The sequence below is a fragment of the Rhyacophila brunnea genome, unplaced genomic scaffold (assembly GCF_057557595.1).
Source record: "Rhyacophila brunnea isolate RB1 unplaced genomic scaffold, BYU_Rbru_1.0 scaffold_1, whole genome shotgun sequence".
Classification (NCBI taxonomy): Eukaryota; Metazoa; Arthropoda; class Insecta; order Trichoptera; family Rhyacophilidae; genus Rhyacophila; species Rhyacophila brunnea.
In genome coordinates, this window is record NW_028232751.1 from 61,947,222 (window position 1) to 62,084,124 (window position 136,903).

General features: G+C 32.9%; 1 pseudogene; it reads left to right on the forward strand.

The window, feature by feature from the left end:
• The first annotated feature begins 3,631 nt into the window (after nt 1-3,631).
• Nucleotides 3,632-68,127, forward strand: LOC147080036 (uncharacterized; annotated as a pseudogene).
• The last annotated feature ends 68,776 nt before the right edge of the window (nt 68,128-136,903 follow it).

Below are 136,903 nucleotides of genomic sequence, written 5' to 3' on the forward strand. Positions count from 1 at the left end.
AACAACATGTAGATATTCAACAATCACATAATTATTACAGGAGGTATACATACTTTAATGTAATATAGGTTTTGTTATAGTAAAATAAAAGATTTCAATGATATTCAAAAAAACAGTAAAAGCAATAAACATTTTTAAGTTATTTATCCACATTATAGTAAATAAGCATGTTACACAGTAAAATAAGAAAAAACAAACTTACCATTTAGCTTCTACATTTCACATTCATATTGTTTTTTTGCCATTTTTAATATTTTCGCAGCCCGTGACCTCATTTTTGGCTAGGTACGTTTATAAATCAGTAACACACTAATCCTGTCAACGGTCAAAATACGAATGAGACAAAAAAATAACTTCATACCAATTCATATATGCAGATTCCTTTCTGCGATATTGCTTTGAGTATGACTTAGTGCAGTTTCGCTGGCAGAATTTTGTGAATATAGCCTGAGATTGAGAGAAGAAAATGCACCAAGTCTCTTTAGTGCCTTTTCCCTGAATAGATGTATGTCTTTTTGACTTATAACATAAATTATCTTCGTCAGTTTTATAGATATAACTGTGTGTGTTTTTGTAGACTATAGAGCATACTCTTAATAAGATTACCTCATCATTAAGCCAAAACAGCAAAATTTTGACTTAGTGCTTTTTCGCAGAATACCCACGATATGTGGCTCGGTGTGATGTTTTTATGTTGCTGGAAGGATTGGTTTTCCTAATAAGATCATACGGGCATCCACATAGTGGAGGTTTGTATATTCAGATGTTTGCTTTTACGAGAGATGGATGTCAGCCACTTGCTCAACCTATTAGGTCCATACTCTGACTCATACCCAAATTGAAAAACAATGTGTACTTGTCAGACCCAGGATTCGAACCTGGGACCCACGACGCTATAGTCCGACGCTTAAGCCGCGCGGCCATCGTGGCATTATGCTTGTAAGAAATTACTGTATTATATTGCAGATGATATGGGAAATTGGAGTAATATAATCAAAATTTCTGCACTATTTCCATAGTGACCACATTCTTCAGTTATTATGGTGATGACGAGAATGACTATAACATCAGTTCCCTGCATGTCTAATCGAATCAATAATTAGTTTCACAAGTGCAATAAATTAAAAATATTTTGCGTTAGTTAGTAAATAATTATGGTCGTCAACCCTTGACAAAAGACAACATACAACAAGATGAGAAAAATATTTGTAATTTGGCGTGAGTGACATCAGATTTCGGAAAATCGAACGAGGGTTGTCCAAGAATTAAAGACCTTTATTCATTTTTGGCGAGGCGGATATTATTTCTCAAAATATGGCAGCACTGGCGTGTAGCGTAGACTTCCCTCTCCAGAACGAGTGGTGAGCCGGCTCGGTAGCTGCTTCAGTATGACCTTTGCGTCCGTATGAGATAGACGCTCCGCTATCGAATCCCGCCGCTTAAGAGGTGCGTTCGATCATTCGGTTTCTCAACCAGGAGGGAGTCCACCGTACTAAAATCCATCGTCGTCTCACATCCAATTATGGTAATGTGATGAACCAGCAGAATGCCAGGAAGGGGCGTTATGAGTTTTCGAGTGGTAAAACAATTATTCATGATGAGGAGGGTAGAGGAAGGAGGTCCTCAATTGGTGACGTTTTGTTGAAGAAAATCAATGATAAAGTATAAGGAAATATAAGGATAAAGTTTGTGAAAATCGCCGTCTGACAGTCTGTGTCTAAATCTTACTTAACGTCGCTATAGGATTTGTTTCCCGAATATCCATTTTTGTCGAAATCAACATTTTAATGCAGTTCAATTTCTTTTATCGAACTCTACCGAAATCATTTATAAAAACAATATATTTTTATCTAGGAACAGAGATATTTTTTTAAAAAACCCGAATACGCCATGTTAAGTTACAATTACTCCGTGGTTTTCTCCCGAATGGCCAACTATTCGTACCTGAATATCCAAGTTAATTTCGGTCTAAATATATCTCTGGCTGAGTGTTTATTTCCCGAATATGACTTGAGCCAATCAAACCGCGCTCACGCCGTGCATCTCGCTCCCACATTCACGCTGTCTAGCTCTAAAACAATCACGCCCACTTTCATATTTTTCCGCCGTCTGGAGACTTCTTTCAAATTTCGTCTTATTGATATTGTTTTTAACGTTACTATTGTTTTAATAGTGAATTCATCAAATTTGAAGAGATCATTCATAGCTGATACACCACCAGTTCGCCCTGAACTTACAATAGAGTTGTGGAAGTGAGTATTTCAACCTAAATAACTGCATTTTGTTTTGATAAATGACACAAAATCCCAACGGTTATATGAATTCTACAGTATGACCCGGCAACTACTATGACGTAAAAAATAATTATTATTTCAAATTATTATTAATCAAACATTGTTTGTCTTTATTTTACTTTTAATCTAGGTATTTCTATAAAAATAAAGGCGATGCTATTATTTATTTTTGAATGCGCTGATAATTAATATTTTAATTTAATATGTATGTTAGTAACTATTTATTTGGTGGATATTATATACTTATGATATTGGTACCTACCTAATATTAGCAGCCAATGGTAATTAATTTATACATGCTATTATTTTGTGTTGTTGTTCCTTACAATAGTAAATATATAATATTTATTTGGTGGTTTGTAATAAATTTAATTGTCAATTATAGAAATATATATATATATATATATATATATATATATAATAATATACAGATATATATAAATAGATTTTTTTTTTTTGGAAAAAGTATTAATACAAAATTGTTAGCAAGTACGAGTAAGTACCATCATAAAATATTGGAGAAATGACCGTGACGTCGGTTAGTAATTGAAGTAGTAGATACCTTATAATATATTTTCTCAGAAGTGATTTAAAAAAAATATGTAAGTATGTTCAATTATTAGAATGGTACATTCTTAAATCTTGTGAAATATTCGTTCAATAAAAAAATTGTTAATTACTTAAAAACTATTTTATTACTTAATCCGAAAAAAAAAACCGAAAAAAGCGATTGCCGCGTGTTATTGTTACATACGAACTTGGATAATTACGATCATTAAGTATTTAAATAGTAGAGGTAATTATTAACAATTATCGTGTAAATAAATATAACATTTGAGGCGCGTACTTTTTGACCACTCAGTAATCTGTGGGCCGTGCAGCAATACGCTACGGTCTTAAATCCCGAACGTCCATGTTTTGTCCCGAATATCCATTATTCTAAGAGAACGCTAAAAATTTCCCGAATATCCACAGTGAGTACTTGTAAATAAAACGCATTTTCTGTGCATTTAATGATTTATACCAGTATATTATTCTTGGAATCTATTCTTAGATAATGTTGCAATCATACAGTATAGAAAGAATGATTGTTACATCTACTGATATTAAAATATACGACAGTGAAATTTGTTTTTCGTCTCCTGTAAAATTGACATTTGGTCTATTCGGGAAACAAATCCTATAGCGACGTTAAGTCTACAATACAAACGATTTTGAAGGGAAAAGTGGGGTACGCAAAGGTGTGCTCGTTAGGTGCCCAAAATGCTGACGGAAGCTCACAAACAAAATCGTGTGGAAAGCGCTAAGGTCTTTTTAACGCTTTTGGACTCCTTCAAATGGGATGTCCTCCATCATCCTGCTCTCCGACCTGGTGCCGAGTTATTTCCTTCTTTTTCTTCACCCGAAGCAACATTTGGCCAGAAAACGACCGACGAGGCGTGAAGGAAGAGATGAGAACATTTTTGAGGTCGGAGGGGCCGGAGTTCTACCAGGGAATCGAGAACCTAGTGCCACGGCTCACCAAGTGCATCGATCGTAACGGGGACTACGTCAAAATAGTGGGGACCTAAAATTTCAAGTGGTTTTTTTATAAAAATAAAATTTTCCTGAATTTTTAAATAATAAAGGTCTTTAATTTTTCGACAACCTCGTAAAATTGAGCAGCACTGTGTTTATAATATCTTGAGCTTAAAGTAAAAATCGAAATAGCGAAACAGTCATCGGCGCATGTCTGCAGAACGAGTATCGACCCTTGCAAAAGGGGGCGGAGTTATATCTTCTACTGCGCATGCTCATTTCATGAATTTCCGCCAACAAAAGGAAAATTTTCCAGCGTTTACTTTGCATATTGTTTTTACTTGATACTTTAAAGAGTTTTCACACAATTTAGATACACTGTCACAATTTTATATTACAATTTATACACATTACTGTTATGGCCTCATAAATGATTTGTTAAAACGGCACTACGGCTGAGAAATTGTTTATTTTCTATAGTTCTAAAAATACATAACATAATATTTATTAGGCACTTTCCCACAACTGTATACATCAGTGGCGAAGGGTGGGTGTAGGCGGTTAAGATCCTACTCCTACATAAATAATGCATACTATGATAATAATTATAGTTTAGTCTAGGAAGGGCTAAATAAATTTTGAAAAACTAACCAATACCATGTGTGATATGTATTCTTAATTCAACGAAATTAAATAAGTATGACTTGAAGATGTACATTATTTTTCCCGAATTGCCCGTAACATTCCTAAATTATCATGGTTTGGTTCGGGCAGGGCTTAATTTAATTTTAAAAACTAACCCGAACCATCTGAAAATTGTATGTTCAATGAAAACAAATAAGTATGACTGATAAAGTTTAGTGTGCACTATACAACCTACTTTCACCCCTCGTCACTGATAAATATACTTACGTTAACCTACGTTTCGCAGTAATTAGTAAGTATTTTTTAACCATATTCGCTCCTAAGTGAAGCATAGAGGTTTCTTTAGAGTGGAAGATAATTAATAGACATTTTTATTTTCTGCAACGAATATTTGTTAGCCATTCACCAACCCCAATGAGTGCTTGTACTCAAGCAACGTTCTTTGTCTAGCCTCAGGAACAAACCCGCGACCCACGGTATCAGAGACGTCCTCCCCAACAACTCAAAGATGTTAAATTTAACCATATAGCAGCTACATAACCTATAATAATACCATCGACCGAAGGTACTTGATGGATATATTATATATGTTTGTGTATATGTGTATACATATATATAGTGTGCCTATTTGTGGATTTGTTATATAAACAAGTAGTACCTACGTAGTAGCATGTAAGGTTTAACTGGTATAACTAGGTATAGGTATTATTGATATATCTTATTAGTTAACTCTATTAAATTCCTAGTTTTGACGATTTTATACCTCTTGAATGTAGTATTTATTGATTATTATTTAATCATCTGGGTGTTGACGATGTATACCCATACCAATTGATTGTATTATTAGTGGTAGGTGATTTTTACAAACACTTCAACTATGTGATATTTTGATTGTAATCCTTGACTTGATAGGTAGGTAAGTTAGAATTCTTTGTATTCGTCGTCAGTGTATATGTATCTTTTGGTGAGTGCACATAGTGCCTGAGGATGCCGAAAGGCGAAACCCGGGTCGCAAAAAACGACTCAAATGGAATAGTACAAAACTTAAATCCATTAGAATATAGCTACCTATATATTAAAAATGATGCGTACCTACAAAATAATTATCGTCTCGAAAAAGTATTAATAATTAATTGTCTTTTCTTAATTTTATTATAGAGGTAAATTAATTCAATTCAACTTGATGTTCATATTATTATTCATATAGGTATACGTAATACAAATTATGACTACCAAGGGAGATGGCAGTATTTTTTTTCATATTGTTGTGAAATTATGCGAATGTCATTGAAGTTATATGACAATGTACTTAGAGAGAAACATTAGCGAAAAAATTGTAGAATTTATCAAGTGCCATTACTTGGGGGAATGTAGGCTAATACTGGCTTATGTTTATTTTATCGTGTCGGGGAATATTAATTACTGGCCACTGGGCTACCATAAACTGAAAAAGATAAAAGATTAAAACACAATAAATTAGTACGCGACACGCTCGGTGAAAAAAATATTACCATTCCCCGGCGGGTAACATTTTTACAAGTTCCATAGTTTATTATCATTATTATTATTGCTACACGATATCTTCGAGACTCAGTGCTGTAACGCTTTTTTGGTATTTAAGCGCTGTGTCCAACATGCACCTTTCGTTTTTAACGTTTCAAAGTTATAATATTATATTAATCCACTATGCAACGCAAAAATCGAACCATCTGGAGAGCACTTTATGTGCAAAATAGATTGTTATTCTTCCTCGATGTTTATGGGCCAGTGTCATCAATTTCGTGTGTTTATTATAACATTTTGCACTAATCATCTAGCTTGAAAAACTCGCATCTTATGATCTGTCATTTCTCTTTAATATTTTTTATAAGTTAATTAACTGATAATAAAAAGTGTGAATTTATTTTTAGTCAATATACTTACACTCAAAAAAAGAAGTTCTCGACTTTGAGTTCGAATAGTATTTTTTGAAATATCTACCTGAAGAGCTTTTCCACAGTTTTCCACAGTCACAGTTTTTTCCCCATGGACAATGCTTTATACCTAGTTGCGATGTTTTCAGTGTAAATAGCTTCTTTTTTTCTTCCCCTAGTTCTCAGTTCGTTGAGAGTCAACAATACTGGTAACACTCTGGTTATATGCACAGAGGACACGATACTAATAATTAGTATGCCATGATGTCATTATAAAAAATCAAACGATGGTTGACGAAATCAACTGACTTGATTTCTTTCCAATACATTAAATTCGCAGTTCGTAATGTTTAGGTACATCTATTCCGTACAGCTTCGTACTATCAGGACATGGAAGTGGCACATTTATAATTTTATCGGTCAATAATTGAGTCATTGAGTCACAAAATCTGCTCTGGTGACTTTTTCTACTTGAGAAAAGGTCACAAAAAACAGTTGCCCCTTCATACCTACTAAATAAATATGTATAATTTTATTTTCTCAACATTTGCTGATATAAAATGTTGATGAAAAATACCCAAATTTGCATGTAATTTTCATGTAGGAAAGGAGGTTTTACAATAATCCGGAGTGAATGTTGAAAAATGCCTATAGTGTGTTTTGTCACTCGACAATTCCATCTCCTTTCGTTTTTTCTCGGTGTCATATTCCAGGTTTGGTACCACTCCATAAGTATTTTATATTGACTCATGTCTCTTATATGCCAATATTCAGTTTTCTGGTCTTTCCATCCTGCCCCAGTTCTTCTTCACACAGCCGATCCACGTCTTTCGATGTCTGTCTTTATATTTCTTCCGCTGAGGTCCGCCTCGTCACGATACAAGTATGTTGGTGTCATATTGTCTGTCATTGCTGAAAAAGTAACCTTGATGAAAAAGTAACCTCGTTGACGCGGACAATACGTCTTTGACGCGGCGTGGAAGACCTGGCAGCGACGGTGGGATGAATCAACCAAGGGCCGGCATACATATATGTTTCTTCCAAATATTAAATTGCGATTGGAGATAACCAAATATCTGACTCCTGACCATCACACCAGTCAATTTGTGACTGGACACTGTGAGTTCGCTGGCAAGCTCTTTGAGCTTAGACTTGTAAGCCGCCTGACATGTCCATGCGGAGGGGGAATTCAGGATGCCAACCACATCCTCTGGGAATGTCTTAGAATGCGCCCCGAACGGGAGGAGATGCTCAGGTCGGTCCAACCAGCTGTTGGGCCCATCGGGCCGTCCGACTTGGTTGCTACTAAGGCCAATTATCTTGCATTTTAAAAATTTGCGGCGTTTTACTGCGGGCGTGAAGATCTCTTCACATAGTTTTTGCTATCCGTATGATTAGCTTCATTATTTTTGTTATATACCTAAGTATACACTAGAATCATTTTTATTTTTATAATTTCCCCGTGCTCTTCTCTCCCCGGCACTTTGCATTAGAAAGTAACTTCTTTAAACTCAGTCAGAGCTCACTTTGAACGTAGCAACCTTAGTCCTGGGTATCTTCTCCTAGGGTATTCCCGGCCTAAAACTGAACTAGATGCTTCACATCGCCAATGTAGGGCGACGTGATACGCTCGATTAAGACTGAGTGTGGTGCGTGGCGGGTTTTGGTTTGGAGGGATTAACTTTAATGTCTGACATTATTTCGATATAATATAAATAATTAATCATACTTGACTACACACAAACAATGAAATCGTTTCCTTTAACTGGTGTACCTACGTAGGGGTTAAAAATGTGAAAAGATTGGCAAAAACTGCGCGCGAGGTCAACCATCTGGTTTTTGATATTTTATGGTTCGTTGTTTTGACTGTTATCAGAAATTATTATTGTAAGTATCGTAAACCATTTCGACTCCCCCCGACCACGTGAATCATGCACGCAACTGTGGGGTGAATACACAGTAAAGTAAACTTAACTAAATTAAGTTTAATACAAAATGGAAGGATTACTAAGAAGAATATATCCATGAATTTATCGTGATTCGTGAACTACAGTGGAAGATGACGTCGTACGTCAACGAAAAGCGTGAAATTGACCATTATAATTATAGTAGAATAATGGTTAACACAATTTATTTATGGTTTTCGGAGTTTTGAGTGTAACTCACGATTAATAATTTTAAACAACACAAACATGGGCCCTCCAAACCAACCCGCCCTGCACTACACTCGGTCTTAATCGAGCTATCACGGCTATATCAGCTCGGCCCTACAGTTGGTATAAAGCATGAACACTTGTTTACGCCTGGAAATGTCTCAAGAGCTGATACATAAGACTGAGATCGCCACGTTCTCAAGTGCGCTTTGTCCGAGTTTAATGAAATAATTAATTTAATAAAAAGTGCCATGGGTGAGAAAGGCACGGCGACAACAAAAATAAATGCCTTTAATGATATATAGGATGAACAGCTTTGATCTAATAAGTAATTATTAAAAACTAACGATAGCATAAAAATGAGAATCTCACAATTTACGCATCGCCTAAAATCTCTGGTAGAAGAACTAAAACAAGATTTGGACTGTCATTTTGAATAGAATTTCTAAAAAATATTTTGGCCGTAAGATCTAAAAAATTAAAAAAATACGACAAGAAGAGAATCGAGAAGTCAAAATTCCAATTTATTGTATTGAAAATTGTTAATTTTCCAAACAAATATGTATTACGAGTATATTATTATCTATTCTTAATAATTGTATTACTGAGTTGATTGAAAAATATTCAATATTATTGTGCCACTAAATATTAGTGTAGGTCTCACCCTACAAAAGTTTCTTTCCTCCCTTCGCCGCATTTAGTGGTTACATCCACGTTTCACAATACACCACTTTGCTCCCTCTGGCTTTTACCATTTATGTCCTCTTCTGACGCGGAGGTTTGTTGACAACCATAATAAAATAATTAGATCCCTAATAGCTTCAGATACGAACTCAGGAAAACAGATTTTATTTCAAGAATTATAACTAAAATTAATTTAATCCACATTATTAAGATTGCTAAGCCAAAACGACATAAGTACATAATAATTAGGTAATTGTATCCTTTACAGCAGTGGTTTCCAAACTTTATGTTACTACGCCACCCTTTAAAAAAAATCCAATCTTGGCGCCCCCCCCTCCTAATTTCATAAAATAATAGTTAAGTTAAGTTTTTAAATGGTAGTAAAATAATAGTCCAAAAAATGAAAGAAAAAAAAACGGAATTTACAGAATAATAAGAACATGCCCACCACATCCTGAAGCGGGCCCCCAGACCAGGGCCTTTGGTGGGCCCCCTATCTATCACTAAATTTAAAGGCAGTATGACGCAGTCGAGATTCAATATAAATATAGCACTCATTGAACTAAGAATACAAAAAAATGAAGTTAGATTTGGTTAATTTTTAAAATTTAATTAAAACCTACCGAGACCAAAAGATAAGAAAAGAAAAGGTGATCCGTGAAACTCCGACAAATACAATACACACTTATGCTGGATCTCCACAGCTGACCTCCACTCTTCGCCAGCGTTTTTCAAAAGGTGTTCGATATAAAATTAAGCGTATTCAGTGTATTTTTATATATTTTAATACCTACACACACTTAAATTATGTAGTTGAGTATCGGCACATAATAATCAAAAATTGCATAACACAATGACATATTTTAAAATGTTAATATGTCTGAAGTAAAATAGCGCCTTAGGCGATTTATTTTTTACTATTATAGAAAAATTGTCATTTGTGTGTATTTATTTCAGTTATCTGGTCAACTCGTCACTATGGGCCCCCAGGCTAGAGTCCTGTCAGCCTCCCCTTGTAGGGCCCATCGTTTACTATGTATTATTATTATACTATAATATATTGATTTTTAAAATAATTTGTCTTAGTAAGTTTAGTAGTCAAAATCTAAATTGTACATCGACAAATGGATCCTGCAGTATGTCGTTTTATGAACTATGCACTTGCAAATTGAAAACCAGTGGTTACATTGTTCAATTTTTCGCGCCTCCCAGTTTGGAAATCGCTGCTTTACAGGGAAGCGATCTGAAATAATAAATTTATTAGTTTCGTCATTATATTCTTCAATAACTTATCTACCTACCATCAAATAGTTGTAAGTTCGTTACGGAATTACTCTTGCTGGTGAGTTTTTAGAACACTTAATGATCTAACCTCGTTAATATTTTTTTTTCCATTATGTTGTATTATGTCCTTTTGGATTTAAAAATCTCTATATATTATGATCTCGACTCTCGATTATGCTTCATAGCTTGTTTCCACTCTTCTCGGCTTTCAGTCACTTTCAAGACATGTATCTAATAATGGGAATCTCGTGACAGTCTTATTATGGTTATCCAATCTAGAGGGAGGTGTTTCTTGTTCTCTCTGATTAAATTTGATCAAATACCAAGAGATTTTCCAAGATGTCTGCATGACGTGTCTGCATATCGGAAAATGTAGAGCAATCTATCAGAAATGGTTAACATTATCATCATCAACTAATATTACATTACACAATTTAAATCATATTATATACAATTAGACACATACAACAAATAATATGAAACCTAAGAGAAAATAAAACATAAACTCTTTGACGAAATATTATAGTCCAATGAATCCCGAAGTATTTTCATAGCCGAAAGATATAGCTTAGTACTTACTATAGGTTTAATACAACACTGAGTATTAAAAATTGGCAGACATTAAACTTAATCAGCAGAATATGAAACATACGCGCCATTAATATGCCAGGTCCCGGATCGCATTGTGCAGTCTGGATGCAATTCACATGTTGTATATTATGAATATTTACAATTTACACCCGGAGAGTAGAGATGGTCGAGCTGAGAACTGAGCGGTAAATAATTATAATGCTCATTAAATCTTCAGGGCGTCCATATGCTCCATCTGGAGCTGTCGTAGTGATTTATATTTTGACTACTCCCGTTATAAGATGTCAAAGTATGTTACAGAGCTTCTTGAATGTTTTAAAACTAATATCCACTTAATATTTCTTGAATCTATGATATAATAATTAGCAATTAATGACAATGAAATATTTATAATATTATGTTGAAAATACTGGTTAGTACATCAATTTTCAAAATACTATCTTGTCGTAAAACCTAATAATAATAGTAAGGCAATGTAAGTAATGACACAGGATGGGACACCTCAGTAAGAGAAAAATTGATAAATCTAATTATATAGATAATACATGATTATAGTTACTATTAAAGAATTATATGTGTAAGGTTTTATTTTTCTACCCGATTATATACGACAATAAATTGTAATAAACAGTCAATGATATATTATGTCTATCTATGGAATTTATTTTTATCCTTATCACTCTTAATGATTGGACTAAAAACACCCGCCAAAAATCTTCGTTTCACTCTTTTGTTAAAAGTTACCCCATAAATAAATCATCCCGTTTAGTTCAATAATGTAACAATGTCAGTAGCGTGCGCGATAATTATAAACTATGCACAAATTTTAGATTATCTGCGTTGTGAATTTTGAAATTTTACCGTCGTTGAATTAAATACGTAACCATTATATTTATTGATATTCTATTATACCATAGATTAATTCAATTCATAATATTCATGGAGCTATTTTAATAAAAGAAAAAATGGGCACCATGGGCAATACCTTCAGCTGAGCGGACGGCGAAATGCAGACATCGTTGGAATAAATTTACCAATATAACCTAACCTAACCTAAACATAAACGCGTTGTGGTATCTTTATTCAGACAGAAAGTCCTTTAATAAACAGAACTCCAAATTCCACGAATTTATCATTTAATGAATTTTTACTATATTTCTGTTTTTGTAATCAACCAAATTATTAATTATTTCTCACATCACAGAAACGTACATATAACTTTGATATAAGTAGGTACAAACACACCATCCAAACTATGACTCAAGTATGTTTTTAAGTTCTTTATTGTATTTATTACTAGCGAGTACCCGGCATGCGTTGCAATGCCACTCAAAGAAATAAAGTGTTTGTGTTTTAATTCTTTTTATTGAAGTGCTTTTGGATACACAATATTTTTTGTTTTTCCGTCTGGTGCGTACACGAATAATAATTAATCAGGTTTACCAACGCGTGAGCAGGCCACATACAGCTGTCCATGTGAGAAGCATGGATTTTCCAAATTTGGTACCTTTAGGAAGGCATACGAATAGAAGAAGATAGAATAGAAGAAGAAGAAGATAGTTGTACTAATCCAGAAACCTTCGCGGGCGTGCGTACAACAACTCACCAAAGTTTCATTACAATATGATTGGATGAATGGTATAGGAATGCATACGGGACAGACAGACAGGCAGACAAACAAACATTAATTTATATATATATAGATAATAGAATTGTTATATATATGGAGCTATTTCAAATTATCACTTGATCAATTCCGTTTGCAAATATTTTTGTAAATTCATTAAAAGACTGCGTATTTTGCACAAGGAAAATAATAAAAATAAGGAAATATCCTAAAATTTTAATGCAATTTGAATTTTATTGCTAAAATATTGTAATTAAAAATACTACCAGATTAATTACACTACAATGAATATCGTTACGACGTGTGAAGATTATTGTTTTATCTTGTAATTATTTTTTAATCTAGAAAAATACAGAAGGTATGTACCTACATAAAATAGTTTTTATTTTTTTACAATATTAGAAAAGGAATTATTTTTGAATAAGACAGTATACAAATTCATCTTCAATGATTGTTTTTTTATGACTTGGAAGAATTTCATTATTAATAGAATTTTAGCAAAACCTTTTCTTATTTGTACCTACAACAATTTTTGAGTTATTGGTGGCTGCTTCAGGCTATATTAATATTTATCGTCAGAATGGTACTGCGATAGCTAAGTCTATGTGTAGTTTGACACAATATGTAATGATTAATAACCTAAACCCGCCAAGATCATACAAGAAATGTTTAAAAACTGTATTGACCCAATTATTGAAATTATTTAAAATCAACAAAACCATTTAATATTTTTAATATTTAACATGATATAAATAAATTTCCCTAACGTAAGGCGTTCTACGCCTGTGTGACGTCTCACCCTCCGGTATCCTACACGTCCGCCTCCCGACTCGCTATCACCCCTATCACCCCCGACATGACCACACGATACGAATTCATTAACGTCCAACACGTTTCCCACTTTTTTAAGCTTTTCCATCTAATACCATTTCCTTTATCGGTCACATCCCCCATTAATGAGGAGAAAGGGGGAGGGCATTACATCCGATAAGTCATCATTTTGAATTATTGTTAACGTGAATTAAATGTAACAGGAAAAACAACGTATTTCTTTTCATTATCACATATAATTGATGTTATTGTCAGTTAACATGTTTTTGCTATTTTATTGCTAAATACATACAATCAGCAATATTTTCTTTATCTTTGACCATGCCTCTTCGTTGGAGCATAATGACACCACACGGCGCCTCCATGAATCTCTGTCGCTCGCTAGTCTTCCAGGTCAATCTGGAATCCCGTAGCTCCGCCGTATACACTATGTAGCTAGTGTTTAGTGGTCTTCCAGGACGCTTCAATCCAGTTGGCTTGAAGAACAGGCAAGCCAGATTAAAATACTCGCTACCATAAAGCAGGACCATCAGAATCCTAATATGCGGCATTTGGTTTTAACCGAGTACAGTCGTGAGTCCCAGATACTCCGCGTCGAGTTGAATATTGCTCCAGCCATTTCCCTTCGGATAGAGAGGATTCTTTGCAAAATGCTATCTCCCGTGATGTGTTATCGACTGTCTGCTGTCGACACTCTCGGTGTTTTTCTTGTCGCTAATCAAGGGGAACCCTGGCTCAGGATAGGTGAAATTCTTGATTTTCAAGCCAACGCGGGACGAAGTCCATTAGCCGAGCGACAGCAGTTTGAAGAAATCTATCACACCACGTACCTCCTCTTATTTGCCTCCTTATATAATAACGACCACTAAATTAACGCAGATAACGTCGAAACTGGCTTATGGCGGTCTTATAATACGGAGTGGCTGCAATGTCTACCTACCTATACATAAATGTAAAAAAAAACTAGGCTTAATGTGTAACAATTCCAGCGAATTATCACTTGCTGGGAGCACGTCCCTCACCGGATGGACCGCATCACTATAATTCTTAAAGAATAATTATTGTCAACTGTACGAAGCAGAATTAAGTGCGTGGCGACCTTTGTCTTGGGTATCTGCTCCTGAGATATTCCCTGGCGTAAAAAACTGCTAATGCTTCACACCAAATGTTAGTTTGGAGGGGTCTATGTTTGTGTTGTACACTGCCTATCTTGTTATTTAAAATATAAACCGTTTTTCAATCAAGTTGTTGATTATTGAATTCGCAATCTCCGCTACCCGTAACGATACTTTACCTAGGTGTTTGATAATCGAATTTCCCAATGGTCTTTTTTGATTTCTATTGAATTTTCAATTATTAAGCTCAATATTCATATTTTTCTGCGCACTTTCTATTCACTATTGTTACCTTTGGTATGTAATTTCAGACACTGGCAGGGTTTGTTATTATATATGCGATGGGAGAGATAATTAAATAATAATGAATTGAGTGAGGTGGGTAAACACAAACGAGCGACACGCGGCGTCTGTTAGCCCCCATTAACCCTGTTCACGGCTCAACCCCACAGCTCTGCGACCATCGCCACCCTATCCATCCATCCATACCCCTTGCCACCCCTACCGACCGCCAAAAATAAATACTTAAGTCAAAGACCGATGGGAAATTTTTCAAGCTTTGTAGTAGTAGACTTATTAGTACAATATCGATTTTGCTAAGCCAAAAAAGCGTTAGACACAATTTGAAACTTTACGTGATATAATTATTGAGGGATCTAGAAACAAAAAACGGCAGTTTTCATTTTTTTTAGTATTATTTCTAAAGAAGTATTATAAAAGGTTAATATTAAATTGTATTAATAGGTATATTATAAACAAGACTTAAAATTACTTTTTACAGAAATTATAGGTAGGTATCTACATATAAGAAAGATATAACACATTTTTAGTTCGGTTTTTATTTCTAAGGCCCTCAATAATTTCCCTCTGTGGTTTCTTTATCAAAATCACCGAAGCAAGTTTTGGTTTATCGTATCTATTTTTTAGTAGGATAATCATTAAAAAATACCTGACAAACCCAATAAAATTGTCACTTAGGCCCTTTTGACTTTTGAACAATGCTAACAGTAGTAGTTTTAGGTGTAAGGAAGCCCGAGGCGATGGCAGGTTAAGTCTTCTTATGACAGGTTTGGCCCTCTGTCATAAGTTTGGTCCTGTTGTGAAAATTTTACCTGGTAGACGAACCACACATTAAATCATACATCAATACTTATTATTTTGTTATTCAATATTGAATATACATAGGGTTATTATTAAAAAATGTTACTTTTTTTTATTGATTACCTAACGATAGAAAAACATAATTTTACTTACTTATTAGAAAACAATCTAGAAAAAATGTAATTTACCTCAAATAATCACAAAGCTTCCTTAAATTATTGCCACCTGATTGATAATTTAAAATACCCACTTTAGTTAAAACGTAGAGTAATAATTCGCATGCATTATAGACTAATCGTTTTTTTTTTAACGGCAAAAGCACTCATCCAAAAAGAGAAAGACTTATAAGTTCGAGTCCCGCTCGGTCAAAAGCCTTTTCTACGTTTTTTTTTCTTTTCAAATTTATGTTTTTTCTAGCAATTGTTATGTTTTTTTTGAGTTTTTACACGGTGATTGATTACTATGATACAAGTCGTTTATGGGAAAGCCAGCGGCAAACAAATTTTGAAAATAGCCGATATACTGGATTATTTGTTAGGTTGGATTAGTTTAGGTTAGGTTAAGTTAGGTTAGGATAGGTTAGGTTAGGTTTTCATTCTTGAATTCATGAATTTTGCCAAAATCGGCTATGACAATTATCGCGGTTCCCGCCTGGCTTTCCCATAACCGACTTGTACCATTACTTCATATTACGCTATGCTTTATTTTACAACGTTTTTCTTAGCTTGTATTCTTATTTGTCCGGTGGTTCTTTCTCCGGTACATATCTTGCAATCGGTTTTTAACTAACTTCCCGAGTAGCTAGATATTTGAAACTTTTAGAATATATCAGAATATGATGCCAGTGAATTTTTAATACTTTTAGCCATCTTTAAGTAGAATTGAATTCATTTTCAGTTAAATCTGTTTTGTATGAAAAGTTATTTCGACACCATTATTGCTTGCTAGGGTCTGGGGTCCTAGTAACTAAATTATTAATATATACATGAGTTACTATGGAAATCAATATGACATGTCTATACACAATTTTTTTGATCGTTTAAGCTAGTCAAGTCAAGTTTATATGATTCAACAGAAAATTTAAAAACGTTGTAGTAACTTATATAAAAAGTTCTTGTAATTATTTTTTACATTATGTTAAAATCTCTTATCTATCTTTTAAAATATTTTGATGAAGCGATTGCCTCAACAGATTCATTAAAAACTGCCGCTGACTTTCGATGTGTAAATATTCAATTGTGAATTACATTTTATCAAGTTATGAATATTAATAACTTAAAAGTCTATAGTGTAGCTTCGTATCCATTTAAAATTAGCATAGGAAATGTATTTATTCTTTAATGCTGTACAGTGTACACTAGTGGTTTCCAAACTTTATGTTACTACGCTTCCCTTTAAAAAAAATCTAAACTTTGCGCCTCCCCCCCTTTATTTCATTAAATAATACAGACACCTTTTTAAATAGTCAACAATGTACTAATACATAAATGAAAAAAAATATTAAAATATACAAGGTTTTACTACTTATATTATATTATATTCATTTTTAAATTAATTTGTTTTTCATGCGATGAATGTGCTTCTTTATTAGCTCAATCAATTTCAATAGTAGTCAATCCAAATTCATCATCGTTCATTGGCAAATGGATTCTATCATTGGCCCCACATCCTGAAGCAGCCCCCCAGGCCAAGATCTTTGGCGGACCCACCTACCTATCGCTGAGGTTAAAGGCCGTGTGGCGCTCTAATGTAGTGTTTCTTAAATCATACACGACAGTTATCATTTAAGAATATCAATCATCAAATAGGTATCACGTCAAATTGTAACGCACAACCACATATTTAAAATATTTAATAGTCTTGAAACAAAGCAGCCGCAGGCGACTTTTTTTTACTATTAAATAATAAAATAATGAGCATTAGCAAACTAACCAAGAACTCAGTAAATAGATTTTTGTTTGCTTCGATATATCTGGCGCAGAAATCATTTAAAAGTGGAAACATGGCGAACTTAGTTTTTTTTGTAACTTTGATTTCCAAAGCTCCGATTTTTTTTGTGAATGCCTTCACTTTGTCTTTTTTATTTTTTTTTAATTTTAACCAAATAGACACGTTTAACAGCAAAATTATCGTTTCTATACAAGTTTGCCTCAAATTTCAACATTATGATTGGACAATTTTATTTTATTTTTTCACTAGATAGCCAGCGTGTTCCACAATAGTATTGAAGTGAGGTATTATAAAATTAGTCGTCATATTTTTAGTCAGGTTTGCAAACAATCTTTTATAGGACTGTTTTTTATGTAGTTTATAACTAGCGGCCATTTTTATAAACTATGCATTTGCAAACTGCAAACATGTGGCTACATTAATTGTGTTAAACTTTTCGCGCCTCCCTTTGAAACACTCCGCGCCCCCCAGTTTGGAAATCGCTGGTGTACACACTGTCGCTAATCGTTAATTTTTAATGTATTCAAAATAAATAAATCATAAGACTCACTGAGTCACTATCGGATGGTAATAATACGATTCTGTTGAAGCAAAATAGGTTAAGTGACGATTTGCAACTTTACAGAAAAGATGGAAATTTTAAAATAAGATTTTTATCGGTTTCGTCACTAATTTATTTTTATTTATTGAAGTTATACTTCTTTTGGGGCGTTTGGTAAAATTGAGAGCTGCGCGCGCACACCGTTACGAAAATGCGCGACAGTATGAATTTAGCAGCAAATCAGTCAGCTGTATACAAACGCAAGTTTGATAATAGAATGTATTATTGTCAGCCAATTGCAATTCCTTACGTAATCAAACGATTAAACGTCAGAGTGACAGTTGTTACTTTAAAAATAAAAACAACGAGAAATAATTATATACTTAATTTAGTAATACCTATAAGTTAAAGTGTATAGAAATAAACTAACGGCACTCCAATAAGCGGCCCTTTTTCTTGAGTGTGTAATTTAATAAGATAATCAAGAGCTAGTCGAACAATCTAGGTTATCAGAAGTTTTGTTTTGTTACGCCAAAGAAGTATAACTTCTAACGCGCGTACATAAGTACACGCACCGATTTTTTTTAACCGTGTATGATCCTAAGAAGATCATAATATGAGCCTCCGCAAAGTGGAGAGTTTTATTAACAGATTTTTTTAATAAGAAATGGATGTTAGCCACTTACACAATATATTATGTCCATAATACTCTGGGTCATAGATAATACATTGAAAAAACAATATGTGAATTTACACGACCCAGTATACGAATCCGGAACCCATAACATTATAAGTCTGATGCGTAACCGCTAGACCATCGTGGGCGTATTATCATACCCAGTTAACTATCCAGTTCATTGAAACAACCTATTTAAATTATTTATTACTTGTATAAGTAGATAAATGAATACGTACATCATATTTTAGTAGGACTATTGATGACAATAATAATGCATAAATGTATATATATAAAATAAATACCTTAAAAAGGATGTTTCAAAAAACACTTTTGCAAAATAGTTCAAATGTGAGTTAAGAACAATTCTGTATTCAGGTGACGAATTGTGTAACCTCGAAAATGAATATTTCTTGCTGCCGTAATTTTGGAATATTGCAGATGACATTCTAAACAATCTAATCCCATAATTAATATCTCATTTTTAACCAAATGACGCTTACGCCATTTTGTCTTATCAACCTCGATAATATGTATCTTATAATTAACAGATTTTTATGTAAAATAAAATATTGCACACCGAGTATGTTTTCATCGTAGTGCTTGATATGACATTGTATTATATTATATATATATAATATAATAAGTATATGCACCTATATATGTTATGTACCTACATATTCAAGTCTCATATTTAACTAAACGTATAGGTACTAGTCCGTCATCGTCAGTCATCATCGTAAATAATGTATTTGGAATGAGTCACGGCTTCGGACTGATAAGATTAATGGTTTTTTTTACATATAAAAAAATTGCCATTATTTTTTACCTGATGTTTTGAAAGTAAGTTTTGTTTACATAATAGATATGTCAACAAAATTTTAATTTATTCAATAACTTATTATACTGATCAGTGATCAGTAAGCATTCCGCAATTATTTCACCAACACTATTTAAAACTAAATACTATACAGTCGTACTTGGTTATTACGAGGAAGATGGGACCGACTGAATTTGCTCGTAATAAACGTTACTCGTTATATCATAGAATATATATTTTTAAATGAGCGGTCACACACAAAAAGTCGCAATTCAAACAAAAATACACAATTAGAATTTTTCACCGAAACAAGCATGGCATTCATAAACTACAAAAGAAGTTGTTTATTGTAATGAACGCTGGTAGGTACCTACCTACTTACTTCACAAACCTTGGATTTTTTTTCAACCATATGCGTGGATACTTTTTCAATCTTCTCGTCGAAAACACCAATTAGGTAGGTACTTAGACACTTCACTAGTATATTAGTGTATTTTATTTCTTAGGGTCAAAATGTTCTTAAACGATCCACACATTAACAGTTTTAAGAAAAATTTTGACGATTTTTTAGCTCTATATCTCTAATATATGGAGAAAATCATAAACTAAAATGTCAACGAATGTTTCCTCGTTACATCCGAGATCTCGCTATATCCGTGATCGCAATAACTGAGCTCGACTGTATATTCTAGTCATATTTTTTTAATGGATTTCTCGAGATTGGATTTTTCAGAATCGAAGTCAGAACTAACAATTTCTTAAGAAAAACAGTCATAACCGAAAAAATACGTTTCTAGATTCTCCCCGTTCCTATTCTTTCTTTAGCGAGTTAACCCCTTTAGAGGGAGGGGGTAAGACACTCTATTGGCCGAGTCGACCTTTCGTGCGGCCGCGCAGTTTCACCGAACACGAAATATGTGCAGTCATAAAAATAAATATATTTCACTTTTACTCCAACGACCACAACGACACACACAGAATTACAACAATAATCATATAACACTGAGAATTTATTTATACGTCACCATTTTATGAAAATTTTCACTTCGAAGTTGTCTTTTTTCTCTTTGGGTAAAGCAAATCCAAGTATTTTATATGGGTAGGTAAGTAGGTACAGTGGGAGTTTAATGTATCTTCACAAGGAATTTTTTTATGTTGGATTTGTATTATTATATAACTAACTAATATATAATAGATATTATATAATAATGCCGTATTTACTCTTATTCATTACCCTTTGTTTTTTTTTTTTTTTTTTAGAATTATTAATAACCATGTCCTTGCTTTTTCGTACAAGGTGGTTATTAGTAATTTTGAACAATCACAAACACCCAGGCTTTGAGAAAAACACATAAATGTTTTTGTCATGACCGGGAATCGAACCCAGGAACTCTTGGGTGGAAGGCGAGCGCCTTACCAACTGCACCACGAGAGCCGCCTATTACCCTTTGTTGGACATTAAGGCTATACTTCAGCTGAGGCATGGTCTAAAAAGATCGTGACTAGGCGATGCGCGGATTGTACAAATGACGCGAGCCGAACGTAATATAATTTGTCATAAAAATTCAACGTGCGTCCTTTTAATGTTATGTTTATTATTATATTCGTAATAATAATAGTATATTCATTGATATGTTTGCTTTTTCAAGTACATGCGGAACGTTTTTTAGTCATCTTTACACGATTTAAGAATATATTCCTCCGACGTCATCACAAAACAAATTGACGTACCTATTCACACCTCGAATGTCAGTCTCCGATTGGCGACGACTGCGAAATTTCGTTCCACCTACTGTTGAAAATTATTTGCCGTTTCACTTATGTATGCTCATAACCGTTTCCAGAAACTTTCCCCATCCTTCAAGTTCGTCTACGTTGTCCTGCCAATTTGTTAAAATAAATTATTTTGGCAGTGAATCTTTACATCTCTTCTTGCGCAATGTCCTACCGGACGTTCAGGTCTTCTTTTGATGATACCGATAATTGTAAGTATTTAGCAGTGTTGCCAACTGTCGTTGACAAAAACGTGCCAAACGAGGTACGAAAACAAGCTATTCGGCAGTAAAAAACGCTAGATTTTATGACAATAAAATTGTGAGTAAATTTACTTATTCTACCAAGAACAAAGTCGATACCTTTTCTTTCGCATATCGAAAAAAGTGCAAAAATCGAAAAAAAGTCTATACGTGTAAAAATCACAGATTTTAACAGAAATGTATTTCAAAATTGACAACAAAACATGCCCATAACAACCCAACTACCAATAACCAATACCCAATAACCTTCGACTGACGATAATAATATCATGTAATCGTCGCTTCTCCTGCTCATCGATGGTTGTTTTACCTCTTTGACTAGAACCTGTCGCTGGCGAAGCTGCCGGTGTCGGAAAATTGCAGGTATTTACTACAATTTAGAATTCTTAAAGCTAATCATTTTTTTTTTACAAAAACATAAAACAGCAGTTGATATTATTATTACTAAATTGCAGAAAACTTCTCGCAATGCGATTACTAGAAGCCGGTTCCGGCTTCATACTAGGGAGCTAGGTAAATTTAGTTGATGTTAGTGGGTAGGTACTATGTTTTATTCAAGACATTTTCCTTCTCATTAAAGTCTTAAAAAATCGACATTCTCTTAGATCGCGTGCATAATGAATGGTACCTAATGATATTCACTAAATTTTGCACTAGGAGAAACAAAATTAGAACCGTCTCCTAACCTAAGTCGATATGTCAGTATTACATTATCAAACATATTAAATTATAAGTATGCATGTTTAAAGATAGTTTTAATTTGAAATATTTAATTGCTATTTTTGGCTCATGATCAGCGTTTATTTCGTTCTGGAGATAGGTTTATTTTTTTTACGAAATAACGAAAATATGCTAGAATTAACCAAAAGCCATTATAATCGAGTTATATTACGTAAACGCCAAATCAATTGATGTTATTTTTTTTTGTTTAATTTAAGTTTTACTCAGTTTCAGACTCATCAAATAAACGCTTCACTTACGACATCTTCTGGAATGATTATTTGTTAAATATTAACTAATAATGACGTAATATGTAAATAATAGAACGATAACTAAAAGCATCATTTAACCACCCTTCGAACATCAACCCCATAATAAAGAGAGCGGACATGGCGTAATGGATAAACATTAATTCATTCCCAGGTACCGTCATACAAGGGGAGGCAATGATGACTTGGTATAGAGTCAAACAGCTTTTATGTGGACACTAAGCTAATTTAAAAATAAATATGCAAACATGGATCGCCATATTGAAATACCTGAAGGGTAGAAAAAGTCATATGATAATAATAATATGTTAACGTATCGAGTCATAACGCAGTAAGTTACATTTTGCAATTTAACAGGAAAGCAATTTGAAATAGTTTTTTTTGTTTTGTTTTATATTTTTCACTAACGCCCTAATATTGGATTTTGAGAAACTGAAGACGACATTCAAATCAAATTAACACAAGAAGTTATAAACATGTCTTCCACCCTTTTGGCTTAGTATCCTCATCAATGTATTAACTAATATTTTTGTCATATTTTCAAAACAAAAAAAAACAGTAACGCATATTTCTACTTAAGTATGTATATTAAATTAGAGAATCAAACAATAATACGAACGATAAAATGACGATAATACGTTCGTTAGATAGGTACTAATTTAGTAACCATATTGTAATTCTAAATGCTTTCACTACATACCTACGTTTTTTTATTTATTAAATGTAGTGCAAATGGGAATCGGCCTATTGGTTTCGATCCCTATCGTAAAAATGTTGTACTTATTACAAATTGTACTTACTCCCGCACCAACTAAATGGTATGTGTCCAAAACTGCGAAAATAAAATACATTTACATACTTATGAGTCCCAACTTGCTAACATACTTTTGAATCATTCAAATATAAATATGAATGATATGATTGCATTTCTAATGTATCTACTTACCTACTTATTTTCTTATATTGTATTTCCCTTCTATTCCGGTGGTTTCTTTTCAATTTCTTACTGTCGTCGGTTTCCGATACGATATCTTACGATACAGGGATTGCAATACCTAATGAAAATATCAATACCGGTTTTTCGGTATTTCTTATTGAATACCGGTATTTCTTAAATATTATAAAAAAATAGAAGTAGGTGCTTATCAATAAATATAGCTATTAAAATCTTTTAAAAATATTATTTTATAGCAAAAACCTACATACCTACATTTATTATGTTGACATTTAAAAATATGTATTGATCATAATTGTAGAACTAGTGATTTTTTACATATAATTTAAATATATTAATAATTTTAACTAAATCCCCCAAAAGTTCATCAAGTGCAGACTGCAGGAAAAGCTTCTTAAATTCAACGCATATAGAATAATTGAACATTTTTGTCACGGATGTTTTCTATTTCGAAATAATATTATGATAATTCATCGCGACAATTACTTATATAAATATATTTGATGAAATTTGTTTTATTATTTTTTCACCTCTGTTGGATTCACTCAATATATTTGCATTTTAGCAGCACATAACTTATAATTTAATTTTCAAAAACGTAAACGCGTGTGCTCTCTTAATACCGAAGATTTCGGTATTTTGGATTTTTAAAACCGGTGTTTCGGTATTGATTAATACTGGAATACCGGTTTTGAAATACCGGTATTGCAAATTGCAATCCCTATTACGATACACTGTGATACGGTCAACTACATACGTACCATTTTCCGGACTCAGAGATGTCTCACGTTTGCAATATGATGACGAATTAAAAAAAATGTTATTACCTTTATGTCGAGTGGATTGGTCCATCACCAAAGATTTTCGATTTTACGAGAAATTTAAAAACAACATGGGAATTTGTCAGACCCGGGATTCGAACGAGGGACGCTAGACTTTATAAGCCGTCAAGTTACCGTTCGGCCATCGTGAGCGTAGAACGATGATCAATAATACTACCCTTCCAAGGAAGAAGGCAAGAACTAACTCTCACACACTTTCGATATAAATGACATAAAGTGTTTTTCCCCCCAAAATTTAGTAGGTGGGTAAACCGGTGATATTTTTTATTAGTAGGATTAGTAGAATACAAACAAAGTCATAATAAACAAGCAGTAACTGCAATAAATAGGTGAAATTACTCCCTTTTGCTAAGAAATTTGTATTATTTTAGCAGATGTCCATTTTTCCACTAAGGATTTTAACGGTATTTTAGTGATTTTAAAGTGAACAGATGCATAAATTTCAAAAATAAATAACCTAACGGATGGCACAATTTCACAAATTTTGCGAGTTACTGTCTTCTTCCTTGGAAAGGCAGAATAGTGAAGGACAAAAAAAATTGAAGAAATAGGTATGGTAAATATTTTAATTTGTTATAGCAGGCACCTAGGCCTTCTCACTGACGTTTAGTGTAGAGTGGTTTAGTGTAGGTTTATTCAAATGAGGATTTTATTATTATAATGAGATTAAACAACCATGCATATTCTTCGTGCACTATGAATACGACATTCTCACGTACTCGTTCGCCTTTTCACAAAGACACTAAATGCATTCTTGAGAAAGTTTATGGCCAATTTGCAAAGCCTGGAAGTCTCGTTTATTGACGGTGACATACAATATGCATTTATTTGCATGTGGTAATTGCATTTTTGTGAAGAAAAATAAAATAATGCAACTTACTGCGGTATCTCCATCGTCATTGTTTTGAACGTTTTCAAAAATGCCGAAGTTTTTACGAAGTTAGTTAATAAATTAATGCATTTTTGTAAAATAATATTTGCCACCTTATCAGACTTACAAAAAATTGATCACAACCACAGAATAGATTCATAAATATAATTCAGATAAGCTATACTCTACTATACTACATTTTGAAGCAGGGTTTTGGATATATGAGTATCCTACGAAAATGAACACACACATTATAGTGACTGTTGCATTTTTTAAATACACCAATATTGAATGCGTCAGTGCACCAACCGAGAGCAGTTGTCAGAACGAAGGAAAAGCTTAGAATGACATATTCTTGACACGTTTTTAAGTATTTCCCATATTCTTCCACATTAGAGGTCGGGTGCCTGTTACTCCACACCTGTTAGGTATTTTAGTTCACATTAATTCTGTATTCCCTGGTCGCAACACTTGAAGAATAAACGTGACCAAAAATTGACAACGGTATCAAACATAGTATGAATCTACTAATACATATTTCATAATTTTGTTAAAAGATAAATTCAGACGAATTTGGTTGAAAAATATAGTCGTTGAATGAAAAAATAGTTATTATTAAAAAGTTGAAATAAATAACTAAAATCTGAATATAGGTACAGGCGTCGGTTAGTAATAATTAATATAGGTAATCGATACCTTAATTTAAGTCGCAAAACCCAATTGCCAAAAATTAACGCAATTTGCTGAGTGGTTCAAGATGTAAATAATACTAGTAACTTTGTCGTAAAGTACATTGGGTCGAATCCAGTAGGTTCTAGACCCGCCGAGTGTCGTATTGTTTAAAAAAAATATTTCTAGTACCTAGTTAAATACATGTCTGATATGTAATGTATTGTCTATATACATTGTTATCCTATTATCGTTATGTTAAAGAGTCTACAACAATCCGCCAAATGTTACTGCAAATACAGGAGTTGTATGTAGAGGAGATTTTCCATCCCGAATCTCGAAAATTTAAAATTTTAACATTTCGGGAAATCCCGGATCTAGAGAATCTTTTCTCGGGATTCGGGATTTCTTTGTTGTCAAATATTATATGAAAAAAGTGGACAGAAAACACAAAACGTTCAACGACTGATTTAACAAAGTCAAAATGAGCGCAATTTTGCGGAGATTAGGGAATTGTGTGTCTCAAAAGCGTGTGCGATTGTCAGACGCAGCAATTGACAGTCTATGTTTTTTGAAATTCTATTTTAATAAGTAATATTTTGAATTATTTTTGTTTTCCTACTTCTATTTGTTTGTCTTCTTACATAAATAAAAAAAATCATATTTTTTTTGGAATTTGTCTGATTTTGTGTTTTTACACTGATTTCAGGATTTTTTACGGGTATTTTTTTAAATTTCCCGATATCTCGAGAATTCTCTGGAAATCCCGAATCCGAGAATTCAAAATTTCACCATTTCGGGAAATCCCGAGTCTCGAGATTGAGATTTTCTCTGGAAATACTCAACTCTAGTTGTATGTAACAACAAATTATCTCTCATATAGAGAGTATCATCGTAATAAATCATTGGCTGAGTATAACACTAAAGTACCTATAATAATATGTAATTATATTGACATACTTCTACGATGAAAGGTTGTGAGACATTCTCTCAAGCCATTGATAATGATTATTTCAGATATTAATTATTTTACGTTTTTTACCTATAAACCAACAAAACATTAGTATCTTCTCCCGTTGTTTAAAAATCCTTATGCGTGGGCGTGAGCGTGCGTTCGATGTATTGAAAGGAAAGTTGCCGCAAGGAATACCTATACCTACAAATGGCCCTATACTAGAAGGAGGCGAATGGCATATACATTAAATTACTACATAACTTGCAAGTTTATTCAAGAAGAATATATCTATACATTCATTAAACACGGAAGACTCCAATTGTCAAGGCCATGTAGCATGAATGGACAATGGCTAGCCGCCGAAGAGCAAGCTTGATGGCAAACTGGATGGTCAGAGGTTGACTGGCAGAATTAAACTTTGGTGGTCAAACGGTGTCAACAATGATGATAGAGAGGCCGATGCAGATACTTTGAAGATTCTTGCCCAGGATAGGGGGAGATGAAGGAAGTTTTTGGAAGTGAAACCGTTCATGGTGATGCTGATGACTTCGACCTATTCTACTAGCTTATTTTTCAACCCAATTCTGAAATTTAATTAAGATAAAGCTGCAGAGATAGACAACGCGGCACCCGCATAAGATAATTTGATAACCCTCACTATGTTTCCAACTCTCGTCGGTAAGAAGACGAGGTAAGAAAATAAGTCATATTTTGACACTTAAAAATGATAAATTTACTTAAAACATTTTCTATTAAGGCCATGCATTAGTTGAGGCACGGTCTAAAAAGATCGTTGCTAGGCGATGCGCGGATTGCGGGTCGCGGGTGCAAATGACGCCTGTCAAACGAAATTTTATTTGTCATATAAATCCAACATACATCCATTTTATGTTCTGTTTATTGTTCTATTAGTAACAATAATAATATATTCATTGACATGTTTTCTTTTAAAAGTAAATGGGTAACGTTTTTAGTCATCTTTACACGATTTTAGAATTAATTGACCCGTCGCCATCACGCAGAAAAGTGATGTGTTTCTGGCTCGACATTCTCTCACTGAATGGCAGCGAGTCCAAAATTTCGTCGCGCCTACAGTTGAAAATTATTTGGCGTTTCACTGATGCGTCACCTTAAAGCTTGTAAGTTCTGATAAAAGTCATAATTTATTATACATTTGTACAATACAAAAGTCGATAAATGCCAGGGATCTCACAATTATTGGGAACTGAAATACCTAACGGGTGTGCAGTAATATGCAACCGATTTCGAGTGTTGAAGAATATGGGATATACTTAAACACGTGTCAAGAATTCGAAATTCTAAGCTTTTCCTTCATTCTGACAACTGCTCTCGGTTTAAGCACATGAAGAACAAAGTACATATTATTTGGTTTTGATTTCAAATTAGAATGAAATTCTAGGCAAGAATTTTTAAAATTTACTTTGATAATTAACATTGCTTTAAGAACTGCGATTTGCAACTGTTTTTTTTTTTTTGAATTGTTCCCGTGGGTGGCTCTTTTTCTGAAAATGGGACATTTCGGCGTCCCGAAGCTGTGCTTGGGGACAACGGGATAAGCTACCTAAAAACGGAACGGTCCCGTTCAAAACGGGACGTATGTATAGCCTATCGGAATTCTATTTATTAATCTGTTCTGTGATAGTTTCCTGTTGATATTGTATTTTTTTTCAAAAAAAAAAAAAAAAATCCTCGTCACTTAATACCGATACTTCTGCAGATATCTAAGGTCTGCAGAAGCTTAGCTACGGTATTTCTTAGCAATTTTAATTTACTTCATAATTTGAGTACTACGAGGTTAGGTTGATCGCTATATTGCTTTTGGTATAATATTGTTATTACCAATCAAGCAAACATTTTTATGAATTATAAGAGGTTGTCAATAAAATAATATAAAAATACAGTCGAATTTGGTTATTACGATGAAGATGGGACCGACTGAATTTGCTCGTTATAAGCATTACACGTTATATATCGTTAGGTATATAACATTCTATTTAAGCATAGAACATAAAAATCTGAAAACCATCATAAAAATCCCCGAAACAAGCATGGCATTCATATACTACAAAAGAAGTTGTTTATTGTAATGAACGCTGGTGGGTACCTACTGACTTCACATAGCTTGGATTTTTTACATGCAATTTCAACCATATGCGTGGTTACTTTTTCAATTTTGTCGGCAAAAACACCAATTAGGTACTTGGATACTTAGACACTTAACTAGTATCATAAACGTAATCCGATCCCGGGGGCATCGGCCTAGTTACCTACCCGGTCGGATTTTATTGCTTAGGATCTAAAATGTTGTTTTTAAGCGATCGACACATTTTTGGCAACAGTTTTGCTCGGTATACCCGAGAAGTAGCTCGTTATACAAGTGAATAAATGTATGGATATAATATGATATGATACTGATATCAGGTATCAGTGGTTTTTCTTTCAATGGCCCTAGCTGTTTACCTAGATTTAAAAATTAATTGTGCTTGCACGATACTAAAATATACCTAGCTTTTAATCACATAATATATATAATTATAGATATGACTTAACGATTTCGCATTACGCCCTCCAAAGAGAATAGGTTGCTTACCTCGGAATACAGAAATAATGTTTGGGTTTGAAAGCAGCTTTTTTTTTAAATTTAACGCGTCTTATTATGAAAGCATACACGTTTACGGATACTAAAATCTGAATGAGATAATAAAATATAGTATATATTCTGTAAGCTGTTTCTTTACTATCTGACGAGAGATAGTTAACAAACGGTATTAAAAGTACGCTTCACATTTAACTATATGGCATGTAGCGTATTATTAAGTTGTCAGTAAAAAGCAATAACTTTATGCTAATCAATAACTTTGTCAGTTTCACGTGGCTGTGTGTGCGGTAGAACTGTAAAACCGAGCTTGGTAAAATTCAGGTGGTTGTTATTACCTGATATATATTTCGACGGAGTTTTTATAATCAAATCATATATTATTATCGATTACGCTATGTAAGTATCTATCTAAAAAAATACTCTATGTCATTTCTTGAATATGCGTGATATAATCCTCATAATATGGGAATAGGAAAGGGTACAAGCATGGCCCCCAGATGGGGGAGGGGCTGACAGGGCTCTAGCCTGGGGGCCCGGGTTTTAGGAAGACCCGGCGTGGCGGATCGACCAGCCAACTGAGATAAACACACATCACAAAATTGCTCTAATAGTAAATAAATGTCACTTCAAGCAGACTAACATTTAAAAATATGTGGTTGAACGATGCAATTTTTGATTTCGACAACTTCAAAATTCAAGTGGGTGTATTAAAAAATACAAAAAAATCGCTAAAATACCTTAAATTTTACCTCGAACACTATTTGGAATACACAACTATAGATCGTCACACTTCCTTTAACCTTAGCGAAAGGGATTGCCGAAGATTATAGCCTGGGGGCCCACTTCAAGATGTGGGGGCCATGCGTACAAGTATACGAAAAACTTTATTAATTAATTGATTTCTCTAATATACCTACAGAGATCTCTTTAGGTAACAGCATTTTTTCACTTAATTATTATTAATACATCGTATGTATCTCAACACTAATAAACAATATTTCATTATTAACATGTATTAAACCACACAATAACAGTTCTACACACACCTAACCTGAAAATTTGCTTTTATTGACTAATATCATTAATTTTTAAATCCTTCTATATTATAAAAACAAATATGAAACAACTATGACCTGCTTTCGTCTGCATTTGTCAGATACCGCAAGTATTAAAAAAAAAATAGATTCGCTCAGCATATGCAAATGTTCCCGAGATAAGCATTGAAACTTCAATTTATTAGTAATGGCATGGTGTTCTTCTTCGTCTGTACATTGAGAATTGTGACCCAGATGGTTTGGACGTCTGACAGTCTTCTCCACGGCATTGCTCCATTCTTTGTCAATGTGAAACCTGTGGTAGGTACTCTTGATTTGGTCTATCCATTTGGAGGGATCTTTTCCTCGATCTCTCCAATCTTTGATCTGAGTCAATATCACGAGTATGCGGCGACGGAAAACTGAGGATAATCTAGAATCTGGAGTTTGCTTATTATACAATCGTCATTACGTTTGTCCGTCCGAATGAATTGTATTGTTTTATTAATTATTACGTAGTTTATTTACTTACTTTTTCAAATATAAAGCATGGTCGACTTTACTGAAACCAAAACATTCACATTATAATGAATATTTAGATATTATATTATATTCCTGTGAAATGACGGACAGCGTCAATTATTTATTTTACTTGCATATAGGTAAGTACAATGATTTGAGTTACTTCATCACCATCCGCCATGTATATGCAGCCGCGGTTTGTGCACGGCCGCCTTCAATGACGCTATAAACGTGTCAGAATGAAAAGATTTTAGTGCCACACTTCCTTATCCCAAAGCGATGCTGCACGGGACTGATGTAGCAACCATGCACCTCAGTGCTTAAAGGAAGAATTTTAAAAGAATCTTGACTTGCCCTGCTGTCATTTATCTTTAATAACATGAAGTGTCCTCTGTACCGGTGTACTGAAACAGAGGAGTCAGGAGGTACAGCCGAGAGAAGTGGAATCAGCTGTGAGAGGCCTTTATTCAGCAGTAGTTAGATTCGGCATGATGATGATCGGTACATCATAATATAATGACTCATCATTGTTTATATTTTTTTTATGTAATTTGTCAAATGCGCCAATGTATAGAATATTTTATATTTATATGGCTCCAAATTCAACCACACTAAATTTAATTAAGTTTAGTATGGATTCAGTCTAAACTGTTTTTACTAGCAAGTGAAAATAAAATTATCGACGTTTTGTTTAGTGTCAACAGTGAATGATGATGATAAATAAACTACCTACCAGCTTTATAAATCAAAGCGTGTCTCGAGCAGTTTCATCATAGTTTCTATTAAAAAGCACGCGGCCTTGGGTTGACCACCCTTTGTCCAGGTGATCCCCCCGAAGGACCCCCTGCTGGGCCCCCTTTCCTTTCGCGGGGGGGTCGTCGATGCCCCATTCTCCCATCAGCCCCCCTCTAATCAGCTAATGGACACAGGCGCCTCAGCTAAGTCACGCCACGCGATATTCACCAACACCACGTCGTTTATCGGTCCACAAACAGACCACTAAACACACACACTCGCGCTTTAAAAAAGAGGACACCGAGTTGGCTTCTCGGACAATTCGTCACATTTTGTTCTCGGGAGAGTTTGTCATTTTTCGAAATTCAAAAGTCAATTTATCTTCTTTTATTTTCCACGTCGGTAGGTACTGCCATAATGTAATAAAACGTAAAATTATGTCCAGTTTTCGCACAATTTGTCGCGTTCTATTTATTCTCTAGAGAGTTTGTCATGTTCTAAATTTAAATTTTACTAATCTACCTGTCTATCTATTCATACCTATATAAATTAAACGTGTAAGGAGTATTTCTGATAATAGTATATGTTTATTTATACGTAAACATTCCATTTTAAAAACGCTTTATTCTGATGTCCTCATTTTAAATACATACAAGATTTTTTTTTTAAGTTTTAAATATACCTCTTGCAAACACATTTCACCCATTTTATAGAATTTTCAAAAAATAAACGAATAATAATGTCAGAAAGTATCATTTTAAAACGTATTTTGTTCATTGATGCCTAGAATTTTTAAAATATTATATTCTCCTCTCTTTTTACCGAACATAGAATTTGATATAATAAGTATTGCTCATCTAACAAAATTTTATATGGAGTGGGCAAGCTAAACGTTATTAACTTATTGAAAAAATCTGTGTGTGTTCTTATGTACGCGTGTTAGAAGTTATACTTCTTTGGCGTAACAAAACAAAAAGAAAACTCGTTATAACCTAGATTCTTCGACTAGCTCTGGCATGGTGATTTAGGATCAGGTTCACAAAATAAATAAAAGTGTTTCTTTGGTTCAATCGAACTATCCAAATTATTTGTTTTTCTTATTGGTAGGAAGTTGAAATGGAGTGCCGCTGGTTTAAAATTATCTTGTTGCTTCATTCCATATTTATTAATATCATTTACTATTACTATTTTAATTATCTTGTTAAATTACACCTCCGAATAAGGGCCGCTTATTGGAATTCCGCTGGTTTAAAATTATTTTATTGCTTCATTCCGTAATTATTAATATTATATTTTAATAAGTTTACAGAAACAAATTTTGAATAACCTCCTAACCGCCTAACACAACGATAAATATTTCAAAGTATTATCCGGTCTAAAAAGGCAAACTCAACATTATTTTAATATTTTTTTTTTTGATCTAAAATATTTCACTGTGGAAAGTAAAATACCACCTATCTTACACCAGACATGTTTATAAATTAGTAAACAAAAAATGTTGATTAGAATTCGTTTCAATGGAAAATATTCATTAAGTTCCACGATAATATTGCATGACATGCTGTTAGAAATTTTGCATTAAATTATAAATTATAAATACATTTATTAATATATATTTTCAGATATTCTTTCAAAAGCGACATAATAATATGATATGTCGGTACGGTACGATACGGTACAGTCTGAAATCTTCCCATTTAAAAAAAATATTACTATTTACGATCTGAACCGCGTAATACATTATAATGTTTATATTATTATTACTAGATTGTCAATAGGGCTGTCGAGTACGTCTAGATTTATATTTATTTACATAAATTGCTATGTAATACGCAATAATAAAATACCAGCATACCAGTGACGTGCGGCAATTTTTTTCTTATAGAGACGCTGTTCAAAAATATATTGTAGGTATACACCTACCTACTATTTTGTTATATAATATTATCTGCTTAAGTTTTTGTAACTAATTATAGAATCTTGCGGTTGCACCATTGTGCAGTTTAGTATGTATTGTCGTAGCTTCAATAGCTGTTATATTCTTGCAATTTATCGATCATTTCTAGGGATGCCCATATTATGTGGACCGCACGCCGCTGTGACCAATGTTAAAATGAAAGTTGCTCACTGAATATTTTTTGTATTAATATTGCTGTATCCTAGTTTGATTCCAAGATTTGGAAAAATATATGGTGGACAAACAGTTTCGCTGATCACACAATTTTCAGGGCGCCGGGAAAAATCTTTTTGCACAAAGGGTGCCGTAGACAAAAAAATGTGCACAACTTATCTGCGTATACTGTGTTTTCGTTTAGTAGGGGAGACCGAGGTGGGTTGATACTTTTTTACATGTATGGTCATAACTTGCTTAGTTTCATTACTAAGACTATTGAAATGTACTTTTTGGGTAGCATAGTTCACCCTTTACTTGCATTTAAAAGCAGTTCAATAGGAATTAATTACTTATTAGTGAAAAACCCATATTAAGGGAAGCGACCCAACTCCAAAGCGCATGTGCAGGAATACAACATACCGCGAAAATCTTCCACTTTTATACGCGTATAAATAAAATTTCAAATTTACACTTGTCATTTTGAAAAGTAAAATGGAAAATCAACTTTTCTGTTAGTGCTACAATCGTTATGAAATACTCACTAATATATTCATCGTAGATATAAATGTTATAAAACATGGATGTTGTCGATTTAGTTTCCAAGATAATTTTCATAAATGCTACCAAATAAATAATCACTTCATCAAATTAACGTGTTATCACAGTAGGTGAATGTTTTGTGTATCTATTGTCGAATTATTGTCTCGATGGTGGGAAAACGAATTTACTATACCTACGTATCGTATGTTAGATTACAGACGGCATCTAAAGAGTTTACCTTAAGGCTATACCTCAGCTGAGGCATGGTCTAAAAAGATCGTGACTAGGCGATGCGCGGATTGTGCAAATGACGCGAGCCGAACAAAATATAATTTGTCATAAAAATTCAACAGGCGTCCTTTTTATGTTATGTTTATTATAATATTCGTAATATTAATAGTATATTCATTGACACGTTTTCTTTTTCAAGTACATGCGGAACGTTTTTTTGTCATCTTTACACGATTTAAGAATATATTCCTCCGACGCCATCACAAAACAAATTGACGTGCAAACAGGTCAACTATCGTTCTCCGAATGGCAACGCGGTCGAAATTTCGTTCAGTGTTGCCATGTCTACTGAAATTTCAGTAGATCTACAGAAATTTTGGTCAGGTAAAGAAGAAATTATCATATTATTTGTGATGAATAAAAGTCACTTTTTACATGATTTTTTAAAAGACACTTGTGAGATTATGTCAATATGCACGCTTTCACCAAACACAATCGTTGAATTTCATACATTTTTGTCAATCTACTGATATTTTGATGAAAAAATCAAAATATCTACTGAATTTTGAAAATTTTAGTTGACAACACCGATTTCGTTCCACATACAGTTGAAAATTATTTGCCGTTTCACTTATATACGCTCTTGAAACAGTTTGAAAACCATCGTAGCATATGTACGTACATATGTTATATTTCATTTTATTTTCTTTTGTATTAGTGAGTATTTACAGAATAAAAAATAGTCGTAGTAAAACTCAGTCACGTCTCGAATTCGCAATGAACATGTAAGTTATTACGCTCTGTTGAGCGAGAATTTATATGCTAAACACTGAACACGGCAGAAATCATGACACACGTAGCATTATGAACCGGTGTGCGCTGCCCATTTAGAGGCTAATAGAGGAAGAATATCATTAGTACCTATAACCTGCAGCCAGAGCTGGACATGAATCCGGAAATAAACTCAGAGAACCCATTATTTGGAACCCGAACCTTTGATTTTCAATGTTGAAAGCCCTCTCCCGGACTCGCAATCCAATAAAACTTTAGTTAGATTAGTTAGATTTTAGAGGTTCTATTTTTTCAATTTGTTTTATGTTATATTTGTACCTGCTACTAAAAATATTAAAGTAAATAACATAAACGTGGATAAAGTAACGCCAAAAATGGTGCCCCTTCGTTTTTAGTTTGAAATTTCGTTAGGTACCTACCTACTTACCTATTTTACCACGTTTTTATTAGCTCGTATTCTTGTTTGTCCGGTATAGATTTTTTATTGTGTGCCCACTACATTTTTTTTCTTGTGAGTCCAAGATTTGTATTGGACGATTGGAGATTTTTAACTAACTTCCCGACTAGTACATACACTCTATTAAGGTAATATAATAAAACTTATAATGTATATAAAACTCCATAAAAAATAATATGTCATTGTTCTCATGCGCATAATTCAATTTGTATGTGATGGAAATAGGCCCTTTTGCCTTGAACTTACTCGAATGCAACATTATGGTAAACTGTTTGAAGAAAATTATGATTTTGTATATTGACATAAATAGTAATAATTTGAACGTGCAAGTTTACAAAAAGTGTATAAACGGAAGTCTTCATTTATTGGGATCAAGTTAGATACCGCATTGCATTCGATCAATAATAATTATTATCACTAATATTTTACCATGTTTTTATTAGCTCGTATTCTTGTTTGTCCCGTACATTTTTAACTAACTTCCCGACTAGCTGGACATTTGAAACTTTTAGAATATATCAGAACACGACGGGAATGCATTTTTTTTAATACTTTTGGCCTTCTTTAAGCAGAATTGAATTCATTTTCAGTTAATTCTGTTTTTTATGGAAAGTTATTTCGGAAAAAAATCGTAAAAAGTAAAACACTATTATTGGTTGCTAAGGGGGTCCTAGCAACTAAATTATTAATATATACGTGCGTTACTATGGAAATCAATATGAAATGTCAAAATGACATTTCAGTATTCTATGTTTATTCAGTATTTCTATCAAGTAGAATAAAAAGATTTTATTAATACATGGAATTGTCAAGTTTATATGATTCAACAGAAAATTTAAAAACAGGGTATATAAAAAGTTTTTTTTACCTTGTTATTTTTATGATTTATTTTCAGCTATTTTTAACAGACAAATACAAAAAACATTTTTTAATTTACATACACATTATTTACTGATAATTAGATCATTTCTACGAAACCTGCTCTCGAAGAGTAGAAGTTTGAGGTATTTGGAGGTATGTGGTGTTGACAAGTTTGGAGGCCCCCTGTAATTTAAAAAAAGAAAGAATATGAGTGTTTCACAAGCGAACCAAGTCCATTCTGATTATTTTTGAGTAAGCTACGTTCAGTATTTCTAATTCTGTAAGGGTATGATTACAATTCTGAAGTGTTATTTCGAGTACATTTAAGTTATTATGTAAGGGAAATCATACACTATTACAGAATAAAAAATACTCAAATATTATGTTTGAACCTAGCTTACTCAAAAAAACCAGAATATACTTGGTTCACTGTGCTTGTGAACCACTCATATATAAATACATCACGATTTTTTATGCTTCGTATATTTTTTAAACTTAGATGTCGATACTCCGCATCGTCTGCTTCATGCAAAACCACCACTGTTCTTCTATTTGCCGCTCTATATAATGTGCCGCCCTTATACAACGCATGACCTGCCTTCGTCCACAGGCAGTGGCGAAGTTACAACATTCACTAAACTTTGCCAGTCATACATATTATTTGTTTTCATTGAACTAAGACTACAAATAATTGCAGATAGTGTTAGTTTTCAAATTTCAATTAAACCTTACGTAAACTAAGTCATAATAGATATTATAGAACAGCATTATTTCAAATTATTTTTCGGGTTCCGGGACCCCCATCGTTCGGACTTCTGGGATATAGCCCCTTTAGCTTTATCGTAAATCCGGCCCTGCTCACGTTGCCCGAGTTGGTAGAATGGCCTTTTTATATATTATAAATGTGAACCAGTGGATTTGATTTTGTCAAACCTATGGGTGATCAAATAATTAAATGTTATTTTTTTCAATGTTTATTAAATTTGATCCAGAGCAAAGACCCAATAGGTTGCCTGAATAGTTAACAGCTATTCCTACCAAATAGTTAATGTTACAATTACATGCTTAAAAGCGAATATGGTAATTCAATAAAAAAAAATCGTGTGTGATCGGCACTCTCATTTCTGTACCATTCGGGAAGTAGTAGGTGAGTCTTGTTTTTAGATTAGGTAAGTCATAGGTATAACTTTTAAATTAAATAAGATCGTTAATTAAGTATTTAATAAAAAATATTATGTAACATTCCAGCTAAATTATAAAATCATACTGTTTAATTTGTTTCTATAATTATATAAACGGATTATGTATTGTAATTATATCAAAGTCGTTCCTTTGACAAATTGCTTCTCGTGTAGTTAGGTTAGGTTAGGTTCTTCCCAGTTCTTGACTGACTATTTACTATATACCCACCAGCTGTAATACACAATAAATATAAACGTAAAAAAACACATACCTAATATAACATAGTAAAAATCCTATTGAAAACACGTATAATATTATTTTTAGAACGAGGCCAATTTACTTAGAAATATAGATAACAGACTTTTTGTAAACCAATAAAATAAGGTTTTTTTATTTACTATTTCACGTTTCATTATTTTAAGTCTATAAAACAACAGTTAAACATTTCAAATTGATTTATAGAGAACCGATAAATCTTTTTTATGCATGTTTCATCTGATGGGCCACTTTGTGTAGGTATAAGTATTTTTTTTCACTTGGAAATCTCGTGTACCTACATACTAATTTGTATACTGATAAATTCACATTCCACTCTTAGGATCGTAAAAATATCTTGTGTTTTATATTTTAATAATAAAACGGTCTACATAGTACAATAATTCAACATGATTATATTACTGGTATTCAAAATATGTTGAATACAACAAAACAGAACATGACAAAACAGAACAGTGACAAAACAGAACAGCCAGGAGAAAAATGAAACATTAATTACTGTGGAATCTATTTAGGTTAGGTTAGGTCATTATTTCGTTGTACCTAGTCACCCATCATTTTGAACATATTATATTGATTAAGATGAGATATGCTAAGCTTTAGTCCCGTTTATTTGAGGCTTTCTAGCGATTAGGAATGCAGAAATTAGGTATATAATTTGATTTATTATGGCGTATTGAAAATCTGTGATATTAAAAATCTATCAACATAATAGAGATAGGACAATTTTAATATTAAATTTATATTTTTCCTGAAATGTCATAGTTATATTTATCGTTGTTCTGTTTTGTCATGGAACTGTGGCTACATGTAGGTACTTATATAAAGTGACACCATTAATTATCATAAAAACTCTGAAAATAAGAGGGCATTATAATTTATTTTGCATACAAAAGTAGCACTCACGTAAAATTTAAACTTGCTATAGCAATTTTAATAACAAAAGGAAGGTTCCATTTGGAAAAAAATGTCAAACATTTTTGGTATCATGTGAATTTTTTTTTGACCATGTTCAAGAGTGGAGGTTTGTATTAACAGATTTTTTACGAGAAATGGATGTTAGTCACTTGCTTAACCTATTTTTTTATTGATGGCTTTATAGATACTTCGCATTTACTATCGAGGTTTCTTTAAGGACTTTGGCACGCAGAATGCTTACTCAGACTACTTAGATTGACGCCAAGTCAAAATAAATTTGTACCGGTTGAGAAATACGCCTTATTGAAAACAAACCCGCATCGGGTATTGCTAATTTGGATTCGGGCCTATGAATGAAACCATCCGAAATGCGGTGGTGATTCTGATGACTATTTCGTCGTATTCAAATTTTTCGATTTTCTCAAAGTCTGGCTGTTTGTGATTTTATTGTTTCACTTCAATTACTAACTTACCTAACTATTGTTTTACGACGCTACTGTAATCGAGTCACGTGGCATGTTGTAGCGTTAAAAATACATATTGTGTGAAATTACACAAAATATAACGTATTTTGTTGCATTTTGATCGTAAAGATATGTGATGTATCAGTTTTTGAAAATAGACGCCTCAAATATGATTTAGGTACTTGTATCCAATCATTCTAAAGTGCAGATAATAAAATATTTAATATGTTCCAATATTTGGATTTCACTAGAAAGTACAATTGAAAGGTCAGCTCTAAAGGTGGAGTAACGTAATTTTCTCACAACTTTATGACAATCGGGTAATGTTTCCTGTCCCATAAAAACCCGCGGTGAACTTTAATATTGTTTCTCCTATGTTATTCACAAATTTAATAATCTCTCGCTATAAACGTTCGACGTTTTTGTTGGCCTACAATTTGTCAGAACATCATGTCAGTTTTATTACTCAGAGCTGTGAATTTCATCCAAGCTTTATTTACTGCCGATTGAACATTTTGCATCGACTGTAGGGCATAGGTTAATATCTCGGCTTCTGATCATTTCGAATACAATCACTGGATCAAATTATATTCTAAATATATTAATACTTCATTATAGAATATAAAGAAAATTAAAATAGAACATTTTTTATTGAAAAAACTGAAATTAGGAAAACCTCAGAAATATATTATCTAAGTAAATATAATAGAAAAATACTTAACCCAAGTGAGATTCGAGCACATGTCTTTGGCTTACCCGACGAGTGATTTAGCCACTGAGATGTCTTCATAATTTGAATTTAATTGAAATTAAAGAATGTGAAACATGTCAAATCATTATGTAGGTACATAAATAATATGTATTGGACTACATTCGCAAGGAAAGAACTTGTGTCGATAGCTAAATTTTTAGTTTACTAAGGAGTGCTATAATATGTATTTTCTTTATATGTGAGCTTTAAAAAATTGACTTTTAATAGGAAGGGCCATTATTAAGAGCGTACATAAGTGAAACGGCAAATAATTTTCAACAGTATGTGGAACGAAATTCCACAGTCATCGCCAATCGGAGACTGACAGTCGAGTTGTGAGCACGTCAATTTGTTTTGTGATGGCGTTGGAGGAATTTATTCTTAAATCGTGCAAAGATGACTAAAAATGTTACACATGTACTAGAAAAAGAACACATGTCAATGAATATACTATTATTATTATTACTAATATAATAATAAACATACAATTAAATGGAATTGAATTTTTATGACAAATTATATTTCGTTCGGCTCGCGTCATTTGCACAATCCGCGCATCGCCTAGTCACGATATTTTTAGACCATGGTTTCCCAAACTATGGGTCGCGAGCGAATATTGAGTGGGCCCTCGCCACTGTATACACGAATTAAAAAAAATAGGAAGTGATAAATTTGATATTTCATTCAGCTATTTATAATTCCTAAAAATTGAAATAAACTGGCTAAAATAATTCTGTCTCTCAGTTGCTGATAATTATCCTTGCCTGTTCGATGAAGCTATGAAAGTCCTCCTCCTCTTTACTACCTCATATCTATGTGAGGTCGGATTTTCGGCTATGGTTAACATTAAAACTAAATACCGAAATAAATTGGATATATCAAATTCACTGCGATTAAAAGTAACTAAAGTTGAAGTTGATGCTAAAACTGTAATGAAGAAAAATAAGAAACAAATACAACCTTCCCATTGAAATAATTTTGTAAAAAAACCTTGCAGGTGTAGGTATTTAAGTAATATTTTTTTTTATTTAAGTTGTGTTTCTTATTTCAACAGTCTTTCATTCATATTGGTAACACTTAAAATATTTTTTTAATTTCAATTAGAACAAATAAGACAGCATTAAGTAGTTCCACGACTCGCCACTAGGGAATCTGAGCATTATCAATATTTATGCCCGCTTTTCTCTAAGACAGCTAAGAGGTGGGTCCCAAGATTGGAAATTTTTGTTAGATGGGTCGGAGTCCAGTCAACTTTGGGAACCACTGTTTTAGACCATGCCTCAGCTGAAGTATAGCCTTAACTAAGCGTCTCTTCAGATTATTTGATATCAAAATGATAATAAATAAAATGAATAAGTATACATATTTTTAATTAACTATTTCTTTTATTCAATGAATGATTCACAAGATTTAAGAATGTAAGTTATAATCATTGAACAAACAATACCTACAGTAACGCAATTTAGAAAGCACTCCTTTTGAGCAGGTATTAATAAGGCCAATAGTTAAAATTTTTCGCAGTTAAGCATGGCAGTCGCAGCATAGTGGTAATGCACATGGAAAGAAACCCAAGAGACGTAGGTTTGATTACTGCCGGGTGACTTACTGTATTCGTAAAAGATTTTTTCTATTGGCTATTTATTTTCTCATTTTCAGAATAAGTATGTATACCTACATATTTTTATTCACTAGTTGGATTGTTGATTTATTGATAAATTACAACGTGGTTTTAAAATCGTTTATTTTAGAGTACCGACTTACCTATAAAAATAAATTTGTATTCTAAATAGTAACAATAATATTATTGTTGTATATGACGTGTTGTGAATTTTCTTTATAATTGGTATGGAATACAACATCTTTTCTGTTTTGTTTTTCCATCGGCAGAGCTGGATGCTTCAGGGCCGCAGCGACGGATGTGGTGAGGCCCTTCACGGCCTGTTTGGGTCCCAGCACCAACACCAGGTAACCAATTATCCAGCCAATGTGAAGATACACTCTTCACGTCATCAGTTTTTCTAGCAATGCACGTCACTAGAGTATTCTAGAACGCACATCTCTTTATTTCTGCACATTTTGCTTGGATTAAGAACATCACAGGAATAGAATTACTTGTATCTATTGTAATAAATATTTGAATAAAGAACAGCATATTATTATCTCGCTCATCTCTGTTTTGATTTTTTTTTTATTTAGTAGAACATTTAATTTAAAATAATAATATCGTAGTGACAGACAATTATTATATTAAGAACACTCAATTAACGGCCCACATACTCAGCGTAGGTCAAAATGGAGATTTTATGCTATTTTAAAAGCATGATCCTAGACATTCCTTAAACGTTGTAGATAATCTATTTATATAATTTTGAAGCCTTATTATCCTTTATATTTATTTTAAACAGTTGATGACTGCATAAAGTATTTTTATTACATAAAATAGTATTCTTTTAAACCTCTCGCTCTAATATTTTAGAATATAGTCATATTTCAGTACATCCATGTGCAGTGGTGTTAAGATTTTTTATAATTATTAATTTTTAAAAGCTTTTAGCGAAAATTTGTAAATCTTGCTCATTTTTTGAATAATAAAATGCCTAATTCTTGTCAAATTTGGAATTACAGATATTATCAATATAATTTTTTATCGTAGATATTTCACTATAATAATGTCGATAATGATGTCAAAATGACATTTCTGTATTCTATATTTATTCAGTATTTCTATCAAGTACAGTAAAAAGTTTTTATTAATACATAGAATTGTCAAGTTTATAATATGATTCAACAGAAAATTTTAAAACGTGGTATATAAAAAGTTCTCTGTATCTTGTAATTATTAAAGTTTAGTTTATTGAAATTACAATGTTATTTTGTGCACTTTCTATAGATTATTGTTATATTTTTAATTTATTTATTAAAAACTTCAGCAATTTTATGAAAAATCTCCACACGCAAATTTTACACAAGCACATAATATTTAATTATCTATGTTAATAACATATTTCTACGAATCTATATAATTAGAGTTTTGTACTTTTCCATAAGTTTAGAGTTTTGCATCCTGGGTTTTATCTTCCGACATCTTCAGGATCTGTGGATATAATTAGTATTGTATGTTCTTCGTAAATTGATTAATAATTAAACAATCTAAATAATACTTCATTAATAAGCACAAAGCAGTGAGGTGGCTAAGCAGACCATGCACTTATTATCGGTGGCAGATAAAGAAATACTTAACACAAAGTATTACAATTTTTGATAGTATATTTTCAAGAAATTATATTCTGCTAGCCTTAATCTTCAGTAAGCAGGTATGTAGGTATAGCATAAGTTTTGAAATATTTCTTTTATTTGAGCTAAAAATTCAGCACACTTTAATACAGCGATTTCCAAACTGGGAAGCGCGGAGTGTTGCAAAGGGAGGCGCGAAAAGTTTAACACAATTAATTATTATAGCCACAGGTTTGCAGTCTGCAAATGTATAGTTTATAAAACGGTCGCTAGTTATATAAACATAAACTCCATAAAAAACAGTCGTATAAAAGGTTGTTTGCAAACCTGTGTGAAAATATGGAGACTAATTTTAAAATACCTCACTTCTATACTATTGTGAAGCGTGCTGGCTATCTCGTGAAAAAAATTAAATAAAAGGGTCAAATCATAACGTTGAAATTTGAGGCAAATTTGTTTAGGAGTGATAATTTTGTTGTTAAACTTGTCTATTTAGTTTACATTAAAAAAAATTGAGTGAATAAATTAATGCAAGGACCACTAATGCATTCACTGATTTAAAAAGACAAAGTGAAGGCATTTATAAAAAAATGGAGCTTTGGAAATCGAAATTACAAAAAAATAAGTTCGCCATGTTTCCAATTTTAAATGATTTCTGCGCCAAATATATTGAAGCAAACAAATATCTATTTACTGAGTTCATGGTTAGTTTGCTAATGCACTTTTCAGATTATTTTATTAAAAGTAAAAAAGGGCGCGCTGCTTCGTTTCAGGACTATTGAATATGTGGTTGTGCGTTGCAATTTGTTGTGATACCTATACTTAAATGATGACTGATATACTTAAATGATAACTCCCGTATATAATTTAAGAAACTGGAATGGATTGACTACTATTAAAATTAATTGTGCTAATAAACAAGCACATTCACCGCATGAAAAACAAATTAATTTAAAAATGAATATAACATAACATAAGTAGTAAAACCTTTCGTACATTGTTGACTATTTTAAAAGGTGTCTGTATTATTTAATGAAATACAGGGGTGGGAGTCGCCAAGATTAGATTTTTTTAAAGGGAGGCGTAGTAACATAAAGTTTGGAAACCACTGCTTTAATATTTACGGAAAATTATCGAATGAATTATATAGTTTGTGAGAATTTAAATATGCAAACTTAAATAATTATTTAATTGCTAATACGTTTAAGTCACGACGAGAAGAGAGTTCTTTAATTCTTACATAAAGTCTCAGGCATGACAAATACAAAATAATAATAAAAAAAACATTAGGTTAAATAGGTTTAATTATTTAATTATTAATAAAACTACCAAGTAGTATAGAAACTGATTAAAATTACTTTCTGTATAAAATCGTAATGAACGTCTATTTATTTCATTCGACAGTACGGCGCCCGATTTTCCTGGCGCCCAATTTTCCAATTCCGTGATTTTCTATTTTATTTTATATAAGACGATAAACTTAAAGCAAAATTAATCGGTTTTTAATTGTTGTAAGATGTTGTAGGTTTTAAACATGTTTTTCATATGGGTTTGGCGGTTTTTGAAATAATGATGATTACATAATATTGTGCTAATTTACATTTAGAATATACGTACATACATACAATCGACCGTTGTATGGTAGATTTTAACCATATTTTTTGGAAATATTATGCTTCATAAACCGCCTGATCTATATTGTTTTAAATTGATAAATGAATTATTGGTGATATAACTTTAGCAGTTGGGGCGGTTTTCGCAAGGCTAGTTTAGGACTATTATGTTAGTGGACCAATGTATTCATATCGGAGAGTTTTTGAATTTAATTAATATTGTACAGGTGGCTCCACAGCGGTCATGTTTTCAGGTGGAAATGAATATTTATGCGAAAGAATTAATAGCTTAATAGTCCATGACAGAGAAATGGCCCCGGGGCTGGTGTGTAATGCAGTTTTAGACGTTCGTGCCGCGAAAGATGGCTCATAAATTAAATGGCCAGTCATAAGTTCGGATTAAACTGGCTTACAGGAACTTCCATCTAAGAATTCCGGTCATTCAAAGATTTTACTAAAGGCCTATTACACAAGCAGATTCGACGATCGTCGACTTTAACCAGCAATTGCACGGAACTATTCATCTATCTACCAACTCGGTCATGTTGGACGCTTGATTTAATTGATTCATTAAATACGGTCAGTTGCTAGTGATAACTAACTAATAAATTAACCAAAAATACAAATATTCAGCTTGGTGTCAATACTAAACAGTCTTCCCTCATTTATGTTGTTGCTATTGGAGATCACATTATTAAGGAAGTAACACGTTGCTGATTGTATTTACTCACATATTATTATAACTGCCTGTTAAAATACTAAATAAAGTCAGCCAACAAACGCAAGGCAAGACACGCCACGTATGCCCATACCCGGAAGCTTAAGGTTAATCGGATATTTTCGTACGTTCTCGCCAATCTTCGCAACTATTGTCAGGTGAATCGTACCCAAAATAGAAATTGTTCCAATTTGGTCTCGACTGCATGTTATTGGTAGAATATTTAGTGAAAAATAATATGTAACGAATCCAACAAAAAAAAATCTAAATTTTCTCATATAAAGTTGCAGATTGTCACTTACGCCCTTATACCCCAAAAGCTTAATATAATATTGTGAGATGCTTTTGTGTACATATACCTAACATAAAATTTAAAGATACAATTTAAATTAGACTAACGGACACGTTGTAGTTTAAATGATGCTGAAAGTAAATCTAATAAACATTTGTGCTTTGTAAATGGATGGATTATATTGTCGAATATGCTAGTAGGTAATCAGTTAAAAAGTTCAGTTGATAATGGTCATCAAAGCAGACAAGATTGGTCGAGATTATTATTAAACTACTTATTTATGTGCAGTATAGGCAATTTTCTGAAACAAGCGTATTTGAAAGATCACAAAAACTCTTGAGCCAAGCTCAACCATATCTTTCATTTGTCATATGAATGCTTTAGCCAGTGGGGTGAGATTTAATTAAACGGCAATCCATTCAAATTGATAGATATATTATAAAATATTATTCTCGAATGTCTGTATTTATACATATATCAATGGTTATACTCTACAAATGTGTGTAATGTTTTAACCATAGTATTCATAGTGCCTACATCTAATCCAGAAAGTGACTTTATAGTTTTGAAACATATGTTACGGAACAGAGTGAGGGCAGTAGGTACCTACTTTCCAAGAGACGAATTTTCTAAATGCAACAATAAAAATTTTCATCAGAAATTTGACGTATTAATGACCAAAGAAATATTTACAACCGACATAATAAAAAAAAATATTGTCACGCAAAATACTTACCCTTGATTTATTGACACAGCAAAATATCACGCAAATATAATTAGGTGAACTACATTTTTTATAAACAAAAATAATTACATTTTAATATAGGGTTTTAAAACAACCACCCACCGGAATCATTTCGCGAAACAGAATCTACGCATCGCGCTTTTTGAGGCTTTACCACACGCGAGAAAATCTAGTACCTACCAACCTGATGATAATATTAATAATAATAATTTGCTGTTTCATAAAATATATTATTATTTTAACATAGCTAAACTATAACTATAAAAACCGCCATTTACACGTGGCGAGCGAGTGGAATTGTTATCATCATCAGCATAACATAGCAATGCGGGTCTTGGCCACCTTCAGGAAATATCTCCAGCCCCTATATCCGTCACAAGTATTACATTTCACCGTAGCACAGTTTACCGTGAACCGGAAGGAGAAGGTCTTATAGCATTGAGACAAAAAATATGCGTTGTTCGTGAAAAAAATACAAGAACATTAATTTTATTTGATATTAATTATCAGGCTCTGATGAGATCGTAATACACCAACCAACATGATAGGTAACGTCACGGTCCCCAGATCCCAAGATCTTTGGCAGAGGCCTCCCTAGCGATAAGGTTAAGGGTAGTCTGATGCTCCACAGCAGCGTTTACAAAATGGTATACCACGTAGCTCCCGAGTTCTGCGAGGTAAAATTGAGGGTATTCCGTGTATTTCGTATTTTTAAATAATTTCGCGCTAAAATAAAATTATTCAAAACTTCAATATTAAGGCTATACCTCAGTTGAGGCATGGTCTAAAAAGATCGTGTCTAGGCGATGCGCGGATTGTGGGTCGCGGGTGCAAATGACGCATGCCGACCGAAATATAATATGTCATATAAATCCAACATGCGTCCATTTAATGTTCTATTACTAACAATAATAATTTATTCATTGACATGTTTTCTTTTTAAAGTAAATGGGTAACGTTTTTAGTCAATTTAAGAATTAATACCCCCGTCGCCATCACGAAACAAACGGACGTGCAGTTACCTCGACGGTCGGTCTCCGATTGGCGAGTACTGCGAAATTTCGTTCCACATACTGTTCAAAAGTATTTGCCGTTTCACTGATGTATCGCCTTAATCAAAAGTGTGTATTAGCAACATTGATTCATACCAGCGGTTCTCAAACTTTTTAAAATTTCCTACACGGCCTTTTCCTACCTTTTAAAAAAAAATCGATGGCTCGCGGACCCCTTTAATAAAAAAAGAAAATCTACATTATTTTAACGATCTTGGGGGTGCCAAATACTTTGCACAAGAGTGCCACATACTTACGGCGCGGTACTGCTTTATATGCTTTTGTGAACAAAACATTTTTTTACAAACAATTATGTATTCAGAAAATATTACATAATATGTATGTAGTCATTAAATTTAAATAAAAATTTTAATGGGATGGATGCATCTGCTTTGCCTGAACCAGTTCTTCTATGTTTGGCTTTGTTTTGGCAAGTGCAATTCTCATTACATTATTTATCGCGTATAATCTATTTCGAGATTTTGTCTTGATAGTGTGGAAAAAGCCGTCTCACTCATAGATGGTTGCGAATGGAATCAGCTCTCTTAGAGCCATCTTTGCAACATCAGGATAGGACTGTCCCATTTCAATCCAAAAATCACTACAACATGTTTTACGGAAAACATGTTTTGCACCCCCATCATTTATCAAATCAATAAACTGTTCCTGAATTAAATTGTCCTCCGAAGGTAGGTCAATAATGGAGAGTACAAATGGGTTATTGATAAAACGATGGTATTTTTCAAATTCTCGTATGTCCCTCTAGAACCCAAGAAATGTTACATGCTATAATTATAAATAGTACCTGTACATTTAATATGCGTTCGTTTCTCGCGGTCCTACCGAAACCGCTTCACCGCGGACCTCAGTTTGAGAACCGCTGATTCATACATAAGTAAAATATATTCAGTATACGGATTGCATTTATTAATGCGGCCCACAATGTATTTATTTATGTATGCATTCTCCATGCATATTAAAAGTAAGGGTTAATATAACTTGTAATTAATATCGAATGTTTAATTAGCGGCTTAGCATGGACGTGATTTGTACTTAGTAATTAACTCCAAACACGGTATATTAAAATGTCATGGGCTTTGCAAACATAGGTATATAATATAGAATTTTCTGTAATGCTAATATTTGTTACGATCATTGATGTTGAAGTAAAATCACGTTGAAATACATAACTTAGAAAACTTTATAAACTAATTACCATAAAAAAATAAGTAGTAGGTATATTTCCATTAACTTGCTTCAATATAAAGATGGTAGCTACCCTATTTAAAGATACCCTAGTCAATATTTAACCTGTAGCGAATAGTATGTTATGTTGCTTAATTTTTTATGGTCAGTATTAGAGGTGAGTTGAAAATACTGTCACCAGTTTGTGTACTCAAAGTATCGGATGAAACTACCCATACTCAGTACGCGTGGCCCAATAAACTTGTGATGATAATATCATCGCGAGTTCGTCACCAGTTGGTAGACTTTCAATACTATTGACATTCAATGCGCGCGAGCGAGATAGCACTTGAATACAAGTATATTTTAATTTATTAGTCTATGCAGGCGAATGACATAATCTAATGTATGAATAATAGGTCATAAATTATCTGTAGCAGCACAGGCTTGTTATGACCACTCAAAACATGTTTAAAATTAAAAAAAATCATTGTCCTTCATTTTATGTGAACAAGAATATTATAACAACATAAAAAGACTCATAAATTTAAAATGTGTTTAAAATGTTATAATATATGGGATATTTTGAAAAGCCAAGCTCAGTGTATTTTTAGCGATTCTATTGAATCCGATATTTTAAATACTAATATGGACTTAGTTTTAGTTCCAGTTGAGTATGAGACTTATGTCGCATACGCACACCAAACGCTCTATAATATTCTACTACTACTCACTAGTAAGTATGTTGGAACAAGTTTCGATACTAAGTATTTTTTTATACTGGCAGTAAGTATACTTAGTCTTCAAAATCGACCAGTTTTCCCACCTATAGTCAGTATTATATTGTATGTAGTGTTTATATGTTATTTTGTTGTTTAGTATTTAATTTAAGAGTCAATATTTTAATTATCATGTCTACACAAAGGTAGTCGTTAATGTTATGCTATTCTGTTTGAGAGGTATTAATTGCCGTCACATAAACTGCGATCGTCGTCCCTCAATTATTTAAATCTTTTTAGAAAGGCTCTTAGTGCTCCGTGGCCTGTGATTTTGGCTGAGTGTATATGGTAGCGTCTTTTGTGTATTTATGCGTTTTCCGGGTCTAAAGGCGAGAGGGGGGTCGAATATTATTCCTATTGATCTTTATTTTTGGACAACCCGCTTTTGATTCCGCTCTAACGATTGATGATGTTGGGTGCGGTGTTTGGGTTCAGGGTGATTTTACAAAGGGCTGTGGAGACCTTGATCAGACCGTGAATTTTAGGTTAAATTATATTGTATTTCGTGATTCCAAGTATGCGCATGTTATTTCAATCGCCACACAATCAGCACTTTGCATGGACTCCAAATCATAAACCACACAGCATAGCAGTATCGAAACGTGCTCGGATTCGTTGATTTTTATTTTTTGTTGTTTTCGATAAGTGCATAGGTACTTTATAATAAAACCTGATTTATATAACGTCGCGAGGCTTTTGTCAGTGTTGCTTTGGTTAAGTCGTTCTTTTTTAATGTCACAATGGGCGTCGCCGCAAATGTTCTTACATCTCGCTTATAGAGAGATTCGTATGCTATGCATATTTATAATATTTCATGCATTACGTGATAAGAATACGCGATAGTTTATCATTTTGCATAGGGTCGACATACACCAGCCGCAAAACGCGGATGATACCGACCGGAAAAACATGACCGCTGCTGGAAAACTATCATTAGGTAATCATTATCATATAGTGTGATTTTTTTCGATATGTACCGAAAAAAATCCGGTTGCTATGTCTTTGCATGTAGTAGGTAGATACTAAATGAAAATAACAAAGCTTCTGAGCCAAAAACAATGGCGATAATGATTTATTTATGAGTTGTGTTTATAATTTAATCTTCGGTGTCCTAGAAGATCGTCAGTAAGAGTTAAACCATGACGTGTTTTATTTAGGGAAATTAGTAAAAAAATATTTGGCGAAACCAATGAAATTATTTTTTTCAAATTGCTCACATGCACAGTTGTATATTGTCACGTCATTTTGACTTAACAACTTGGTGTATTTTACAACGTTTTTATTAGCTTGTATTCTTGTTTGTCTGGTAGTTGTTTGTCCAGTACAAATCTTGCAATCGATTTTTAACTAACTTCCCGACTAGCTAGACATTGGAAACTTTTCGAATACATCAGAACACGATGACAATGCATTCTTTTAATACTCTTAGCCATCTGTAAGCAGAATTGAATTCATTTTCAGTTAATTCTGTTTTGTATGGAAAGTTATTTCAGAAAAATCCGTAAAAAGTAAAAGATTAAGGGGGTGGTTCTAGCAACTAAATTATTAATATATAGGTACGTGCGTTACTACGGAAATCAAAATGACATTTCAGTATTCTATATTTTTGTTTATTTGCTTTTTATTTACTTCATATCAAGTACAAGTTTGAGCATATTGAGCATAATAATTAAACAGAAAATTTCAAAACGTTGTATATAAAAAGTTCTTTTTATCTTGTAATTATTATATAGATATATTTTCCTTGTGAAAACATTAAAAATCATTAATTCTTTATGTATCTATCTACTTTTTAGATACCCTGCATTTGTATAATATTTTCTAGTCATCATTAATATTGTGTCTATTTCAAATAAAAGAGGAGTCCAGTATACGACTATAATAATATATTATATAGGAAGTCCCAAAATTTACGCAAGAAGTAATTTTGATAGAAAACACAGGTTTTTACATAAAAATTGTATTTTTTTTTTATTGATTCATAAAGTATACAGTCTAGGGTTATGTATCCTGGATTCCACACCGACCTTATTATCTGTACATATTCTGACAAAGTTAAAATAATGTATATTATCATTTAGGTTATAAGACTAAAATGCATAATATGTGCATAAACAATAATAATTAATGAATACTATATAAAAACAATTTACAATATTTTAAACGTTTTCTTAATGCCTGAGTTCACTCGTTTGAATCTCGAAGATAATGTTCTATTCCAAAACATTTTTTTATGGTTTTAAAAGTTAATCTTGACATGTTATTACTCAGAAACATTATCATTTAAAAAAAAAAAATTATAATGTAAGCCACACCCCTTAGGCTTAAACTTAGCATATAGGTCTGCAGAGTGTAAGTTATATCAATAGAATTCTTACGAGGAATGGTTGTTAACACTCTGTGCAAATGTCCCTTTTAAACTTTTTATTCTTGTTGGACTTACGAAATTACTGTTGGATACGTTTTCCGTTACCGTTACATCAATATTCTGCCTGGCGATGTTGCCATAATAATTATGCTAATAGGTATGTTGTTTTAACATTAAATTTATTTTTCTTAATATATATATATTACAAATTTTATACCTACAAGTATTTATATCAATCTTCCTTTTCTTTGTATTTAGCTTTCTGAATATCTAATTAAAATATATATCATGACTCATACATCCTGAAGCAGGCCCCCAGTCAAAGATCTTTGGCGGGCCTCCCTATCTATCGTCAAGGTTAAGGGCAGTGATGCTCTTCAATACCGTTTCCCATTTTATTTTATTTTTTTGACCATGTCCGATCCTAATAATTTGTATTAACAAATTTCTGTTTTTCCGAGAAATGGATTTTAGCCACTTGCTCAACCTAATAAGTCCATACTCTGACTCATACACAAATTGAAAAACAATATGTGTAAGTATGTATTTATCAGACCCAGGATTCGAACCTGGGGACAACGGCATTATAGGCCGACGTTTAAGCGACGCAGCCATCGTGGGCAATTATAATTTTCAATTTCTAAACGTAAATTATTAAGTATAGTATCAATCATCATATCACATATTACATAAAAAACATATTGTCGAAATGAAATAACGCCGCATGCGACTTTTTTTAGAGCAAATTTTGTATGTGTGTTTATCTCACTTAGCTGGTCGACTCGCCAAGCCGAGTCCCAAGAGGTAGTAGATAATTTCTATAGTTATTACCTACCACTTATTATTTTTATTGCTGGTTTTGTAGTTATGTTTATACAAAATCGTGAACAATAATTTTCTTATTGTGCTATGGTGTGTTTTAAAGCATTGATCAAGGTATATATATAATCATTTTTCAATAAACAGCTTTACAATTTATTGGACATAACATATTCCACTAAACCGTATAGATTGTGATTTACGTCCGAATAAACCAATAAATATTTGAAAGTGTTTCTACTGATGATATTTATAATATCATATTCTTTATGATATAATATACTATGTATATTTTAAACTAAGTATATTATACTATGATATACTAAGCCAGGATTTATAAAGATTCAGATTATTTCGCTTAACCCTAATGGGTAAACCAGGAAAACTCAGAAATAATGGGAACTGAAATATCTAACGGGTATGGAGTAAGAGGCAACCGATTTTGGGTGTGGAAGAATATGGGATAAACTTAAACACGTGTCAAGAATACGCTTGTCCTCCGTTCTGACAACTGCTCTCTGTTTATCCACTGGCGCTCATTCATTATTGGTGTATTTCAAAGTTGCAATACACACTATTGCACGTCTATAATGTGTGGTTCATTATCGTAGGACAGTCACACATTCAAAGCCTTGCGTCAAAATGTAGTGTATTGAGGTAGCCTATCGGAATTATATTTATTAATCTGTTAACTATACTATCACATATAATTTGATAACACCTCACATAATATAATATATGGTATATAGAAAAATATTTTTTGAATAAATACGACTCCCGTCGGGACTTGAACCTGTTACCACTGGATCCGCGTTAATGTGCTTTAAACTACGGCTATCCTATATAATTACGACGAAATTATCTAGTATATTTTACATAAATGCTTATCAAAGTGCGATAATTTTGGCTATCAGTTAAGCACACAATAATTAATTTAAAAATAGAAATAGTTTATGGAACTCTAAGAGAATTAACCGTATATGAGCAAAATCTTATAAATATCTTCAAAGTTTTAGTTAGAACATGTAAATATTCATACCCACGTATTGTACTGATCAATTTTGTGGGTGTATCCCATACTTCAATAGTAATTATTAATTAACGTACCTGACTGCTTATTACTGGCCATTTATATTTTTATTTTGTGGGATTAATTAATTGGAAAATTTATCGCGAATCGGAGAAGAAAAGAAAAAAGCTCCATGGGAGGTCTAAGGTTTGATTTACCTCCCTATCACCCATACATATTTTTAGTTTAATTACATGAAATGGTACTTACATTATAAACTTAGGTATTATTGGTATTTTGTCAACTTAATATGATAAGAGTGCTAATAAGTGTGAAACTATGCGAACTGCAGTGCTACCCCTTTCAGTCTCAAATAGCTTCACCCACCCAAGCTTCTCTCTCAATGTTTATGTAAATTCTATGTGGACCATATACGATCCTAATAAGATAAGGGCCTCCACAGAATGGAGGTTTGTAATAACAGATTTTGTTTTTACGAGAAATGGATGTCAGCCACTTGCTCAACATATTAGGTCCATACTCTGAATAATACACATTGAAGTTAATCCCTCCAAACCGAAAATCGCCATGCACCACACTCGGTCTTAATCGAGCGTATCACGTAGCCCTACATTGGCGATGTGAAGCATCTAGTTCAGTTTTAGGCCGGGAATGCCTTAGGAGAAGATACCCAAGACTAAGGTTGCTACGCTCAAAGTGAGCTCTGACTGAATTGAAAGAAGTTACTTTTTAATGCAAAGTGCCAGGGAGAGAAGAGCACAGGGAAATTATAAAAATAAATATGATTCTAGTGTATATATAACAAGAATAATGCAGCAAATCATACGGATAGCAAAAATATTACACAATATAATACTCAAATTGAAAAACAATATGTGTACTAGCCAGACCCAGAATTCGAACCTGGGACCTGCGACGCTATAGGCCGACGCTTAATCCGCGCGGCCATCGTGGGCAGGAATTCTTTCCCCGCTAATTTGTATTATTTTAATAGATAACTGCAATGAAAATCTAATCCACATATCCACTGAAATTGAAAGCGAGAAGCTGCCAACAGAGCCGCATGCAAAAAAGTATCGTCTTCCCAAAATCTATTCTAAAAACTTAAGCAACGCATGATCTACCTGCCCCTGAGTCACTGACGAACTGATATGTAGTTTGTTTAATCATTAGACATTGCGATCTTGTCAGTTTCACGGTTTTTGTTCAACTTCTCATTCGGTAGGTAGGTACATATTATTTTAACATCCTAATATCTATTTATTAGCTAACGCCATAATTTTACTATAATGGCCGTTACGTTCTTTCAGCTTCAATTAAAAAATACATTTATTCCTGTTGTATTAATAAAATATAAAATTGATAATAAATTTTAGAATACTAAAATCACGTTCATAAATTATCTACTATTTATTTTTTTAAATATTTTATACAGTTTTAAAATTTAGTTAACCACTTGAGATACATTCATATGACAATGTTCAAAATCTGGTTCCTAAATCTACAATTTTAATGACTGTTTTAATCGTCTTGTTTGGATTACCACCTACTACCGAATGGCATTATAAACTAAAATTATCTCTAACAAGATATTATATCATATAAGTTATATCACACAAAAGGGGCAATTAACGTTATTTACATTTATTTTTTTACTTTTACATCATGCGCCATTGAAATAAAAAATGTCATTTGTGTATATTATATTATTTGTCATCGTAGTAGCCGGTAAACGACGCGTGTGTCAATAAATAAAGACGCATCTATAAATTATTAATTTTATACCTAAGCAGCATTTTGTCACGAAGGTGTAATATTTTATATATTTTAATAATAAAAAAACAACAGCAAAATAATAATGCAATATTCGTAGTCAACGCAATGCTGATTGTAAATAACTTGTTTCCACATTATATCAATATATTATTATTAGTCACACGAATTAAATAATAATAGAAAGCGTACTTAATTATTAATAAAAATATACTTTTTTTATAAATAATTTACCGTCAGATTTTTAATATTTTTGTTGTTGGTATAATCGAAAATTAAAATTAGAAACGCGTTATATTTACATCATACTTGTAACAGGTAAATTTTAATATCATTTTTAACGAAAATGTCACCTATCTATTTAATTTAACTAGTTATATTTACCTTAAACGACAATATTATAAAAAATTCTAACACAGATTTTTGGTACACGTTTGATAATAAAATTATTAATTATTACAACCTTTTTCATAGGTCGTATTCTTATTTATCCGGTGGTTGTTAGTCCGGTACAAATCTTGCAATCGATTTTTAACTAATTTCCCGACTAGCTAGCCAATTGAAACTTTTAGAATATATCAGAACACGGTGCCAATGCATTTTTTAAATACTTTTAGCCAGTTTTAAGTAGAATTGAATTAATTTTTAGTTAATGCTGTTTTGTATGAAAAGTTATTTCGATACCAATATTGGTTGCTAGGGGGTCCTAGCAACTAAATTATTAAATAATATATACATGCGTTACTATGGAAATCAATATGAAATGAATATACAGTATTTCTATCAAGTACAAAATTTTTTGATCGTTTAAGCTAGTCAAGTCAAGTTTATATGATTCAACAGAAAATATAAAAACGTTGTATATAAAAAGTTCTTTTTATCTTGTAATTATATATTATTAGAACACTTTTATTAATTGTAGTGAATATATAGTGATGCAATAGATTTTTTAATTATTTTAAAGATGGAAATGAGTTAATCCATATTTTGTTACTGAACTACATTTTTTAATTTTATGATAAGTACCTACCAATGCACAATTAACATATCTAAAAAAACTCAATAAAAATAAAATCATGATCTCAATCTATGTGGGGCATGGAGATACTAGATAGTGATCACTATAGTCTAGATCAGGGATGGTGGACCTTTTTAGTTATAAAAATTCATAATGCATTTTTAAAGTTAGTATCTGCATTTTTTACTTGGACACAAAAATTGAATTAATGTTCATTATTGAATGTAACAAAATTGGAGACCGTATGGCGTAGGTATAGTATACGGTCATCTCTTTCTGATAAGAAAGCTCACATCGAACTGTGCCACGGTGAAATGTTTTGTGTACAATTTACATGTAACCCCTAAAAATTGGACCCACTATAGCTTAAATTTTTAGGGCAGTCATATTAGATAAATCCTAGAAAAATCTGCGAAACGAAACCGAATACGAGTTGAACACGCATAATTTCACTTATTAGGCGAGTTTTCTATCCACTCACTCATTTCTATCAATTATTTCTCTTAATGTGTACAACTTTTGCACTTACTTGATTTTGGTACTTAGGTACATCCAGCAAATAACCTATATTTTTTTGTTAGGTAGTACTGTTATGTGTAGATAATAATTAAATTATACGTACGATATATACGTAGTCTGTCATCGAAATGGCATTGTGGCATTAAAAAAATATTATAATCGTGAAAAAAATCTCCTATTGATGATCGTATCTTAAATAATTAATAGTTGGTAGCTATTTCACGACTTATTCAAATGCATGAGCTGGTTTCGAGGGAACCCGATGTCATGCTACTATTAGTAACAATACTAATAATAAGTTTCGCCGATATTCATCGTGACATAATGTTTACATTCCTTATAAGTCGATAATTTAACCAATATAATCATAGTGTGAAACGTATACGTATCTACTAGGTAATCTAAATAAATTATCTTTTGCTTCCTTTATCGAGTGTAGTCATAATATTGATTACAAATAAAAATAAGATAAATACTAGTTATCTTTTCTATTATCTGACACAATTTGTTTTTATTTATTTTTAGTTAAAAATTAAATAAATTAATAGAACTTTGTATCGGAAATGAAAATTATAAAATATTTATATCCAAACACAAAAATAGTGGTATTGTGACGCAGTGCTAAACTAAGTACGAAAGATACAATTTAATAATTGTATTAAATCAATACATATTTTTTTTTAAATTCTAATATATACTTTGATTACATACTTTGATTGAAATACATTAAAATTGTACGTTCGATTAACATGTTAATCTTTGTTTTTTGTTTATTTATTGAGACTGTTAGTTTCAAAGTAGGTAACCTCCATATTCCACCATTTTGAGATAGTCGCAAAAAAACTGTCAAACACATTTGAAGGGTAAGCCGGGTAAGCGGAAACAAAGATCATTGTCCAGAAAAATCGCAAAATGCGTTAATGATGCCATCTTGTGGAAAGATTTGTAAATTATTAGATTGCATACATACTTAGAAAAAATTATTAAAAATCATTGTCCAAACACTGTTCTTAGAAAGAAAACATTGAAACTCAAAAGAAAAACACACATTTGACAAATAATATTAATATTTATGTATTTTTTTCTTCCCAAAACTATACATTTAACTAGAGCGAATTGTTATTGTAATTAATAATAAATTGACATGTAAAATTTCAGTTTAATAAATAATATCTTAACAAGTTATTCAGTTTTTTCACTTTATCTCAAAACTGAATTTATTTGATAATGATCTTTCTTTATTTATGACTGCAAATCGATTATTTTCTTTTTCTTAACATATCAGTAAATAATTAGAAAAAGTGAATTGCGAAAAAAATGTCCAATATCATTAAAATTGATAAAAATCATGTTTTGAAAGCTAGTCGTAAAATATTAAAAAAAAAATGGCGACTGATGACTTTGCAACAAACATCCGGTTTAATACTATTTAACTCACAAAAAAACCTGGATTTGATATTTTATGAATATAAATATAAACAATCAGAATCAAGAAAAATATCAAATAAGTAAAAACGGAAGTTACCGACTTTGAAACTAGTAGCCTCAATTACATTTAACGTTGATATTTATTTTTAGGTTTTAAGTATCGTCAAAATTCTGACTTGAAAAATATTTTCAAGTTAAATAATATCTTCTGATTTTCTGGAAAAATCGACATCTTTTGGTTAAACAGTTAAACAATTATGAATGTTTCACAAAGCTTATCAAACTAAATGTTAATGATAGAAAAATAAGTGACAATAAGATGAACGTGTCTAACAAACGTAAATTTTTAAAACATTTTTTTGTGTTTATCTAAAAATTTTAAAGTTTTTATGATATTTATGTAGACACGAACGTATATAAATTGTAGTATACGTATTATGTCGCTAGATATCTCTAATTGCACTACACTCCTTCCAAATCGATGACGTAGCACAATGAAGATATTGCAACCTACCATCTTCGAATTATTTCACATTTATTATTTCATTGTTGTTCAAATTAATTACATATTTTTTGCTTCTCATAAGGGGGTCTTATTTTATTTTATTTTTTTGTGTGTGGTCCTGAATCTCCGCCACTGCTCTTGTTTATTACTACTGATAAAGTCTATACCTACCTACAATGGATATGAAAAAAAAATCAAATATTTTATAGAGCCAGACAGTCCTCTGTTATTTCTATTTCTACATATACCTACTTAAAATTATAATATATTGTTTAGAAATACTAGACGGTTGTCTCAACTCTCAATTATAAAATTTAATTTATCTGAGGACATCGAACCTCATGATTTATGGCAAACGCATATTTTAAAAAAAGACACAGGTGTCGATTTTTTTCATACGCGAATAATGAGACATTAACCAAAAATATATTCATGAAATCTTTTAATTCGGGTTGAAGACTTCAACGTTAACTTTATAGTAAGCAATGCATGAATGCATTATAATATATACAAAATACGTAGGAATGTACGTACATTGATTTTATATTATTGTAGAATGTATTTTTGTGGCCTATATGAAAAGCTATTAAGTAACAAAATAAACTTGCATATTTGAATAAATATTATGTTAAATTTAATATTTTTTAGTATCATAAAATCTTATTATTTCATTACTTTCTAATGAAATAATAAATCAATAGGTACTGCAATACTGTTGATAATTGTATTGTAGGTACATACATTTAGTGGTTAATTAGACATCCAGAGATACCTTGCCTAACTGCTTGAATTGCCATAAGCTGGTCGAAAAAAAATCAGGCCGTTTTTATTCAATGCACTGATGCATGACCATAATTTTATTTTATAAACACACAAACATCTCAATTTCGTTAATCGGAATAGGTATATAATATAAAACAATGTATGTCTAAATTAATAAAGAATAAAACTACTTCTGATTCTGATATCAAATCTAATTTTGAACGTTTTTTTTAGTTGACTACTCAAACCTCATGTTTTTAAGGTGTCGTGGAAATATAAAGCTTAAGAACCACTGGTTCAGTGTATAATCTCTAGTACAGATTCACATCAGACCATTTTTATTCAATGCACTGATGCATGATGATAATTTTCTTTTATAAACCCACAAAAATCGCAATTTCGTAAAACGGAATATGCACAAAACAATTTGTGCCTAAATTAAAGCAAAAAAAAAACTTCTTCTGATTCTGATAATTATCGAATCTGATTTTGAACGGATTTTTTTAGTTGACTGCTCGAAACTCACGTTTTTAAGGTGTGAAACTATAAAATTTGTGAAGCACTGGTTTAGTGCATAATCTCTAGTAGGTACCTACAGATTCACATCAGACCATTTTTATTCAATGCACTGATGCATGATCATATTTTTTTTTATAAACTGACATATATCGCAATTTCATAAAACGGAATATATCTACACAAAACAATTTGTGCCTAAATAACACAAAACAAACTACTTCTGATTTTGATATGAACACATCGATTGAGAACTCGGAGAAATTTTAAAAAGTTCTTAAATCTGATTTTGAACGATTTTTTTTAGTTCACTTTCTCAAAACTTACGTTTTTAAGGTGTCTTGAAACTAAACTTTAGTGTATAACCATTTATTTCTAGTACATAATATTCACAGTCGTCTCTTATTAATAACAAAAACAGAATGGGTGCAACCAATGTTCCCTGCAAGGTGTGCGCGTGTGCGCGCGCACACCTACCAAAATGTGTCCGCACACATGTTTTTATCCCCCGCACAGTCGTCACATAAATATATCGTAAAAGAAAGTTTCCTTTGCCAGATTTCAGTTTTGATCGAATGCACGAAACCACCACATGTACAATTCTTCGACTCATTTCTCGAAAGGCGAAGGTCTTTAGTTTTTTCATTTACTTCAAAAATTATCGTTGTTAGTGTTATTATTATATAAAATCACTGAAATTAATAAATACCTTAAAAATATAAGTTTCAGTGAAAATTTTTATGTGTGTGTTGCAAGCCTAGTAACGCCACTTCTCAGATGTGTTGACAATAGAAAAATTAGAGGGAACGTTGGGTGCAACAGATTAATTCGATTAATAATGCATTCGTTGTTCCAATTTTTCAAAGAACTCAGTAATATATTATATTAATAATATGTAATATTTATTTTATTGAGATTAAATCTTACACAGAAAGATATTATTATTCATATCATAGTATTTACGAGTCACTTTACAAAATATATAACTTATACAAAAGAATTTTTCTCGGTAAACGTGCGGCTATCAATCTTGCTGGATCGATTACGATTTCGTCTAAATTTAATATGACAAGCGAAGTGTGCCACGATCAATACAAAGTACTTAGCACATTTCATAAATAATATTATAATATATGATGAATTATAATGAGTTGGTTATCACGATCTTGGCAGTAGTATCACACTATACAATATTATATTCATTTGGCGGGTTTTGGATTTTTACTACATTTATTATCTTTGAAAAATAAAAAAATGCTGAAAATTAACACCCGACATCTTTGCGACACTAGGGTCACTGGCGAAAACGGGATGGGCCTTGTGACTATAATAGTCCATTTCTAAACCCAATAGCAAATAGTCCCAGAATATTTTAATAAATTATGTGTTATCGATCGACTTAATTTCGAAATGAATAAAAAAAAACATAAAAACAAAAAATTCAATTGTTAACTTTTTATTATAATACAGAGAGTATAAAATACAGATGATTACGGCTTTTATTTCTTCTATATTTCGACAGAAACTTTTAATGTTTTTTTTCCGTTTGCTTATAAAAAAATCCTCTGAATATTGAATGCATAAACAAACATTAAAAATACCTGATATTTGCTGGATATACCTATATCATGTAATATAAATTGTTTTGTTATGAAAATAGTGTCTCGAAACCCTTTGATATCATGAGTTTCATACGTGTGTTTTCTTTTATTTTAGACAATTATTATCATTGCCAAATATAATCACTGTCGTTCATGGTGGATATGCATTGTTTTATTAATTTAATTTAATAAAAAACAAATATTTATAATACCTTTTTCACTTTTATTAATTATATCAGTCTCCCAATCTTAATTGATTGAACTGCGCTGCAATATTCGTACAGCCCGTAGAGCTCAGCATAATATCTTCTCCTCCAATTGGTGCCGTCCCTGATCTGTCCATATATACAGCGGAGAATTTTTCTTTCAAAGTTGTTCAAGGCTCGTTCATTTCGCAGAGTTAATGTCCAGGTTTCCGATGCGTAGGTGAGCACTGGCTTTACAAGTGTTTTGTAAAGCGAGATAATATGCGGGACTTAAAATGTCTTAACAAGTCCTGCACAATTAAATTATTATTTACATGTGTATATTTAAATTCTCACGAAGTATTTAATAATAATATAATGACTTAAATAGATATAAATAATAATATTAAATATATATTACAAAATTACATATAATTCACGACTGTCTATTTATTTTCGATTTTATTCGATTGCGGGACGCCCAGTTGTAAGTATTGAAGCCCGCCACTGCAATGCACTGTCAAGAGAAGATTTGAGCTGAAGCCATTAATATGATGACCTGTGACGAGTGGTCGGCCGCACACGTTCCAATTTTGGTCTCATCCTAATGTTATTATTGTCACACGTAATATCGTGTACGAGCAGGACATTATGCGTTTTGATTGCTCTTCAACGAAATGTTGATGGAGACGTGCACAGAATAACGAATATCCCACCTGTGTATTAGACAATTTTTATATATAACTTTTTTGGTTTGTTAAATAATTAGCTTCTTCATGTTCATAACCCTCACTTTTGACGGTTGTAACTCATTTTAAATGTTCTAGATGTATCTTTCCGGGGATCCCTGCATTCTGCCTTGCGCATGGCTGAAAGTATTGAAAGATCCACAGCATCCTTCACTTAGTCGAAACTTCGTGTAGCTTGTAGTCGCTTTATCTTCCGCGCTATTGATCAGCGTTTCCATTTTATTATTCTCTTTACTGAGACTATGTAGTCAAAAAACTGAAAAACTATTTGGATACATATTTTAATCAGTCTTCGGCGTTTATTTATTTCAGAACAGGCAACACCACGCTTAAAAGACATTAATATTCTTTACTTCTTGTACGATTCAAGTCTTCACAATGCCTTCCTTTCCTCGAGTCAAGCCTATCAGGCACCATTAGCGAGGGGCAAGACTAATAAATGCACTCCCTAAAGACATAGACATTTTCAATGATGTATCTACTTTGCATTTTGTTTATGAAATTTTAATTTATTCTATAAAATTGTTTATGTTCTTTTTATTATTATAATTATTTTCTTCTTCTCTCTTGTGAGAGTAATATTTGTTATAATGTAAATGCCATGTTGTGAACGTCCTGAATTTTGATACTTTGCTACTTTTTTTTAAAATTTTATGTAAAGGTACTTATCTATTATTTACTCATTTGATATAATATAGGAATCAAGATTAGTATACCACGTATATTGTTAATACCTTGGATCAAAATTTCAAAGGTGGTTACCAATATAAACGGAATATGAAATTAATTCATATTTTTAGGAAGTTTCGTCGTGATTAGCGAGTGCATCGGTAGTTTAAACGGTAAAGTACATCACCCGCAATGTGATGCCTGTGGGTTCAAGTCCCACTCGTTGCAAATATTTTACTAAAGCAGCAGTAGCCTGCGTCGTGAAAGTGGGCGTATTTAGTCATATTATAATACCTCTTTACGCGCTTTGTTGATAACTCTGTACTCTGTTGGTAACTAGTAGGTATGTAACCTCATATGGGACCGGCTTAAAAAAATATATAACTACGTCAAAATAATGTAATAATATTATATAGGTATCTAACTATATGTTTGTTGTGTTATAAAAAACTATTCACGTACACCAGGGAACATAAATAAGGTGAATGGGTTATCTTCTGAGTATGGCTGTAAGAAGATACGATTCTCAAGTGTGGAAAACGTCTGTATCATAATATGAATTTAAATTAATGTAATGTAAACGAGATGCGTATTAAATTGTGTGTAATACTTGAGGACATTCCAGAGGTTTAGTATTTCTTCCATGTTATGGTCTGCGAGTCATTAAGTCATAAACCAAAACTGCATTCAAAAATCTATTACGACTGGTTTTCGCATTTCTATATTATTGATACGTTATGTTATATACACAATATCAACTGCCGTTAAGTGGAAACTGTCGGCGAAACACTCTCAGATGTGTGGCAACTTGTAAGAATTTGAATTCGATTATCGCAGAGCAACGCAAGAGGAGATCATGACGTGAGCGTCGGCCCTCGGGCAAGCTTAATTTCACGGCTGTAATGACTGTAATTATTTATCGATCCTCTCCCCGCGCCACGCCGCCTGCCACTTCGGGCACTGATAAATTGTATTTAAAAATATGTGGCCGAGGCACATCATCGCCGATTATCGATGACTGATCGATGATATTGATCTATCGCCCATCGACAAAAAACCGGAACGTTTCGCAGCGCTCAGGAAGGCAATTTTCGATTACTAATAAATTCGAATTATCTCATAATGTGACAACTTACTTACCTACGCGAGCGTTTGAATTAGGGTTTCCTAACCTTTTTTTAACCGCGACCTAGAATAGGATAATAGTTTTGACTTAGCGACAAACAATATTAATAGGCAGGTACATTGTTTCTTTTTTTTACCATGGCCGATCCTAATGCTTATCAATTTAATAAATTGTACGTAAAACATTTCACCGTAGCACAGTTCGCCGTGAGCTTTCTATCGGAAAGAGATGACCCGATAGGTATTATACGGTCTCCAATTTTATTAGATTCATTATGAACATTAATTCAATTTTCATATCTGATTTTGACAAAATTCATGAATTATTTATGAATGAAAACCTAACCTAACAATTAATCCAGTATATCGGCTATTTTCAAAATTTGTTTACTGCTGGCTTCCTGTAAAGTGTAAACCGACAAGAACTGTGTTTTATTTAGCCATGAATAAACGACCCAAAGAGGTTTGACGATCCTTAATATACGGCCATATTATATTCCCCATACAACATTTCACGGTGATGTGTGATACTGCTAACTGCATACGTACAAGTTTCCGGACACGTCCACATAGTGAAGGTTTGTATAAAAAGATTTTTGTTTTTACGAAAAATGGGTATCAGCCAATTGCTTAACCTATTGGGTATATTCATTGGTAGGTACTTTACAAATGTCACAATTGTTACGGTTGCAATTTTAGACTGTACTTATATGAACGTTACTGCATCGTTTTCTCTCGCTTGATGCCCCTTCGATTATGTCTAGTTTTCTGTTAAAACTGTTCATCTCCACGCTATTGTTGTATGTTTATATTATATTTGTATAGGTTTGAAACCTCATCAAAATAATCTTGCTATTATTATAGTTAGATAGTCTGCTCCGCTATTTTTTTGCTATAGTTAGGGTTACAATTTAGGGTTGACACCAGGTACGCATACAGAAAAATGGTATAAAGAGGTGGTCCATTTCGAAAAAAATATAAGTATATATTAAATCATTTTGCTATATTCCACATGCGTGAGTGTGAGTTTATGTGCCCGTTGTTTTTTTTAATAGGTTTAACTTAGCTCACTCGGTGTACTTTTTTACTCTTCGTATTACGCTATTTCTTGTTTAAATGTTAATAACACTTATTTTCTTTGTCTTTTATGTCATTTTGTGAACGTCTTAAATTTGTAATTTGTACTACTTTTAAGTACAATATCTCTATATATATAAAAATCTCGTGTCACGATGTTTGTGGTCGCACTCCTCCGAAATGGCTCGACCGATTTTTATGATTTTTTTTTATGTATATTTGTTAGGTATGAGAATAGGTCAACAAGTATATTTCATACCGCTAGGTGATTAGGGTATCTCTATCCAGAAAAAAAAATCTTTTATTTTTTTGACAACTTTTTTTTGTATTTTTTTAATTATTTGGCATCAAAAAATACCTATAACCCCAAATTTTTACCCTCCTACCTCCACCCTCCCATTTTTTAATCGTGATTTATTATTTTTGTATGAACAAATTTAACCGTCGTTCGTATTTCAAACAGAACGAAATTATTTATGTTGTTGAATGACAGATGGCGCTACGTCCGAGAAGAATTCAAGAGAATCGTCGCGTCATTTTGACATTTCATTCGGCATATCACAACGCAGTGCGTGCAAAATTTTGTACGATTTATTTCAATTTATCTATTTTTGTGTGCGTGTATTACAGTGCACAATGCCAGCAAGACGCAAGGGGGCCATTTGGGCCGTCGAACGAATAAGGCAACAAACATGCAAAATAGTAGAGCAGAAAGAACAGACGAACAAATCCAACAAGATAACAAAAATGTGCTTGTGAGCATGTCGCAATTGCGTGCATCTCAATCACAAGAGGCACGAGCTGAACGAAATCAACAACGACAATTGGAACGGAGCCAAGCGCGCCGGTTCGTAGTTAACACACACAGAGAAAATGACCGACAACGCCAACAAGTACATCGAGCATTTACATTCGCTTCGTTCCTTCGTCCCGCATTCGAGTACGAGCCAGATATTGAATATTCCGCTCATCCGAAAGTGCTGATTGGTGCTATGGACAAAGAATGTCCCCATTGTCATGCGCTCAAATTCAAACATGAGTCAGTCGGGATGTGTTGCGCATCAGGAAAAGTGCAACTACCAGAAATTGAGATACCACCAGAACCATTGAACGGTTTGCTCATCGGCGCGGTTCCAGATTCGAACCTGTTCCTGAAGTCCATTCGCACATTCAATTCATGCTTCGTTCGGAGCAACAGAAATAGTTCACAATAATGCGGCAAATGGTCAACAATTCTATTCTACGTTCAAAATCAAAGGCCAAGTATACCACAAAGTAGGCTCATTGCTGCCAATGCCAAACGAACCATATAAATTTTTACAAATCTACTTCATGGGCGGTGAGGACATTAATCGTGTGGATGCACGTTGCGGCTACAATAATCTCAATTCGCCTAATGCCAGGCGCATCATCGGCGAACTGGACGCCCTATTGAATGAGCACAATGAATTATTGAAATTCTTCAAAGCACACATGCACAAATTGCATAGTGACAATCACGTTATTGTCATCAATCTTGATAAAACATCAGCTGGAGAGCACGTGCGTCGATTCAATGCGCCTGTTGTTGACGACATTGCTGGAATCATGGTTGGCGACCGCAAATCGACGCGAGAAACCGTGGTTCGAAGAAGAAACAATAATCTAGAGTTCATCGCTGACACACACCGTTCATATGACGCTCTCCAATATCCACTAATTTTCTGGAAGGGACAACACGGATATTGCATAAACATTAAACAACGAGATCCTGTCACAGGTAATTCATTCATTATGAACATCATTACTCATTTTGAATTGAGAAAATGAATGGTTGGTGTTTTTTTTGTTTTTATCGGCGGTCATCGTCTATAGCGCTCCATTCCTCTTTCTGTCATAGATCCCATCGCCACACACTTACGATACATACGTTATTTTTTATTTAACAACCAAAATATTCACTAGAAATAATTATTTATATGGCAGAACAACGTTTGCTGGGTCAGCTAGTATTATATAAAATAAATATACAAATCCGCCATGGATGTGCAACATGTGCGAATTCACTGTTAAGAGTGACAACAAGCAAGTGTGGACATGTTGAAAAAATGTTACCGGCTCTTCACCGAAAATACTTGACGCGCTTGGTCTCGTGGTCTGTCGTTTTAACTAAGACTACCACTATCTAAGGCGATGTAGGCTGCAAATACTACGCCTAATTTGATAACTAGTAATTTTACCAGTTATGGATATCCGTTGAGTTTCAAACATTTTTTGGTACTGTTCGGTTATACGGAATACAGCGGAAAACGCATTTTTAAAATAGCCGTTAAACTGGATTATTTGTTAGGTTAACCTAACCAAACCTAACCTAACCCAACCTAACTTAACCTAAACTAACCCAAACTGACAAATAATCCAGTTTATCGGCTATTTTCAAAATGCGTTTTCCGCTGTATTCCGTATAACCGAACAGTACCGTGAAATTATATTGCAACCAACAAAGTTTCCATGTATATGTAAATTATAATATAGTTAAGCCTAACAAGAACAAAAAGTGAGAAAGTAAGAAGAACATAAATATAACGAAATTACATATGAAAAATGAGGAATAATTATAGACAAAAAATGTTATATTATATAATATATACATACATACATTTTAAATTTGGTTAATATCCATTATAAAATGTGCGTTTAAACGAAACAGATGTAGGTATTACTGAAAGGATCAACGGTGGAGAAAGACATATTATTGTAATTTAAAGAAGAGCGCCGAATAAAGGAGTTTTGTGCATAATTTGAATCACTGCGACTAACATGGTAGAGTATCCTCCACGTAACCATGCCATTGTACGTAACAAGGATTTGTGTGTATGCGCAGCCGTATAATTGTATTAGTAAAAGCCAGGCACTTGATTGGTTTACTCACGTACGCCGTATAATTGTATTAGGAAATTCCAAGCACTTGATTGGTTTACTCACGTTCTAATTCAAAAAATCTATTCCAAATGGCAAGGTTAAGCGGAGGATACTCTACAAAGCTTGGTTTTGCGTAAATCTTGATGGACAGTGGAAACGATGGGGTAAAAGTTTATATACATTTGTATAATTTGTTTGCGCACAGATGGATGTAAGTGTGTAATGGGCTTTAGTTTTATAAACGATTGTCGATGACACAACGTAAGAGGCGAGCAGCGTGATGGAACGCGAATTGATTTGCACACATTACGAATCGGCACTTACAATAACGTCTGCAGGTACTCCCACACCTTTGCGAGTAATATTATTAAAAAGAAGCTTATGTAGTTGTTACGCATTAAATAATAATTAAATTTGAATTTATTCATTATCGTATACCGTAACACAAATAGAGAAAGTCCTATAATATTATTTAGTTCCACATAATATTATCGCGATTGATGTACATACCTACATAAACATATTATTATATAATATTATCGTGTGTAGGTACCTATATTGTTTTCTCTCTATTCTCGGATACATAGACTATAAATACCAGCGATAGTAAATTACATTTAGGTATCATTTACCATTATGGTACCATATAGTAAATTATGATTACCTGGACACACCAAAACTCATGGGATTCGTTTACAAGAGTCTCTGTGTCCTGGTTCTGCATTAGATTCATCTAAAAACAAATTCGAGAATGGGTCCGTTTACGTATATTATCGATTAATGGGTTTACTTAACAGTAAATAAAAAATAATGTGTATCTCACAGAGAAATATAACTTGTGTTTCAGTGTTGCCAAAAAAGAGACACAGTACAATTTTACAACTACTTTTTATTAGAAATGCCATTTGAAATGGCGTAGGTATTTCAAAAAAATACTACATTATTCTTAGGTCAATAATTATTATAAAACAATCATTATTCGTAGGACGTTTTATCACATTTGAATGGTCAAAGACATGGCTTATAATCAGTATCTTTAGAATTATCTTCAAATGTTGTAATCGTGTCCATTTTTTGAATAATAAAATGCCTAATTCTTGTCAAATTTGGGCTCACAGAGATTATAAATATTATAATTTTTTATCGTAAATATTTCACTATAATAACGTCAACATAAATTTTACTTATGGTTTTATAAATGCGTTTAAAAATTGATAAATCTAAAAATTTTAACACCACTACACATGGATGTACTGAAATATTACTATATTCTAAAACATTAGATCTAGAGGTTTAAAAGAATACTATTTTATGTAATAAAAATACTTTATGCAGTCATCAAATGTTTAAAATAAATATAGAGGATAATAAGGCTTCAAAATTATATAAATTGACTATCTACAAAGTTTAAGGAACGTCCAAGATCATGCTCTGAAAATACCATAAAACCTCCATTTTTTACCTACGTGGCGCACGTGGGCCCTTAACAAGTTCGTCTATCCAGTGGATTTTAGGGCGTCCTTGTGGTCGTTTAGTGCACCTTGGATACCATTGTATGATGGCACATGTCCAGCAGATTGCCATTTCATCTGCTTTTCAACCTCTATCAGTCTATATCAGAATATATTATTATTATACATTAGAAGAGGTAGATATATGAATGGTATTGTAAAATAAATCAGATTGTTTTCAAATTGAAATCGTTTTTTGTTAACTTATTTTTTTTTTTTAAATATTGTTGGAGGTAGAGTAGGGAGGCTTTTTGGATTTTGTACAGGAGCGGCCAAATTCCTAGGAACGAACCTGATTGGACAACTGTTTAACAATTTGGAAGGACTTTATGGTTTACCTAGGTACTTAAAGGTCAAAATGATAATCTACTTTGGTAGTGCTTATATTCGAACAGCCAGTTAATAAACTGTCATAATATGTTTTGTGAACCAATTGAATGTCACCAGTCACCACTAGACGTATAATATATTATGTAGTTAGTTACGTTCAATAAGTAATAGACATGACTGATCTATGTGTTTTAATAATGTTCAGCGCGATATGATTTAAGTGATGGTGGATATTTTTCCAACGAAGGAAGGCGACAATGTAGTTAATGCAGCAAACGCATTATGGAAAATTGAATTGCGATGGTGGATTACGTCAACATAATAAGTATGTACCTGATTGCACTTAGAGATGATTACATTATATAGATTCAAAATTCAACTCTTCATAATTCAATATATAGGTTCACTAGTAATTTGTGAAATAGAATTATTGTGAATCTTTTAAGTTAGTAAATTACGGTTCATACAATATATTCACATTTACAGATTAATCTTTTAATTTGGAAATACGTAATAGTTATTTAAAACACAAGTGGAAATAAAATGTTTTTACTTTATTACATTTTAATATTTAATAATGGATATCAAAAAATTAAGCATTGTTCGTGGAGCATTGCAGGCAGTAGGTAACGTTCCAATTTTTTTTAGATTTGATAAGAACATTAATTTGACATTAATAGGATTAATAATAATGACAACGATATTACCAGACATTTGATAGGTTGAAATTTATAGCTACGATTACCTAATTGCTAACCAAATTTTGAATCATTCAGAATTTTATACCTATAAAATACGTATCTGTAGTTATAGTAGCGATAAAATATATATTGTTTAATGTATCAAATTATTCTGCAATAATATATTCCCAGCGAATCAATTTCCAGTAAACAAATCTTAGCTAGATCAGCAAGTTGATTGGCGATATTAGATACGGTATATTATTACATCATATCACAGCACATTATATCATTACGGTGTATTAGCCGAATAATCATTTTTCATGGTATCATATTTTCTTACGACGGTAATAATAAATAATATTTCACAAGCTACTCGATTTAAGACGCTGACTCTATAATTAGTCCAATATGATTATGTACCAGAATTTAATGTTAACGTATTACTTTTTATTGTATAAATAACGAAGAATAATTTATCTAAATGTCACTCGAATCCAAGTACCTAGCTCGTAACTATCTCAGTAGATTATATGTACTATCATTGTATAATATACTATTGTACCGATACGCTGCTAATAAATCTCACCCTGCTACATCGTAGACTTCATTATCATCACCTCAACCCACACATCGAACACCACAGTAGTGACCCAATATTATATTTCTAATTTATTACTTTCCCTTGAAGTCTAACGGTTTTTATCACGTTTTATTTTAGAAATAAAGTTGATCTCAATTTGGCCATCTATTTTAAATACGACAGATGCAGTGACGTTCTTAGACAAAATGCCGCCCTAAGCAGCGCCAATATGCCGCCCCATTTTTTATACAGTATTTTTTATCATCCTTTCATGACTCCAATATCTAAGAAATGTGTTGTATGGATACATTACGCGAGCCTAATACTACAAAGTTCTAAGTGTTCGTCCTTGAAAAAACAAACCCAACAATGAAGTAGTATTCTAAGCTGCGCCATTGTTACTTTTGTTTCTCCAAGGACAAACACCTAGAACCTTGTAGTTCTCCACTCGCGATTAGTAACAAAATATATACCGTGAAATTTAATTTAAATACCATCTCAGTGTACTTTAGTAGATAATATTGCGGGTCCACGGTTTCAGATACATTTAAAAATACATCTGACAACTTTCAAAACTCGCGAGTGACTGGCAAAAATATTTGGATAAATTTATTAGGTTAGTATGTACCGTGTACCAATAATTAAAATATAATTCGCAAATCTGCACATGCCATTGCTGGTCATCAAGGACGTGACGTCCAAGAGCAACGAAAGTAAACTAGACATCGCGAACTCGACATAAAAATGACATTCCTGTTAAACCTTTCATGTTAATTAATACATTTTGTTTCCAACCAGTGAGCTCAATTTTAATGAAAAGATATTCCCGTTATTACTAATTTTAGGTACCTATTTCTATCTATACCTAATGATTCTCCTCGATTTGCCGCCCTTCGAGCAACTGCCGCCCCCAAGCGACGCTCAATTTACCTACCCCCATGAGACGTCACTGGACAGATCACAGCGCAATTGTGTATGTGAAACATAGCCTGCAAATATAACGTTAGGTAATTACTAATCACAAGAAAATGGAGGATCATCCAATATTGAATATACGCTCGTTCAACAATAATTATAACAAGCCGTAAACAACGGCGTGTTCACGTGTAGTTTTCACCCAAAGTGATAATATTTTAAAAGTTTATTTTTGAGTTATCCCACCAACTAACATTGATAGTTGACATTGACTGAATCAAGTACACAACGAACCAAAAATAGTGTCATCAGATTCGTAAATTTCACTTCTAAATGCGTGTTCCATACACACACACACACAACTTTTTTCATTTGACTGTCTAAGAGCGCGATGCAGAATCTTACTTAGGCGTATAAGTCCCTAAGATACACACCTAACTTTAAGGGGATGATTTCGTCGACCTAAGTTCAGTGAGAAAGACATAATATATAATTCTTATTTAGAACGCATAAGTGGAATATAGAAAGAACAATATGTGATGTGTGTTTCTTGTTCGAACGGTTGCTTAACGTTAACGGTTCTGCATCGCACTCCAAGGTGATTGTATTTGCGGAGGTTGACGTCTCCAGCACGACGCCGGCGTCGGTCTCGTGCGTCGACCCGATCGCGATCGATGATCTTCAACAGAACGATCCGTCTAAGTGGCGGTAGCTCCAGAATGCAAAAATATTATAATCCAAAATTAAATCATGTCGACTAAAGAGTATGTGTGCATAATTCTGGGAGTATTGGCAGCAGTACAATCTATCAGCAGAAAATAAGAGTTACTTGATAATAAAAACAAACGTCACGTAGTGGTTAGTACAACTGGATGTCTTTCATCCACAAATTATGTAAAACTAATTAAATTTGTTTCATTATAGTATAAGTTTGCAGTTTGAAATATAATATAGGTAATATGTATTCTGCAAGAATAAGTGAAGCAATAAAGTCAACATAAAAATATAAGTCCCATGTTTTAATATCATCATCATCAGCCTGAATCTATCCACTGCTGGATGAAGGCCTCTTCAAGCTGCTTCCGCTTCTCTCGGTACTGTGCATTGCGCTGCCACGTACTTCCGCAGAACTTTATCAATTCATCGATCCAGCGGCCTCCAGGTCTACCTTGCGGACGTTTTGTACTTCTTGGATACCACTGGATGACTAGATTTGTCCAACGATTGTCTCTTCTTCGAGCTATGTGTCCAGCCCATTTCCATTTAAGGCTTTTAATAAACTCTATTACATCGCAAACCTTTGTCTGCTTCCTTATCTACTCATTCCTCTTCTTGTCCTTTCGCGTCATGCCCAGCATGCACCTCTCCATACCACGTTGTGCTACTCTAAGTTTCTGGATCTCTCTTTTACTTAGGGTCCATGTTTCACACGCATATGTGATCACGGGAAGCACACACTGGTTGAACACTTTGCGCTTTAGGCACAGTGGAAGGTCACTTTTGAAGACATTATTCAGGCGGCCAAAAGCACTCCAGCCTAGCTTTACTAGTTACTTACCTAGCGAATAATTTCATGAAATATACATCCATCTATAGACACTTGTTGTCCCAGATAGATGTAGCTTTTCACCTGTTCGAGCTGAGTACCATTGACGAGGATCTCTTTTTGGCCCGCAAAGCAGTTGAACATGACTTTCTTCTTTGTTACATTTATTTTCAAACCTACTTTGTTGCTTACTTCAGCGAGTTCCTGCATTCTGCTTTGGAGGTCTTCTGAGTCTCGCGAGAACTTGCCTATCTAAAATCAAAAAAATATTGGTTGTGTACAATAACTTAAAAAATAAATTTTATCTTTGAAAATGTCCATGGTCGAGAAAACTATGTGAATGTATAAATCAATCGGGTACATTTAATTTCATTTTATCAAACTTAGTTCCGACTTATGTATATTGCATCTGTATGCGACACGCTATTTCTTACTTGTTGTAAGAGAAATAATCTCTCAATAAACCTCGTAATTTGGTCAATATCTAAGTCGATGGTATTCTGATACGAATGTCCTAAGACAGGAGGATGTATCATCACAATTTTCTTAATGATTTTCATCGAAAGTTACTTGTTTAATATAACGCTAAATTAGTGGATCACAATAGGTGATCATACGTGATAGAAGCCACTAAACTGATGAACTATCAATAACCTCGGCGAATTGACAACGCGTCGCTATAGAATTTGTTTCCCGAATAGACCAAATGTCAATTTTACAGGAGACGAAAAACAAATTTCATTGTCGTATATTTATATATCAGTAGATGTATCAATCATTCTTTCTACACTGTATGATTGCAACATTATCTAAGAATAGATTCCAAGAATAATATACTAGTATAAATCATTAAATGCACAGAAAATACGTTTTATTTACAAGTACTCACTGTGGATATTCGGGAAATTTTTAGCGCTCTCTCAGAATAATGGATATTCGGGACAAAACAAGGGCGTTCGGGATTTAAGACCGTAGCGTATTGCTGCACGGTCCACGGATTACTGAGTGGTCAAAAAATACGCGCCTCAAATGTTATATTTATTTACACGATAATTGTTAATAATTATTTCTACTATTTAAATACTTAATGATCGTAATCACCGAAGTTTGTGTGTAATAATAACATGCGGCAATCGCTTTTTCGGATTAAGTACCTAATAAAATAGTTTTTAAGTAATAACTATTTTTTATTGAACGAATAATTCACAAGATTTAATAATGTACCATTCTAATATTTGAACATACATAATTTTTAAAATCACTTCTGAGAAAATATAATATTATAACCAATAGAAAAAATCTTTTTGAAAAAAAGTAAGACACCCGGCAGGAATCGCCCCTGCATCTCCCGGGTTTACGACCCAGTCCACGAATTATCCACTATGCTACGAGGTGACATACTTATGACGACAAACTTTAACTATTGGCCTTTTAATACCTGCTCATCAATATTCTTCAAAATCAAGCGACTATCGGCGATCGGTTTTTGTTTATTAAATAAAAGTAGGTATCTACTACTTCAATTACTAACCGACGTCACGGATTTCTCCAACATTTTATGATGGTACTTACTCGTACTTGCTAACAATTTTATATTAATACTTTTTCCAAAAAAAAAAATATCTATGTATGTAATATTATATCTGTATATTATTATATCTATATATTTCTATAATTAACAATTAAACATATTACAAACCACCAAATAAATATTATATATTTACTATTGGAATGACAACACAAAATAATAGCATCTATAAATTAATTACCATTGGCTGCTAATATTAGGTAGGTACCAATATCCTAAGTATATAATATTCACCAAATAAATAGTTACTAACATACATATTAAATTAAATTAACTATCAGCGCATTCAAAAATAAATAATAGCGTCGCCTTTATTTTCATAGAAATACCTAGATTAAAAGTAAAATAACGACAAACAATGTTTGATTAATAATAATTTGATATAATAATTATTTTTTACGTCATAGTAGTTGCCGGGTCATACTGTAGAATTCATATAACCGTTGGGATTTTGTGTCATTTATCAAAACAAAATGCAGTTATTTAGGTTAAAATACTCAATTCCATAACTTTACTGTAAGTTCAGGGCGAACTGGTGATGTATCAGCTATAAATGATCTCTTCAAATTTGATGAATTCACTATTAAAACAATAGTAACTTTAAAAACAATATCAATAAGACGAAATTTGAAAGAGTCCTCCGGACGGCCGAGAAATATGAAAGTGGGCGTGATTGTTTTAGAGCTAGACAGCGTGCATGCGGGAGCGAGATGTACGGCGTCAGCGCGGCTTGATTGGCTAAAAGTCATATTCGGGAAATAAAAACTCAGCCAGAGATTTGTTTCGACCGAAATTAACTTGGATATACAGGTACGAATAGTTGGACATTCGGGAGAACACCACGGAGTAATTGTAACTTAACATGGCGTATTCGGGTTTTTTAAAAAAATATCTTTGTTCCTAGATAAAAATATATTGTTTTTATAAATGATTTCGATAGAGTTCGATAAAAGAAATTGAACTGCATTAAAATGTCGATTTCGACAAAAATGGATATTCGGGAAACAAATCCTATATCGACGAACTGCTAATAAATATGGGCCCATCAGACTAAGCTTCAAAATTTTCGTGATCGATAGACTAGTCAAGGCAGCGAAGAACTTAAAGATGTAGGAATAGCCTTCATCCACCCTTGTATTGACTCCAGCTGATGATGATAAACTTTTGGGTTTACTATCTAATGTTGTTGTCAATACTAATTATTACCGTCTGTGTCTATATCCTCGTGATCCTTTCCTATTTACGTACGCACAGCACGTCGCAGGTGCCGCTTGACCAATCAACGCACGCGCGTCGATCATCTTGTATAACTAACTTATTTCGCCTTGTTATTATTCAATCAGGCCAAAACGTGCGAACACCACGCTATACAAAACCAAAAACACGCACACTAGTTATTACTATTTACTATAAAAATGCTACTAATGGAACCATTGACATACAGGATACACCATTCCATACAATATTACAGAAAAGGTTAACAAACATCTGACAAAAATCTGTAAAACCACCCTTATCTTATAGTTATTAAATTTTGTGTGTTGTATAAATATAAGTGTGTTAGATTTTTTGTTATATGGCCATTCTAGCTCAAAAGTTAAAATATTTTTTTTCCATGAAACGGAATGACAATGTTGCCGATTTTACGACCCGGAACGGCGTTGCGGTGCGCTCCAGTTCATTTTGAACCCTGTCCTTTATTATAGTTTAGGTAGAATTATTTTGATGTAGGTCATTGCCCACTGAAGAAGGAAGCCGATACACGACTAGTCCTTATTTTCGCCCCTTTCGTTGCTATGGATGACCTGTTATTGGCTATAGAGTACTCATACTAACGCGTCTGTCGTGGTCACTTGTCGGAGTATTCTTAGTTTCAGATTTCTTTCAGATTATTTTAACGTATCTTGGAGACCTTGGAGTTCACCTGATTTAGTGGTTATGTGTTATTAATAATTGTAAGTGACGATCAAAGCAAGTAAACTTCTTCTGTGTATAATAATATCATAATACCTACACTAGGACGTTTGTCAATGTGACAGTCGATTCTAAGCAACAATAACTAATAACTTATTTATACTCTTCAGTCATTATATAATACCAAACTCTACTTGCAAGTACGTTATCGATAAAAAGTATGGCAGTGGACCACTCGTTGCTTGTGCAAAAAGTTATGCTCAAGCTTTATTAATCTAAAGATGGCGGTGTGTAGGTACATTGAAAAACTTCTGACGTTAGTCTACAGATGCAATGGGCAGAAGAAATAAAAAAAAACAATAACGATTTAAATAAATTAAAAAAAGATTGTAAATTGAGTCTTATTACATCTTATTACCGTTTAAAAAAAATCGGTTAGGTACATGTTCAAACACGCGCGTTAACATGATCTTACACCCTACTTCAGTTATTATAGTTTGTCAATTTATGGCTACGGCCGTATGTTGTAGCCTAACCACTGAGAAATGCCAATAGAAATGCCATATTTCAAAAAAATACTACCTTATTCTAAGTCAATAATTATTATAAAACAATCAATATTCGTAGAATGTTTATCACATTTGAATGGTCAAAGACATAGCTTATAATCAGTATCTTTAGAACTATCTTCAAATGTGTTAATCGTGCCCATTTTTTGAATAATAAAATGCCTAATTCTTGTTAAATTTGGGATCACAGAGATTATAAATATATTTTTTTTGTCGTAAATATTTCACTATAGATATAATAAATGTTAACATTAATTTTCTAAATGCGTTAAAAATTAATAAAACTAAACATCTGCACATGGATATACTAAAATATGACTGTGGATATGATGAGGAAATGTCCAGGATCATGCTTTGAAAATAGCATAAAAGCTCCATTTTGACGTACGCTGAGCATGTGGTCCGTTAATGTATCCGTTAATTACGAACATTTTATGCTGTCTTTTTATTTTTCACACACTTCCTCTATTAATACTAATATAATCATAGAATAGAACCGGTAAAACTAAACTGAAAATTTAGATTTTTAAAAGCAGCATTTCGCAGTTGCGATAAATTTACAGTACAGAAATCTGTCATGCATAGTTAAAACCAGTGTTATTTTATTAGTAATAACACTGGGTTTTCCTAAGATATTGAAGAAAACTTTCTTGTATAGAGACGAAGTTTAAACGTATGAAAGTGAAGGCAAAGGGGACCATTCAAGGAACTCAGAAATAATGGGAACTGAAATACCTAATGGGTAAGGAGAGGCAGGCAACCAACCTCGAGTAAGGAAGAATACGGGATAAATTTAAACACGTGACAAGAATATAATATACATCGAATACTGGACAAAGCTCTCGGTTTATGCATTTATGCCCATTTAATATTGGTGTATTACACACACTATTGCACGTCTATTCAACTCATTCAACTCACTCAATTCTCACATTCAAAACCCTGCGTCAAAATTTACTGTATTGGTATATGGCTTATCGGAATTATATTTATTATCTGTTCTGTGGGAACATTACTACTTAATATGCTTAATTCATTTTGCTCTTAACATAATGTTTTATTGACGAGAATTATCATGCCTTAGGCTATATATAAAAATAAAATAACTCTTTTCTCGTTGGAACTTAAACATATGCACAATTAAATCATTATTATTTACGTGTGCATATTTAAATTCTCACCAGCTATTAAATAATATTAATATTATGATAATTTAAAAATAAATAATAATATTAAATACTTATAGGTATATTTTTAAATTACCTACCTATAATTCACGAATACCTATTTATTTTCGAGTTTCATTTGATTGCGTGGCGCCCAGTTGTCCCTGGGCCGAATCATCCTTGACTCGCTATAATTACTTATGCCAATATTATTTTTTTACCGCTACGAAACGGCACTGATAATGGCATTAAATCTAAAAATATAGATATTAGTTGTACTTATGTGGAAGTCGCCTTATAAAAGTAAAACTTATTGTTGCATCAGAATATTATTCGTGATATTAACATTGAAAGTACAAGTTATTAAGATTAAATTGTGTCTAAGACTTTAGAATTTGGATTAAAATAAATTGTAACTTATTAACGCTATACCTCAGTTGAGGCACGGTCTAAAAAGATCGTGGCTAGGCGATGCGCGGATTCCGGGTAACGGGTGCAAATGACGCATGCCAAACGAAATATAATTTGTCATATAAATCCAACATGCGTCCATTTAATGTTCAGTTTATTGTTCAATCAGTAAAGGGCGGTGCTCTAACCTATTGAGCTAACTGGGATTTCCCGCTTATGGAATTCGAACGAGCGGAGCTGTTTGCCAGGGTCCGTCCTCACACGGGCCCAATTGGTCATGGAGATCTGGTAGCAACCGAGTTCAATTCGTTACACTCAGTATGCGGGTACACAAAGCGCTTAACGTCAACGGACAGCAGAGCCAGTCCAAAAACAAACATTTTCTCTCTTAACTTTCTTCTTTAAGCACTACGGTGCATGGTTGCAGCATCAGTCCCGTGCGGCTCCGTCTCGGGACGGAATGAGCACTTAAAATCACTTCTTTCAGACACGTTTAAAGCGTCATAGAAAGTGGCCGTGCATATCCACGGTGGTGCATATATGACGGGTGGTGGTGAGCACTTTTACGTGTTCAATCAGTAACAATAATAATATATTCATTGACATGTTTTCTTTTTAAAGTAAATGGGTAACGTTTTAGTCATCTCTACACGATTTAAGAATTAATACCCCCGTCGCCATCACGAAACAAATTGACGTGTTCCCAGCTCGACGCTCTCTCTCCGAATGGCAGCGAGTTCAAAATTTCGTCGCGCCTATAGTTATTACGGTACTGTTTGGTTAAAGCGGATACAGCGGAAAACGCATTTTGAAAATAGCCGATAAACTGGATTATTTGTTAGTTTGGGTTAGTTTAGGTTAGGTTAGGTTGGGTTAGGTTAGGTTAGGTTAGGTTAGGTTTGGTTAGGTTAACCTTACAAATAATCCAGTTTATCGGCTTTTTTCAAAATGCGTTTTCCGCTGTATCCGCTTTAACCGAACAGTACCATTATTACCTTAAATTATTTACCGTTTCACTGATGTATCGCCTTAAGATTTCATACTTTTACATTTGAATCTTTTTCTGCTATCCGGTTCCGCCTTTCGGCATCTTCGACACTATGCATACTCACTAATGGCAAACGTATAACGGACGTTTGTATAAATAATAATACCTATATCATTTTTTAATTGCCATTGTTTCAACGTTTGTCCAAGAAATGATAGGCTCGTGGCAACTGAAATTTAAAACACATACTTTTTATTGTAATCATCTAAATGTTTTTGCCATCCATAGTGATGTTTGATACATTGTTGAAATATTCGCATTAGAATTGAGATTTGAATTGAAATAAATTAATTGAATTAAATGACTCCGCGATTTCACATTGTTATTTAACCATATATACCGTATTGGCGTATCTCAATACGGTATATATGGTTAAATAACAATGTGAATACTATCAAGTAATAGTGCACATTATTTAAGTACTGTTAATAATGTATTAAAAAGGTTACAATAAATGCCATTGGCTGTACTACATTGCACAAAGACACCACGTGATACCATTGAAGGCCCTTTTAAAATAAAACTCAGTTTTACAATATTTAGAATAACGTAAATTCTAGGCATGGCCGCCACATCCTGAAACGGGCCTGCAGTCTACAATCTTTGGCAGCCCCCCCTACCTATCGCTAAGGTTAAATCAATGTGACGATATACAAGCATTTTCCAAAAGGTGTTCGACGTCATACGTACTTGAATTATGGAGTATGTATCGACACACTTAACGAATATTAACAATTTTAAAATGTTAATATTCTTGAAGTAGTATACCTAGTGCCACAGGCGATTTTTTTATTATTAGAATTTTTAATGTGCGTTTATCTCACTTATGTGGTCGACCCGCCATGCCGAGCCACTCCTAAGCCCGAACAAAAAGTTGTCTGCGGCGCAAGTATAGTGGCATAATATGTAACCATATTAAAAAAAAAAAAAAAATGCTTATGTGGGTATCTATATATAATTAACTTTATATATTTGAGCGTTCAAGTAGTCAATTTATTTACAATAATTGCATAAATAGCTCAATTATTGTAGAATCACCAAAAACTAACATGAATTAAAAAATATTTCAAATTTATTTTAGTTTACTTTTTAATAAGATTTTTGGCTGTATAAAATCATTTTTAATATTATGAAAATATGGAGACCCGTTTTTTTTGTTATGGGAGAGAGACAGAATTTGATAGTTCCGCTACTGATTTTTACGCGTCAGCTGCCTACTGCCGACAATCACGCTGCCGATGTCCAATGAAGATCTCAAAACCAACCACTCGAATACAGCTCGAATCTCTGGTATATATCCAGTGACGTCCCTAGACAAAATGCCGCCCCATTGTTTATACAATATTTTTTATCATCTGTGCTAGTGTCGTTTCTAGTCACGAATGACGTCGAAAGGCAATGGAAGTAAACTAGATATCGCGAACCCGACAAAAAATTACAGTCCTTTTAAACCTTTTATGTTAATTAATACATTTTGTTTCCAACCAGTGAGCGGATTTTTTAAAGAAAAGATATTTTCGTTATTTAGTACTCAGTTTAGGTAGCTATTTCCATATATACCAAATGATTCTCCTCGATTTGCCGCCCTTTGAGTAACTGCCGCCCCCAAGCGACGCTCAATCTGCCTAACCCCACGGGACGTCACTGTCTGTATCGCTATTCAGATGAAGAAACTTCAATTTTCCACGTTCATTCATTAAAGTTTTAAGTCTTAATTTAACTATAGGTACATTGATTAACACTAATATAAATAATATAAAAAAACTAATATAAAAACTAAATCGAAAGTAAGGTATCCAAAAAAATTAATCATTAAAATGACTGACAAACAGTTAATGTGAACAATGGCCTTGGATCTCCTTGGAAAGTTTGGGTAAGCCAGGTTTGTAGGTATATTGTTGATTTAATTTCATGCACGATTCCACATTCTCATCAATAAAACGACTTCTCAGTTTACACTTGATAAGGTTCATGCTTGAAAAAGATTGTTCGCATGAATATGTAGAACCGAAAAGGGAAAAAAACAGCAAATGCTAGTTTTTTTAACTGATGAAACGAAACAGAGCCGCATTCAAGGGGCCAAAGAGCCGCGGTTTGCTGACCACTGCCCTAGGGCATAAGCGATGACAGATTTGGCCGCCTTATTAATATTTTGCTTGTACATAAAACCGTCATTGGGTGATTAAATAAAGCAATGTTCCATGACTTCTTTAAATAATCTATAAGTACTTGATTGTTTATACTTAAATTATTAAAGCTACGCATATATTTTTTAGAGAATTTGACAGTTTATGGGAAATCGACAGCCTCGTCTGCTTCATGGAAAACCACCACTGATTGTTATAAGCACCAAAGAATTACGATAGTCCTCTTGGGTATGAGTTCAATGCCATCGCTGGAGAAGTGAGCACCTACCAACTTACCTACGTTATAATATAAGTTGTGCGAGCCCACGTGACCCGCATGAAGAAAACACAACCGTCGATACCTCATCCTTGTACGGCAGATACAAAATGAAACGAAACAAAACAATTTTTGCTGACGCGCGGTCACCTCTCTTCGCCAACCATCCGCATTACTGTGGTTGGGAAAATAGCACATTTAACTCACCTTTAGTCATATTATTAATTGTTGCATTTTCAACAACTTTATATCGCGGACGCCGTCGCGTACCTAGAGTTGGGTATTTCCCGAGAATATCACAATCTAGAGATTCGGGATTATCCGAAATGATGAAATTTTGCATGCTCGAGATTCGGGATTTTCAGAAAATAATTCTCGAGAATTCTTGAGATATCGGGAAATTTAAAAAAAAACGTGTAAAAATCCTAAAATCAGTGTAAAAAGAGACAAAATCCAAAAAATATGTTTTTTTTTATTAATGTAAGAAGACAAACAAAATAGAAGTAGGGAAACAAAAATATTTGAAAACATTGCTTATTAAAATAGAATTACAAAATACAATACAGACTGTCAATCGCTGCGTCTGACAATCGCGTACGCTTTTGAGACACAAAATTCCCTGATGTTGAAAAAAATGCGCTCATTTTGAGTCGATGTTGGTTTAACTGTGTTAAATGCCCCGATCAGTCTTTGAACGTTTTTATTTTATGTCCACTTTTTTCATATAGAAAATCGTTTTTCAATTAATATTTGATAATAAAGAAACCCCGAATTCTGAGAAAAGATTCTCGAGATGCGGGATTTCCCAAAATGTTAAAAATTTCAATTCTCGAGATTCGGGATGGGAAATCTCGAAAATTTCTCGAGAATTCCGGTCGGGAAATTCCCTAAACCCAACTCTACGCGTACCTAATACCGGGGGAAAAGCACACGGACACACGAACGCAAAAATATGTAATACGAATCTTTAACTTTTTCACAGATAAGTTCACATTTCAATGTGTGTGGTAAACTAGGAAGACAAAAATAATGGGAAGAGAGTTATCTTGCCTGTGCGGTATAGTTTTTGCAAAAAATACGGAACAGTTTTACAGCGCTTTTCGGTTTGCGCGAGCTACAGTTTCCCATCCATACACACGAGCTTCCCGATACAAACCAGTTTGCGCAAGTAAGCTTATGGTAAAGCATGAGCGTCTAGCCAGACCATAAAAGTGTTTCTTTAATCTACGAATTCTCAAAGTCGAGGCTGAGGTTTATTTAGCCGATTTAGCTGTACATTTATACACCGTTATTACATCTATTATTTATATAATATATACTATTAATAATGGGTAGGTACATAATATTACACATTAGCTTCAACTGTGTGGTATTAAAATTTATATTTTCAAGTAACACTGTCACAGAAATAATTAGACACACAAAAACGTTTTGATGTTTGGCTGAGCTATAAACATCTCAAGAATAAGGGTGGTACGTTGATATTTTTGACTTATTTAACTTTAATCTTCAATGAGCCTTCTTCTTTGAACATCATAAAGCTGGCATTGCCAAATAATACCGCGATTTATATCTTCATTGTTGCTTCCACGCTAACATTTAGAATCAAGATAAAGTTTAAGTCCCGAATGTGAAATGAATGAAACGCGCATTCAATATTGGTAATATTTGAGTACGTATATCGAGCTTTGTATTTCATGTTTATTATGGCCTGACCATCATAAACTAATAAACCGAATCCGGGTTCAATGCCATGATTCGTTACGACTGGTTATCACATTTCTATCGTATTAATCTGTTTTGTGTGTCGAAGCGCTTGGTTTCTTTTTTCGCCATGATGTATTTTCAAATTAGAACAATGTGCATTTATTGTAATACATTATACATTTCAGCATTCATTATTTTATTTTACCACGTTTTTCTTAGCTCTTATTCTTGTTTGTCCGGTGGTTGTTTGTCCGGTGGTTGTTTGTCCAGTACAAATCTTGCAATCGATTTTTAAATAACTTCCCGACTAGCTAGACATTTGAAACTTTTAGAACATATCATAAGACGATGCCAATGCATTTTTTAATACTTTTAGCCACCTTTAAGTAGAATTGAATTCATTAAAAAAGTTATTTTGGAAGAAATCCGTAATCCAATCCACTATTATTGGTTGCTAGGGGTCTGGGGTGATAGCAATTAAATTATTAATATATACGTGCGTTACTATGAAAATTAATATGAAATGTCAAAATGACATTTCATTATTATTTCTATCAAATACAAATTTTTTTGATCGTTTAAGCTAGTCTAGTCAAGTTTATATTATTCAACAGAAAATTTTAAAACGTTGTATATAAAAAGTTCTTTTTATCTTGTAATTATTAATTTGTTTGTGTTCTCTGCCGAAAATACGGTTTTTTAGAAATTGAAAATCGGTATTTCGGTATCCATGAATAACGGAATGCCGGTATTGCAATCACTAGTCGAGACTGCAAAAATAGTATTGTGAGGTGAAAGTGCACGCTATTCATTTTCACGCACCAGGAAACGAACCTGCGGAAGCCGGCCCACCGCGATGTCAACTCAATTTCTTTTAATGTTTTTGTTGACATGAAGCTAAGGCTGTCGCATTCGCTTGCGGCGTCGCCAAATACGGGTTTCCTGCCGTCATGGCCGAATTGGAAATATTTCGAATATCATTGTACACTGTTTGTTCATAAGGTACGCTTGACGTGCACTCATTGTTGTAGAGACCACACAAATATACGAATATGTGCATACGACAATCACTACCGCAAGTCGCGTTCGCACACACGGGGAGAATTAGAAATCGGCGACGAATCTGCGGGATGATGCTGCTCACACCCAGCCTGCAATTTGTGGTGTCGATAGTAATAAATAATTACAATATAAAAAGAACTTTTTATATACTTACCACGTTTTTAAATTTTCTGTTGAATCATATAAACTTGACAATTCTATGTATTAAGAAATATAGAATACTGAAATGTCATTTTCACATTTCATATTGATTTCCATAGTAACACACGTATATATTAATAATTTAGTTGCTAGGACCCACTTAGCAACCAATAATAGTGAGTAGTAAATATTACTTTTAACACTTTTTTCCGAAACATACAAAACAGAATTAACTGAAAATGAATTCAATTCTGCTTAAAGAAGGCCAAAAGTATTAAAAAAAATGCATTCCCGTCGTGTTCTGATATATTCTAAAAGTTTCAAATGTCCAGCTAGTCGGGAAGTTAGTTAAAAATGTACGGGACAAACAAGAATACGAGCTAATAAAAACATGGTAAAATATTAGTGATAATAATTATTACTGATCGAATGCAATGAGGTAAGTATCTAACTTGATCCCAATAAATGAAGACTTCCGTTTATACACTTTATGCAAACTTGCACGTTCAAATTATTACTATTTATGCTAATATACAAAATCATAATTTTCTTCAAACAGTTTACCATAATATTGCATTCGAGTAAGTTCAAAGCGAAGGGCCTATTTCCATCACATACAAATTGAATGATGCGCATGAGAACAATGACATATTATTTTTTATGGGGTTTTATATACATTGTAAGTTTTATTATATTACCTTAATAGAATGTATATACTGAGCTACTTTGCCAATTATTTAAATTAAAAATAATAAAGTGATTTAGTACCATTCAAACATATCAAAGAGTAAAGAGCTCTCTTCAGATGAACATACATAATGAAGAACGCTACAGGTTTTTCAATAGGACAGGCTATGCATGCAATAGGATACAGATAAGGCTAATATCCAACCGAAGAAGAAGACCCTGTATAATTAAAATCCATCTTTTGTTGTCGATTTAGAATCGAATCGAAACAATCGTTGTTTTATTTCCCTCTTCAGGTTTTCGTTGGGCACTATAAATATGTACTTAAATATTGGTAATTCTTTGTGGAAAAATGTTGTATTAATTATTCGCTGATAGACAGCAATCTAAAAACAAATCGAAGTAAAAATTAAAGATTCTTTAAAATAATTAATTCTCATGATTTTTATGACTAAATTATACTAATCACAAATACTTTTTTTATAGTTACAAACTTTGGAAACACCTGGCTAGAAAATAAACAAACAAACCAAACTATTTCTTATAATAGTCCAGCTACGCATAGTGACGGAAAAAAATATTAGAGAAGAAAAGAAACAGCAGAAAATTTAAATAAAGAAAACTTAAAGTCTGTTAATTGTTTGCGTATAAGATAATGTCACCATATTTTCATAAAAAAAATAAAGGGCACACCTGTAATACGGGTTCATACAAAAAAGAGATAAAATATTATTTTGAAAGCTATTTTAATACATCGGAAATGCTTGCGCAAGGAAAATAGATAGTAATAAAAATAATAACATGGTAAAACTAGATAAGCTGTAAATCATTTAAATGTGATGATTGTTCTTATACAAGCATAACGTATATACCTAATTATATTGATACAATGGCGAAAACTATTAAAATACAATGAATATTCGTATACTTACGAGTAAGAAAAAGCATTCACCATTAAATAATTTAAAACACATAAAGTGGTAACTACTAGTGAAGAATCATTTAAATACAAAGAGTATTTTATACAAGCAAAACATCTCAACATATCTAGAGAATGGCGACTCGAGAATACTCGGGAATATCCAGCTTAAATATTGGGAACATACCTAAATAAGATTTCATATAAATAAAAAGGATTTCAAGTTATACACATTTATATTTTTTATAAAAAATCGATGTTTTTTAAAAGAGATATAAAAATAAATTAAAACTATGAATTTGTCAAAAATTTTAACGCTAAAAATTTTAGAAATTTAATAAAAATTTTTAAATAAATATAACCATAAAAATAATGTAATGATAACGTAACCTATGTACCAAATATGTGACAAATTCACATTTTTTTTACAATTGTAAGTTTATCTTGACTTTATATATTTATTAATTAATACAGTTGAAATTGTAAATTATCAAAAAAAAATCTGAAATTGCAAGCTTCGTATTTTTCAACTAGGTTCTCTGTTGGCATATAATATGATCCCCCTTAATTCAATCTACATAGCTGATTTTGGCAAAATTGCTGAATTCAAAAATGAAAACCTAACCTACTAACCTAACAAATAATACAATATATTGGCTATTTTCAAAATTTGTTTGCTGCTGGCTTTCTTTAAACGTAAACCGACAAGAACCTTGTTTTATTTAGACATGAATTTTATGTCAGTGGATACAATACGACCCGAAGAGGTTGGACGGTTTTAAATATACGGCCATATATTTCCGATACAACATTAACAAGTTTCCGGACACGAAATGAGGGTGGTATTATAATATTGAATTTATATTGGTAATTGAAAGAAAGTTAAAAAAAACTTTGAATCAAAAAACTTTCGTGTAGGTAAGTATAATAATATAATTAGTCAAAAAATATATTTCCATCAACAAAAATCATAAGTTAAGTATGGCACGCTGTAAAAAACAACACTCGGTTTCCATCCATGAATGGTACGGACTTTTTTTCTTTGGAAGGAAAACTAAAATAAAAAATGTTTGAGGCTTTCACGGTTGTTTTTTATCGTAGTATATTCTTGGGTTTTCACCGTGTCTCCTTCTTCCTTCTTTACTCGACGTTTCGGGCTCGTTGCAGAGGCCATTATCAAGAGATATGTTTTATGATGAAATGTAGTGTATGTATGTGAATGTAAACGTTGCTCTAAGAAAGTCAAAAGGAATCCGATTATCTAAGAGCAAACGTTGTTCAGAGTAATCTGTCAATCATTACGACCGGAGATACTGGCTCGAATATTAGATTTTGCTGATAGTGCCGGAAGCCATGACGTTTTTAATCGTAATCCATCATCCCTATTAATGTTTTCAGGGTTTCTGTGGATTTCAATGGCCTCCTTTACCAATCGTGCGAAATATCCTTTATTCCGACGTGGAAGTTATCAGAAAATTGGATGGTTCTCTAGGACACAGAGTCTATCGGAAACCAACTCATACCAATCGTTATTTACATGCTTCTTCTCACCACCACCCTGCTCAAAAAATGGGTCTGATTTCGACTTTGATGACAAGAGCTCGGCGTATCTGCGAATCTTCGTATTTAAAATCCGAGATATCTCAAGTATCAAAGGCTCTTCAAGCAAACGGATATTCTCACAATATGATCCAAAAAGCCACCAGAAGCAAAATCAACCTTAACCCGATCAGTCAGGAGGAAAAGATACAGTTCAAAGGCCGGGCCTATCTACCTTACATCAAAAACACCACAGATACTATTTCCAGGATACTTCGGAAACATAATATTGAAACAATATTCTCAACATCGACAAAGGTCCGAAATATGCTAAGACCAGTAAAGGACTCACAGCCTTTGTACTCGGCAGGTGTATACCAGATAAGCTGTCGTGGATGCCCAAAAAAAAAAAAAAAAAAAAAGTATATAGGCCAGACTTCTAGAACGGTACAGAAGCGTGTGAGTGAACACGAGAGAGCATACCGTCTTAAACATTACACGATGTCGGCAATTGCCGAGCACTCGATGGATACAGGGCACAAATTTGACTTCGAGACCAAGATATTGGGTCGGAATAAAGGATATTTCGCACGATTGGTAAAGGAGGCCATTGAAATCCACAGAAACCCTGAAAACATTAATAGGGATGATGGATTACGATTAAAAACGTCATGGCTTCCGGCACTATCAGCAAAATCTAATATTCGAGCCAGTATCTCCGGTCGTAAAGTGTGGGGATCTATAATACTATAAGAAATGTCGCATGGTCACCGCATGTATAAGTGATGCGATGTGGTATTTTGCTGTTGTTGGTGTTGTATGGAAACAGTTTTAGTGGGCATTATTCTTCACGGAAATTACTAAAATGGTCACTAATGGTGATCATTTATGTGTCGGTTTAGGCTTGTCTTGTAAGCCGCTGCCAAACAGTAATAGTGATGCATTGCAGCTAAAATCACGTCTATTAAATGTGTCCGATGACAAATGTGCTAATTTTCACATCGGCGAGAGGAAAAATTAATGCCGACATTTTTTTCGGTGCCGCGGGCGAAATTTTTTAGAAAAACCGTCCGTAAAGTACGAGCGATAAGTCTGGCCAGCGGATTTAAAAAAAACATACGACAATAATATGAACGTTTTAATGTTAATATAATACGCTATTTGGTTTTTAATACGAACTGGCACTCCGTATTAATTCTGTGGTAAGATGGCAAGATGGTAAGGTGGGTCCCAGGTTCGAATCCTGGGTCTGGCAAGTACACAATATATTGTTTTTCAATTTGTGTAGAGTCAAAGTATGGACTTAATAGGTTGAGCAAGTAGCTAACACCCATTTCTCGTAAAAACAAAAAACCTCCACTCTGTGGAGGCCCATTATTATGATTTTATTAGGATCGGATATGGTCAATTTATATACAAGATGGCAAAACATGATATGTTCATTTTTTCGGCAAATTATCCCGGCCCGTAGCAATGAGGTCTACAATATATCAAAATATGGTATTAATAGGTCTTATAAGTTGGGAGAAATAAGTTCAATCATTATGTGATTAATTTTATTGTTAATTGTTTGAATATTTTTCGAAGTTTAAAATTGCTCTCCTGAACAAGTATTTAGTAAAACGGACATATTATCATATTTTGCCAACTTACTACATAATTATTACACCGTCCTGACACCTGATGATTACGTGTAATAATAATAATATTTTTTGATGTACTTGTCTTAACATTTGTTCTGAAAATTTTCTGAAAAATTTGTCAAAACAGTTCCAGCATCTATATCAGTAGTTACATCGAAGAGGGTTATTGGCGAATTTCTCTGTGGAGTGATTGCAGAGAAACAATAACAAAATTTCGAACGGCCAACGCCGTGCGTACGCTAGAGTAAAAGCAAATAATGTCAGACTAAAAGTTTCGTTAAGGTTGTACCTTAGTTGAGGCACGGTCTAAATAGATCGTGGCTAGGCGATGCGCGGACTGCGGGTCGCGGGTGCAAATGACGCATGCCAAACGAAATATAATTTGTCATATAAATCCAACATACGTTCATTTTATCTTCCGTTTATTGTTCTATTAGTAACAATAATAATATATTCATTGACATGTTTTCTTTTTAAAGTAAATGGGTAACGTTTTTAGTCATCTTTACACGATTTAAGAATTAACACGCCCGTCGCCATCACGAAACAAAGTGACGTGTTTCAAGCTCGGCGTTCTCTCTCAGAATGCGAGTGAGTTCAAAATTTTGTCGCGCCTATCGTTGAAAATTATTTGCCGTTTCACTGATGAATCACCTTAAGTCCACTCTGTAGAGGCGTATATGATCATCTTGGGATCATGGTAAAAAAAAATTACTAGTACAATATAAATGTCAATGCTTCTATACTATTAAAAATAATAATAATCAAAATATTATGGAATAATAAAGTTAAAGAGAATCGTTGTTAAATACGTTTATATAAAATTCTATAAGTATTACAGTCTTAAAAATCGTAATATTTTGAAAAAAATTAAAAGCGGTTTTGTGAAAAAATATGTAAGTATATAATATAATATGCTTAGTTTGCTAATTATTTTATTTTTCTCATTTTTCAGGTAATCGGACACTTTCATATGGAAATAGGAAAAGGAGATGAGAATAACTGGGTAAGAACGTCTCCTATTTATTAAAACTTTATTTATATTAAATATTAAGGTTACTTATATATTTTTCATTAACACTTCCGTCAACACAAGTATAAAATTTAAAAAAATATGTAACTTGTATTTGGCATTGTAATAAATTTTAAATAAGTATCTATGAAATTGAAAGCAATAAATTTTACTCAAATTTATGTATTTTTATTTATCGATGGTAATATTAAATTTATCAATAAACCTACCAATGTATTAATCAGGGGACACATAATTAATGGGAACTGGAATATCTAACGAGTATCAAGTAACAGGCAACCGACCTCGAGTGGGGAAGAATATGAGATAAACTTAAACACGTGTCAAGAATACGTCATTCTAAACTTGTTCTTCGTTCTGACAGCTTCTATCGGTTTATATTGGTGTATTTTAAGGTTGCAGCACACACTATTTCACGTCTATAATGTGTGTGTTCATTTTGGTACGACACTCACACATTCAAAGCCCTTATTCAAAATGTAGTGTATTGGAGTCTAGCCTATCTGAACTTTATTTATTAATCTGTTCTGTGGTATTATTGCATAATTGAATCTTGTTATCATTATGAATTGAACACACTAATGCATTTAATTATAGATCGAGCGATATATCTAAAAAGGTTATAAGTAAATGAAAAGTACTTTAAGAATAGGTATATATAAATAAGCCTCTGATTTTTGAAAAGTGTTCATTACACAATATATAGTTGAGGAAACTTTCCCATAAAAATCTCAATCTACAAATACATAACACCAATTTTATTGATGGGACAAGTTGCAAAGTTTTTTACCTTCATTCTATATTTTTTGATATTTTATCATCCCAGTTCTAAGTTATTAGTTTTGAGTCTATCGATATTTAACATTAAATTGATTAGATAGGTATGCATGCGATGTTGGTATTAGGAAAATTCCGGAAACAGTTGAATTAAAATATAATACTGCACTGCGTAATGACTACAGACAAAATATTATGTCATATATGAAAACTGATGGCAATAACTGAAAAAAAATATCTTTTATCTTGTGATAACTGAAGTGACGATTTGTTGATGATGTTATCTATTGTATAAGTAGGTACTTTTCTATCATGGGTTGGTTCATTAAGAAATTAAGATTAAGTATCAAACCCAGCTCCTTTCGGTAAGATTATTACAATAATAAAATATCGTAATATAAGAATATGTAGGTATAGGGATTGTAATACCGAATAAAAATGTCAATGCCGGTTTTTCGGTATTATTGAATACCGGTATTTCTTAAACATTAAAAAAACAGAAGTATGTGCTTATCAATAAACATAGCTATTAAAATCTTTTAAAAATATTATTTTATAACAAAAACCTACATACCTACATTTATTATGTTGACATTTAAAAATATGTATTGATCATAATTGTAGAATTAGTGATTTTTTACAAATAATTTTAATATACCTATTGATAATTTTAACTAAAGCCCTCAAAAATTCATCAAGTGAAAATAAGTCCCGGCTGCAGGAAAAGCATCAATAATTATAGAATAATTAAACATTTTTGTCACGGATGTTTTCTATTTCGAAATAATATTATGATAATTCATCGCGACAATTACTTATAGATAGATATAAATATATTTGATGAAATTTGTTTTATTATTTTTTCACCTCTGTTGGATTCACTCAACATATTTGCATTTTAGCAGCATATGACTTATAATTCATTTTCAAAAACGAAAACGAGTGTGCTTTCTTAATACCTAAAATTCCAGTATTTTCGATTTTTAAAACTGGTATTTCGGTATTGATAAATACTTTAATACCGGTATTGCAATCCCTATGTAGGTATAATGTATTTTAGGTCATTCCATTTCGCTAAGCCCACTTATATCTAAAGATGTTACCAAAATAATGTGTTTCATTTTTTTATATTTAGTCTGACAATCTCATAATACAAGTACATGGAAGTAACTGACGATGTAACTAGTAACCTGAACATGTGAAAAACAAACGGGCTACTTTCCAACATAATTGAGTTTTACATATTACAATAATTTGTACTATTACTACGAAAGGTAATTTTACATAAAGAAAAAATAATGTTACCTACTTAAAACTATCTCATATATTTTTAAGATATAGGTACCTACATCTTTAGCAAGTAAAGATACGCTATTTTATACAATATTACAAACTCTAGTAAGTATGTGTATTACAATTTATTATAGATGGATTATAGATAAAATCAGATTATAGATGAAAGACAGAAATACTTAAATTACTGTTTTATTTAAAACGTATAATTTTATTACGTTGTAAGCCCACGGTGGCTGAGTAGCTTACGCATCGGTTTATAATCAATATTATAGTCCCAGGCTCGAATCCTGGGTCTGGCAAATAGACATATTATTTTTAAATTTGTGCTTGAAGTCAGAGTAAGGAACTAACAAGTTGAGCACGCGGCTAACATTCATTTCTCATAAAAAAATCTGTTAGGTACCTAATACAAACCTCCACTTTGTGAAGGCCCATTATTGGGATCTTATTAGGATCGAACATAGTCAAAATTAGGAAGAATGATATTTAGTTTGATATGAATGAGTGGATTAAGTATATATGGGTAGTGGCCATTTTATTTTTGCCCCTCACTTATTAAAACATGAAAATTACTAGCAAATGAGTATTTTTAGGGTTACCAGGCACAACCGTAATTGCGTATTGGTAAATTTTAATAATCATTCACTTTTACTCACTTTTGGTTACTAAGTTCACGGATCTGATCCCAGGCAGGTAGATATCTATCTGCCTACGTTTATTCTGTATCTCGGTTGGTTGTTGGATGGTATAAAAATATTTGAGAACTACTTATCGTCTCATGAGTTAAGTTTGTTATAATGTAGTAAACAAGAAAACCACGTAGGTGTGAGAACCGTCAACAAAATCAATATTCGAGAAAATATTTTCGTCATTTTTTTGCTGAAGTTAATTTAAATAGATGAGAGAAAAACTATCGTTTATATACAAAACTATTTACCGTTACCTACAATCAGTAAACCTAATAAAATGTCATTGCTCTTAAAACAACTGAATTAGGTATAAAAAAACTGTTCTAAATTTAAAAAAATCTAAATTATTAGTGCTGTAGGTAAAAATATACACACATTAAAAAAACCTACACCCAATCCTCTTTTTGCACGGCACGAAATAACACAGTTTAAAAAAGTACCGATTATTTTTTATTTACTCGTATTTCTCTATTCTAAATTTAATTTAAATCGAAAAATATGTATTATTATTTATATATAATTATTTTTATGTATAAATAATAAATAAATTAGATTTATTTTTGAGTTCAAGAATTTCATATTTTCAGTTGATTTCATACCATTTTCGTATGGTCATCATATCTTTTTTTACACTGTTTTGTTTTGCACGGTAGGTAGTCTTTGGTACGTACGAGCATATCCCTGGACATTCCTTAAACATTGTAGATAATCTATTTATATAATTTTGAAGCCTTATTATCCTTTATATTTATTTTAAACATTTAATGACTGCATGAAGTATTTTTATTACATAAAATAGTATTCTTTTAAACCTCTCGCTCTAATGTTTTAGAATACAGTTATATTTCAGTACATCCATGTGCAGTGGTGTTAAGATTTTTTACATTTATTAATTCTTAAACGCATTTACAAAACCATTAGTAAAATTAATGTTGACATTATATAGTGATATATATTAATATTCCTTGATTTAAAACACAAAAACAGGATAGTTAATAATAACTCAATTTGATAAGCATTTCATGTAGGACCTGCTAGTTTAAATTATCGCAATTTAGTATGAGACTCGTAGCTTAATTGGTTAAAGCATATTGGCGCGATACCAGTGGATATACGGGTTCAAATCCCGTCGAGCACCGTATTTTTTTCAAATATATATATCTGAGGTATTTACAAGTTATGTATGTTCAATAATATATGGAATGTTACATTCTCAAATCTTGTGAATTATTCGTTGTTGAATAAAAGTTTTATTTAAAAAATATATACTTATTATTACGGTTAGTGCTAACCGGTGCGAGGCATTGGTGACTACTCACTACTCTAGGATATAATATATTAAACAAGTAGTTATAGGTATTCAATGCACATACTCTGCAACAACGGTGGGTACATAACAACATTAAAGTCAGTTTTTTGTGTCTTGGAGCTAAATAAATACCTGCAAATGGTATTAGAAGAAAACGTGTTTTGACGAGAAGACCGTTAAAAAATTTAACTGCCTGCTTTACGATTGTCTACCCCATAAGTGTCACGCTTAAATCAATCAAATGGACTTACGGCGCTGGACATGCGACTATTAATACCATGGAATAACAAAAAGATACCAAAGAAATTGTTTGACGGGATTGTGAAGCTATTTGATAGTTCTGAGTGTGGTGGTTATAATATGCAGAACTGGAAATTGGACCAGAACACAATCTTGGAATACCTACCTTACTTATTTTGTAATCGCTACAAATTCAGTCGCTCCATCTAGAAAACGGTTACATGTAAGTTGTACGTATGCAGTTCATCGTGGGACACTTATTCGTGCGCCGCAGTACGTGAAACATGAGTTCATATAACATTTTATCAAATGACGAGTTCTTCGTTGAACATTTCACAGTGGAATACATTTGTACGTATCTTACAAAATGCGGCGATAGTTTGCAAATGGTACTGTTCCAATTAGATTAACCCTAACCTAACCTAACCTATTAAAGACATCTTATAAAATTCGCCACATGTTGTAGCATACGTACAAATATACTCCATGGTGAAATGTTCAACGAAGAACTCGTCATTTGATTAAATGTTACACGAACTCATGTTTCACGTACTGCGGCGCACGAATAAGTGTCCTGCGGTGAACTGTTTACGTACAAATTTCCGGATACGCTAGAAAACACACTCCTTCTCTCAAATTACATACATAAACCATGATTCATGTGCTATAGGAGTGCTCCGCAACCGGTGTGCCGTGAGACGGTGCTAGGTGTGCCGCAGTGCATTGCTTCCAAACAAAAAATCGCAAATAATTTTGTATATTATACAATAATGACGTAATAGCCAAATTTTCGTGCGTGGCTGGTAATATATTTGAGCACATGCATGAACTTAATAAAACAATGCAAGGTCAGAATAAAAACACATTGGCATGGTCTGATAAATTAGAAGGATTCAAAAATAAACACGAACTTTGGCAGAAGGAGCTAAGACAAGGATCTCTACAAATATACTAAAGGACCTACCATACCACATTGAAAACAAGCAATTAATTATGTTGGATCTGGCTTAAAAACATTTAACTTTGCTGTAAAAGAAATTTCATCATTATTTTCATACAATCAATACGACTGGTTTCGAAACCCTTTTGCAACCAATGCCGAAAATTTTATAGAAGCGCTTTCCCTATAAATTCGAGAGGAATTTGTTGAATGAAGAACGACGGGACGCTATTTTTTGGATTTCGGTTAATAAAGAATATCCTCGGATTTCCGACAAGGCTATCGCAGTTCAGCTCCCATTTTCTACGACATATCTAGGTGAAGAAAGTTTTTCAACGCAAGTTATAATTAAAATGATAAGCAGTCGTGCTTGAGGGGTCTGACCCTCTTTCAAATATCAAGCAAAAATATTTAAAAAAAAAAAAAAAAAAACGTTCATTGAAACAAGCTCAGGTATCACATTAATTAGTTATTATATTGATAATACAAATACATTGAAATAATTATGTACATTTAGTTCTTCCTAGTGTGTGAGATAAACACAAATTACAAATTTGCTCGAATGGTAAAAAATGGTATTAATATTTTTAAATATACGATTGTGGGATGCTATTTTTTATTATTGTGTTAATACTCGACTACCAATTATTCTTAGCCCGACAGCTAACTATAACTAACCATAATTCAAGTGGATGTACTGATAGATACAAAAAATCACTAAACGTACAATTAATTTTACCTCAACCCCATCTACAAAACGCTACTTTAGGGTATTACACTGTCTTTAACCTTGGCGATAGGTAGGGGGCCCCGCTTTAGGATGTGGGTCCATGTTTTGGTGTATTAGTGGTGTGCCGCGGAATTCTCGGGAGACTTTTGGTGTGCCGTGGGTGAGAAAACGTTGCGGAGCACTGTGCTATTATACAGTGGTGAAGGTACAATTAGTACAATAAAGCGTGCCGACTGTACTCAATATTGAATGCAGGCTATATTTACGCGACAAACTTTAATGTACTTACATTAGTATCATACATATATGTATCTATTGAAAATAACATATTCTTTAACACGTGTTAAAGTTTATCCCATATTCTTCCATTCGACATCAGCTGTAATCTGTTATATCACACCCAGTAAGATAATAAGTCAGTTCCCATTAATTCAGTGTAAATTCCCTGGTATAAACTATTGATTAAATGCTTGACATACGAATAATCTGTACTACCATGCTTCAAACATAAAGTATTGCACAAAAATACACATCATGACACCGTTCTCTACTTTTGTTTTTCTTTGATATGCACGGACCACTATAAGAGCTGGTTTCTATATAACATTATTTATATATTTCTGATGATGTAGCTAGATGATTGTTATATTATATTGTTCCTATATAGATTATTTAACATACATAATTTGAAAACATCTCATGTATATTCCCGCTAGAATAAATCTTTTTTGTTGATCCGATGTGCTTTTTCAATTAGCTACGGGCATTCTAGTTCATTAGAATGAATTTAACTAATTGTTCTTACATGGAATAATACTAAACTTATCAAATTGTGTTAATACATTCGTTGAATAAAATAAATAGTTTATACTTATAGATTATAATATATTGATTTATGCTATAAAAATCGGGAGATATATACTTCTGGACTCGAGATACAAGAAAACTTCAACATTTTCAATCGAAATGAAACAATTAAATAATTCTGTTATATCATTCGTCTATTATTTAGCAATGCATATAATAAAATGTATTACGGCATAACCAGATACACATTTTCATTAAAATTGTAAGTGTTTTAAACGAAATAAGTAATTTCGTATTTGCCTCCATTCGCAAATTTTAGTTATTTTGTATTTTCCTTCTCGGTTCGAGATATTTATTATATTAGATTTATTGTATCTACTCACGTTTGGAGGATACATACTGTTATATTAAGGCTTAAAGTACCTACTTTACGGGAATGGCAGCAAATTGGCCACAATCTCTAATCGAGTTGTATGTAATTGACAACCGGCACTTTATTTTAAAACAAACACATTTATTTCGGTACCTACTAATTAATTACACATTTGATAAACCGCATTCATAATATTACTTGTTTTTTTATTTTTATTTTATTTATTTAAGAAGACATAACATTGTGGACATAACAAATCTAAATTCAAGACGTACACAACATGAGATTTACATTATAACAAATATTACCCTCTTAAGAGAGAAGAAGAGAATATATAAAATAATAATAATAATAACAAAAAAATAAAATCAAAACATACTTAAGTACAATTTTTATAGGTAGGTAAAGAAAAAGAAAATTTTGAAAACAAAATACATACAATTTTATACAGAAAAATAAAATTTCAAAAACAAAATCAAAGCACATCCTTGAAACTATGTCTTTAGGGAGCGCATTCACCAATCTTGCACTAAATGCACTAATGGTGCTTGATAGGCTTGACATGAGGAAACGGTTCCGATCCAGAATAAATCATGGCTGCGACCACGTAGGTAATTGACAGGCGCATGTAAAAGAATTATCGAAAGGAAAATAGTTATAGGTATGTCTTAAAATAAAGACACCGAAGAAATTTCTTCTGGACGCGTTCTAAAATAAGCTTATAGAAAACCTTATAAGGACACCAGATAATCGACCCATATTCAAGAATGCTACGCACTAATGAGACGTAGAGTGTACGTAATACATTTGGATTCTTGAATGGTTTGGATTGTCGCATGATGAATCCTAGAAGCTTACTCGCACGTAGAGCCGTAGAAGTTATATGCGAGTGAAAAGATAACGAAGAATCAAAAATTATCTTAAGATTTTTCGCCTCAGATTGACGCTTTAATGAATGTTACAATGCACTATAAAAAAACGCAACCAATTATAAATACTGTTTTTTTTTTTTTTTAGAATTATTAATAACCATGTCCTTGCTTTTTCGTACAAGGTGGTTGTTAGTAATTTTGAACAATCACAAATACCCAGGCTTTGAGAAAAACACATAAATGTTTTTGTCATGACCGGGAATCGAACCCAGAATTCTCGGGTGGAAGGCCAGCGCCTTACCCACTGCACCACGAGAGCCGCCCATAAATACTGATATATTAATACACCCACGGTGGCCGCGTGGCTTAAGCGTTGGTCCTATCACGCCGTGGGTCTCGGGTTCGAATCCTGGGTCTGGCAAGTACATATATTGTTTTTCAATTTGTGTTTGAGTAGGCGTATAGACTTAATAGGTTGAGCAAGTGGCTGACATCCATTTCTCGTAAAAAAAAAAAAAAAATCTGTTAATACAAACTTCTACTCTGTGGAGGCTCATATGATCCTATTAGGATCGGACATGGTCGAAAAAAAAACAATACGTTATCAGTACAGCTAGCAGGCGAACCATTATTTTTGAAGTTATACTTATTTTAGGCGCGTTTGGAAAATCAGATCAGAGTGTATTTTTGGCGTGTGACATGTTACACATAATTTATTTTTTCACGCGAAAAAAATCGCACTCGATTGGATTCGAACCACCGATTGTTCGATTACCAGCCGAACGCATTGCCTTTACGCCAAAGTATGATAATGTAATTGTGACGATTATACAGTATAATATTATCATATCATAGCCGACCATAGTCACCAGAGAATAAAGAGTATGGATTATTTTGCTTGTTGAAAAATATTCTTTCGCATTGTCAATTGTACCTACTCCTTTTTATATGTGATTAACTATCAAAACTAAGCTTAATATTTTTAAGTGTGATAAGTACGTTACTTTTGTTTGGTTTAGTTTATGTGAAAACTATTTTCTAACTGTTTGAATATTTTTGGTTGATGTGAATTTTGACTAACGCGGTGTGCGATTATTTTATTTTGTTACGCCAAAGAAGTATAACTTCTAACGCGCGTACATAATTACACTCACCGATTTTCTTTTCATGAAAATCTATTCTCGATAGTCGTATTTCCCATTCATTAGATTCAATAGTGCATGGATTGCCTACCCCTACGAGATGATAATGAATACATCCCTCACCTGCCCCCACGTGTCCAATTAATGATAAAAAGTCTTTGGGAGTAAATTAATAAGATATAAGAATAATATTCTAATTATTATCTTGTTCTCATGGCACACATTTGAACACTTGTCCGTATTGCTTTAATATTGTGCAAGCTCAAAATATGAAAAAGAAACAGGTTTGTTTTTTTTCTAAAAGTCTGCAATGTATAACGTAATTTTGAAAACCAGTATTCGCATCACCTACCTATGATAGATCTGAGTTATTTATTGACGTGAAAAAAGATCTATGACTGCACATTGTTGTAAAATGAGAAACTTATATCTCGTCGCGTTATATTGATACAAAATAATTACAAGATTGATAAAAAGAACTTTTTATATACCTACCACGTTTTTAAATTTTCTGTTGAATCATATAAACTTGACAATTCTATGTATTAATAAATACTTTTTTTTGTACTTGATAGAAATACTGAAGAAATATATAGGTAATACTGAAATGTCATTTTGACATTTCATATTAATTGATTTCCATAGTAACGCACGTATATATCAATAATTTAGTTGCCAGGACCCCCTTAGCAATCAATAATAGTATTTTACTTTTTACGAATTTTTTCCGAAATAACTTTCCATACAAAACAGAATTAACTGAAAATGAATTCAATTCTGCATAAAGATGGCTAAAAGTATTAAAATAATGCGTTGTCATCGTGTTCTGATATATTCTAAAAGTTTCAAATGTTTAGATAGTCGGGAAGTTAATTAAAAATCTTCAATCGTCCAATATAAATCTTGGACAAACAAGAAAAACATTGTACTGGACAAACAAGAATACGAGCTAATAAAAACGTGGTAAATGATTGACTATTATAAGGAAATGGTAAAATAAAAATAGTGGTCATGACGACGGGATAATAAACTATTGAAGTCGAAACTAGGAGCACCTAGCGGTAGAATACGAAGCTAGTAATTTTCCGACTAACTTTCTTCAAGGCATGCTCACCTTTCATTCTCTTGAAGTTCGTAAGTCACTTCTATTCTTAAAGCATTTTCCCTGCTCTCACGTGGTATAGTTTCCCATCCCAATATTCTGGAAAATTTGAATTTTTATGCACCCGTTAATAATTACATGCATGGTCGCAGCAGCCATGATCTATTTTGGGTGAAATCTGTTTCCTCATGTTAGGCTCACCAGGCACCAATAGCGGGGGCTATGCGGCTAGTCAATGTACTCCCTAGAGATGTAGACATTTTAGTAGTGCATTATGTATTCTGTTTTGAAATTCCATTTTATTGTTTGATTTGTATTTTTTTTTTTTTGATTTTTTGTTGTTTGTTTATTTTATTTCTTTTCTATAAAATTATTTTTTGCTTTATTTGTTTCTCTAGTTGATGTAGGTAGTTTTTATTCTCAAAGTCATGTTGTGAACGTCTTGAATTAATAATTTGTTATGTGCTCAATATATCTTTTATCGATTTATCAATATCGCAGCAAACGAATTTTGAAAATAGCCTATATACTGGATTATTTGGTAGTTTGGGCTAGTTTAGGTTAGGTAAGGTTAGGTTAGCTAACAAATAATCCAGTATATCGGCTATTTTCAAAATGTGTTGTATCCGCTGTATCCAGGATAACCGACTAGTACCCTTTTTTGAATACATAAATCGTACAAGTCAGTTATCCTGGATACAGCGGCAAACACATTTTGAAAATAATACTGGATTATTTGTTAGGATAACCCAGTGGCGAAGGGTGGAGGTAGGCTGTTAAGATCCGCCATAAATAGTGCACATTAAACTTTTTCAGACATACGTATATGTTTTCATTGAAATAAGACTACAATTTACAGAAAGTGTTGGTTAGTTTTTAAAATTCAATTAAACCCTGAGAAACCAAGCCATAATAGATAATAGTCAAAAAATACATGTCTATCTATAAAATATTTAAAATTATGCAATTAAATCATACATAACTTTGAATATTTTATAGATAGAATAATATTTTTTATTTATTATAGTTTGGTTCAGGCAGGGCTTAATGAATTTAAAAAAATGAACCAACAATATGTGTAATATGTATCTTTAATCCAACGAAAACAAATAACTATGAATGAAAAAGTGTGCACGATTTTGTCGTATCGCCCAAATTAGGCCAAAACTATTATGGTTTCGTTTAGGCAGGGTTTAATTGATTTTTAAAAACTAACTAACACCATCTGTAAATTGTAGTCTTAGTTCAATAAAAACAAATACATATGACTAACAAAGTTTAGTGTGCACTATTTATAGCGAATCTTAACAGCCTACCTCCACCCTTCGCCACTGGGATAACCTAACCTAACCTAAACTAACAAATAATCCAGTATATCGGCTATTTTCAAAATGTGTTTGCCGCTGTATCCAGGATAAACATATAGAACCAAATAAATATACAATTATTATTGGGGCTACTATTTGCAAACACGGCTCATTCCCAAAAACATAATTTGCGGAAAAATTCAATAAACTGTTTTACAGACTAATTTGTTTTATTTCTTAGTTAAAATTTTGTAGTGTAGTATATTTAAAATATAAAACAAAGTAACACTTATTCAATTCAATATTAATAAATAATCTATTTACATTTAATGTTTGTATCAAGCTGTTTTTTAAAGTGACAGTTTGGTGATTAGATTGATAATTAATGTCACATTCGGCATATTTAATTTGAATTGTCTATACTCTATATTCTACACCAGGGTTTCGCAAACATTTTCTGCAATGGAACACTTCGCAGACCCGGAAATTTTAACGGAACACTTAGCTTATTTTTTAGATTCATTCCTACTAGTTAAAATTTTAAAAAAAAATGTTATTAAAACACATTATTTATTTAGTATTTACATATTTTTAAATATACGACTATAAATATAATATAAACATAAAAATATCAATAAATAAAGCACTTACTTTGATAATTTTGAGTCCTTGAATTACAAGAAAGAAACGACTTATACAGAATTAATTAACAAATTAATCAAAATTCTTAAGAATATAAAGTGGCAAAAAGTGGGTACCGAGGTTATCGTCGCTATTGAGGTATGTCGTAATATTCCTGCGGTCATTTACGCTATCCTATTACAGTTATTTGATTTAAATGTGATCTTTTTTTATTATCTACAATGTAGTCGGCCCTATTGGCTAACCACATCCACAGATTAGCGAAGACGGTGGGCCTTCCTTACCTAATAGCATCCAACCTCATACGGTCGATGAAAAAAATTGTTTACTAATTTGATAATCGAACTACATTTCGCATACTTGAGTACAAATTGTACACTACCGCCATCTGTCGCAAAAATGTGTAAACAAATAATAATAATTAAGTTCTCAATACTTTTCACAGATTGTACTGTTTTTTTATTTTATAATTAGTTTTATACTATAACATAATATTATACACCAGGGTTTCCCAAAATTTTTCTGCAATGGAACACTTCGCAAGTCCGAAAATTTTAACGGAACACTTAGCTTATTTTTTAGATTGATTCCTACTACTTAGTGAAAATTTAAAAAAAAATGTTATTAAAACACATTATTTATTTAGTAATTACATATTTTTAAGCATACAACTATAATATAATATAAACATATGAATAAATAATGCACTTAGGTAATGGCTTTGAGTCCTTGAATTGCATATCTTCTTGATATCAGGCACAATATTGGTACGTTGCATTCTAATATCTGGTGTGGCGTCGAGCCTGTTCCTATACTTTGACTTCGTTGCAGCATAAATAGGTAGAAAATCCCGCTTCGGATAAATTGGTAGTATAAACCGGAAGTAAAACAATCATGCCCCCCCTGAAGCGGGCCCTCAGGCTAGGATCTTTGGCGGGCCCCCTACCTATCTCTAATGTTAAAGGCAGTGTGACACATCACATTAACAATTTTCAAATTTTCTTACAGCTCAAATTAAGGGCCCTTATTCAGTGTATTATTAAATATTTTTTTCTATTTTTAATACATCTACTTTCATCGTGGAGTTGTCGAGTATCAATACACAATAATCAAAAATTACATCGTTCAATTATATATTTTTTTAAATTATCAAATGTTAATTTATGAAGTATAATAGCGCCACAGGCGACTTTTTTTAAACTCTTAAAGCAAATTTGTGATGTGTGTTTATCTCACTTATCTGATCAACCCGCCACGCCAGGCCCACCCAGGCTAAAACCCTGTCAGCCCTCCCCCTTGTAGGAGCCATGAAAACAATAATAGCTTGTTTTGAAAAATGGAGGTACTCTTATACAAATGTACCTATTCCGAACCCAGGAATCGTCCTTACTAGTTTTCAGAAAATATTGCAAAAGTGTATAAAACCTTTCCAAATTGTCGCGGAACACCTATTCAGGTTCGGCGGAACATAGTTTGGGAAACCCTGGTCTACACAAATAGCAAATATACGTTGTTTATCTAAATGTCTTGACAATCTCTGCTTATTTTTTCTGAATCCTTGAACTTGTCCAACACGTGATTGATTTTTGATCAATAAATATATTTGAACAAGATTGTCAATCTTTCCGTTAGATATATCCATTTTTATTAATCAATCAATCGAGTACGTAATAGTAACTGCTTACATTTTAGAATCTAGATTATCTAGATGCTCCGTATAAGTATTTTAGTGTTTTTATGAGAACCTGTGGAAACTATTTTACACATACGATCAATTTACAGATAGTGCTCAAAGGTTAGGGTTGTGCTAAATATTATATTCATTTAGTTGTCGTATTAATTTTACCATTATTATTATGATGATATATATATTATAGACGATACGAAGGAAGACCACATAAGAAAATCATGAATTGAGGAGGTAGATAATACGCAATGTAATATGGTTACGTGTAAATTGTACGTAAAACATTTTACCGTGTCACAGTTCGCCGTGAGCTTTCTATCGAAAAGAGATCACCATATAGTATACTATACGGTCTCCAATGTTATTAGATTCAATATGAACATTTATTCAATTTTCATAGCTGATTTTGACATAATTCATGAATTCAAGAATGAAAACTTAACCTAACAAATAATCCAGAATATCGGCTATTTAAAAAAAAAAAATATGCTGCTGGCTTGCTGTAAAGTGTAAACCGACAATAACCGTGTCTTATCAAAGAGGTTGGACGGTCTTTTAATATAAGGCCTTATATTTCCGATACAACATTTCACCGTAAAGTGTAATACGGCGAACTGCATACGTACCTACAAGTTTCCGGACACGATGTAACTAATATAGCTGGCCAAGTTATTGTAATGATAATAAGCTGGAATAACCGCTGGACAATAATTGTTGTAGTCATATATACTGGTACCCAAAATGGCACTAAACAACTAGTTACTGGTCCTCCCTAAAACCCGCTGAATCGACAAACTTATCAGATACCTAATCAAAATATTATAATCAAATGAGATGCAAATAACTGAAAGCTGATAATAGTCGAAAGAGCTAAATGAGACCTTTATTCAACATTGGATTGATCACGAATAGTAACAATAGTAATGATAATTATTGAGAGTAAAACGTAAATGGGAGTTTTAATCAAAAAACGCGCGATTAAATTTTAAATATTTTAATTATCATAAATCAGGCGTAATATTTGACTTTGAACATTAGTAGCATTTAAGTAATATGAAGGGGTTATCGCAAGACAATGATATGCCACATAATTATGAATTTGGTGATTTTGAATAAAACCAATTCCCAAGGCATACACTCACGTTTTACTTAAGACACTTTAAAAAAAATACACAGATGTCTCAATAATTACGAACAATGTGTAGTTCTTACAAATTCAGATTTTGCTATAAAAATGGTTATAATAATAATATATTATGCCATGCCAGTCAAAATTGATATTGGTCAGTCATCCACGCCTTAGGCTCCAAACAGAATAATTAGATGTGAGATATATCGAACATATTAATGAGGATAGTAATTTTTCCTGTTACAATAGTGAACGAACAAGAACATTAAATTGCTCATATCTCCAAACTATGTTTTTGTGGCATATCATTGTCTTGCAATAACCCCTTCATATATTCGTTGGGTCCAAATGGTTTATGGTGACATATTAAAGCAGGAAAATATAATTCTAAAACCTTCAGGACAGCAAAATGTCTCTATTTTACCTAAGCTTCTAAAATCGCTTTTTTAGTCCAAAAATGAGTTAGGAGGTAATGGTAAAAATACAATATGTATGAGGTTCGATTATGTAGAATGTAATCTTTTTATTATTATTCAGCTAGAAAGTCTCATCTTAGACTTATTTAGCTATGCATTTACATTTATAATAAAATACACTGTTATTATTACATTACAGTGTTATTATTAGAATTAATCGTGTACTGTCCAACAAGAATATTTAGGTACAAGCAGGAAGGCGCTGTCATCGACTTAATAGGAGGGGGCTTGTTAGTTTATAATGGAAGTGCGGTTAAAAATGGGAGGAGCTTGTTAGTTCACAGCTTTAACACGTAGCCAAGAAGAACTTGTTGGACAGTAGTATTAAAAATTAAATTTACAACAAATATATAGGTATATAATTTGTACTTGGCCTACAAGTATAAATTACACTCCCTCGGCAACACTTGGACACAGTAGAACGCGTTGAAATATTTTGGCAGTAAGTAGTTTACTTTGTTTACTTAGAATTTATATCTTCAAGAAGCCTCTGTTTCTGGACATCATACAGGGAATATTGCCAAACAACGTAATGACTGTCCTCATTCTCCCTTCCGTACTGACACCTAGGGTCATTGTCATTTATTATACCCAAGTGAGCCAGGGATGCTGCAAAACTATTTTTCGCAGTAGTGAAATATATATGACGAAACAAATAAAATTCGTCTTCCAAATTACTATAGGTACTAAAAAATTAAAAATTATCACTGTTATGCTCTTTTGGCTTAAAATTTCATATCACAAAATGATTCTACCTAATATAAATTATTATAATAATATTAATTTCTTGTGGTAGATTTAATAAAATGGTAAATTATATTATCAATTTGTGAAAATAAATTCAAAGGTTCTTGTCGGTTTACAGGAAGCCAGCGGCAAACAAATTTTAAAAATAGCCGATATGCTGAATAATATTTGTTAGGTTAGGTTAAGTTAGGTTTTCATTCTTGAATTCATGATTTTGGCCAAAATCGGCTATGAAAATTGGTGCGGTTCCCGCCTGGCTTCCTGTAACCCGACTTGTACCAATTCCAATTATAAAGTAAATAGGTACCAACTCAAATAAGAAATATAGATATTATTTACCACTATGGCCATGTTGTATTTGCACGCCCTGCAATCAATGCGTTTGCACGTGTCTGTGTGTAAATAAATAAATTGAAGCCCGTAATCCATTATGTGCTGAACTCGCTCGAAGAGGCTCGACGACGCGTCTCGAATACTAGGCCAATAACAACTTCCTAGTCGAGAGCTCACTTTACTTTTAAATGCTGTTTACTTGCACTAGAGAACTTCTTGATCTCAGTGTTAACCATTATGGGTAGGAAGCGCACGAGCCTGCGCATGGAATTTTCGTAAAGGACGATTTCCTGAAACCATCAGGTCGACTCAACGAAACTCAACTCGACGAAATGACAGAACAGCAGGCAGGCACACCCAAAAAATTATTTTTGGGAGGTCCATTTCTAAAAAATATACTATTATTTATTTTAGCGCAGCAGGAGGAGGCGGGGTTAATAAAATCTAGCATGCGCTTCACACGTTGAGTCTAACGATAAATACCTGGACTACAACTATAACTAAGAATGTTCACCAAAAAAATATTGCGAGCTGTCGCATCCGTATTTATTAGGATCGTTAGCGTTCTTTTGTGTCGTCCGTGCTGTTTTGTCTTTTGGACGTGTCGCATAAGAATATTCGAGTAAATATTAGATGCCCCGGATGTTTGCACCAATTCATAAGTGCCACGGATATTTCAGTTTACCAGTGGCCATAGTCGTAGAATGCTGAGAGGATTGAGGGCAACCCGTTGAGAAGGCTGATCCTTACTTGGGTCACGTTCCAGTCATAAGGTCTTGACACACCTGACGAAAAATAAATAATATTCTATTATACTTGACAATTATTTGTAATTCTTTTTTAATCTAGGGGGGGTCCGTTCCCTAACCCACCCCTGTGTACGCGCCAGCAGAACAGCATTAAAGTCAAACAGAGTTTTTAAATGATTAGATCATTGTCGATGCAGTAATAATTATAACATACTTTAAAAATAAAATAAAATTTATTTAGTCATAATTATTTGTATTTATATTTCATCACCATGTTAGATCCTAAGAGGATCACTTGAGCCCATACAGAGTTAAGGTTGTTTTAAGGCAGCTGATGTTATTTTTATGACGAATTTATATTATTCACTTGTTCGGCATATTAGGTCCATACTTTTTGTCCAAGCACACATTGAAAAACAATTGAATTTGCCAAACGGGACCCGCTACTTTATAAGCATATTTAAACGTTAACACGTTACTAAATAATAATACTTAAGAAATAAATCACATTTAGACAATACCCACTTATTCTCAACTAACGCAATATTCAAATTTCTTCACTCATTTTCCGCCTCCTAATAATGGGCTGCCCCTAAACAGCGCACACCTACCCCACGCTACGTCACTGTTTATTTTCATTGGTTGATTGTAAGTATTCATTAGTTTCAACGTAACTTTTACGTATGTATTTCGCCGTGAGGTGTTGTACTGAAATTAATTGATTAATTCTATTTTGTATGAAAAGTTATTTCGACACCATTATTGGTTGCTAGGGGTCTGGAGTCCTAGCAACTAAATTATTAATATATACGTGCGTTACTATGGAAATCAATATGACATGTTAAAATGACATTTCAGTATTATTTCTATCAAGTACAACTTTTTTTGATCGTTTAAGGAAGTCAAGTCAAGTTTATACCTATAATTCAACAGAAAATTTAAAAACGTTGTATATAAAAAGTTCTTTTTATCTTGTAGTAATTTGTTTTTATTTCATTTAATAGTTTTTCTGTAACATAGGACATCGATATTTGGGTTAGAATTAGTTTCTTCATTACCGTCCTTTATGATATGCAGCCCCTATGTAATGCATTGCCTGCGAACCCCCGCAGGACGTCACTGACTAACAGTTATCGTATAAGTAAATACGCCAACTTTATCCAATCGTGTAACTGTACGAGACACAATAAATACCGATAATAAAATAATAATTCCCTCTATTTAATTGTATTCAATAAATAAAACATTATTACATTGCTATGATACCGCTTAGAGCTTACTTATACATACGTGACTTAAATAATATATTACCTTACTTTTGATTATCATCGATACATTGACACAAACTTCTCTGCCATACAATGACTCGTTACACAGTGGATGTTCCTAATTTTCAACTAGAAGTTAAACTTCTTTTCACTCAGGTTGAAACATCTTCAAGCTCGAAACAGTCATAACTTGAGATAGGTATAATAGACAACAAAAAACATTCATATTATAACAGTTTTTTTTTTTTCGACCATGTCCGATCCTGATAGGATCATATGGGCCTCCACAGAGTGGAGGTTTGTATTGACAGATTTTGTTTTTTACGAAAAATGGATGTCAGCCACTTGCTCAATCGATTAGGTCCATACCCTGACACACACAAATTGAAAAACAATTTTTGTACTTGCCAGACCCAGGATTCGAACCTGGGACCCACGGCTTTGTAGTCCAACGCTTATGCCGCGCGGCCACCGTGGGCGTAACAGTATGCCACAAGTTAACAGTGCTCGAAATGGACCAAAACGCACCTGCTGCAGCTCCGATTCGTAAATTATTAAAAAAAAAAAAATTATTTTCCATATTTTTTTCTTAACAACGGGTTGGGAGAATGGTAAAAATAATATTTATGACATATAAAAATCTTTTATACTATTTTACCACAAAAAAAAATCAAAGCGATTTTTTAATATTGCTGTTCAATCTTTGACTTTTTTAGGGTCAACACCTAGATTGACAGTAGTTAGTATACATAGACTTTGAGAAAATCACATAAATATATTGTGATTTCACGGGAATAGAACCCGGAGCCCCGGGAAAAGCCTAGGGCCTTACGCACTGGGCTACGAGGGCTGCCAGTGTACAATAATAGGTGGTACCTCATAAATATATGTGCGACTGGGCTTAAGATAAATTCTAAACTCAGTCTGTGTTAGACAATGTTCAAAATGTAGTTATTGTTAAGTTTCGGTTTCTACTACATATTACCAACATGAACTGCATATATTATTTTCTAGGCGTTTTTTTTTTTTTTAATCTAGCTCTAGCTGTGGCTTATTTTCTTACTCACTTTGGCACATTTGTGTGGTAGTTAAAAACACTGATTCCACATCGCAACATGTCGTGATGACGCTCCACAAAATCGTTTTTTGTTGCTATCAAATTTAATCAAAAATAATAAAACCAAAGAATGATAATTCCTGCTCGCATCGCCGTCCATTGTTCTGGCAGGCGTCGAAAGTCACCGGAAAAAATTGAATACAACAGTCAAACTAATTTCATCTTTCAATTGCTATATTTTAACCTGTCGAAATAAACTTAAGACAGCTGTTTATATTTTATTACCCAGTATCAAATTACACTTTAACGTCTTTGCAATCGACCCCGGTGAGATGTGAATCTATATTTCTTACGAAATAAATAATAGAATGGTTTTTATTGTATATATTATAACTTATGTAATATCCTAATATATTATCATCATCATTCATCACCATGAATCAATCCACTGATGGATGAATACGTCTCTAAGCTCAATACTTCATTAATTTTAAAGAACTATCAATTTCAATTTTTTTTAGAAAATGAAGGGTGGATTACAAAAAGAACATAAATGTCAGAACTGAACCATTTTACATGAGAGCAAGAAACGTAATAGAATCTCTTCCCTGTGAATTATGAATAAAAGTTATACTTATTTTGTGGCGTTTGGTAGAGAGTGAAATTGAGAGCTGCGCGCGCACACCGTTATGAAAGTGCGCAACAGTATGAAGTTAGCTGCCAATGAGTCAGCTGTATACAAACGCAAGTTTGATATTAGAATTATTGTTCCGTTTCCTAAGCAACAAATTTATTATTGTCGGCCATTTGCAATTCCTTACGTAAACAGACGATTAAACGTCACAGTGACAGTTGTTACTTTAAAAATTAAAACAACGAGAAATAATTATATTATTTAGTAATATAAGTTTAAAGTGTATAGAAATAAACCAACGGCGCTCCAATAGGCGGCCCTTTTTCTTGAGTGTGTAATTTAACAAGATAATTATGAGCGTTCTTAGCGTAATTCAAAGTATCCATCAGAAAAATATGTAATACATAGATGTAATTTGACATAATTAATAATACTTATTATGTATTTGTAGAACCCTTTTTGTCAAATGATTTTTTTGGTGGAATTAAGAAACTTTAACACATTTTAACTCAAGTCGATTTTTGAAAAAACGATAAATGAGAGCATATTGACAACATTTTTTAAAACAAAATTACATATAAATCTCAAATATGAAAAAAACTGACATAGGTTGTTGTTTCTGTAATCCACCCTTCAAATATAATGGTTTTTATCGTTAAATATTATTTGGAGTTTTATGCTAGCCCAGTCGCACATTGAAAATCGTTTCGACTAGGATATAGTCATAAATCAAAGCTGGGTGCCATGTTTCAACTTCCTTCTGTCTTCATAGGCGAGGCCAAGGCCATGTCACGCGGCTAGCCGAAATTAACGAAAAATCAGGCCCTATACAAGTGCCGGTGCGACAGTTTGATATTATACCTGCGGCCCACGTCGGGCGAAATTTGTTGGTTGCGACACCAGCAGGCTGTTTCTACAAACTAAAATATCGCGGTATATTAAATTACACGTTTATTGTAAATAACAACCAAATCACATAGACATATTCGGCGTATTGCAGTCGAGATGAGTTTAAATATGTGACCCGGCTTAAGATCTTAACCATTCATCGTTATTATTGTTTGGAAGGTAGAAATTTTAAATATTTTCACCTTGGCACACTGGGGCGCTGCGAAGGGAATCTATCCCAATATTATCCCAATAAAGACATGTTTTAGGTTAGCTTCATTAGACGTTCAAATGCCACTTTTCTTTAAAACAAATGGTATTCGAAATCAAAATGTGCCAATAGTGTTATTATTTGTGTAGTTTTATGGACTTAAAATGAGCACAAAAGTTTACTTTTCCGCAGCAAATCGGCGTTTCCGTTTCTAACTCCGTGTAGGTATTGATGTTTTTCACAGAGTTGGATTAGACAAAAATATTGATTTACCTTCAATGAGCACCAATACTGTAAGTAATTAAACTTTAATTTAAGTTTAGTTTTAATTAAAATTAAATCAATTCTGCACATTATTATACCACAGCTTATTGAAATAAGTCAATACCTTTCGTCAATAAGGTCGTAAGTGACAATTGGAAACTTTACATGAGAGCAATTATTTGAAATAAGAAATTTATTGGTCTGGTCATGTATTTTTCACTAAATAAAACTACTCTACGAAAACATAGTTGTAACTTCTTGACCGAAATCACTTGTTCAAGCACTTTTGGGACGATAAAGATGTTATTCTTAGCAATATGACTCCTTAGGTCAGGGCATAGGCATCAGGGATGGCAAATAGGATTTGATCGGCGTGCCGAAATAAGCCGATTTTTTTTTATTCGTGGCGCGTGCCATTCCTTATTAAGTGTAAACAATGACAATAATATAAAGAAATGATACACATAAAATGAAAGAAAATAAGGAAATATAAAAACATAAATAGTAACACATTAATTTTTGTTTGAGGTTTTTCGTTTCATGTTATTTGCGAGGCTCTTTTTATATCAGGCTGTTAATAATATGTCGTTGATTGCAAATAAATTAATACATGCTGCTGAATCTCCCTTTGTCAACTTATTTCAAGTCTTTGAATTTACATGATTCAATATATAACATTAACTGTCCAGTGTTGCCACAATATACATCAAGATGATTTCGCTTTGATTTTATATTTTTCCGCTGCATATAAACGTTTTGAACATTAAAAAACAAAAGGAATTAATTTTTTGGCGTGCCACGTATATTTGCCATCACCTTTTTTTCAAAATGTCACTTAACCCACTTTGGCTTAAGAGATCTTATATTATTGTAATGAAATGTAATATTATTTTTTAGCCTTTCTTATAATATAAGCATAAGGGGTCACTGATATTTCTTGCGGAGGGGCTGGGGTAAATTTAAAATTTTGCCACTGTGGGAAAAATTCAAACGCTAACAGAGACAATAATTTAATTAGGTACCCACCAATACACGTCTGCATTATTTTAAACGGTAATGTGTGATTGTGCATGACGATTTCTCCGACGATTTCTGAAAGTTTAAACACCTTTTGTTGTCGAACCATTGACAATGAATATAGGAAATTAGGCTTATGGCAAACGTTAATTACTCTCCGCTCGCAATGAAGACTTTTTTTTAGAATTATTAATAACCATGTCCTTGCTTTTTCGTACAAGGTATACGGGCTTGTTAGTAATTTTGAACAATCACAAACACCCAGGCTTTGAGAAAAACACATAAATATTGCGTTTCCTGACCGGGAATCGAACCCAGGAACTCTCGGGTGGAAGGCAAGCGCCTTAGGTGCAGTGCGACCACGAGAGCCGCCTCGCAATGAAGATTAGAAACAGCAATATTAATTGAATATCTTAAAATAGACACACTAAGTCTCAATCTATAAGAGGCCTTACATTTGGATGTGTAGCATCGTGGCTATACCTCAGCTGAGGCATGGTCTAAAAAGATCGTAACTATGCGACGCGCGGATTGCGCTAATTACGCGTGCCGAACGGACATAATTTTTCATAAAAATTCAACATGCGTCCATTTAGTGTTATGTTTATAATTATATTAGTAATGATAATAATAATATATTCATTGACATGTTTTCTTTTTCGAGTACAGGCGTAATGTTTTTTAGACATCTTCACACGATATAACAATATATTCTTACGACGCCATCACAAAAAAAATCGACGTGCTACCACCTCGAATGCCGCTCGACGATTGGCGACGAATGCGAAATTTCATCCCACCTATTGTTGAAAATTATTTCCGTTTCATTTATGTATTCTCTTAAAGACAGTTACCTAAAACTAAGATCACCACGCACTCAAGCATTCTTTGATTGAATTTGAATTGACTTCCCGACTCGGTCCTTAAGTTTCACTAGAATTTTTTTTAAATAATTTATTAAGTATTTCGCACCTAATAAATAAAATAAGTGATCAAAGCTAATGGCCCCATCAAATCACACCGCCACGCACTACACCTGATAGTAATCGGCGTGTCATCAAGTACTATCCGCGCGCAATGTCGTTTAACTTCGGTGATCGGACGAGAACCGTCAGCCGCTCGGCTGGTAACATTCTGCGTTACATTTGAATTTTGTGCACAGAATTTTATTTTAATGCCAATGTCACGGCGAGCGGTAAAACATATACATGTTAAAATCAATGAATTACTTACCAAGTAAAATATAAATACTTATGGTACTGTTCTGCAACATCTTCTTGGCTACGCTTCTAGGCGCTGTTGTCGACTAAATGGGAGGAGCTTGTTAGTTTATAATGGCAAAATGGGAGGAGCATGTTAATTCACAGTTTAACACGTAGACAAGGAGATGTTGCTGATGAGTAGTTTTAGCCATTTTAATTTAGTTTGGTACCGTCTTTTATCAACGCTTGCTGATAAAATTTCAGTAGATATGTCCATCTATCCTGGACCAATCATATCAGACCATCAATGCTTTGGCTATTTAGGCAGTAGGCAAGAGATTTTCCACCCTTCCCTGTAATATAAGTTCAAAATCATACTTCTTATTGCGGAAAATATATCCAAAGTATGTCGACTTTCTGTGTTTGGTATAAGATAAGATCTCTCGCCTTACTACCTAATCGTTTGTATTGTGATTAGCTCAAAAAACCTCACCGTACACCGATTCTGCCACATCTCTAAAGCGTTCAATCTTCTTACATCCTGTTTCTTTTGTCCATACTTTGACTCCATAAACAAATATGGATATAATGTAGCACATGATCGTCTGTTTCAATTTATTTTATTTTAAAAAAAATCGTATAATACTATAAAACATCGTTATAGATAAACTATTTTTTTAAAGTAACAATCTATATATTGAATATACACAGTTTGAAAAGATGTCATGCATGTTCACATTAGAAAAAAATAAGCATTTCATTTAACAACTACTATTTTAAATCGTCGTAATTTAGTAAGATGCCCGTAGCACACTGGCGCGAATCCAGCAGATACCGGTTCAAGTCCCGTCGGGTGTCGTATTTTTTTCTACAAAATGATGTTTCCTAGAGTGTATATGCATGAGATGTTTTCAAATCGTTGTAGATTGTTGAGTTGTCTCCACGTGTTTTTCCTACTCCTTTCCTTGACGTTTCTGGCGTTTTAAAAGCAGAAATATCTCACGTATCAAAGGCTCTTCAAGTAAACGAATATTCTAACAAAACAATCCAAGAATCAAATCAGATCAAAATCAGTAATCACAAGAAAGTGTGGTACAAATTCCAAAAATATGTCAAAAACACTACCAATGCCATTTCCAGGATATTGATGAAACACGTGGTCGAAACGGTTTGTAAACATCGACGAAGGTTCGGAATATTATATATTATATGTATTTTAAGAAAGTAAAGTTTGGATTCGGCAGGTGTGTACCAGATCAGTGTATGCCCGAAGAACTACAATGACCAAACTTCTTTAATGGTAAAAAGGCGTAACATAATTGTTTTGGTATATTTTGGGCGATACGACAAAATTGTGCACACTCTTTCATTAATAATTATTTGTTTTCGTTGTATTAATAATAGATATTACTGGTGCATTTTTTTAATTCATCAAGCCCTGCCTAACCAAACTATAATAGATAAAAAATATTATATCTAGAAAAAATTCAAAGTTATGTACGATTTAATTGCATAATTTTAGATATTTTATTGTATTTTTTGACTATTATCTATTATGGCTTATTTTCGCAGGGCTTAATTGAATTTTAAAAACTAACGAATACCATCTGTAAATAATTGTTATTATATTTCAATGAAAAAAAAAATACGTATGACTGAAAAAAAATGTGCACTATCTATGACGGATCTTAACGGCCTACCTCCACCCTTAGCCACTGATTAATAGGGACGATGGACTACGTTTAAAAACTTCATGGCTTCCGACACCTTCAGCGAAATGCAGTTTTACTGTTGTACTTGTCAGAAAGTTTACAATGTTTTATACATACCTATCATAATATCAAAACACAACTTAACATAATAAAATGAGATTTCCAGAAGTCTTAGCTCCATTGAAATTACTCTTTTTACGACTTTTGTATATGTTGCTGGTACAATGGTCACATTAAGTTTGATTTAAAATCGATAATATTACACGGAAATATAATATGATTTTCTTGGAACAACCATAAATGCAGGCTTCACTCGTTTCACCTGGACTAAAATATATAGCAAGAATTGTTTGCAATTAGCACATCAACATAATAATAATAACTTGCTAAACTCGAAAGCTATTAATTTATAGAAGGCGTATAGCTCTTACCATTCAGATAAATTTATTTTATTTATGTTTTTGCAAATTTAAAACATTTTATTATTTTAAAACTATTAAACGATTGTTAGAAACTTTCTTAGTACCTACCTACTTACCCATATATATACTCATAATCATTATATTTCATTCAAACGCACCCCGTCCATTTGTGGAAAATGACCATTGTACAAGGGCGGTCTAAATTAGGGGGTTTCATTTTACTTTCAACATTAAAATCTTTATAGCGGACCGCTTTCCAAAAATCAATTAAATCTGCCAACTGAACACAACAGAGTACATAATATATCGATTAAAATAGATCGTCAGTGATTGGTTAACACAGGTCATAACAAGACCAGACTTTCAAACCAAGATTCTTAGTGCGAATATGGAATGTTATTCGGGCTTAGTAAAAGAAGCCATAAATAATTACAAGATAAAAAGAACTTTTTATATACCACGTTTTTAATTTTTCTGTTGAGTCATATAAACTTGACAATTCTATGTATTAATAATTTAGGACAAATAAAGCAATTGTCAACAAATCATTTTTTTGCTATTTTGCAACAAACAAACAAATATAGAATACTAAAATGCCATTTTGATTTCCATAGTAACGCATGTACCTATATATTAATAATTTAGTTACTAGGACCACCCACTTAGCAACCAATAATAGTGGATTGGATTACGGATTTCTTCCGAAATAACTTTTCATACAAAACAGAATTAACTGAAAATGAATTCAAGTCTACTTAAAAATGGCTAAAAGTAATAAAAGAATGCATTGGCATCGTGTTCTGATATATTCTAAAAGTTTCAAATGTCTAGCCAGTCGGGAAGTTAGTTAAAATCGATTGCAAGATTTGTACTGGATAAACAACCACCGGACAAACAAGAATACGAGCTAAGAAAAACGTGGTAAAATGCAAAGAAATCCTGACAATATTAATACTGAAAAATACGCTACGTTTAAAGAGATCATAGTTTTCAGAATTTCAGCACACTCCAATGTCCGTTCTACCAACTCTGGTCTTCACAGCTTGTATAATAACAATCATCCCGCTTTTTTTACTTTGAGCGACGTTCACTCTCAACTAAACAGATCCCACTTCTACACACTTAGAGCAGCGTTTGCATTCGTATAACTACCAGCACGGCGGAAGAGGCGTCATTAATATCATATATGAATTGTATTGGATCTGTCGGTATTATCCCCCAGACACCGAATCAAATGTTAATTCTTACAAAACTCGCCTACAATACACACTACTACAGATGAAGAGGATACGGACCATAGTTTCCATGTGCCTCATTCAAGAGTAATATCCAAAGACAAGAGGAGGGCTGCAAGGGCTCTTACCTGGGGGTCCGGTGTTGCAGGACAACCAGTTAAGTGAGATAAACACACCGCAATTTTCTCTAATAGTAAAAAAAAGTCGATTTTATTTAAAGATTATTAATATTTGGGTATGTGATGCAATTCGGTATGATTATCATCACAATTAGATAGAATGGCAAGTGCCGACAACTTAATAATTCAACTAGATTTATATATAGACCCCCATAATTTTACCTTGCGAAACCGTGGGGTACCATTGGGAAACCATTTAGGTAACAAAGTGTAGAACAACGCACTGCTTTTAACCTTAGAAATAGGTATGGGGGCTCGCTTCAAGATGTGTGTGTTATGACTATCATGCGGTTGGTACTGGTGGGTACCTACATAGTATTATTATCGGGGCACCCGATCCTTGCTACATCTATAAAAACAATATAAATCACTGTATATTTTATAAATGTGTCAGAATTAAATTCGAAAAAATCTTACGTTTCTCTAATTCGGTAATTTAAAAGAAAGTAATCCCGGTTTTTATTTTTGTGTCTCTGGTTACAATCCCTACCGGGACCGAAGAAAGACTAAAAAATGATAATGATGGGTGTTCATTGTCATCGTCATTCGACAAATAAACAGACTGGTTTGCGCATGCGTCGGCCCACGCTGTCTCACTCACTCTCCTCTATTCTCATCATATTATAAGCAACAATAATAATTTCAATAAAATAAAAAAAACTCCTCACACTCATTCCTCCAGGACTGTATTGAGAATTTAAAACATCTACAAAATAAGTACATATTATTATAATATAGATCAGTGCATATATTAGATACACAAGACTGCTTTCGGCCGCTATCTAGTGTAGGAAAGTATCCAAGTATTAGGTACCTAGCACTTATTGTAACAATTACAATAAATTAGTTGTAATTGTTACAATAAGTAGGTACTATGTTTTAACAGCACCTCTCTTGGTTGTGATAAATTTTAGAGCCAGATAGACCGTTTTGACAGTTCAGACGGCTCTCTTATTGTAATTGTTACAATAAGTGCTAATATTTCGATACTTTCCTACCCTAGTCAGCTGTTGTAGCGGCCGAAAACAGTCTTGTGTATAGAATAGATGCGCAGGAAACATAATAAAAATGAAAGTGAATTGCCTTCTGGGTGAGGCTGTGACAAGGTATAGTTATTGAGTAAGGAGATATATCGGATAGACTTTAATACCTGTTAAATAATATGTTATTTTTAATAGTTTGTTTTGTGTCATACTGTCATACATTAAAGTTTACCACGTAAACGAAACGCGCATTCAATGTTAATAATATTTGAGAACACGGCTTTGTATTTTTTGTCATAAAATAATACATAGAATATGGCTTCAAAGCCTTGGTCCATGTCGACTTGTTTTCATATTGCTGTGATGTACATAGGTAGGTACTATAAAAATACATTGCTGTATAATTGTATGATTTAAAAATGGCATATTTATCCCATCGTAAACTGGTAAAAATCTAGCCGCAGGTTTCTGACCCGTGATCCGTGGAACAAACGCGAGGAACTTTAACTTTAAATGCTTCTTAAAGGCGGAATCAATATCTTCGTGTCCGGAAACTTGTACGTATGCAGTTCGCCGTATCACACTTCACCGTAAAATGTTATATCGGAAATATGTGGCCGTATATTAAAGACCGTCCAGCCCTTAGACAATAGATAGAGGTCCAGCCTCTTTGGGTCATATAGTACTGACATAAAATTCATGTCTAAATAAAACACGGTTATTGCCAGTTTACACTTTACAGTTAGCCAGCAGCAAAGATATTTTGAAAATAGCTGATTATATTGGATTATTTGTGAAGCCTAGTAGCGTACGTATAATACGTACGTTCTTGCTCGACGGTTTTGCTCGATCGAGCATGTTGACTTAGAAGCATGCGCGTCCACACAGTCGAGCAACTCGAGTCTTGCCGGTGCGTCCTCACTCCCTCACTCAAACTGCGTCGGCAAGAATTACGGACCTTCAATCTTTTTCGGATAGTGCAATTTGTTCGATGTCGAACAAAAAACCATCGAGCCAGATGGTACACACGTTGAGACATGTTGGAATGAGCATAAAACCATCAAGCAAGAACGTGCGTGTGTACTTACTTTTAGTTTAGGTTAGGTTTTCAGCTCACGGCGAACTGTGCCACCGTGAAATCTTTTACATACAATTTATATGTAACCATTTCCAATATATTTAATTTGCACCCTTCAGCCGTTTAAGCGGTTAATTATTTTTAGATCCCAGATATTATAATCCAGAGATATAGATATTATGTGATAAAAATAATACTCAGTAGAATTTTTAATGAATAAATTGAATCGCCACCTGAAATACATTCATTACGTACTTACTCTACAATCATGGCTTACCAGGATGTTTTCTTGAAATCTTGGCAAATGGCCTGGGTGACGTCTTGAATCCAAGATGGCGGCCACTTCAGATATTAAAAAATCATAACCTCTTTCACATAATTCAATGATAATTTTGTTCTATACTACTAATAAAATGATTTTTATGAAACAAAAAAATGGTCATAACATATTTTCTTTATAACTTGTAATAAGCCAAACATTTGGAATAATACAGTGATATGATATACAAATAATAAATGTGCATAGATAAATAGCACCATAATAATATACCTATCTGATTCGGCTCTGCAGTGAAGCAGGGAGGGGGTGGAGTACATGTAATTTCATTTATAAATTTACTATAGCAAATGACAGAGATAAACGCGTGACATGTCACCTAATAAGGGTTGTCAACTCGTTCACACATTAATGTTAATTCAATATGCTAATTGTAAAATTTTGATAAGGTTTATTTCAGCCCTAGGGAAGCGTTAATAGAAAATACAATATCTAATTAATTATTTAAAGTATTAATTATATTATAATCCATATTATACCTACAAATATTAAATTGATAATATGTAGGTAATATATACTTATATATTATTTTACTCGATCCTCGGAAAATCATATGGACCTTTATATGGAAGACTATATCATATATTGTATCATATGGGGGTATGTACTCTGGGTCCAAACTCACATTGAAAAATCATATATGAATTTTCCAGACCCGGCATTCGAACCCTATATACCTACCCATGAAATTATATGCCTGACGCGTAGCCGCTCGGACATCGCGGGCGTATATATATGTAACTAATGTTTATTTTTATGAATTAAATCGATATTTTCATTGTAAGTTTTAAATTTAGACTGATTGTAAAGTTTAAAACTATGAAAAATCACAACAAAATTGTACAACATGGAAGTCTTAACCAACCAATTTTTATTTTTAAAAAAAAAAAAAAGAAGAAAAAAAAAGAAATAAAAATACATTTAGTTTATTTTTGTATACTAATTATACAAAATTAGTTTTATCACATCTAATTAATACCCATACATATACTAATTTACATAGTAGATAGGTAGGTAATAACCCTGTATTAAATCTGTTTTATGTATTATTTGTTCAAAGTTTATGACAGTTTTGGAGACCCCTTTGCAAATTTAGCCACCGAAGAATGTTAAATATACATACATTTGTAACACATTTGTTACAATAACCGAATGTATGTGCGTGTAAGGCCAGTCATGCAAAATGACTTTTTATACACGTTGTACTTGACACTCATTATACTAGCTCCGGTCAATTGTTTTATACAATTTAGTATATTGCACCCACACCCACGATGACCGCGCGGCTTAAGCGTTGGACTATAGCGTCGTGGGTCCCAGGTTCGAATCCTGGGTCTGGCAAGTACACATAATGTTTTTCAATTTGTGCATGAGTCAGAGTATGGACCTAATAGGTTGAGCAAGTGGCTGACATCCATTTCTCGTAAAAACAAAATCTGTATCCTAATATGATCTTATTCGGATCGGACATGGTAATATATATCGCACACATACTGCAATCTCTTGAAATCATTATGAAATACATAGATGCGGCATGTGATAAAACTTAATCAATATTATTATATTGATTTAAAAAACCCCAGATTGTGAAAAATACATAGGTATAAAAAAAAAACATTCCCCGCGAAGAAAGACCGCGCCTGCATGCAACGCATTAAATACGTCATAAAAATATACAATTAGGTACGTACTCCAAGAGGTCTATGCTTAGAGTTGTATTTACAATTAAGATTAACGCTCAGTCTACCAGAGACACCTAACGGGAAAATACGAAGATCAATTTCTTGATAATTTAATTATTAATTAATATGCATCTAACACATTAATTAATTTTTGAAATCCAGGATAAACTTAAAAAATATATCTAAAATGTGAATTCGTTAAAGGATCCCATTTTATCATTAGGTATATATTATATTATGGTTATAAATTTTATCATTAAAATTCAGTCTTTTACGATTTTTTTGTTCCGTGGTTGCAGGGTAAAAGTTCTTAAGTCGCGTTGTTACCAAATAACGATTTTAATGCCAATAATATGTGTAAATCACAATTGTGCTATTTGTTGTGTAGATATCATAGATTTTGTCACATGTAAAATGTACGAGTACCTAATCAAAATAAATAGATATTTTAATTTGTAGAATTAGCTTAAATTGAGAAAATCATTTTTAACTTTAAGTAAAATTAGGTAGGTACGTATTCAAAACATTCAATAACACAAATAGATTTTAAAATTTAACACCAATTAGCTAGAGCATGGTTTCCCAAACTATGGGTCGCGAGCGAATATTGAGTGGGCCCTCGCCACTGTATACATGAATTAAAAAAATATAAAGTGATAAATTTGATATTTCATTCAGCTATTTATAATTCTTAAAAATTGAAATAAACTTAAGTTACGGAAAATATTGTGATAAAATAAGAATAATTTGAATTGCCAATGCACTACAGATGGCTTGATTCGTTGCGTTGGATTTGTAACCCATTTCAAGACGACTTACCAACTAGTATGTCAACAAAAGCAAGTGAAGAACTCATTGATTTATCAGAAGATACGTCACTGAAAAATAGTTTCAATCGTAAACAGTTAACGAAATTCTGGCTCTCAGTTGCTGATAATAATTATCCTTGCCTGTTTGATGAAGCTATGAAAATCTTCCTCCTCTTTACTACCTCATATCTATGTGAGGTCGGATTTTCGGCTATGGTTAACATTAAAACTAAATACTGAAATAAATTGGATATATCAAACTCACTGCGATTAAAAGTAACTAAATTTGAAGTTGATGCTAAAACTGTAATGAAGAAAAATAAGAAACAAATACATCCTTCCCATTGAAATAACTTTGTAAAAAAACCTTGCAGGTGTAGGTATTTAAGTAATATTTTTTTTTTATTTTAGTTGTGTTTCTTATTTCAACAATCTTTCATTCATATAGGTAACACTTATAAAAGATATTTTTTTTATTTCAATTAGAACAAATAAGACAGCATTAAGTAGTTCCACGACTCGCCACTAGGGAATCTGAGCAATACCAATATTTATACCCTCTTTTCTCTTAGACAGCTAAGAGGTGGGTCCCAAGATTGGAAATTTTTGTTAGATGGGTCGGGGCCCAGACAACTTTGGGAACCACTGAGCTAGAGTATTTTGAAAACTGATTATCTCAGCTGCAACCACACTGACTTAAGCACTTTTACCCCGACACCACAGAGTCACAACGTGTATAACTTGAAATTTTTCTTTATCTATTGACAACTAAATGGAAAATCGGAAAAGGGTATTTATTAACTACTCTCGAAAACATATATATTCCTCAAAAAAGGCATTTTTCTCAGAGCAATAATACTACTAAGAGTACTAAGAGATGGTGTTGTCCGCTGTATGAAGCCGTTTTCTTTGCATATGTCGCACAGCAGTACCTTAATTTTGTTATTAGTAACTTACATATGAAACGTTATCACTGTTATCAGTATACAATCATCTTGCTTCTCAGTATGGCTACCAAAATTAAACACAACATAGTTAACCATATTGTCTACTAAATTAATTAAAAATATTAACCATAATATGTTTCGCATAAAAAATAATATCATTACTCCAGGTTTTATCAGTCAAACCAATATTTTACGGCATAAAAAATGCTCTCGAAACTCTATAATTTTAAACATTTCACACTTAAGTAGGTCGTTGAAAGTTTCACTCAGGAAATGTGAGCATAATAAATGTTGAAAATTAAGTACCTTTACTAACTATAATATTATGCCGTAAAGGAACCCATACAAAATAATACAAACTTAAATCACCGAATAGAATTTAATATCTTCGTAGTGCAGTTAGCATGTCTCTAATTGGCGGTGATAATAATTTCAAACTCTCCGAAGATATCTTTGTATTTTACAGCATTCTGACTGATTTAGAATTGTAATGTAATCCTGCATATTTTATTACACTACAACTTTCCATACTTTGTGTACAACTAAACATGGCATGATAATTTTGTTATATGGCTACTTAAATGAAAACAAGAAAAATGTCTAACTAATCCCATACATGGTTGTGTAACTATCTAAAATCGTCATTTATTTTATAGTTAGGTTCACAAAATTAAGGCGTCCAATATATGGATAGCTTACCCTATTTATATACTTAATGTATTTTTTTTACAATAATTATTAAAATATAAAACATGACTTGGGTGTGCTGATACAAAAAGGTGTTGGGCCATGCTGACGAAAATTAGTTTAGAATGTCATCTTCAACGTAACAGCAACTATTATCAACAAATATCAACAAAAGCATCAGCAAAAGTTAGTCCCCGAGGAATTTACTACTTTTGGTAGGATGGTTATTGCTAAATACTGATATGAAAAGTTGAAAGCCCTCTATTGCAAAATTGAAACTTTTTGGTTTATTCTATATATAGTCCCTAATGGACTCAACCACCCTTGTACGAAATCCAAAATACCCCCTCTCATTCCCATTGAAGCATTGAAAAAAAACAAGAAATTGTTATAATTCTTCGGGTATAAAATTAGGTATTAGTATTTGTAAATATGTATGGTTAAAATATTATAAATAACTCATTGCTGAGTTGGAGAAGTCGTCAAATGTTGTGGATTTGGTCCGCACATCCCGTCCGGGTAGGAAACCAGTCTGGTATTTGGTATTGGGCGTGCATTATTGGGTCATTTATTCTAATTCAGAGGATTTACGCCAAAGTCTAAGCCGATGTGTCTTTATTGATCGAACTTTAGTCGCAGGCCACTTTAAAACTTTGGGTAGTAATACTATAGTCGGTCGACGATGATTTTTTGTTCTTGTGGAGACCCTTCACAGGGGGGCGGAGTAGACTCTGCCGAGGCGGGGGCGCATCCCCCATTGTTCAAGATTCTTTGTCATCGCGAGTTGGTTTTTCTCTGTCTCGGGCCAGCCATCTCGCCAACTAACTAACTCTCGTGGGCGACCAAGCCGCGAGAGCGACCTGGGACCGAATGCTGTGACTAGGGCTTCAAATCTGACTCGATTGCGTGACCTCAAAATCTCGGGATTAGCAGTGATAATACACAATAAGTAACCTTGAACGGTGCCACTGGAGCGCACCGAAGCGCCGTTCCAATTCGTGAAATCGGTAAAGTTATCACTCCGTCTTGTGGAAAAAATAATTTGACCGTCTGAGCTAGATAGGCTATATAACATAAAATATTGCACACTTATTTTTAGAAAATACACGTAAATTTGATAACTATGTTAATATTTTCAGAAAACTTGTCAAGCGTTCCGGTTCGTAAACTTTTTCATTTCGAGCGCTGATTTGCCCCCATATGCGAGAATGGAATCTATTAAGACTTACCTCTTTATAAAGGCGAAAAGCGGATGTCACTACTCGTCAAATTTAAAAAAAAAAATAGTCAGTGTTTTCATTATTATGAGTTAAAAATCCTAATGAAGAAAGTTTTTAAATAATAACATTTTTATTACATATGAAATTCAAGTCATTTCAAAAAAATAATAATTAGGTTTAACCAGATTGTAAATTAACATTTGAAAGGAAATACACCATAGGTACATGTAAGTTGTAACTTGTAACATATTATTTTATTAAATGAGAGATACAGTAAATAATAAATAATTGTGAATAAAATAAATCATTATGTAGATAACCTACCTATTATAACATTGAAAGAAAATACATACATAATAACTGTAAACCAAGTATTAATAACCCTCAAATATTAATTATATTATATAGGTACACTTAGATTTCCTGATTATAACAATTAACTTAGGTTTGAAAGGAAATACATAATTAAAACTACATTATACATTATACCTACATGTAAGTGGGAACATAATATTATTAAATCTCTTCAAAAATGGTATCAATACATCAATCGTTTTTCATATAATCTTTTTCCTGGTAGTTACGTTGTTTCTTCCATTCTTCTAGTAACATAGTTTTATAAGCGTCTTCGATTAGTGTTACTAATTCAGCCATTTTATAGTCTTGACAAACGACCAAATATACTTGTATTTTACAGAATGCGGAGAAAAATTATACCATGACAACTACAACAGTATACCTAGGTACATAAAAATAGCACACGAACTCACACAGATACTAACAGGCCACGGAGCGGTGCGAGCCTATCTAAAAAGATTTAAATTGAGGGATGATGACTGTTGTCCATGTGACGGCAACACATCTCAAACTGTGTGACATGTCATCAACGACTGCCCTATACTAGAAAGGGAGCGATAGACTCTCAGGACTCTGTGTAGACAGCATAACTATGAAATTGACCTCCAAAAGCCTCTCGAAGAACTCAGCAATAGAACAACACAAGAACACTACACAAAATATTTAATTCTGACCATAAAGAAAATTAAAGATATAAATGGAGGAACATAATTAGGCACTAGTAACTAATCATCCCAACCACCCTGTACGAAAAAGCAAGGGCATGGTTATTTATATTTAAAAAAAAAAACTGTACCTACAAAATTGACATATTATTTATTGTGTGCGTTGATATTTAACCCTTAAATGCATGATTTTCTGCTTTTTAATAAAAAAAAATATATTCATATACAACGGATAGGTGTAATTACTCAAAAAATAATTTATAAAATATTTAATAGTTTTTTCTATATATTTTCATCAAAAAACAATTTGTACCTACTATAAAAATGCTGTATTATATTTTACAACGTTTTTATTAGCTCGTATTCTTGTTTGTCCGGTGGTTGTTTGTCCAGTACAAATCTTGCAATCGGATTTTAACTAACTTTTCGACTAGCTAGACATTTGAAACTTTTAGAATATATCAGAACACGATGCCAATGCATTCTTTTATTACTTTTAGCCATCTTGAAGCAGAATTGAATTCATTTTCAGTTAATTCTGTTTTGTATGAAAAGTAATTTCGGAAGAAATTCGTAATCCAATCCATAATTATTGGTTGCTAAGGAGGTGGTCCTAGCAACTAAATTATTAATATATATGTGCGTTACTATGGAAATCAAAATGACATTTCAGTATTCTATATTTGTTTGTTTGTTTGTTTTTTATGTATTTCATATCAAGTACAAGTTTGAGCATATTGAGCATAATACTTCAACAGAAAATTTAAAAACTTTGTACTTATATAAAAAGTTCTTTTTATCTTGTAATAATTTATGTTGAAATTATTTTTAACAGTTATAATAATATTATAAATAATCAATCAATCCACCTTATAGAATCCAGTAATATTTTTTTCCCGAACAAAACTAATATTTTTGTAGTTAAAGCTGAATTTTAATATAGCCGTTAAAAATAACTGCCAAAATTAGGCCCATACATCATAATGTTATACAATATCATCGACGGGTCGCGTCGTTGGATTACAAATCGTATCCAACATCCACAACAATGACATCTATCGGCAGACTCTAAACAATGATTCCTACTTTCTTCTTCTTATTGTGCCATCCTCTAACGGAGGTCGGCCACCATCAAGGCGATCGTAGCTTTGTTGTCTGCTACCCGGAACAGTTCTGTGGAGCTGCACTCGTACCAATCACGGAGGTTCTTCTCGTCGTGACAAGTTGGGGATTGCTGTACTTTTGTCCTCTCATAATGTGACCGAGGTACTGTAGTTTCCTGGTTTTGATACTACGTAGAACGTCTCGGTCCTTCCCCATTCGATTGAGAACTTCAACATTTGTCACCCGGTCAGTCCAAGGAATTTTGAGGATGCGTCTCGTCTAGTCTATACAGCTACATCTCGAAAGCTTCAAGTCTCCGTGACATCTCTTGGCTTAGCGTCCATACTTCCATACCATAGAAAAGAATTCAGAGAACATAACAAGTACCATACGCAGTCTCAGATTCCTACTTTAATATAATATGGTAAAATCGATTTCTGTTTTTATTTCAACAAGGTAACAAGAAGATTTAGGCAAAAGCCGGAAGGCGCTGTTGTCAACTAAATGGGATGAGCTTAGTAGTTTATAATGGGATTGCGGTTAAAAATGGGAGGAGCTTGTTAGTTCACAATTTTAACACGTAGCCAAGAAGATGTTGTTCGAGTATTGTACAGTATGCATTTAGGGGTTAAAAGCGGAAACCACGTGTGGAAAAATTGGAGGGATATCTAGTTCATAGTCTTGCCATTATGCCAACTTATGATGGTCGGGCAGTGACGGGCCTAGATAAAATGCCGCCCCTAAGCAGCCCCAAAATGCCTCTTCATTTTTATCTTACTTATTTTTATCATCCTTTCATGAGTCCAATATCTAAGAAATGTGTTGTATACATTACTAACAAAATATCAGACTAATTATTCGCAAATCTCCACGTGTCGTTTCTGGTCACCAAAGACGTCGAAGGGCAACGGAAGTAAACTAGATATCGCGAACCCGACAAAACCAGTGAGCTGATATTTTTAATTCAAATATATTTTCGTTATTACTAAGTTTAGGTAGCTATTTATATAAATATTCCAAATGATTTTCCTAGATTTGCTGCCCTTCGAGTAACTGCCACCCCCAAGCGACGCTCAATCTGCCTACCCCCACGGGACGTCACTGTGGTCGGGGAGAAGTAACGTCGATAGAAATCATTGATTTTATGAGGTCTTTGATGAGTCTGACAATGAAATTATGTTTTAGAATGTTTTAGAATATAGTTATATTTCAGTACGTCCATGTGAAGTAGTGTTAATTTTTTTTATATTTATTATTTTTAAAAGCATTTATAAAATCATTAGTAAAATTTATGTCGACATTATTATAGTGAAATATTTACAATAAAAAATTATATTGATAATCTCTGTGATCCCAAATTTGACAAGAATTAGGCATTTTATTATTCAAAAAATGGGCAAGATTTACACATTTAAAGTTACTTTTAAATATACTGATTATAAGCTATGTCTTTGACCATTCAAATGTGATAAACATTCTACGAATAATGTTTGCTTTATAATAATTATTGACCTAAGAATAAGGTACTTAGTATTTTTTTGAAATACACCATTTCTATTGGCATTTCCCAGTGGCTAAGCTGCAAAATACCGCCGTAGCCATAAATTGATAAACGATAAATGAAGTAGGGAGAAAGATCATGGTAACGCGCATGTTTGAACATGTACCGTTTTTAGGTTAGGTCTACCTATACATGTGCGAATGTCGCTATGCGCGAATTTACTTTCTAGCTACTGTATTGAGTGCGTTGTCCATTAATAATGTCATTGAGACAAATACATATCGCCATCACGCCGGCGTGAAATATTCTTAATATAATATGTCTAATCTAAGGAAGTGGTCACATTAGTTATATAGGAGAGATGCCTATGTCCGCAATATTGGTTGGTATTTTGTTTAAGAAAAATTACAAAAATGTCCGAGAAAAACACGAGATTAAAAAATTACGCATCGTTCTATATTTCTAATTTAATTACATATTATTATCTATTTTCTACTGTCATTCCCTTGTATTTCGTTAGTTTTTATTACGACGTATTAAGTGCTTTAGGCACAAGTCGGTTTACAGGAAGCCAGGCGGGAACCGCGCCGATTTTAGTAAAATTCAAGAATAAAAACTTAACCTAACCTAACCTAACAAATAATCCAGTATATCAACTATTTTCAAAAATCGTTTGCAGCTGGCGTCTTGTAAACACTGTAAACCGACAAGAACCGTGTTTTATTTAGATATGAATTTTATCTCAGTACTATACGACAGAAAGAGATTGGACGGTCTTTAATATATGACCATATATTTCCGATAGAAAATTTCACGGTGAAGTGTTATACAGCAAACTGCATACGTACACGGTAAGTTATAATAATATGGTCGAAATAAGCCAATCGAATAAATCAGCGTGTTAGGTGAATTTTATGTTCAGGTTAATTTAAAACTTTAGTTTGGCTGGTATCACAATTTTAACTACGGTTCGAAATCTCATTAACAGTGTTGCCATCGGTAATAATAATATTATGCTGTATATGTATTGGAATTATTTCGATGTTAATGAGCAAAATTTTCATGGCCCGTCGAGCACCCTTTTGAGCACTAAATTGTAAAATTATACTCCGTGAAAACTCTACTCAATGAAGAGACTAAGTAATTTATTTAAACGCTTCTCGGTATCGAGGACATAAAACATAATGATGCATAATAACCCACTTCCAGCACTGGAACATACACAATAGGCATAATCTAAGTGCTTACAGTAATTTGACGTTAAAAATTTAACAATTAAATAAATGTCTGATTCGAAAAACCATTATAGCAATACGTTGGCAATAATCATTTTTCTATGGTCACTTCTTATTTGGATCCCCTCTATAATAACTTTAAATCAATACGTATAAATATTCGAAATGTTAGATATAAAACCATTAGTAAAGTGATGTAACATAATGTGTATTATACCTGTTATATATATATATATATTTTTTTTTTAAATTTATTATTATAAGAAACAATGTTTGGGTAGTGATTAATATACGTAGGTAATTAAATAATGTTCAGGACCGTTTTCGTCCACTTAAAAGGCCATTGCATCAGCATCATCATCATCAGGGGCGCGACAACTCGGTGTGGGTCCTCGCCACCTCCAACAGCTCCTCCACCTGTCCCTATCCAGTGTGGCCGCTTTCCAATTTGGTACCCCCAGAACACGGCAGTCACTGGCAGCTCCATCCAACCAGCGAATCTTTGGCCTCCCTCTTCTTCTATGTCCTATTGGATTGCTGGACATCACTCTCTTTGCCGGTTAATTGTCATTCATACGGTGCACATGACCTAGCCATCGCAGTCTCCCAATCTTAATTGATTGAACTGCGCTGCAATTTTCGTACAGCCCGTAGAGCTCAGCATTATATCTTCTCCTCCAATTGGTGCCATCCCTGATCAGTTCATATATACGGCGGAGAATTTTTCTATCAAAGATGTTCAGGGCTCGTTCATTTCGCAGAGTTAATGTCCAGGTTTCCGATGCGTAGGTGAGCACTGGCTTTACAAGTGTCTTGTAAAGAGTGCTTTTAGTTAAAAGGACATTGCTGCAGGTATTCATACAAATAGGGTTTTTTAATCCTGTTATTGTGTATAATGTTATCAATATTTTTATTTATCAAGAATTATTGTAAAAACTATATACTTCTAACAAAAATGTGGGTAAAATACACTTTATTAGGGCAAGGTCTTTTTGAGTGACACAAATTGAAATCAATAGTATAAAGTGTACTAATAAGAGCTTACAGTTTTATATTTACCGCCATTTTCCACCGGTGTCACTTTTCATTTGAAATGTGTCATACATAGACTCTAGATAATCTCTAAAGATCATATTTGATATGGGAAATTAGCCATGTTTAAATCCAGCCACAGTTTAAATCATAAAAAAATATTATGAAAATAATGTTTCAACTTCACAAGACTGTCTGTACCAGGCTGTACATTCTACTTTAATCCATTTCTTCCATTCATCCAATCCATCCAAACCAATCTTGCTTTTCCCTCCACACCCTTTATGCAGGTATAAACCGTGGTGTAACGAATGTTAGGCGACCTTCAAATTTATGCTGAGAGTATCCCAGGAGCAACTTCCCATGGCCTTGTTTGGTGAGCACTAGAGTGTGCGTGATTCCTGCTTTGAAATAGTAAAAGACCTTCTCGCTCGCCCTAAAATCTTCCCCAAACCATTTTTCTACGTACGCGTCTGTTCGGGACGTATGGTGCTTGTAGCTACATACTTAGCAAGGACATCAACATATATATAGACTACCCCGATTTATTTTCGTATCCGGAAATTTGTACGTAAACAGTTCACCGTAGGACACTTATTCGTGCGCTGCAGTACGTGAAACATGAGTTCATGTAACATTTAATCAAATGACGAGTTCTTCATTGAACATTTCACCGTGGGTATATTTGTACGTATGCTACAACATGTGGCAAATTTTATGAGATGTCTTTACTAGGTTAGGTTAGGGTTAATCTAATTGGAACAGTACTATTTGCAAACTATCGCCGCGTTTTGTAAGATACGTACAAATGCATTCCACGGTGAAATGTTCAAACGAAGAACTCGTCATTTGATAAAATGTTATACGAACTCATGTTTCACGTACTGCGGTGCACGAATAACTGTCCCACGATGAACTGCATATGTACAACTTACATGTAACCATTTATTTTAGGGTGGCAGCGTTGCGTAAATTGTAAACTCTGGTAAACCCCTATTTTAATAGATAGCCTTGTATGCGTTCACATTCCGAGCCAAAGGTTTAGTGTAGGTATTCTTCATCGATGTATTGAAATTATTTCCGCTTTGGACAAATCGTTATTTGGTGCGCATGCTTCGTTACACCCCGGCGACCTGAGACAATGCTCGACGAAATTATTGTGACCCTCCGTTTCCTCTATCACCATTATCCGACGGTCACAAAAAGCATTTACGGCCATACTCTTGTCTAAACTGCAAAGCATCTATGATAGGGTTGCCAATCTCTCCCGAAGCTCTTTCCTATATACATAACATATAACCTACTACATATCTTATCTTATAACTTAACTTTCCAGGCCCTGGAATTACAATTACAATTTTATAGATTATTTAGAATGATAAATAATGGTAGGTTTGTTTTCTATTTTGTGTATACGTCATTAAGATATTATTCAATTTACGATAACTATAAAATGTTAGAGACTAGCTCAGGGGTGGGGGGGGGAAACTTTTTGTATGGAGGGCCAAATTCAAGAATTCAAAATGAGCGGCGGGCCGCAAGTAAAATACCATTTTTAGATACCTATATACTATTTATTATCACGAATAATAAACATTACAAAAAAATTAATGAGAAGAATGAAACTGTTGTAGGTACATTTTTTAACATTTTTTTTTATTTCAGGTGTTAATTTTGTAGTTGATATTCTCAAAACTGCTTGTAAATGGGCAGCGGAGATATTTGATCGTAAAGAATTTTTATTGAGGTTCATGATCGAAAATGTTTGTTCACATTTATATAGGTTGATCCAAAAATAACGAACATTTTTCTTGCATAATCTTTAAGTTAGTCGAATTTGTCTGAATTAAGGGTATTGTAAAATTTGGAGATTTCTTCACGACGATGCAATTCTCTTAAAGCAGTGTCACACTGCAGATCAATAATCTCAAGTTGTAGTTCTGTGGGTACACTATCAATATCTATTGAAAATGGATCGCGTACTATTGCTAAACTTGTCTCAATTTTTCGGAAGTCACCAAATCTTTGTGAAAAATCGTCATTCAGAGCTTTAATAATTTTACCATATTCTTCAAATTTATATTCTGATATATTCAGCAACGATAGTGTTGTCGAAGGAATAACTTTAGTTTTAATTGAAATCCATTCAAACTTTTTACCATATCATGGGCATATATTTTTTTTCTTTGCAACGCGGAGTTAAAAGTATTTAAATGTGTCACGATGTTCAACGTAGAAAATAGTGGTTACATAGTGTGAGACGAGACGCAAGGAAGACGTACTGAGATAATACATTTACGAAACAACAAATTCTTCAAATTTTAATATATTTAAAAAATTATAAAAAAAGTTATTCGTAATCAGAAGTACAATTAATGATGGCGGGCCACAAAAAATACCCGGCGGGCCACAGTTTGCCCCCCCCCCCTGCTAGCTAGAGAATATACGCGAAAAGTTCTTGCTGCACTTCAAAGACTAACAAAGTGTTTGCCTTTTAATACTGAATTCCGAAGATGGGTCAACACCGGGTCAAATGGTGATAACTCATATTTTCATTTATTACAACGTTTTTATTAGCTCGTATTCTTGTTTGTCCGATGGTTGTTTGTGCAGTACAAATCTTGCAATCAATTTTCAACTAACTTTTAGAATATATCAGAAAATGATGCCAGTGCATTCTTTTAATACTTTTAGCCATCTTTAAGCAGAATTGAATTAATTTTCAGTTAATTCTGTTTTGTATCGAAAGTTATTTCAGAAAAATCCGTAAAAAGTAAAATACTATTATTGTTTGCTAAGGGGGTGGTCCTAGCAACTAAATTATTAATATATACGTGTTTTACTATGGAAATCAAAATGAAATGTCAAAATGACATTTCAGTATTCTATATTTGTTTGTTTGTTTGTTTTTTATTTACTTCATATCAAGTACAAGTTTGAGCATAATAATTCAACAGAAAATTTAAAAACGTTGTACCTATATACAAAGTTCTTTTTATCTTGTAATTTTTTATAATTATGCTAATTAAAAAAATATCTTTTCGTAAATCATTAATCTAGAACACTTTCTACAGCACAGTTTTAATGTGATTTCAATACGTTTAGTTAGTTTCCTTAGACCATTTAAGTGTTTCTCAGCCTTTTTACACCTGCTGACCACTGAAAATAGGAAAAAAAACATTTTGCGAACCGCTAACGCAGAAATAAAATATATCC